The 116,947-nt window shown below is 41.4% G+C and overlaps 1 protein-coding gene across 2 annotated transcripts; it reads left to right on the top strand.

The window, feature by feature from the left end:
• The first annotated feature begins 18,743 nt into the window (after window positions 1-18,743).
• Window positions 18,744-88,262, top strand: lmbr1l (limb development membrane protein 1-like). Of its 2 annotated transcripts, XM_072567060.1 has the most exons (17): window positions 18,745-18,930; window positions 41,530-41,614; window positions 47,526-47,559; window positions 52,701-52,840; window positions 54,418-54,521; window positions 56,008-56,134; window positions 57,586-57,654; window positions 58,245-58,309; window positions 61,706-61,778; window positions 62,091-62,177; window positions 62,255-62,331; window positions 70,787-70,864; window positions 72,896-72,969; window positions 74,697-74,787; window positions 77,082-77,148; window positions 79,118-79,279; window positions 83,630-88,262. In XM_072567060.1, the coding sequence occupies exons 1-17, from the start codon at window positions 18,871-18,873 to the stop codon at window positions 83,710-83,712; spliced, it is 1,476 nt and encodes a 491-aa protein (XP_072423161.1). In that variant the 5' UTR covers window positions 18,745-18,870; the 3' UTR covers window positions 83,713-88,262. The 2 variants fall into 2 exon arrangements, with proteins under 2 accessions (XP_072423162.1, XP_072423161.1); XM_072567061.1 differs by lacking the exons at window positions 72,896-72,969; window positions 74,697-74,787 and having other exon boundaries at window positions 18,744-18,930.
• Window positions 88,263-116,947: the final 28,685 nt, after the last annotated feature.

Below are 116,947 nucleotides of genomic sequence, written 5' to 3'. Positions count from 1 at the left end.
TAATGTGACCAATGTGGAGGAGCTTGTTAAAAATCACAACACCAGCCTATAGTCCCAACAGGATGAGTTTTGGGAGCACTAGCTTTCAGAACATTATTTTGTGTATCTCTGGGGCCGGATCATAAGGCAGAATTTATAGCACAAGATCATAGTGTCAATCAACTGAAATGATTGAACAAACCTAAAATAAGTTTTTATCTTGGAATGGGTTGCAGGTTTCAGTTCACATGTAAATCCTAGAACTTCTTTCAAGTCACGTTCTTGATAACTTTAAGGCTTTAAAAAGTGACATCTCAGCTCAGACAATACACTTAAGATGGGAGAGACAAATTCAAACCTCATGCTTTAAGTCAGACTAGTTTCACTTCCAAAGTAGCAATTTATTAATGAATTGACTGCACATTGTGCCTTTTGAGCAAAATAGAATGTTTCTGTAAATTATAGTTTCACCCCATAGACCTGTGTATACACAAGTGAGTGCTGGTGTAAAACCAGAGGGTGTGCACATGTGTGAAAGTGGCGGGGGGCAAGGTGTATGATGGTTTGAGTGTATGGTGTAGTGGGGTCACGTGTAGCTGAGGCCTCGGCTCAGTCACTCTATTGTTGCATATCCTGAAGTATGCCTTGGCGCATAGTTAGCTGAAGATCTGATGCTGAATGTTCCTGACTACAATGTTTCCTAACCGGGAGGGAACACTTTGGTGGTTGGGTGGTGTCCGTTCATCTGTTGTCATAGCATCTGCTTGGTCTCACCAATGTACCATATTGCAGGCAAGGATGCCCTGAGCTATGAGACAACACTGGACAAGTCACATGAGTACCTGCTATGTCCATGGTTAGTGGTGTCTGCGTTGACACTGACATATCTTGCAGTGGTTACCATGACAGGGTTGTACAATTTTGTCCTGAATGCAGGGTGGTTTGCTGCAAACAATGGTCTGGTTTCAGGTTTGGTAGTTGTTTAAAAGTGACAAGTGGAAGCATAGGGAAGGTCTTGGCGAGGTGCTCATTCTCATTGATATGTTGCAGGATGTAAAGAACATGGTGCAATTTCTCTGCTCCCAGAATGACTGGATAAAGAATACCTGATCGGTTGCATCCCACGTCACCACCTGACGAGGTCATTAGTTTCTTGCTGTGGAACATTGGACCTGGTGATCAATGAGTTGAGCATCGTACCCTGTTTTTGTAGGCATTCTTGAGCATCTTCAGGTGTCTGTTGTGTTCCTCCTCATCTGAATAGATCCCATGTATGCGTTGGGGATGGCTGTTTTAATGTTTAGGGTGGAAGCTGAGAAGTACAGCATCATGAGGTTATCTGTGGGTTTGCAGTATTGAGGTGCCTTTCATTCTTGGAGATGTGTCCAAGAATGAGATCGATACTAAAGAGTAGTCCATGGTAAGTCTGATGGTGGAATGATGATATTACTAGTTTCAGTGATTCCTTGCCATGAGGCCAGAGGAAGAAGATGTCAATATATCTGGTGTTTCATGCTGTTAAGTCTCACTCACTCACTGAATTTGCAGTTACAGAATTATATTCACAGATACATTGTGTGCTTTTTGAGCAAAGTAGAATCTGCAGGGAGTCAATGCATGTAATATTTTATAAATTCCTAATTTAGAAACATAGAGTCATAGTCATTGAGATGTACAGCATAGAAACATACCCTTCGGTCCAACCTGTCCATGCCGACCAGATATCCCAACCCAATCTAGTCCCACCTGCCAACACCCAGCCCATATCCCTCCAAACCCTTCCTATTCAGATACCCATCCAAAAGCCTCTTAAATGTTGCAATTGTACCGGCCTCCACCACTTCCTCTGCCAGCTCATTCCATACCCCTGCCACCCTCTGTGTGAAAAGGTTGCCCCTTAGGTCTCTTGTAAATCTTTCCCCTCTCGCCCTAAACCTATACCCTCTAGTTCTGGACTCCCTGACCCCAGGGAAAAGACTTTGCCTACTTACCCTATCCATGCCCCTCATAATTTTGTAAACCTCTATAAGGTCACCCCTCAGCCTCCGACACTGCAGGAACACAGCCCCAGCCTGTTCAACCTCTCCCTGTAGCTCAAATCCTCCAACCCTGCAACATCCTTGTAAATCTTTTCTGAACCCTTTCAAGTTTCACAACATCTTTCCGCAATATTCCAACAGTGGCCTAACCAATGTCCTGTACAGCTGCAACATGACCTCCCAACTCTTGTACTCAATACTCTGACCAATAAAAGAAAGCATACTAAACGCCTTCTTCACTATCCTATCTACCTGCGACTCCACTTTCAAGGAGCTATGAGCCTGCACTCCAAAGTCTCTTTGTTCAGCAACATTCTCCAGGACCTTACCATTAAGTGTATAAGTTCTGCTAAGATTTGCTTTCCCAAAATGCAGCACCTTGCAGTTATCTGAATTAAACTCCATCTGCCACTTCTCAGCCCATTGGCCCATCTGGTCAAGATCATGTTGTAATCTGAGGTAACCCTCTTCTCTGTCCACTACACCTCCAATTTTGTGTCATCTGCAAACCTGCTAACTGTACCTCTTATGCTCGCATCCAAGTCATTTATGTAAATGACAAAAAGTAGAGGACCCAGCACCAGAACTAATCTGACTCAAAATTGGGATACAAACAGACTTTAAACTCACATCTTTAATGCATTGTCTGAGCTGAGATGTCACTTTTTTTATATGAAACTTTTAAGTTATCTGAAGAATGTGACTTGAAAGAAGTTCTGGGATTTATATATTAATGAACTGAAACCTGCAACCCATTCTAAAAGATGAAAGACTTAACAGCAATTTAGGTTTGTTCAATATATCATTTCAGTTGCATGACACTAATCTTTGGCTATAAATTCTGTCTTATGATCCTGTTCTACAACTACCTGATGGAGCAGCATGTGGAAAGGTAGTGCTTCTAAATAAACCTGTTGGACTATAACTTGATGTTGTGATTTTTAAATTCGGGTAAATACAGTGTTGCATGTTTTCAAAATGAATACCAGAGTAAGGATGTTTAATACAAGTGTACAGGACCTTTTAGTTAGACCATATCAGGAGTATTTGTGCAGTGTTGATCTCTTTGCCTAAGGAAAAGATGAACTATAAAAGGAATGCAGTTCACCAGACTGATTCCTGGGATTGGTTTTATTTTTCATTTTTGTGGGATGTGGGTGTTACTGGCTGACCAAAATTTATTGCCTGTTCCTGTTGCCCTTGAGGAGGCAGTGGTGAGCTGGCCACTTTGAATTGTTGTAGTCTTGATTGAATGTCAAGGGGCGGTAGCTAGATTACTGGTGGTGGTCATAGCCTGGTATTTGTGTAGTGCAAATGCTACTCGCCACTTGTCAGCCTGAGCCTGGATATTGTCCAGATCTTGTATATGAGCATGGACTGCCTCAATATCTGAGGAGTTGTAAATGGTGCTGACCACTGTGCAATCATCCCCACTTTTGACCTTTCGGAGGGAAGTTCATTTGAAGCAGCTGAAGATGGTTGACCCTAGGACTCTACCCTGAGCAACACTTGCAGAGATGTGCTGGAGCTAAGATGACTGACCTCCAACAACCATGACTATCTTCCTATTTGCCCAGTGTGATTCCAACCAGTGGAGAGTTTGCCCCCAATATCAGTTGATTCCAGTTTTGTTAGGGCTCCTTGATACCATACTCAGTCAAATGTGGCCTTGATGTCCAGGGTTAACACTCTCTCACCTCCCCTCTAGAATTCCATACTTTTATCCTGCTTAAACCAAGGCTGTAATGAGGTAAGGAGAAGACAGCGATTTGGTCCCGTGTTTGAGATTCAAAGAATGACTGGGGTATCTGATTGAAACCTAAATTTTTCTAACCAGACCAGACATAAAGATGTTATCCTGTGACCCATGGCCAGAGTAGGGCAAATTTCTTAATTCAGAGAGTGGTGAACATGTGGAATTCTCTACCATTAGAAGGTTATGGAGGGCAAGTTACTCCGTTTGTTTCTAAGGAGCTTTCTAAAGGCTAAAGCCATAAAGGGTTATGGGGTGACTGGGATTATTGCATGGAGATAGAAGATCAGCTGTGATAATGTTGAATGATGAGTAAGTTGGCTACTCTGAATGGTTGACAACTCCTATTTTCCATGCAATTGTCAATGTATAATTTAAATTATTGACTGGATTGAGTTGTACTGCCAGTGCACAAGCATAAGGGGCACCACTACCCATTCTGAAAATGGGTATGTACTTCCACTGTCCTGCTTCTACCAACATTCATGTAGTTTAAAACATTTACTGTAAGTCCTTTTGTGGAAACCAATAAGGTGCATTTTTAACATGTACATGTCTTGATTTTGTATTCTAAAGCAATGATTAAACTTTTAAAAGGAAGAACTACTGGTTAAATCATCCATTGAGATGTAAGAAAACATCCTTCAGGAAAAAGATAGTTTGTGCCAATTGTTGAGTCAAACTCAGCACAGACTATTTGGCTTCTCATACTGGCGATGTTGATCCAACTTCTCTGCTGACTTCCCTTATCCTTTATCTCTTCTCTCAAAATGTTTTAACTGCTTTCGTTACAATTGGCAAGCTATTAACTGAAATGTTTTTGGGCTTTTGTTTTGATTTAACACTAGAATTTAATATGTACAGGAAAGTCTTTTGCAAATATTGTTTAAATACAGAAATGTATTCAAATGCCAGGGTATGCCATTAGCCAGCAATTAAGCTTTTAATTGCATTTTGACAATTAGGGTAGTTGAGGCCCAATAAGGAAATAGTGTGATATTCTCAGGATTCAAAATAAGATCCTTACTTTGTAAAGGGAAGTGAGCAATTTTCTTACTTTTAGGTCAATCTCAGTATCTTTTGAAAATACCTACTTCCTCTTAATAGATAGCAAACAGGGAAATGGTGCTGCCTTCAGTTTTAGACTACAAGACATAGGAACAGAATTAGGCTATTCAGCCCATCGAATCAGCTCTGCCATGGCTTTTTCTCAAACTCATTTTTCTGCTTTCTTCCAGCAACCCTTGATCCCCTTACCAATCAAGAACATTTTGTTCTAATGATCCAGATGCTGGATGTAATACTTAAGTTTGATGTATTGCTGTTGGTCCTCATGTCTCTTTGCTGAATTTCACAATTCCCAGATAGCACAACATTTAAATTAACAGAAAATGCAAATCCACAATTGCGCCCTCAGTGCTGTATTTGATGAGAACATGGATGTGGGATAGGGCTACAACATAGTTCTGAGAAACAGTGCTGAGTGTAACTACCCATGAAAAATCAGGACTGCTGAATTTCTCTTAAAATATTCCAGTGCATACACTGGAAAATTTTAAGTTGGCGATTTAAAAACATTGTTAATGCATTACATGGTGTAGACATTTCTTGTTCCTTTGTGCTGAATTTTGACTTTGTAATGATGCAATTTTTTAAAAGATTCCAGTGACTCACAGTATCTTGCAAACGTCCATTCATAGTACAATGAGCCTTAGCTCATTATTGCTAGGCAATTTTGTTCTACAAGATGTCTCAACCAAGCTTGATCAGTGCCTCACTCGGGCCAAGGGGGGGTCACTGGATAGCGATGAGCAGCATCAATCGTTGCTAATTATGTCCAATGTGGCTGAGGTCTGGTGTAATATATCAATTGCTAACTCGTTTGATGTTTGCTAACATAGCAAAGAGTCAGAGGTTTACAGCATAGAAACTGACCCTTTGGCCCAACTTGACCATGCTGCTTAGTTTTTGCAATTAATCTAGTCCCATTTGCCTGCATTTGGTCCACATCTATCTCATCCATGTACCTGTCCAAAGATCGCCAATAGTTTTTGCGTAACAAACTAAAGCTTTATGAAAATTGTAGCTCCGTTAGAGGATTGGATCCAAGTAAGCAACAGTTCTTTGTTGTAAAATCTGGACCTCCATTAGTTTCCCCAAGCATTTAAAGGGAAATCAGCAAGCAACCCATAATTTGAAATAAATATTCACTCAGGTTAAGGAAAAGAACAAATAAGGAAACGTTAATGCACATCAACTAAACTAGTTCACATGTGGTTAATACATTGAACTGTCACTTTTTTTTTGTTTTCATTTAGGTTTCAGTTCCTGCTCCATTGCAATTATCTCAAGTCTGGAGATGGTGAATGATACTGAATGTGATTCTGGGGTCATACTGTCCTCCAAGCTCAGCATTCCCTCCACATCCAATTGTAGAATGGTAGTAGACAATTAAACAACTCACCAAAACAGAAGGAATCTCCATAAATATCCTCATCCTCAATGTTTGGAGAGTCCAGTGCAAAAGATAAAGCTGAAGCATTTCCAACCATCTTTAACCAGAAGTGCTAATTGGATGTTCCATCCCAACCTACTTCATCCTAGATAGTGATGGCTCTGACAACATCCCAACTGTCATTCCACTACAGTTACAATACTGCCATCTATCGGTCTATGTGGTAAATTGCTCTATGTAGTAAATTTCCTAAAGGACTTATGTCCGAAACATCGATTCTCCTGCTCCTTGGATGCTGCCTGACCTGCTGTGCTTTTCCAGCACCACACTCATGACTTTGATCTCCAGCATCTGCAATCCTCACTTTTTCCTAATTGTTCTGGTATGTCTTGTCCACAAAAATTACAATTTGGTCAAATACCACCCCATCAATCTACTCTCAATTATCAGCAAAGTGGTGGAAAGTGTCAACAACAGGGCTATGAAGCAGTGTTTACTCAGCAACAGCTTGCTAATAATCAGGGTTCTATTAGGGCCATTTGGGTTTTGACCTTATTCTATACAACCTAGGTCTAAACATCTCCATTAGCTAAATTCCAAAGGGTGACATGAGTTGACTGCCCTTATCAAGGCAGATATGTGACTTCAATGACCGCGAACAAAATTAAAGTCAATGGCATTAAAGGGAAATCACCTCATTTGTTGGAGTCATACCTAGCACAAAGGGAGATGGGTGAGATAATTGGAATGGATGGGGCAAAATTGGTTGAGAGAGATTCACCAGCTACACCCAGATAGTAAAGGAAGGTTTGGTGGTCATATTTGGAACCAGGAAGTTCCACCAATACCTTTATGGATGTAAATTTGAAATAATAATGGACCACAAACCCCTGCTAAGTCTAATTAGAGGTCAAGGCTGTGCCACCCATAGCTTCAGGCCAAATTCAGCAGTGAGCTCTAATACTAAGTCTGTACAATTACAACTTGGAACACCATCTGGGAGGCCAAGTAGCGAATGCAGATGCATTGAGCAGGGTCCCACTGGCAGATACTTCACCAGTGGCACCATCATTGGAAGTTTCTGTAATGGTTTTAAACTTTCTGGACACACTTCCAGTCACAGCTGACAATATCAGACTTTGGACACAGAAAGATCCCATCCTAGCAAAACTGAAATAGCTGGTGGTGATGGGGGAAACCAAAGGGTCATCACAGCCAGAAATGAAACCATTTTGGATGCAGAGAGACCAGATCACAGTAGAGAATGCCATATTATTATGGGGAGCAAGAGTGATTGTCCTGAGCATGAAACAGCGTCAGGAATGCCAGTGCTGGATGCCAGACTCTGCCAAGCAAGAGAGACAGTTTACATCAGGGAACGAAGTTTGGTGTAGGAACTATGGGAATGGACCTGCACGGGTAAGAGGCATGGTCAAATCCAGTGACATGGAAAGCTCATGTTGTTGTGACAGTCCTGAACAAGTTCATGGACCATATGAAAGGCACGAATTCATAAACAGTGCGGGATCAAAATGTGCCCTGCCCCTCGGAACAGTTGGAAAGGCTGGCAGAATTCATGAGTTCTCCATCTCTGTCAAGCGTTGAAGAGACCTCAGAATCTGAGATGGACACGGTGGATCTCACCACATCAACGTCTTTGCTACCAAAGGAAGAGAGTGAATTTCTCCCGAGATGCTCTGGGCACAACAGGCGAGCTACAGTATGTTACATGCCACACTTCTCTGAGGGAGAGTTGGACAAACCTGACCCAGTGCTAAAACATTCCAGGAGGCGCTACAAGATAAAGAACTGGCCTACATCCTCAGACAGAGAGGAGGGGATGTAGTGACTATTATGAGGTCAGCCAGCCTCCTGATTGGACCAGATTAACCGCCCCAATCAGGAAGCCCTGGCTGACAGATATAAACAGGAGGGTTAAGCACTACCGCAGTTAGGTGGTAGTGAGGGGGTAATGAAAAAAAAAGAAAAAAAGAAAAAAATAATAAATAGGAGTGTCAGACATCCTGTTCACTCTGAGAGCTGGCTCTTAAGAAGAAAAAAATAAACAGGAGAGTAACTGGAAGGTGTGTCAGGGCGGACCGAGAGCCAGAAGGGACCTAGGGCGGGCTGCCTTAGAGTGGCCGGAAGGTGGAAGAGACGGGTGGCTTGTGAGGTTGCTGGGGGACTGTATTTTATGCACTGTTTTTTCTGTAATTAGAAGTCTTATGTACGTGTCATTGTTACTGTTTTGTTACTGAAACTGGGATTTGAGGTTTGTCCTCATTTCCCTAAAAACTGGTTGAATGGTAGGGTTTGGGGCTTGGCTTTGCTACTCCTTTCCCCTGTAAAATTGCTGTTTCGCTGTATACAGCTGTTAATGGTAATTGTTTTTTTTGTAAACTGTGTATTGTTTAATAAAATGAAAAAAAAACAGGAGGGTCAGAGGTTCTGTTCACTCTGAGAGCTGAATCATTGTCAAGATCTCTCTACGTGTAAATCAAGGGTGACTTGGTCATGGGATACCGGCTTCTGTGGAGTTATTTCACATATGTAGAAAATCTGTGCAAGAATTTCCATCCATTAAATAAACTCTTTCCATGCCGTTCTTATTTTTGCGTTCTCACAAGGGATTCAAAGTCCCCAATTATTCAGAGCATAAAATAAACAGGCAATGTTTCAAATGCAATTGTTCCCTTTTTACATCTCAACACACAAATAACCTAACCAATTTATTGAGCAAGGACAAAGAATTATTCTCAAACATTATTCTCAAATTGTTACATTTTAAGAATTACATCAACACAGTGAACTGAAGACCCAATAGCTATTCATTCAGTAATTCGATACATAAATGATTAAACTAAACAGTTTTTACATAAACTTTCTAAGTGGACCATCTGTCTGTTAAAGGCTGCTTAAGATATTTTGCTACATATTATGTTATTTTCCTAGGTAGCACTGTAACTTTATTTACTTACATAAACAAGGGTTTTCTAAATTGACACAATGCACAAAGTATATAATTTATACTCTATTTCATATTTTTAATCTAATTTTGTTTATGTAAATAGTACATTACAAAAATAGTAGTTACATTCATATTCACCTGTAAGCAGTCTTCTTCCAGGTTTAATACGACACTCAAATGACTTCATGTAACTTTCAGACAAGAAAGGATTGCACTGCATATTACCCTATAATTTTAAATCTGTTATTTGTATCTCTGTCGCATTTCCAAAGAGTCGGCGAGACTGTTCACATCACCTAGGTGACGTTGCTTCCCCCATCCTCTAGCTCAGGTTCTGTTGTCTTTAGTTTAAAAGAGTTATACAGCACAGAAACATCCATGTTGACCAGGTTTCCAAAACTGAACTTGTCCCATTTATCTGCATTGGCCCATATCCCTCTAAACTTTTCTTATCCATGTGCCTGTCCAAACATCTTTTACATGAGTGGACAAAAAACATGGCAGGTGAAGTATAATGTGGATAAGTATGAGGATATCCACTTTGGTAGCAAAATAGGGAAGATGGATTATTATCTGAATAGCGATAGATTATGAAAAGGAGGATGTGCAATGATTGACCTTGTACACCAGTCACTGAAAGTAATCATTGCAGGTGTAGCAGGTGGTGAAGAAGGCAGATGGTATGTTGGACTTCATGGTGAAAGGATTCAAGTACAGGAGCAGAGATGTCTTGCTGCAATTGTACAGGATTGTACAGGGCCTTGGCGAGATCACACCTGGAGTATTGTGTGCAGTTTTTGTCTCCTCATCTGAGGAAGGATGTTCTGGCAATGGAGGGAGTGCAACAAAGGTTTACCAGAGTGATTCCTGGGATGGCAGGGCTGACGTATGAAGAAACACTGAATTGGTTAGGATTATATTCACTGGAGTTTAGAAGAATGAAGGGGGGATCTCATAGAAACCTGTAAAATTTGAACAGGACTGGACAGGAAGGATATTCCCGGTGACCAGAGTCCAGAACAAGGGGTCACATTGTAAGGATATGGGGTAGGCCATTCTGGACTGAGATGAGGAGAAATGTCTTCACCCAGAGAGTGGGGAGCCTGTGGAATTCTCTGTCACAGAAAGTAGTCAAGGCCAAAACATTGCATGTTTTTGAGAAGGAGTTAGATATAGTTCTTAGGGCTAAAGGGAATAAAGGGTATGGGGAGAAAGGGAGAATATGGGACTGAGTTGGATGACCAGCCATGATTTTGTTGAATGGCAGAGCAGGCTTGAAGGACTGGGGTGGCACAGTAGCTCAGTGGTTAGTACTGATGCCTCACGGCGCCAGGGACAGCAGGACTGATGCATATAGAAAGACTGGATCACTATAGTCACAGCAGTTTACAAGAGTGAGAGGAGAATCTCACAGAAACCTATAAAAATCCAATGGGACTCGACAGTGTAAAGGCTAGACAGGCAGGATGTTTCTGATGACTGGGGATTATGGTCTAAGAGTATGAGATAGGCCATTCAAGACTGAGGGGAGGAGAAATGTCTTCAGCCAGAGAGTGGGGAGCCTGTGGAATTCTCTGTCATAGAAAGTGGTTGAGATCAAAACATTAAATACCTTCAACAAGGATTTAGATATAATTCTTAGGGCTAAAGGGATCAAAGAGTATGGGGAGAAAGTAGGAACAGGAGACTGAGTTGGATGATCAGCCATGATCATATTGAATGGTGGAGCAGGCTCAAAGGGCTGAACACTCTACTTCTATTTTCTATGTTTCTGTGCTTTTACCATGCCAGAAAGCTGCAAACTCACATAATATTTTTATTTGTCTGCATGCATTCTAAGAATTCAACACAATAAGTGATCCCTACATTGTCTTTGCTGTCTAGTAGGCACAGTGAAATGTGTCAGACATCTTTGGTGAATGCTCCATTACTATGTTACTTCAGCTGCCCAGTGAATTATATTGTACATCTCTCATGAGTAAGTGGTTTGAATTGATACCAGTGGTGCTCTGCTCTTTGGGTCATAAAGTGTACTCACAGTGTATCTTTTGTACCATTTCATCTCTTCACATATTTATTGACATATTTCTTTTAGCTTGCTCAAATTAATCAGATAGGGGGATCTCCCTGATATCATACATGGTCATAGATCTTCTTTGGAGCTTCCAAACGAAGAAATCATGGCACTGCTAACTGAATCACCTTTAGATGTAGAAAATCTCAATCCCACTGATTTATAAGTCTCAATACTTGTGACTTCTCACCATCTAACAACAGTGGTACCAATTATTACCCATGATTTCCTACCCAGAATTGATCAAACAACTTGACACATTCCGCAAGAGACATTACTCTCACACAGTTTGCTTCCTGTTAACTAGACCCAATTTTTACTCAACCTCTTCCACACACCATATGTTCACCGTGTTGATACTGGTCTCTCTTCTCCTGTCAGGTATGTGTGGATTGATAGTATGGTCAGATCTTTTTATACTGTAATAACCTCCAACAGTACCTCTCAACAACAACCCTAACTCCACTTCACCCACAACCTCTACCACCCAGAAGTTCAAAAGCCATTAAAATAGAAATCCTCCAGGTCACACATTATCCTGCCTTGCATATATGCTGATGTTCCTTCATTGTCACTGGGGTCAAAATCCCAAAACCCCATCATAGAGTCATACAGCATGGAAACAGACCCTTTGGTCCAATCGGTCCATGCTGAACATAATCCCAAACTAGTCCCACCTGCCTGCTCCTGCCCGTATCCTTCCGAACCTTTCCTCTTCATGTACTTATCCAAATATCTTTTAGCTGTTGTAATTGTACCCACATCCACCACAGGAGCACAACCATGATAAGATCATTGGATCATACAAATAGTAGGTCATTCAGCCTGCTCCAACATTCAATCAGATCATGACAGGGCTATTGTAGTACAGTGGTAGTGTCCCTACCTCGGTGCCAGGAAGCCAGCATTCAAGTCCTGCTTGCTCCAGAGTTGTGTTATAATATCTCTGAACACATTGATTAGATAATTTCCTTAAGATCATGGTTGATGTGACTGTGGCCGTAACTCCACCTTCCTTCCTGTCCCCATAACCCATGGCTCTCTTGTCAATCAAAAACCTGTCCGTCTCAACCATGAACATATTGAGTAACCCAGTCTCCACTGCTTTCTGTGGAAGAGAATTCCAAACACTAATGACACTGAGAGGAGAACTCCTTTTCATTTCCATCTGCAGTGGGACCCTCCATACATTTAAACTCTATCCCTAAGTTCTAGATTCCCTCATCAGGGAAACATCCTCTCAGCATCTCGCCTTTCAAGCCCTTGCAATCTGATATATTTCAATGAGATCACTTCTCATTCTTCTAAACTTTAGTAAGTATATGCTAAACCTGCTGAACCTTTGCTTATAAGACAACTTGTTCATCCCCAGAATCAGTTTAGTGAACCTTCTGTTACCAATGCAAGTACTATATTTCCGTTCTTAAAACTGTGTTCACAGGATGTGGGTATCACTAGCTGGGCCAGCATTTATTACCCATCCCTAACTGCCCAGAGAGCAGTTAAGAGTCAACCCCATTGCTGTGGCTCTGGAGTCACATGTAGGCCAGACCAGGTAAGGATGGCAGTTTCCTTCCCTAAAGGACATTAGTGAACCAGATGGGCTTTTACGACAATTGGCAATGGTGACATGGTTGCCATTAGGCTAGCTTTTTATTTTTCTTCATTGAATTCAAATTAAAATTTCACCATCTGCTAGGGGGGGGATTCAACCCCATGTCACCAGAACATTAACACGTGGTTCTGGATTTTGAGACCAGGACGATACCACAGTCTCCTCTTAAAGTAAGGAGGCCAAAGTGCACACAGGTGCTGTCTTACCAACGTCCTGTCCGGTTGTAGCAAGACTTTCCTATTTGTATATTCCACCCCAGTAAAGGTCAACACTCCATTTGTCTAACTAATAACTTGCTGTAACTGCATGGTGCCTTCACGTGTTTCATGTACAAAGACACCCAGAACACACCTTATTGAAAAATTCTGCAATATCTCTCCATTCAAATAATATTCTGCTTTTATGTCCTTCCTACCAAAGTGGACAACCTCACACTTCCTCACATTGTACTCCATCCGTTACTTCTTTTGTCCACTTGCTTAACCCGTTTATATCTTTTTGCAGACTCCTTTTGTAGTGTCTTCAAAACTTGGTTTCCTACCTATGTTTTTATGGGAAAAGTTTGGCTCTAATACACTCAGTACCTTCATCCAAGTCATTGATGTAGATTGTAAATAGTTGAAGCCCCAACACTGATCCCTGTGGCAGTCTAGTTACAGTCTGCCCATTTCAAGATGACTAAATTATCCCAATTCTCTATTAGTCAATCCTCTATCCATGCTAAAGTATTAACCACAACAGCAGAAGCTTTTATTTTCTGCAGTAATCTCTAATATAGATTGGAACAGCTTGAGGCGGGAGGTCCATCATGAGTTCTCAGAGTAATTAGGGATGGACAATAAAAGCTGCCTCACCAATATTATCCTTACCCCAAGATCAAATTAAAAAAACCAAAACATTCCCTTCACCATAGTCTCTACCTTTATTTGCATTCCTCCACAAGCCTCAGGGATGAGGTACAGAAACAACACAAATTGAAGTAATCTAGGATTATGTTCTTAGGCTGCACAAACTATTTTAATTCAATGTCAAAATACACTTATTTGGATATCCAAGAACACTTTGGCTTTGTCAGAATTTGCTATTAGATCACAAAGTTAATTCCCTCTCATTTAATGGATGGCTGTCCACGTCAGCCTCCTGCTACCAGAAATTAGAATCTGAGAGTCAGGTATTGTGTCTAGGTCCATCTCAAAGTGTTGTTGGTGAAGGGATTCTGATAACAATCCTTACCATTGACATATACGAAAAGTGTCGTGAGATGCTCTATCAGTAGAGAGAACACATGAGTGCTTCAATTTTTCAAGGTGAAAGGAGATCAGAATTTGCTTTGTCTGTGGTGTCCTTCACCCACTATCATGGGCAAAATAACCTGCTGACACTCAGTGTCTAGATTAGGTGTAATCAGTTGTTCATATGTTTACCAAATGCCCACGCACTCATACGTGACTGGACTGCAGCAAAGGAGCTAATGTTAAACAACACTGCCATAACCAGCCTCTGTAGCAAATGCCCGAAATGGAGGAGCTGCAGCATTTCTTAACTATGAAAGAAATGGAATGAAAGGGACAAGGAAATAATTACTCGATGCATTACCAGCTTCTGTAGCAGAAAATGAAATAAATTTGCTCAGGCATTTAAGAAAGACAGCCTTGAATTTCTATGGCAATTTTCACCATTGTAAAAACCTGCCAAAACACTTTATAGTAAAGGAGTTATTTTTGAAGTATGGTCACTGTTGTAATGCAGCAGCTAATGTGTGCACAGCAAGCTCCCACAAACAGCAATGTGATCAAGATTTGTTACTTTGCTTTTGTGAGTATATTTGAATATAGAGTGTATTCAAAAAGAACGGGTACCTAATGAACTCAGTCCGCAGATTTCTCAGCAACAAACCCAAACAAGCAGACAAAACACATCCAGGAACCCTAACCACTCTCCCCTACATCAAAGGCATCTCGGAAATGACTGCCAGACTACTCAGACCCCTTGGCATCATGGTAGCCCACAACCCCACCAATACACTAAAACAGCAGCTAATGAACTTGAAAGACCCTATACAGACAACAAGCAAAACTAATGTCATTTACAAAATACTTTGCAAGAACTGTAACAAACACTACATTGGACAAACAGGCAGAAAACTAGTTACCAGGATACATGAACATCAGTTAGACACAAAACAACATGACCCTCTGTCACTAGGATCCTTACATATGGATGCAGAAGGACACCACTTCGACTAGGACAAGCCAAACAGAGACACACATGAGAATTCCTAGAAGCATAGCATCCCAACCAGAACTTGATCAACAAACACATTGACTTGGATCCCATTTACCAGCCCCTGAGAAAAAGAACAGGAAATGACATCACCATAGGAAATGATATCACTAACCCAAGGAAACTCAAACATATAAATAGAAAGCAGGCTACACCACCAGTGTTGGAGGCTCACTGAAGATGGTTAACTAATATGGTGACAAGACGTCTGAAAATGAACCTTCCAGCTCAGTGAGCAAACCTACATTCAGGGCCTTTTTGGTTAGTTGGACAGATAGTGATCAGATTCATGTTCACAGCAAGGAGTTCAATCTGCATTCTGACAGCAGTAGACCTGGGGGTCTGCCTTATTACCCTAACTGTAACTGCTTAACTGTGATGGCTGAATGATTGCCAAGGACCTGCCTTTGGGTACAGAACTCAAGAAAACTAATTGATTTGTGCTTTTCTTTTTGCCTTCAGCTCCCAAGGCCCAAAGCTCAAAGTCTCTCCTCTGAACTCCTTGCCTCTCTAAGACACCCTTTAGAGCTATGCCTTCCATTAAACCTTTGGTCACCTGCACTAAAATTTCCCAACCACAATTTGTCTGATACTGCTCCTGTGAAGTTCAGCAGGACTGTTTACCACTTTAACTGTCATGGATAAATACAACTTCTTGTTCACGATTTCTGAAGACAATTGTAGAACTGTTAGCTTCAAAATACGGTGAATGAGGGATTCAGCATAACACTGTAATTGCATACACAAATTAATCACAGTATTGTTACACTGTGTCATACAGCACAGAAACAGACCCTACCATCAACTAGTCCACGTCGATGTCCCCAAACTAAACTAGTCTCACCTGCCTGCACTTGGCCCATATCCCTCCAAACATTTCTTATTCATGTACTAAACCAAATAACTTTTAAATATTGTAATTGTACCTGCATCCACCACTTTCTCGGGCAGTTCATTCCATACATGAACCTTGTGTAAAAAGGTTGCCCCTCATGTTCTTTTCAAATCTCTTCTCCTCGCACTTTAAAAATATGCCCCCTAGTTTTGAACTCCCCCACCTCAGGAAAGAAAACCCTTTTCATTCACTTTATCTATGCCCCTCATGATCTTTTAAACCTCAAAAAGGTCATCCCTCAACATCCTGTGCTCCAGTTTATTTTTATAGCTCAAAACCTCCATTCCCAGCAACATCCTGGTAAATCTCTTCTGAACCCTTTCCAGGTTAATAATATTCTTCCCATAACTGGGTGACCAGAACGGCACACAGTATTCCAGAAGAGGCCTCACCAACATCCTGTACAACCTCAACATGACGTCCCAACGCCTATACACAAAGATCTGAACAATGAAGGCAAGCATGCTAAACATCTTCTTCCCCACCCTGTCTACCTGTGATGTAAATTTCAAAGAATTATGCACCTGAACCCCTAGGTCTCTGTTCTACAAACACTACCCAGAGCCCGACCATTAATTGTATAAGTCCTGCCCTTGTTTGTATTATCAAATGCAATACCTCACATTTATCCAAATTAAACTCCACCTGCCACTCCTCAGCCCATTGCCCCCAACTGATCAAGATCTCTTTGTAATCTTCGATAACCTTCACTGTCCACCACACCACCAATTTTGGTGCCATCTGCAAACTTACTAACCATGCCTCCTATATTCTCATCCAAATCATTTATATAAATAACAAATAAAAATGAACCCAGTACCCATCCCTGTGGAACACAACTGGTCACAGGCCTCCAGTCTGAAAGACAACCCTCCACCACCACCACCACCATCCTATTTCCTACCATTAAGCCAATTTTGTATCCAACTGGCAAGCTCACCCTGAATTCCGTGTGATCTCGCTTTACTAATTAGTCGACTCTGTGGAGCTTTGTCAAAGGCTGTACTAAAGGCCTAGCCCATCATGCCTTCATCAGTTCTAGATATTTTCTCATGTTACACACCTCTGAAGCAGGTAGGACTTGGACCTTGAGGCTTCCTAGCTCAGAGGTAGGGATACTACCACTATACCACAAGAACTCTTCCTGCACTTGTCCTGTTACATAGTGCCAAACTCCTGTCTTTTCCCTGTACCCTCCATTTTAAAATAACACTCTAATGCCCTCTCGAAGGCCTTACACCTGCCTCCCCCACATTTCCAGGCATTGGCATTGTGAATAACAGCTGTCCAACCGTGGAACAGGACATTGTTTTTCAAAAAACAGCATCCCAGTTGCAGTATTTTCATAACATCGAAACGGACTTTACTGTAAATAAGGAGATTTATTTACCATGGATTGAGACATATTGATTAAACAAATAGTTCTAGACAGTAGTCCACACCATAGGCAATATAACAAAACACTAAAAACCTGAAGGCTAGTGTGCCTGAAACGTTAATGAGCTTTTCTCCACTGATCTGCGGGGTATTCCTATCATATTCCGTTTTCGCTACAAATAATACATTGGAGATTTTGAGAGGCTGGAACACATGGTCTTGATATCCAAGCAAAACTAAATGCCAGTGTTTGCCTCCAGGCGGCGATGTGTTCCTGCGGATTTATATGCATGTAGTTGTTGATTCGTCAATTTGAATTTCCCTCCTTCATCATTAATTCATTCAAATAACCGTTAGCTTTTTCGGTAGTCGTTGCAACAAAATCTGGACGTGACTGGCGGCATTCATAATATTTTGCTAATCACAGTTTTACTGTCCGTCTGCATCCAGACATTTACCAAATCCCCGTTATTCGCGGGATATAAGAGCACGGATACCGCTCCGATGTAACTCTCTTCTAGACCGCGATCAGACCGGACGTGTCAGTGAGGGAAAAACAAAAAAAAGGGGTGTGGGGCCGACCTTCCGAGTCCACGGATAACGAAGACAGGATGTTACAGAAAATAAAAGCAGAGATTATTGAAAGCATTCACTTTGTTAAAGATAATATTTCTATACAACAATTTTATGTTTTCATTCGAGTTATGCGTTTCCTTTTAGTCTGTTTAAGCCAATAAAACCTTTAAGTATCATCTCTGAATGTCTTACTTACTAAAGGCTGTGCTTTTATACAAAACAACACAATTTCCATTCTTTTGTGTGTAAAGCTCATAACTTGCATACTAACTTCCTTGGTACGCATAATTTGCTCTACAAACAAAGCATTTACATTGATTTTCTTCCGTTTATTAATTACACGTTGTTTCACAGTGCCTCTATCAGAGAGAGAGAAAAAAAAATTATCTTTCAGCCACATTTCCAGACATTGATGCATGGTTTAAATGGAAGATATTCGACCAATTACAGTCTTCAGTGGAGCTCCTCGCCTCGTCTTTCAGCTACTTACTTGTTGGACAAGATTGTGCCCAATCGAATGTGCAAGCCCTTTCTTTTCTATTTTACTATTGGTTATATTCACAGCACCTCGCTCTAATCAGTTTAGAGCTGCAGCCAATCTGAAGAGTTTAGTTTGCATTTTAGCCAATTACCTGCCGCGTTACATTTGAGCAGTTGTCTCCACCAATGGTGTGCTTGGGGCTAGGTTTTCTCTTGGAGTTTCGGAGCCAATCCGGGGTCGCGTTCTATGGTGATTTTGCAGCGTGTGGCAGCTTGGAAGCTGGTCGTTGTGTGGAGCTCGAGCTGTCGAGAGAGCGACAACTTCAGAGATTGAGGCAACAGGTAGCGTGTGTCCTCTTAGCCATGAAGGGTCGCGATGGAAGACGACGTTATGATTAGAGCAAAGCTCTTTCACAACAGAGTTCGTGAATGTATTGTAAGTTTTTTTTTGGATTTCTGGAAGTGATTACTTTTGACTTTCCTTTAATTCTTACTCAAGTGAAAGAAGTATTTTACTCAGTTGAACTCAGCACCAGACAAGCCCTTTTGATTGTCACCTATCTCTTATACCGGTAATCAATATTATGCAAAATTATGAGAACTGCATGTCTTTCCAGATAAAATTTAATGTACGATGTTAAATACAAAATAATTAATTTTGGGAGGAAGAATGAGGTAAGGCAATATTAAACAAATCTCTGGACAGGTTGATTAGAAAAGATCTCGATATGCCATGTAATGCTGCCACTCCACACTACAAACCCATTGGACTGAACTGCATACATTTAAAAAAACCCTGAAAAATGGCAAAATGGGTTGAGAGTGGTTGACAAATCATATGGGATTCTAGGCTTTATAAGTAGAGGCTTGGAGTACCAAAGCAAGGATGTTTCAGTGAACTTTTTTACAAAACACACAGGTTTGGCATCAACTGTAGTATTGTGTTCAATTCTAGGCCCCACACTTTAGAAAAGGATGTGAAGTCACCAGAAAGGTGCCAAAAAGGTTCGCAAGAATGATCCCAGAGATAAGGGAATTTGGTGGTCTGGGTTCTAAGATGGTTCTCTTTAGAGAAGAAAATGTTGGAGTGGATATGTTAATACAGGTGCTCAAAATTATGGCGTCAAGATAAAATAGAGACTGTTCCCATTGGGAGGAGGATGAAGGGTCAGAAGATGGTCATTTTAAGATGAATGACAAAAGAACCAAAGGTAGCATGAGGAAAAATCTTTTTTTATGCAGTGGGTGATTGCACTGCCTGAGTGTGGTGGAGGCTAATTCAATCATGGTTTTCAAAAGGTTTCTGGCTAATTATCTGAAAAGGAGAAAAAATGTGTGGCATAGGGCAAGTAGCTGTTGCACAGAGCCGACCTGAACACAAAGGACTAACTAGCCTCCTTTCTGGACTGTAACCATTATACAATTCTATTTTTATCAGTGAATGAGAGAATCTCTTATATGCTACCAGTAAAACAAGTGTCTCATCAGTGAGAAATGTCAGAAAAATGCAAGCCCATGGGTCACAGAAATATGGTGAACCAAAATTTGCTCAGTGACAGGAACCAAAGGGTAAAGGTTGACTGATATCTTTTTGAATAGAAAGCAGTTTCAAGTGGTGTTCTGCGGGGCTAAGTGTTTGGTTTCTTACTGTTTGTTGTATATATTAATGTTTTAAACTTAAATGTGGGAGGCATGATTGGGAAATTTGCAGACAACGCATACATTGGTAGTGAAGAGGATGACTGCAGGTCAATATCAATGGTTTGGTTGAGTCAGCAGAAAAGTAGCAAATGGAATTCAATCTGAAGAAGTGTGAAGTTATAAACTTTGGGGAGGGCAAACAAAGAAAGATAATGCACAAATGAGAGGATATTGAGAAAGGTGGAGGCTGTGCAAGACCTTGGAGTGCATGACCACAGGTTTCTGAAGATGGCAGGATAGTTGGGTAAGTTGGTAAAGAAGGCATATGGGATATGTTCCTTCACCGGGCATGGTATTAAATACAGGGATATAATGCTGGAACTATATACTTTTAGACCACAGTTAGAGTTTTGCGTCTAGTTCTGGTTACCATATAATAGGAATGGCATAATGGCTGGAGAAAGAATACAGAAGAGATCTACAAGAATGTTGCTAGGGCTTGATAATTGCAGACATGAAGAAAGATTCATTCGGTGAAGGCTGTTCTACTTAGAACAGAGGAAGCCGATAGGTAACACTAATTGAGATGTACACAATGAGGGTCTTGGATAGTGTGCAAGAGTGTTTCCCCTAATGGAGAGAACAATTCCCAGGGAACACAGATTTAAGATGATTGGTAAGGTGTTAGAGGCAACATAAGGGAAAAACCTATTCACCCAAAAGGTGGTGGCTGTCCAGTTTGGTGTTTGGAGTGGAAACCCTCAACTCCTTTTAAAAGGAACTTGGATCTGCACCTGAATTGCTGTAACCTACAAGGCTATGGACCAGATGCTGGAAAATGGCATTAGAATGGGCAACTTGTTTATTCAGCCAGTGTAGAGATGATGGGATGACTGGCCTCTTGCTGTGCCATACTGTTTCTGTGTCTTGATGCCTGCTAAGATATAGTTGAAAGTTCATAGAGGAACACAGCAAACCACTTTAGCTGTGCATAATATTCCCATTTATTTGTTATTTGAGACTTTACTGACTTTTGTTTTATTAAGTTACCTAATGGTTACTTGAAAATGAAGGTGAGGTATTAGTTTGAGTTCCCTCTGGTTTTTATGCCAATCTGCTTAAATTTGTGCCGTCCAATTGCTGATGCTTCAGCTGTTAGAGTAAATGGAGAAGATTTTTCTATCCAGTTCTTCCATGATTTTGAATGCCCTCATGGCTTTCCCTGCTCTGAGAAAAGTAGTCACGTTCACTACCCATGAGGATGGCCTCAACTGGGACTTGGGGTCACTACAGGTGACCCCACTATACTATACACCCTCTCACAAACAAGCATACATATACACACGCACATTCTTACATACTCACACACTCATGCAGACCCTCTCTCATACACACACATACATGCCCCACATGCATACCCACGTGCACACCCTCTCACAGGCTTATACTCTGTCTGTCTGTCTGTCTCTCTCTCTGTCGTCTTTCCCCCCCCCCCCCTCCCCCCACCCCCATATGCACACAGAATTATATTTGCCGATATTTTCTATTTTGCTCAAAAAGCACACAATCTGCAAGCAGTCAATCCGTGTGATATTTTATAAATTTCTATTTGGGAAATAGAACCAATTTGACTCAAGATTGGAATACAGACAGACTCTAACCTCACACCTTCAATGCATTGTCTGAGCTGAGATGTCACTTTTTTAATACAAAACCTTAAGTTATCTCAAGATTGTGACTTGAAAGAAGTTCTGGGATTTACGTATTAATGAACGGAAACCTGCAACCCATTCTAAAAGATTAAAGACTTAACAGCAATCCAGGTTTGTTCAATATATCATTTCAGTTGCATGACACTATGATCTTGTGCTATAAATTGTGTCCTACGATCCTGCTTCATTAGCTACCTGATGAAGGAGCAGTGCTCTGAAAGCTAGTACTTTCAAATAAACCTGTTGGACTATAACCTGGTATTGTGTGAGTTTTAACTTTGTACACCCCAGTCCACCACTGGCACCTCCTCATCAAAAGTAGTCTGTGCAGATAACTGTAATCCTTCATCCCTGAAACCATCCTATACTATCTCCAAAACCTTCACACACACATGGAAAAGGGGAGGCTAAGAATTGAGTCTTGAACATTTTGTATGTCGATTGGCTCGAAGCAAAGCTCTCTGTTACCTAAACTGGGAAAGATAGGAATAGGACCAAAATGAAGTGGCTCCCCTGATATAAACTGTGGAAGATAGAGATGAGGAATGTTATCATGATCAATTTTGCCCCAAAAAAGTCAGTGAAGTCGAGTTGGAATGTTTTATAGTATTGTAAACATATTGGGACTTTGATCAGGTCTGCTTGAACCTAGAAGATTGAAGTGATTTATTTGAAGGAGGTATTGGGGATGGAACCGATTAGATAAAAAAAATGTTTCAGGGATCTTGAGTGAGGGCTTATGTAATTTAAGATTTAATGTGAGTGACTTCAGATGAAGCAGGACATACTGTATTTTTTTTTAATGCACAGAGGGTTGTAAAACTGTGGCAATGAACTGTCAGTGTTAATGAGTGAAGAAACTGCCATTACCACATTTTAAGAGCAGATTAAGTAGTTGAAGGAATGGGGACTAGTATGGGGTAGATGCAACATATGTTAAAAAGGTGCCATTACATATTTTTTTAAAATTCCAAGGCTTTTTACAGAGGCATCATAAAACACTATATACTGAGCCACATAAGGAAATATTAGTACCGATAACCAAAAGCTTGACAGTTAGAAGTAAAGTGGAGTTTCAGATTGTTGGATGATCCTGGAATGATCAGCTACTAAGCTGGCTTTAGCTAAGCATTTTAACTTCAATAAATGAAATGGAAATGTGAATGTTTACTTTGCATTAGACAGTTATCAAGAGACTGACTTGAAATTGGATGCTGATTTGTCTCTATCTTTTAAGTGATTCAGAGTCCATTTGATTCTTGTTCTGCCTGATACAATTCTTTTTTTTTCTAAATGGACATTATGTATCAAGTGTTCCACTTGCATTATTGCGCAATGGGTTGGTATAATCTTCACTTCATCTTTATAAATGTGATGCATGTAATCTGACTTTGAATAAATTACATGTCTGGTACTGCTTTCAGGGATACTTCCTAGCCCAATATGGTGTTAGATTCTGGTAAATTGTCCAACTCTTCAATGTTTTATGCTGACTTGTGTTTAGATAAAGACTTGGCATGAATATTTGCACTTGGCAACATTCTTCAGGAAAGAATCTGTGACTTCCATATTTGACAGTATTGTAATGTACTAATAGCATTATCATAGAATCCCTACAGCGATGAAGCAGGCCATTTGGCCCATTGAGTCCACACTGTCCCTCCTAAGTTATCCTGCATTTCTGGTGGTTAATCCACCTAGCCTGGAAACTATGGGCAATTTAGCATAGCCAATCCACCAAACCTGCACATCTTTGGGCTGTGGGAGGAAACCAGAGCACCTGGAGGAAACCCATGCAGACGCTGGAAGAATGTGCACACTCCACACTGTTACCCAAGGGTGGAGTCAAATCTGGGTCCCTGATACTGTGAGGCAGCAGTGCTAACCACCGAGCCACCATGCCACCCTAAAGCTTCAGGTTTTTAAAAATTAAGCTATCTTTGTACATTGGTTCATTTTTTTTCAGGAGCACGTGTGATGATACTATGGCTTCAAGAGATGTATTTTGTCCTTTATTTGTGAAGAAAGGTTGAGACAGAGGTGACAGCAGTCTGCTCAAAGCCAATAAACAGCTTGTGAGGTCTTGGGTTTTTTTAGAAGGTGCAACAACAGAAGCAGCCTGAATGGATAGCGTCAAGCTCCCACAGAACCAGGATTTTTAGTTTTAGCTTTCTTCAGGTGCTAGGATCTTGCAGCTGAATGTAGAACTCTTATTCCTCTCTCTGTTCAGCTTTAAGCTGGAGTTCTCTTCTTGCTGCTAGAATTGCACATGACAAACAATCTGTTTTACTGAATTTGCTTTTGCCAATGATGTGTTTATGGGATGTTACTATATTATAACATTTAATTAGTAGTAGTTAAGCCATTTTTTTTGTCTGTATTTTAACTGCAGTGTAAAAATAAAGTGTGTTTTGCTTAAACTCAGGTAGTTTGACCCATCAAATTGCATCTGGAACTCACTGCCTTACACTTAGCTTTAAAATAAGAAAAAGTTAGGGTCCAGGCTATTTTCTTAATATGTTTTGAGGGAGTTTTGTCTGGTCCTTAACAATACAAACTATTTAATGTTTTACTTAACCAATATATGGCAGCAGTGGAATTTATCTTCCTCTGTACAAATAGCCGCACTAATAGTTGGTGGATAAATACACTACCTAACGTGTACAGACAAAGAGGAACTCTGGCTAAATTGTGAATGTGGTGTGGAATAACGTAACTTTTCTACTTCTGACTGCTATCTCATCATCCTACTGCAAAACATGCATGTGCTGGCTTTGAAGAAGAACAAAATTAGTCTTTGACTGTGATGCTGATTTAGTGATGTCAATTATGGGATAAATAAGTATTGATCTTCACTATTTGAGCAGAATGCCAGCTCACTGCTGACATCCTCTGTATTGTATTCCAGCATTGAAGCACCATGCGAGTACCAGTTTAGGAAGGAGCACAACGAATCAGTCCCTGAGTTTGGGAGTGTGTGGTCTTGGTTTGGGTGGGGTGGAGGGAATGAGCTTTAAAGGAAATCAAACGTGATAACATACTTAAGACACAAGGCACAAAGTTTTCTGCTTATTTGCCAAATGTTTCTGTTGCAACGTGGAACCATAAAGTGAACCTTTAACCTGCTCATGGATGAATATTTAATGCTGTCAATATCAAACCTGGCCATCAATGTATTACTGCTGAGAAAAGCATTTGCTTCTTTGCACAAAGTAGCCTCTCTGTTTTGTAGAATTGCTGAGATAATCTGTCACTTTGAAGTGTTCAAAGTTGGCTGACATCATGTGATAAGCTTAAACCAATATGTATTTTTTGAATTTTCAAAAATGAATAATTGTGCGCAACCATAAAAGATTCAAAAATGGACTGCAAGTAATGATATTTCCACCCCTTCTATTTTGGTGAAAAGAAAAATCAGCTAATATTCCCATTGCTGATCTCCACCCAGGGATTCTCTACTCAAGTGAGTACAAGCAAAAACTTTCTGTTGATACTACCTTTCACCTTTTTTGAGTCAGAGGTTGTGAGTTTAATTCCTATTGCAGAGACTTGAGCATGAAAATCTAGGCCAATACTCCCAGTACAGTACTCCTGCAATATCAGAAGTGCAGACTGTCAGAAGAGACATTACATCAGTTCTCCAAGTTAAAAGCTTCCAAGGCAGTATTTTGAAGAAAAGCAGGGGAGTTCTCCTCCGCATTCTGACCAATATTTAACTATTTATTCCACAATTGATATCACTGAACAAATTGCCTCTGTCACTGACAGTATCTGCTCCTTGCTAGCAGAAGATTACAATTATAAAAATGTTTTTGACCTGAAATGTTGCCCATACTTTACTCTCTGCTGTACAGGCACCTGTATTTTCCCAGCATTTTCTGTTTTTCAAGCATCCAGTCCTCAGACCCTTGCTCTAATGACCATTATCTCCTGAAAACATTGTAGAGACCATAACTATTACTAACCCCCACCACCACCACCCCCACCCAAACTCTGTGCTTATTATCATTATTATCCCTCTCTTCTTAGCTATCATCCTGGGTTGAACCAAATTGCTTGTAACATCTGTATCCTATTGAGCTGAGCTTCCAAGCCCACATCCTCCATTTCATCATAAAGACTGCCCACTTCAACCTCTGTAACATTGCTTCACACCATTTGCTCATGACACTCTCATCCAAGTAAAATCAGCCAGAAAGACTTTAGAAATATCTTGGAAATGTACATTTCAGCAAGATGTTTGTTTATAAACATTTGAGCCAGGAGCAGTAGGTTATCCAGCCACTTAAGTCTTGCTCTGCCATTCAATGAGATCATGGCTGATCAGATTGTAGTCTCAAATCCACAATCCTGCCTACCCCTGATTATCTTTCATCTCCTTGCTTAACAAGAGTCTATCAACCTCTGCCTAAAAAATATTCAAGGACTCTACTTCCACCACCTTTTCAGGAAGAGCATTCCAAAGACTCTGACTCATGACCCCAAGAGAAAAAAAATCTACTCTATGATTTAAATGGATGATGCCTGATTTTTAAACAGTGGCCCCTAGTTCTTGATTTTCCTGTAAGAGGAAACATCCTCTCCACTTCCACCCTGTCAAGATCCTCCAGGATCTTTGTTTTTCTGTGTATAATGAGATGAATCTGCAAATTATTGTAAGCATTATGTCATGACTTGCAGGTTATGAAATCACAACTGGATTAGTATCAGAGGTCATCAAAAGGTTTTGTAACAGTTGCAGTTTGATCCTGCTGTTCTTGTTAACAATGCAGGATAATGTTTTGCTTATGACTGCAGAACACAGTCAATTCCTTTTTGCATTATGCTACTAATTATAATTTTTCAGTGATTAAAGTTACAACTTGTATATAATTTCTATCTCTGCCCTTTTTACCCACCTCTCCATCACCCACTCCCAGTAATTTCCTTTTAGATCACACATTGTGCAGTACATGTTATACCTGACTCCATTGGATCAGCCAAAAGGTGTGCTCCTAGGTCCTTATCCCCTATTGTGTAACTAGCCGCTAGGAATAACATGCGAGTTGTTTGGGTTTGTATAGTTGTTCTCTAAGACTCCTTACCATGGGTCTTCCTACAGCATTAGACACTATAACTGTGATGGCAATTTGCTTTTTGTGATTGCGAGTAACACTGCTTTGTTTCATGGTGCTTTGCACACAGAATTTATTTTGCATTTTTTCTTCAAAATTCTTCCAGCTACTGTGTTCCATAAGGACTATATCTGCTGCTGATTAAAATGACTAATCTTCATATCTTCAAATCTAGTTTACCATTTGTTTTTCTTATGAACTTTGCCAGCAGGAGCAATTTTAGTCCAATTTTCTGACTCAGTTATTGACCAATTCCCTAAGGTACCACAGATTTTAAAGCAGATTTGGTTGCTCATAGGAATCAGATAATTTAAACCTGATGAAAGTATAATTTATGTGCTGGAGTAAGATTACCTGACAATCTGTTTTCTTTTGTAGACTTGATGAAGGAATGAATGGTTTTCTTGTTGCAAGTATTTTGCAGTGAGAATTACAATAGAGTGAAACACTTTCATCCATCACCACGATACAGTTCCATTTTGATGGTTTAAGAATGCGAAAAATGGAAAGAAATTGTAAATTCAAAGTAGTCAAGGGAAATAACCTAGCTACTGCCTTGCAGTGATTATTGGCAAGGTGTTTGCCCCTGTAGATATAGCTGAACACATTATCCTCCTCACTAATTTTGTCTGTATGCTCGTTCTGGATGGATAATCAGAAGCATTGAGCACTATTGTACCTCATTGGATGAGTTGAGTTGGCTAACTGCAAAGATCAGGGCTCAAACCGGGAACCATCTACTATGTATGAATGTGTCACATGCTACATCAGTATTTGATTTCTTGTGCTTCTGGTTTGGAGGGAGGAACATTCACAATTTCATAAGAAGAATGGCTTTTTTTTCCCCTAAGCATTTGGACAAGCAAAAGAAACATTGAATTTGGGAACACAAACAAGCTCATGCTGATGTAACTGCTCTAAGATGAAGTATAATGCAAAGTGACTTTATCTGCATTCTAACCCTAGTCATTTGAGCACCTTTTTTAATCCATAAGACTCTTTCTACTTTCCACACTGCATACCCTTTGTGGATTGTTTGACTGCAACTACTGCAGCTTTATGTTGTAGACATTTACTCACGAGGAATTGTATTGGAAATGACTTTGTTTGCTTTTGTTGCTGTCTCTGTTAGCGATGGGAAGTTTAGTGCTATTGTACTTGTCATCTGACCTGGTGTTGTTGTTCACTTTCTTGAGTGCACGTTTTTCAACCACATTGAGTTCTTTGTGGAAATTGATGAGATATGTCATTATCATATGTTATTGGGGTCAGTTAGCTCAGTTGGCTGGACAGCTGGTTTGTGACGTGCAGTGATGCCAACAATATGCGTTTAATTCCCATATTGCCCAAGGTCACCTTGAAGGTCCCACCTTCTCAACATTGCCCCAATAACATATGATAATGACATATCTCATCAATTTCCACAAAGAACTCAATGTGGTTGAAAAATTTGCACTCAAGAAAGTGAATAACAACACCAGGTCAGATGACAAGTGCAATAGCACTAAACTTCCCATCGCTAACAGAGACAGCAACAAAAGCAAGCAAAGTCATTTCCAATACAATTCCTCATGAGTAAATGTCTACAAGATAAAGCTGCAGTAGTTGCTTGAGGTGTGGAGACTCACCACTGTTGTTTGTCTCAGAGAGCAGCCCCATGGTCTTGTGGGGGACTATGGTGACTTTTGCCATATGTTATATGATAAAGACGAGATGTCACCAGTCCTTCATAGCCTTGTCATAGTCATAGCCTATGATGAAATGCCAATTACCATTACCAAGATGTCAACCATATCCACAATGGATATTCAACACAATTTGTTTTCAACACCATTAACCCAAATTCAACCAAACCAGCAACTCAATTCACATTTCTGCAATCTTTTGCATATGTCAGTTATGTTAGAAGCAGGCACCACACACACTCCCCAATCACATTAATCACTCTGCCTAGTTTCCCCAATTGTGCCTGATTTGTGGGCCTTCAAAGAGGCTTTTAAAAAGTTTATTTTTAAACACTTTTTTTTAATTAAAAAAAATTATTAAAGAGCTATCTACTATGCAGAGGCATTCGATTAACCAAATTTCGGATAATCCGAACAAGATCATAAGGTCCCGGCGCTTGGCTAACTACTATCCAGCACCTGATTAACCGAATGAAATACTGCCTGCCTGTGTCCTTCAGACAATCGAGGTTCCTCTGTACATAAATATCACTAGCAAATAGTCCTGTTCTTTAAGTTATTGTGAGCGATTTAAAAATTGGCTGATTCTCCGGTGTTGCAATAAATGCTGATTTTGTGATTTTATTTTCCTGAACTGTATTCCTAAAACTGGAATGTACCAAGGGACAATGATGGTAGATTTTACATTTGATATACAAAGAATTTGAGTGGAAACGTGAAGGAAAGGTGACTTTTTAAAACTATTGTAATTTTGTCCACTTCCCAAGGTAAATGCCAGTTATTTGAGTCTGACCTTGCTCTGGAAAACAAATGGACTTGAAATTGAGCCTGTATAAAAATAAGCTAGCACCGGCCAACTAACATAGTTTTCAAAAGTATATGTCTTGCTTCACCTGCTTCATGACATTTTTGAGGATGTGATAATCCATATTGTCTGAAGGGACAGAAGCTGTATGAGTGATAGTGATTCAGCTTTCTTGCATTGTTTGTTAGTTAAAGGATTCTGCTTTCCAAAAAGAGAAACAAGATAAAATATCAATTGCCATTTATTTGTAGTTGTTCGATCTCTTCAGGCATACTGGTGCTAATGTAACCCAGTATTGAGCTGGACATCACCATCAAACAAATATATATATTCAAATTAAATGCTGACTGTCCACTGGCTCAAAGTTCCCTCCACACTGACTTCTAAATATTCTTGCAATCTGCCTTCTAATAGTAACTGTGCAGTCACCAATGTTGTGGAGAAGATAGATGGTAACTTTTAATTTTAATCAAAAACAAAATCTTGGTATTTGACATTTCCCTAAGCTTTGCATGCTTCTTGGTTTCTAACATTACTGATTCCCCCGCCCCCACCCCCAACCCAAGGCCACATGTAATTGACTGCCTGGCTGTGATCAGATGGGCAGCATAAATCGGAGATCTATGATCTTCCTTGTCTGTAAGATTGGGTTCTGTACTGAATAAATTTAGTGACTAAATGATCAGGGAAATATTTGCACTTAAACTGGCTAATATCTCATAAGGACCACTGTGTGATGCCTTAAATGATCATGCGTAATTGAGGAGGAAATATGAAGGAAAATGACCCTACAAGCCTGAGACACCAGCAAAAGGATGGATGGCTCTTTGAAAGCCATGAAAGCATTTGGCCAGCAGTGTATAGTTTGAGCTAAAACTCATTCAAATTTAGATCCTTTGTGCTAAAAATGAGAGTGAACGTTTGTCATAATAATTCTTATGATTTGACCTGACCTTAGTGTCAATACGTTCAAATGTCAAACACTTGCCTTTCTGATACAAAATAGTTCTTACCAGTATAAGAACGCAAAATTGTTCCGATTTACAAAAGTCTTGTTAGTAAGCTACTCCCTGGAGGGGCGGGCAGTCAGACAGACTGCATATAATGACAAATGAAATTTGTTTGGAAATACTCGAACTGAAAAGCAAGCATTGCAGGAGCATGAAACCAGAGATAAAACAACAACATTGATTTTGATCGATCTGTGGGGACAGGATTGGACATGGAATTAAGCCTATACTCAGGTCAGCCATGCAGGATTGATGGGCTGAATGGCCTACCTGTACTCCAATTTCTTATGTTCTTATGAAGTACTGGGAATACACAGCAGGTCAATCAGAATCTTGAGAAATAAGGTAGTTTAATAACCAGTCAGTGATAAAATTAACAATTTTTGCCACTGAGATAAATTTTACATCATCTGCCAGTTGCTGGGTAATGCTACTAACTTGGTGCTAAACCAGAATTTCAGCAATGAAACCAACATAGTGAAAACAAGTCTACAGACCAGAGGCTCAAACAAAGACAGGATATCCTCTTTGAACATTAAGTGTGCTACAGACAGGCAGGTGGGAATTGCATCACACTATGTATCTTTGCCCCTCTGCTGCTGAAACTCTAATTGTGTTTGACGTCTACACGTGATTGACTATTCTGATGTTCTTGCTGTTTTCCATTCTCCATCCTCTAAGCTTCTATTTATCCAAAATTCTGCATATTTTCTGTTGCATATTAAGGCTGGTTATCCGTTATCCATTATTTTTTCACTGATATATTTGAGTTCCAGATCCCCTATGTGTAAAATTAAAATACTCTTTCTTGTGTGTACAGTTCAGCCATGGCTTTGTTCCACCCTGACATTGCAATCTTCTCTATCCCTATGCTCTATCATGAGTACTTTGTTCTTCTGACTTTTGAATGAACACTCACATTGCTGCAGCAGCAGCTGCAGCTCCAAAAGTGACTGGCCATCTCTTTCTTGACAAGCCCTCTGCTTTGGTGGTGAGTGCTTGAGGCTGCAGTGGTTCGCTTCCAACAATCCCACAGTGTCATGACTTTGGGGAAGACGGAAGAGTCAGATTTGAGCCACGACTTGCCTTTACTCCATGTGCACGCACACGTTTTCAGGAAAGTTTCCATTTTAGAATCCTTTATCTGAGTGAGAGTGAACCTTCAAATGGCAACCATCTGGAACCTTTTTCTGCCTATCCCAAAGACCACCAAGATTACAGAATCTTTTTGGTATTTCAGTCTGGTCTTTATTATGCTTTGAAATGTCATGCCTTGATTCAAAATTTACTCTTGTTTGAGCTGCATTTCTTGCAAATTTAGCAATGTGAATTTTCACATTTGAACCTTATATTTTTCACCTTTCACCACTAGTTGATGTATTGCTAGAACAGTTTGCTGCAAGACACCCTTGAGGTAATACACAAAATGAGCCAATAAACAAGGCACAGGAAACAGATTTAAATAGCTTCACTGCACAGCATTGCCCTTTGATGTGAAGGGCAGTGCTTGTCACTGGCCACTCGGGTGTTTTCCTTTCTTCCTGGTGGTGGAAATTGAATAAAGATTCGTGCGCCTTGTGTCTCTCACTGTGTCTCACACCTACACACACACACACACAACATGGGTGCTGGGGAAAAAATAAGCACTACCGCACTTAGGTGGTAGTGTGGGGATTAAATTTAAAAGGGGAAAAAAACCCAGCAATGTTTTAAAAAAAAGGAAAAAGGGGAGTGCTAAGGGCAGTGCTTGTCACTGGCCACCCAGGGGAAAAAAAGAAAAAAAAATTAAATAGCTTCACAAATTCTGTCTATCAGTTGAGTTCAGGTGAAGCATTTACCTGTCTGTCAGGAGGGTTTGGCTCACTGTATAGCACCCTCTCTTCTGAGATCGAGGGTTGGAGTTCTGGTCTCAGTACCATGTGAGTGCTGTGTTTTTTGAAGGGCCAGTACTGAGTATTCAGATATTAGGTGCTGCCTTTCAGATGTGAAGTTAGACTTGAAACCCTGTCATCTTGGGAGGGTTATAAAAAGTCCAATGGTATGGACTTGACAAAGGATGGGATTGTTCTCCCTGGTGTTCTGGCCAGTATTTAGCCCCCAATTAATATCACTAAAACTTGCTACATTTACAAGTGTGCTGTGTTTAGAGTTCAGAAAAAAGTCTTCATTTGGTTGCAAAGTGCTTTGAGTCATCTTCAGGCCATGAAGGGAGCTATACAGTTCAAGCTCACATTCTCTGAGAATGGAGTCTGAAGTATAATTTGAAGAAGTTTAACATATTGGTCACTATAGGAAAGGTAGATTTTGCCTTGTATCAATATAAACTTGGTGAAAGAGGATCCCAAAATTCTTGTATCTTTCACCAAGTCAATATTGGTGAGTTTTAGCTTAATAGTTCTTCCTTCTATTGCTAAGCTGTTAAAAGTTTAATTTTGAAATTTTAATTACTCTGTGACCTGACTTTTCTTCAAAAGTATACTAGGCTTTTCAAAACAAATTGGTATATCTGATTTTCACTGTTTTGCAGCTTGTAGTCATCCTCATGTAAAACCCAATTCTAACCATTTTTAAATGCTTGTCTTATGAGTGGCTTGATAGCAGTAATGACGTATACAATTAACTATTTCTAGTGGAATAATGTATTGTGAGCAGATTGGGAAAAGCAGCACTGTGTCCTGCAAAAGAAATTGGTGCACTGATCAGAAATTAATGAAAACAAATGCACTTTAAGTCTCCAATGTGCAGTAAGTATAAATCATTTTTTAAGAGTTTGGTATTATAAGTAGCAGCTATATTTTCTTTTATATCCTTTCATTTGAGCCAACAATACTCAAGTGAGATGACTCTTCAATAACTTTGTGAAAATGAACCTCATCTTTAAACTTCTTTCCTGTTTCGTGGACTTTTAAGTAAGGAAGTGTCCTTCATTGTGCTTGCCTTGATGAGATGCTACCAGAATTTCTATCATGCTGTTTTGTCTTTTACTCTCTTGGTATCTTTGAGCTGATCGATAAAGGGATACTCCTGAACCTCCTGATGAAGAGTCATTTAAATTTGAAATGTTAGCTTGCGCTCTGTCCATGGATGCTGTCTGACCCACTGTGATCTCCCAGTGTTTGTTGTCTTCACTCCTGAGCCATTGACCTTTTTCATAGCTGCCAGGTTTGGTGGTGTTGGATGTCAGCAGATGAGATTCTGCTAGTTTTAAACCTGTTACTAAAAGTTAATAGTTAAACTGCTGGTCTGAGGGCAAAAGGACAGAAACATGAGTCACTGCTGGTTTGTAAATCTTATGCTTTTGGTTAGAGTCTGCAGTAAAATCTACTTCCAACAACCAGCTAGGAGGAAACTGTTCTGGGTTGATTAAGTTCCTCCCAGTGGAGTTTGTTGCAATGTTTTCAGAGTGGGACAGGATGCTGAGAGCTGAGGATGTTTACAATCCCATCCTTCCAGCTGTGTGTGAAAATGTTCACTTGACTTCAAGCACGCAAGACTGTAGTTATCTTTTTGTTCCAACAAGTGTTCTGGATCCTGTTTTTTTTTTTACTTTTAGGTTTATAGGCTTTGAAGAAAGAATTTGCAATGTACGGTGCATTTTACATTCTCTGGAAATCCCAAAGAAGATCAGAGTCAATAAATTACTAAATGTATTGACTGACACTTATGATCATCACAGCAGCCAATTTTCACAATTAGTAAAGGGCCCCAACAATCAACGATATAAATGACTTAAGTTAATATGATTTGATACTTTTTTTTTCAGGGGAAATGTTAACAGAATATTGGATAATTTCCTGCTCTTCAAATCGTAGCAGCGAGACATTTACAGCACTCGAGCCATTTGGGCCATCAAGTCATGAGCTCTTTTATGCCACTTGACTAGTTCAAGAAAGATAGGAAATTTTTATGAAACCACTTTTTTTTTGTTTAGAGCAGAGAAAATAGATTTGCAGTTATATAACTACTTTTTTGTGACCTTTAGACATCCCAAAGTGCTTTGTACCTAGTTAATTACTTCTGAAATGTGGTCACTTCTGTAATTCAGGGAAGTACCTCGGGTTCAAAGTTTTAAAATGTGAAGCTTTCTGCTTCAATTGGGTTCTTGACAAATTCAATGGTATTTTCTTCTTCCAATTTTGCGATGACTCATGCCTATGGTTGGTAACTTACTGACTAGAGAATTGTAGGAACGAGTCCATGTTGTCCTATTCTGCTAATGTGTATATTTTAAATGTACCTTGCAGTGAGAGATATGCTATGATTTCTAAGATTTTTGTTCAAAACTATGAAGTTGTGTGCAGTACTTGCAAATGAATAAGGGGACTTCTGACAGGCCCTGGTTGGTAATTGAGCTTAGCCTGCAAAATACTGGGAACTATGCCTTCACAACAGCAGCATTTGAATAGTGTCTTTCAGATGGCAAAATGTCCCAAGGCATTTTGTCAACACTTTTTAGCAAACGGAATTTGACACAGAACCACAGAGTGATACTGGGACAGTTGACCGAATGTTTAATTAAAAAGTTAGGTTTTGAGGAGTGGATCAAAGAGGAGGGACAGAATTTACAGCCAAATTGGTGAAAGGTGAGGAAGGAAGTGGGAGTGCCTGTACAGATGTCCCTTTAACCTCTCGTCCTTTCTCACTAACACTGAAGAAGCTGGATTGTCCGAAACATGAAGTACTGAGTGTTGTGTTTTTTTTTTGAGCGATTATGTTTCAGTGCTGATAGGTTTAGTTTGGAACAATGATATTGTGCAACCAAGTAGAGCAAATTAACTAGATCAACCCTGGGGATATTTCCCTTGTAAGAAGTACAAAAATATACTTTTAAACAGTTTTTAAAAAAAACCTGAGCAAGTTTGTATATAAATGTATGTTTCTAACGTGTTGGAAATTTATTTTGGCTGTGCTGGGCAGAGGAGGATTTACACTGGCCTTGTAATGTACTCTCAAGACCACAAGCCACACTAAAAAATCTTTAGTTGGGAGGAGTTAACTGATTTGTGCAATATTGTGACGGTTTAACTCTACATCCCGTTCTACAAATGTATCAGCATTGTAGATTCTTGAGAGTTGGGAAGAATTCAATGAGATAAGTGGTTTCTGTGAATACAATCCACAGTTATGAGATATGGAATTCAGTGTTGGATTTGTTATTTGCAGCAGTACTTTGTGCATTCTCAGACAAGTATACACAATTTCATTGTGATTAGGAAATTAACAAGGTTTTTTTTGGCTTTGGTAGTGATGTCAGTGTTTAACGTGTTCTCCCTTTCTAATGAGTCATGCAATCATATCAATTCGATACTTTACTTTTTGTGCAATGTCATTTGCAGTTTTCAAATGGACTGTTCATGTCCAATAAAAAATTTTTGAAGATTCTTTTGCTAACAAATTTGGGAATTTCATGTAGGTTTTTAAATTTGCTTAGGATCCCTAGTAAACAATTGAATTTTGACAAATGCTCAAACCCTCTGATTCAATATTTCTGTGAACTATTTGACTGACCATTAAACATTCAGCACATACAAAGTTTGTGCGAAGATTTGTAGCTCGGGTGCTCGTTGTTGTGGTTGTGTTCGCCGAGCTGGGAATATGTGTTGCAGACGTTTCGTCCCCTGTCTAGGTGACATCCTCAGTGCTTGGGAGCCTCCTGTGAAGCGCTTCTGAGATCTTTCCTCCAGCATTTATAGTGGTTTGTCTCTGCCACTTCCGGTTGTCAGTTCGAGCTGTCCGCTGTAGTGGCTGGTATATTGGGTCCAGGTCGATGTGTTTGTTGATAGAGGCATGGCACTCATCCACAGACTCTATGAATTCCCTGGCTGTTCTCTGTTTGACTTGGCCTATAATGGTAGTGTTGTCCCAGTCGAATTCATGTTGCTTGTCGTCTGTGTGTGTGGCTACTAAGGATAGCTGGTCGTGTCGTTTCGTGGCTAGTTGGTGTTCATGTATACGGATCGTTAACTGTCTTCCTGTTTGTCCGATGTAGTGTTTTGTGCAGTCCTTGCATGGGATTTAGTACACTACATTAGTTTTGCTCATGTTGGGTATTGGGTCCTTCGTTCTGGTGAGATGTTGTCTGAGCGTGGCTGTTGGTTTGTGTGCTGTTATGAGTCCTAGTGGTCGCAGTAGTCTTGCTGTCAGTTCAGAAATGCTCCTGATGTATGGTAGTGTGGCTAGGCCTTTGGGTTGCGGCATGTCCTCGTTCCATTGTCTCTCCCTTAGGCATCTGTTGATGAAATTGCGAGGGTATCCGTTTTTGGCGAATACCTTGTATAGGTGTTCTTCTTCCTCTTTTTGCAGTTCTGGTGTGCTGCAGTGTGTTGTGGCCCTTTTGAATAGTCTCCTGATGCAACTTTGTTTGTGTGTGTTGGGGTGGTTGCTTTCATAGTTTAGGACTTGGTCTGTGTGTGTGGCTTTCCTGTAAACCTTTGTGGTGAATTCTCCGTTCGGTGTTCTCTGTACCATCACGTCTAGGAATGGGAGTTGGGCAAGCCAAACAGAACAGCCAGGGAATGCCTAGAGGCATGGCACTCATCCACAGACTATCAACAAACACATCAACCTGGACCCAATATACCGGCCACTACAGCGGACAGCTCGAACTGACAACCGGAAGCGGCAGAGACAGGCCACTATAAATGCTGGAGGAAACAGCACAGAAGCGCTTCACAGGAGGCTCCCAAGCACTGAGGATGTCACCTAGATTGGGGACAAAACGTCTGCAACACAAATTCCCAGCTCGGTGAACAGAACCACAACATTCAGCACATACACTACACTGGATTGCTTTAGCCATCTCTTGTGTTCTTCTAGGGCAGGTTTGAAACACAGTGTCAGACAGGAGGTTCTTAAGTCACTTTATTCTCAAAGAAGAGGCATTTGGATGGGTACGTGAATAGGAAGGGTTTGGAAGGATATGGGCTTGGTGCTGGCAGGTGGGGCTAGATTGGGTTGGGATGTCTGGTCTGCATGGATGGGTTGGACCGAAGGGTCTGTTTCCTTGCTGTGCATCTCTATGACTCTAATAGCTGAGGTGGTTTCCCACTGCCTTCCTCATTGTTTTTATCTTGGTAGAGTACCTTCTCCTATGTGGAGTGAAAACAAGACTAAAAACCCATCTACCTCATTACATTGGAGTGGCATCTGCTCCCATTGGATGCATGTATCTACTTGCTGGATGTCAACCTGAGCTCCATTTACCAGGGTCCAGAGCTGTCTGAATTTGCATTCTGACACCCTTGGATTTCTTTGCTCTGGCCTAAGGAGAACATTGACCATGGTTGTTGCCCTTGATTGCACTGACAGTTCAAATTTACAGCAGGTGTTTACTCAGGGCAGGATTGGGTTTGGCTATGAAGCTCTCTTTCTCCATATTGAAAATTTGAAATTGTCTGATGTTCGGAGTGTAATGTTTAAAACCTTTTCACTTTCAGAATGCCGGTGGCAAATTTTAAGTGGAAACACAAAAGGTTACAGGCCGTCAGTTTTCCCAACACACTGATTTTAACAGTACAGTTGGAGAAGTTGTGTGTTGAAGCTAAGTGTTTCCTTGCAGTAGGAGGGCTGAGTAATTTTTGAGTTTTTTTTTGGTTTGAATTACTTTGGTAGACTTTGCAGAGCAGGTTATTGCTCTCTTGGCCCAAAATATTACGTGTGCATATGTGAAGGCTAAGTCAACAGTTTGCAAGGCCTGTGGTCTCGGCACCTTGCATGGCTGTGAAACTTGGAAGGTATACAAGTCTAAAGGGGGGGGGAGAGAAAAAAGCTCCATAATTTCTATTGTTATTGCTGCATATTAAGGGGGTCTCCTGGCAGGACAAAATCACAAATGCAGCAGTCCTCCTGGATACTCACTAGATAGACAAGACTGAGCCAAAGCTACCTCTATGTGCACAGGATGAAAATGGTCGTGTAACCAATGACTTTCTACATGATGACGTAACCGGAACCTGATGACCAGTAGGATCCCCCAAGTGTACTTAAAATTGTGACATGAAGACTCTAAACAGCAATTATTCCATGGTTGCTAGCTTACAACAGGAAGAATGGTGACACTTTTGGGTTAAATTGTATCAGTGGCAAGAGCTACTTGGCAACAGACACCAACACTGAAAACAATCCACAATGAGTTTTGTAGCAGGTTCTGCCACTTGGGTTGGTTTCTTCAGCTGTTAGTAAGAGTGTACCAAATGAAGACGCGCCATCCAAAATGATTTTGTTTACTCTGTGCCTGACATCTTCTGGAGATGGATGGATGCCAGACAAATGGAATGCACATGTAAAATAAAATCAGCAATGACTTTTTCACATCCTGATACAAAGCCATTATGTTTTCTTTCCTCCTCCAGCCCCAAGTAAATTTTCAGCTGAAATGGTGCACAACTGAAAAAGAAATTAATGGAGAACAATTGGAGTTCACGTTTAAAATAAAATCCACCAAACTGGTTTTAACTTTTGGTTGTTTTGTGTATACCATCTACAAGAATTTCATAATGTGTTTTGTTTTGGTTTTTGGCCAAGCATTGCCTGATGGCAATAAATCTAAAAAGCAATGTGTCTGGTAGAAAATCTCCATGTCATGTGTGAATGCCTGGAATATAGGTTATACGTGTGCCAGTCTCTATTGACACAAAAATACATTTGTGGCTTGTAGCTGTCACTTGAGACCTGTGCAAACTTGTCTATTCTTAGATCCTGCATCAAACTAATGCACTGTGTCTTTGTTTGTATCTTTGCCCAAGCTAAGGAATTGCTCATTTAATCTGTATACACGATACAAGGATATGCTTGTTGTTGAAATATGGTTTAGGATTGGGTTCCACACATTTGGCAGTGCAGAAATCCCTGCCATGTTCTAATTGGCTAGGCTTTCTCTTTTACTACAGGTAACAGCAGGGCTGGAGAAACTCAACAGGTGTCGAGAGAGAAACAAAGTTAATGTTTCCAGTCTAGTTTCAGAACCGAAGAGGAGTCATGGGACTCTAAACATTTAATTCTATTTTCTCTTCATGTAATGCCACGTTTGGTAAATTTCTCTGGCACTTTGTTTGTTTCAGCTCTCTAGCCATGAAAAGTATTTTGCTTTTGTTTTCTAGTTTACTCTTTCCTCTTGCTATTCCCTTATTCACTCTGTCCCCTCCCCAATGTAAAGTTGACATAATGAGTTGAACCGTTTATTTCCACAACTGGAAACACTGAGGTCTGGGGCTGCTTGTAAGCTTTAAGGGTCACTGTTTAACTTCGAATCAATTAAGAATTTTATGTGAATCTTTTATAAAATTTTACAAAAATAACTCACCAGTTTAATATGTTTGTTGTTTGGTTGTGTGTTTTTGAACTTTTACAGGAATATTTTTGCATAAAAGACCATTTGAGATCTGCACCCCCTAAAATGATCTGACCCTTGTTTTGTTTTGAATGAGAAAAATTCTTCTTCACCTCTTGAATGTATTGTTTTTTGCACAAGGGTACTGCTTCCAAGCAGGGTAACTGAAAACCACAGATGTGATCATGCTGCCCTTTGGTAGTTTGCCCCAGACCTGGGTAATGCTCATGGCCAGCATTGTGAGCCATGGCTAACAGTGGAACTAATGAATCTTCAGCTATTGAATAATGGGGTCGGCTTGACAGGCCACATGGCGTATTCCTTCTATTTCTTTTCTTTTATTTTGTTATTTGTTATCCCTTTTTTCCATTCACCTTTTATTTTGTTGTACATTACCTACATCATCTGATTGCAGTTGACTCCTTCGGGAGGGTGGGTGGGGGTGTGGGTGTGCAGTGATTTCTCAGCTGTGACCTTTCTTCCTGATTTCCTAGCCCACTCCCCTTGTTCATGGTGGGAACAGTCATAGTACCCTGTATGTGCTTGGCTCCTATCAGGAGCAGTAGAGCAGACTCTGTCACTGCTGAGCAGATATGTGAATGGTCATGTTTGTGCAGCTTTAACAATCATAAGAATGGAACCAGTTTATCTGCAGGAATTGATTGTTTTTCTCAAATTATTGGTTGTATCATTTTTGGGTCTGGACCAGTTTAAATCATCGGTCATATTATTAACCATTTTAGTTCAGGCAGACCAATTTACACTTGCCTCAGTTTTATAGTTCACTGTTTGGAAACAGGGAGCTTTCAAAAAAAGAGATTGCAAGCAATTAAAAAAATTACCTCTTGTATAATACAAGGAACAGGAATAGGCCGTTCTGACCTCTTGAGCCTGTTCTGCCATTTCAATCAGATCATAATTGATTTACCATTGTTCCATATCCATTAATATACCAACAAAAATCTATTTCTCATGTAATAGATTTAATACATAATAGTGAGACTTTAAAATGTTGTGGTCTGGGATCAGTTGTTGGGATTGCATATAGATTCCATGGAACAGTGCAAGAGAAGGAATGCAGCTCTGTATTCTTCAAATATACTTGCATCTTGAGGAAGAACAATGAAAAAAGTACAGAGTGATTGAAAGGTGTCTTGTGCATTGTTTTCTAAAAAAAAATCCTCCTGTTAATAATTTTAGAATCACTGGTCTGAACACAAAACATTTTGAGAGTTTGTCCTGTTACACTATTATGATGAGCAATTCCTCCCAATTGAAGTATAGCATTTAAGACCAGATTTATTCAGTAAATGGATGCACAAAAGAGAAAGGTGCTGTTTTCCGAGTTTTTGTTGGAGTTCTTTTTGGTGTTTCCCCGATTTGTTTCTCCACTTCTTCTGGCAGGTGTGCCAGTCTCTGGTACTTCATCCAAGTGTAGGTCCCCATAATGGAGGAAGGTACTGCAGCTGATCTCTCTCATACTGCCCTGCCAGGCAATAGGATAATTGTTTCAAGAGGGAGAACTCTGGTGTTGCACAGCCGATTGTGCCATCAAAGGAACCAACCATAAATTTTTTCAATTCCGCTTTCCAAATGAGAGCTAGGTTTCACTTTACATGCCTAAATTTCAGCAAGTGATGATTGGAGAAGGTGAATTTGAATATTTTGAGTGGCATTTCTATTGTCTGATCTAATTGTTTTAGCTCTTAACTGTTTTTTTCTCATGTTCTTTCTCCACAGATCTGTGCACTACTATTCACTGCTTTGTATATTCTCTCCTATCTGGTAATCACTCGATTTAAGAAGAATGCAGACTTTACAGCAGGTGACATTTTTTAAAAACCTTTTTTTTCTGACAAGTTCTGAAATAACTTATTCTGACATTGTCTCAGGTGATTTGTTTTAAGGCTTTGGGTGACATGAATTATTAGTTCTGATTTAAGACTGTGGATACTTCCAGTGTTGGTCATTGGTGGGACATTACATGTGTATCAATGTGCTGTTGTAGATAAATACAGCATGGATCCACTGTATCTTGGCATTTGTAATGTATACTGTAACTCTTTACAAAGCCTAGTGGTAGGTCTAATGTGATACTTACTTTCAGATGTGAGCATCTTGATCTTGGAAGGCCGTTAACCAAGGTATCCTAAACTGGTAATTTTCTTTCCCCCTACTTACATGGGGACTGATGACATTGTTCCTATGTCAGAGGTGTGATACAAATGCAAGTTGTTGGGTAATATGTGTGAAAGGGTGGTGGCTGTCAGCCTGAAAATCCTGATGATTGACTGCTTATGTATTGCGGGTTCCATTTCTGGTTTCAAAATTAGTAAGTATTCTGTTCCAAGCTGAGTGGTGAAATGAGAGGCGCCCCTTTGTTAACCAAGTTGACTAGATTGCTGAAATATTGAAGGATTGCATATGTTTGAATTGCAGCTACTGCATTTCATTGATTGCTTCAATGTAGAACCCCTTTAAAACCCCTTATGGCATGATCATCCAAATACAACTATTTTTTTTAAAACAAAAGCATTTTACAGTTAATGCAGATGTTGGAAATTTAAAACAAAAACAAAGTGCTGGTGCAACTCAGCAGGTCTGGCAACATCTATGAAGAGAAAAGCAGAGTTAATGATTCAAGTCCAATGACCCTTTATTCAACTTGAGATGTTAACTGTGTTTCTGTCTCCACAGATGCTGCCATACCTGCTGAGTTTCTCCAGCATTTTTTTAAAATTTAGTGTTTTAATGATCTTCAGAAAAGATGAGTCCTATCTGAAATACATGAGCTTGAACTATCCCAAATATTTATAATAATTGATAAATAACAGCTTGGCCATCCATTGTTGAGATTTCTGCAGGCTGCTGATAAAGTAGACTGCAATAAGGAATTTGTCAGAACTTGATAGTAACACCATTTTAGAAAAGAAAGAAAGTTTTCACTTCCATATGCTCCTGGAGAATGACTAATCCATTTAAAAGATATATATCCAAAAAGCTTTGCTATTCTGCCTCCAGCCTCTAAAACGTAACCTTCACTCAGCACCACCCTTTGTCGCAGCTCAAGTTTGACTTAATTTTTTAAAAATGCAAACTATTTACTGGGTGCAATTCTGAATTGTAAAGAGTCCAGTACTTCCTTGCATCATGAAAGCTGAGTGACGTAGACTCTCTTGCCTGCAGCGTAATGTATCTTTTAAAACAAGTGCCTTGCCATCAATTGATGTCCAGTTGCCTTTGTCACTCTCAGCAATGCTGTCATCAATTTGAAACGTCAAGACAGCTCTCCCAAGGCAGAACCTTGTCCTCGGGGGAAGTAGTGGGGAGGGAGAAGAGGATTTGTTCCATCAGGTTTATATTAAATGTTGAGACTTGTTTCCATTCACAGGGCATGTTTCCATGATTGGGTTTGTTTCGAAGGCTGTTTAATTAATTTACTGTAAGTTTATTATCATTCAGCCTGTCAGCTGAGCTAGAGTGTGTGGAAAAACTGAAAGACATTGAACACTAATTTCTCTAGTGCTCAAATCACCATGTTTTCACCTCCCGCCTATTGGAAACGATGAATTAAAGAAATGCTTGTGTTGAGAAATTTCCCACAGCAACAGATCAGAATTGTACAGTTTGTTTCTAGCATGGGGAGTTTGGTCTGGAGCATGACAAGTGGTTAAAACATCAGTTAGCAAAAAATTGGTTATTCCAATGTTTATATTATTGTGAAGTGGTAACATTCCTGTCCAATACAATCCCACCTCTTCAAGTCTCTCCCACCCCTGATTTCTTTCTAGTTATGTTGTGATTCATTCAGTATGAGGTTCCACAGGGCTGTTCATCACCCCAAGCCAAGAAGGTAAGTGAATTCCTTAAACACAGAAAGAACTCCTTTTGGGTTCTGTCAGGGCCAGTTGGTTTCTGACCTCATGACAGCCTTTGTTCAAACGTGGACAAAAGAGCTGAATTCCAGAGGTTAGAAGCGAGTGTCAGCCCTTGACATCAAGGTGGCATTTGACCGAGTGTGGCATCAAAGAGACTTAGCAAAACAGGTATCATTGGGAGTTGGGGTCTGGGACTGTCTTCTGATCGGTGTCATATCTGGTACATGGAAAGATGGTTGTGATTGTTGGAGGTCAGTCATCTCAGATCCAGGATATCTCCACAGGAGTTCCTCAGGGTAGTTTCCTCGGCCCAACCACCTTTAGCTGCTTCATCGATGACCTTCCTGCCATCACCAGGTCAGATATGGGAATGTGTTGTCATTGGCAAACCGTGTTCAGCACCTCATGACACCTCAGGAACTGAAGCGGTCCATGTTCAAATGCAGCAAGACCTGGATGATATCCAGGCTTGAGCTGAAAAGTGGCAAGTAACATTTGCACGATACAAGTACCAGGCAATGACCACCACCAATAAACCCACTGCCCCTGCAATTTAATGGTATTACCATCACTGAATTTCCACTATCAAGATGCTGAGGTCACCATTGACCTGAAACCAAACTGGTTAGACCAATAAATGCAGTGGCTACAAGAGCAGGCAGAAACTTCTGACTCCCCCAGAACCTGTCCACCATCTCCAAGGCACAAGTCGAGACAGCGATAGAATACTCCCTACTTATGTAGCTCCGTCAACACATAGAAGCTTGGCACCATGCAGGACAAAGCAGCCTACTTGATTGGCATTGCATCCACAAACATTCACTCCCTCCTCCATCAATGCAGCAGTGTGTACCATCTACACTGTGCACTGCAGAAAGGTGCCAAGGCTCCTGCGACAACACCTTCCAAAGCCAAAACCTTTACCGTCTAGAAGGGCAAAGAACAGCAGATACAGGGGAACACTACCACCTACAAGTTCCCCTCCAAGCCACTCACTATCCTGACTTGGAAATATATTGCCATTCCTTCAGTGTCATTGGGTCACAATCCTGGAATTTGCTCCCTAATGGGGTTGTGGGTCAACTCACAGCACATAGACTATAGTGACTCAAGAAGACAGTCATCCCCACTTTCTCAAGGGCATTAGGCCTGCATTCATTGCCCATCCCTAATCAGCAAAGCCCACACCCCATGAATGAATTAAAAAGAATTCCTGAGGTATTGTTGATATGTAACAGTTTTCTTTCTGTTGACCTACAAGGCCACATGTCATATCCCAGCGGTACCAAGGGTTATTCTGAGCATAGATTGGGAATTAAACACACCTTGTTGATCATCTTGTACATCTTTAACTACATCAGCTGCTTCATTTGTCCAATTGTTGACAGAATCCTGCAGTGCTGAGCATTTTAATGAGACTGTTTATTTTACGAATAATTATGTTTTTAGTGCCTCCTGTGTTGAGATCGGAGTTGTCCTTTACAGATGACTATTTTCCCCCAGAGGCAGCACTGTTGGTTATAGAGGTCCTACTTCCTCCCTTGTTGAGATCAACTAATTCCTTGTAGGCGACGGTTTAGCTAGTCTAATTCACTTGTGTTCTTCTAAAGCTTTTGCTGCTGTTTCGTGAGGTCAGGTAGGTGTAGTATTCTCCAAATTATAATGACTTCATATTTCAGGACATAGAGAGAAAGCAGGCAATTCATCGTTGCATAGACAATACAACCAACAGCTGCAGGGCTATTTTTGTTCACTTCTTCATGTTGTTTCAGTTATTCATATGGTACCTAGTGGTGCCAAGACTGCATGTTATTTGATAGGGTCAAGTACCATTGGACAGGCAATGACATCTATGTGTGGCTTAAACTTCCTTAGCATCTTGTCAACATTCTGGACATGTTGTTCCTCTATTAATGAAGAGTGTACGTTGGCACATTTCCGTAGCCACAAATATCTTCGAGCCGTTGCTGAAATGCTCTTCAGTGAGTTTTGGGTGAAATCAAATTACCCAGCAGATTTTGATTGATTTTGGGCCAGAGTTGTGTTGGGAAACATGAAATATGCATCACGTTGATGTAATCTGAGAAAATGATGGCCATCTTTAGAAGGAGATAAGAAATGGGTTGCTTTAAAAACTTGCCAACGAAATTTGAAAGGGGGGAAGCAGAGGTTTTTCATCTGAGAGCCCAGAGCTTGGGGTATAGACCTCCTGAAGGCATGGCTATTAATTGGTGGGGTGAAGTGAAGTCCAGACATACAGGTGGTGAGAATTGGCCCTTCTGTAAAAAGACCAATAGAACAAAATACTGTCCATAAGTTAGCCTTTTATTTTCAGATCTGACTTTAAAGATTTTTTTTTTGCTTTTTTTTTGTTTTTGAGATGTGTGGTTGAGGCAGACCAGAAACATTAACAAAAGGTGGCAAAGCGAAGCAGAATCTAGTTATATTAACCAAAGAAAAATGGCAATCCCAACTGTGTAGCCTGCCACCCGAGCATGAGGATCCCTATTTGAGAGTTACCTTCAAAATAGTGTATGTTCCTCCCGTATGTAAATGTAAAGAAAAAGGACCTGTCATTTTTTTTTAAAAAAACTATTTAAAAAATTGGGATGTTGCTGGCTGAGCCAGCTTTTTCTGCCCATCATTAAATGCCCTGGAGAAGGTGGTGGTGAGCTGCTGTCTGCAACTGCTGCAGTCTTTTGGGTGGAGGGACATTGTGCTGTTGAGCTTTCTTGGTGCTGTGAGCTTTTCTTTGGTCTGGTGAAGTCATTATTAAGACTGGAGAGCTGTAAAGTGGGCTTGGAGGGATGGAGGAAGATCCCTCTTTTCACAGGATAGTGAATATGTTAGTGAGTTTTGAGAAGATTTGTAGCTCAGTTTGAGGTTCTGGATGTAAGTTTGCTCGCTGAGCTGCAAGGTTCGTTTTCAGACGTTTCGTCACCATACTCGGTAACATCTTCAGTGAGCCTCCGGATAAAGCGGCTTCATGTTACCTAGTATGGTGACGAAATGTCTGAAAACGAACCTTCCAGCTCAGCGAGCAAACCTACATCCAGTAGATATGTGGTAAGGACTCTAGGTTGGTTTGAGATCAAATAAAGCTTCCAAACAGAACTGAATTGCTATTTGTTGAGAATGGGGTTTGAAGGTGATAGAGACATAAATGCTTGTTTTATTTAAGGAAAGGAATTTAGTTGCTCCCATGAGAAGAGGTAGCTATGATGTAATAATCATGCATTGTTGATAGTGTGGTGCTGGAAAAGCACAGCAGGTCAGGCAGCATCTGAGGAGCACGAGAGTCAACGTTATGGGCATCACCTTTCTTCAGGAGAAGGGCTTATGCCCGTAACGTTGACTCTCTTGCTACTCTGATGCTGTCTGACCTCCTGTGCTTTTCCAGCACCACACTTTATCAACTCTGACTCTCCAGTATCCACAGTCCTCACCATCTCCGAATAATTATGCATAGGCTCTAGATGATGTGAGCTTGACATCAAATGGCCTTTTCTTGATTCAGCCTTTGTTTTCTTAAGACTGTGGAAGGAAAATCTGGAATATATTAAATGTTACCTATCCTTTTATAGTCCTTAATTTAAGACTTGAACCAAGATGTGTTTCTCTGACTAACAGTTGAAATCTGGAAGTGAAGCTTTTGAAATCCGTGTAGTGTCAAGATTCTGACGGCTTGATTAGGCATAAAGGTGTTAGACAATCTTCCTAGTTTAATCCTACAAATCCATTGTTGTATATATTTTTCTACCATCAGGAAATTGTATATTAACAAGGAAAGAAATCCTTGTTGTAGGAATAAAGCAGTAATTCTAACTTGTATAATATGAAATTATCTATCTTCTCTAGACAATAATGAAGATGCAACAGTCAATCGTATCACGTAAGTTTAATTTCTTGATATGCTAAACTCAATCTTCTATTTTCATCTTCTTCCATTAAAACCAGCCATGCTATAAACCAGTCGAAGGGAGGAATTATGGGAGCTACTGCCTTATACCACAAATTTATAATAATGGCACTGTGTTGTACTTTAGTCCCAGCCGAACTGACGTCTCCAAAGGCACTAATCATTTGGACTTTGTATGTGATGGTAAAATTAGGAAATTATTGCCGGCTCAGTCCTGCCCTTTGGACAGACACGTGTGTGTCAATTCAGACAGCCATCCAGCTATTTGGCCACCTTTTTTCTTTTGTCTGAATTATTTTTAAGAACATAATAAATATTTTATGCCACCCTATTGTACAATATACTGGGTGTGCCACTAGTAATCTAGAGGATGAGAATTCAGATCCCACTCTAGCAATTCAAGAATATGAATGCACTTTTTTTAAAAAAAAAGGATCTGGAAACAAAAATATGATATCAGCAGAATTGGCCATGTAGTTGCTGGAGTTTTTTTTGTGGGGGGGGGGGGGGGCGGTGTGGGAAACTGGCTTGTCAGTGTTCATTTTATTTGGAAACCAGTCTTTGCTTCGATAAAAACCAAGAATTGTGCTTGTTGAAATCTGCAATAAAAACAAAGTGCTGGAGAAATTCAGCAGGTTTGGCAGGATCTGTAGAGAGAGAAAAACACAGTTGAAGAGTCAGTGGATTTGAAACATCATCAGAATCCTGAGTTTCTCCCTCACCTTCTGTTTTTATCCTTGTTTGGTCTGGGCCTAGAGGTAATTCCAAACCCCGTCAACATGCAGGTTTGCTGGGCTAAATGGCCTGTTACGATGCTGTGCTATTTTCTGATGTCAGATTGACCTTTTAAGGTGACCTAACAAGCCATTTCATTGTATTAAACAGCTGCAACAGATCAAGAAAGTCTATCACTTCCTTCTTAGCATAATAAAAAAGCAGGCAATAAGTGTCTGTCCTGTCAAAGATGTCCATACTCAAAGAATGAATAAAAATTGGCCAAAGCCCCAGGCGATATTTTGGAACGTTATTGATGAGGGAATCTTGATTTTTTTTTCCCCCTACTTTTGGCTGACATAACAGCCTTAAGACCATAAGACATAGGAGTGGAAGTAAGGCCATTCAGCCCATCGAGTCCACTCCGCCATTCAATCATGGCTGATGCGCATTTCAGCTCCACTTACCAGCATTCTCCCCGTAGCCCTTAATTCCTCTAGACAACAAGAACCTATCAATCTCGGCCTTGAAGACATTTAGCGTCCCGGCTTCCACTGCACTCCGTGGCAATGAATTCCACAGGCCCACCACTCTCTGGCTGAAGAAATGTCTCCGCATTTCTGTTCTGAAATGACCCCCTCTAATTCTAAGGCTGTGTCCACGGGTCCTAGTCTCCTCGCCTAACAGAAACAATTTCCTAGCATCCACCTTTTCCAAGCCATGTATTATTTTGTACGTCTCTATTAGATCTCCCCTTAATCTTCTAAACTCCAACGAATACAATCCCAGTATCCTCAGCCGTTCCTCATATGCTAGACCTGTCATTCCAGAGATCATCCGTGTGAATCTCCACTGGACACGTTCCAATGCCAGTATGTCCTTCCTGAGGTGTTTGGACCAAAACTGGACACCGTACTCCAAATGGGGCCTAACCAGAGCTTTATAAAGTCTTAGTAGTACATCTCTGCTTTTATATTCCAACCCTCTTGAGATAAGAGACAACATTGCATTCGCTTTCTTAATCACAGACTCAACCTGCATGTTTACCTTTAGAGAATCCTCGACTAGCACTCCCAGATCCCTTTGTGCTTTGGCTTTATTAATTTTCTCACCATTTAGAAAGTAGTCCATGCTTTTATTCTTTTTGCCAAAGTGCAAGACCTCGCACTTGCTCACGTTAAATTCCATCAGCCATTTCCTGGACCACACTCCCAACCTGTCTAGATCCTTCTGTAGCCTCCCCACTTCCTCAGTACTACCTGCCTGTCCACCTAACTTCGTATCATTGGCAAACTTCGCCAGAATGCCCCCCGGTTCCCTCATCCAAATCATTAATATATAATGCGAACAGCTGTGGCCCCAGCACCGAACCCTGTGGAACACCGCTCGTCACCGGCTGCCATTCTGAAAAAGAACCTTTTATCCCAACTCTTTGCCTTCTGTTAGACAGCCAATCCTCAATCCATCCCAGCAGCTCACCTCGAACACCATGGGCCCTCACCTTGCTCAGCAGCCTCCCGTGTGGCACCTTATCAAAGGCCTTTTGAAAGTCTAGATAGACCACATCCACTGGGTTTCCCTGGTCTAACCTACTTGTTACCTCTTCAAAAAATTCCAACAGGTTTGTCAGGCATGACCTCCCTTTACTAAATCCATGTTGACTTGTTCTAATCAGACTCTGCTCTTCCAAGAATTTAGAAACCTCATCCTTAATGATGGATTCTAGAATTTTACCAACAACCGAGGTTAAGCTGATTGGCCTATAATTTTCCATCTTTTGCCTTGATCCTTTCTTGAACAAGGGGGTTACTACAGCCATCTTCCAATCATCCGGGACCTTTCCTGACTCCAGTGACTCTTGAAAGATCTCAACCAATGCCTCTGCTATTTCCTCAGCAACCTCTCTCAGAACTCTAGGGTGTATCCCATCGGGGCCAGGAGATTTATCAATTTTAAGACTTTTTAACTTTTCTAGCACTATCTCTTTCATAATGGCAACCATACTCAACTCAGCCCCGTGACACCCTTTAATTTTTGGGCTATTACTCATGTCTTCCACTGTGAAAACTGACGCAAAGTACTTGTTAAGTTCTCCTGCTATTTCCTTATCTCCCATCACTAGGCTCCCTGCATCAGTTTGAAGTGGCCCAATGTCTACTTTTGCCTGTCGTTTGTTTCTTATGTACTGAAAGAAACTTTTACTATTATTTCTAATATTACTGCCTCGCCTACCTTCATATTTGATCCTCTCATTTCTTATTACACTCTTTGTTATCCTCTGTTTGCTTTTGTATCCTTCCCAATCTTCTGATTTCCCACTGTTCTTAGCCACTTTATAGGATCTCTCTTTTTCTTTAATACATTTCCTGACTTCCTTTGTCAGCCAAGGTTGTCTAATCCCTCCCCGGTTAATCTTTCTTTTCTTGGGAATGAACCTCTGTACAGTGTCCTCAATTATACCTACAAACTCCTGCCATTTTTGCTCTACTGTCTTCCCGGTTAGCCTCTGCTTCCAGTCTATTTTAGTCAGTTCCTCTCTCATGCCTTCATAATTACCTTTATTCAACTGTAACACCATTACATCAGATTTTGCCTTCTCCCTTTCAAACTCCAGACTGAACTCTACCATATTATGGTCGCTACTTCCTAAGGGTTCCCTTACTTTAAGATCTTTTATAGAGTCTGGTTCATTGCAAAGCACTAGGTCCAGAATAGCCTGCTCTCTTGTGGGCTCCATGACAAGCTGTTCCAAAAAGCCATCCTGTAAGCATTCCATGAATTCCCTTTCTTTAGATTCACTAGCAACATTATTTACCCAGTCCACCTGCATATTGAAGTCTCCCATGATCAATGTAACCTTGCCTTTCTGACATGCCTTCTCTATTTCCTGGTACATGTTGCGTCCCTGGTCCTGACCACTGTTAGGAGGTCTGTACACAACTCCAATTATGGTTTTTTTGCCTTTGTGGTTCCTCAATTCCACCCATACAGACTCCACATCATCCGACGCTATGTCATTCAATACCATAGATTTAATTTTGTTCTTAACTAACAAGGCAACCCCACCCCCTCTGCCCACCTCTCTGTCTTTTCGATAAGTTGAAAAACCATGGAGGTTTAACTGCCAGTCCTGACCCCCCTGTAACCAAGTCTCTGTGATGCCTACTATATCATAATCATTCACTATTATCTGTGCCATTAGTTCATCGATTATAAGCTAATTATCTTGGTTTCAAAATTTCTCCATTTGAGATGCAATAAATGGTGAAAGTCTTTGAGTTTATTAAATATAAGATAACTACTGTCAATTGCCTAGAAGTGGAATCAAGATTTGAGTGGTGCTGAAAAAGCACAGCAGGTCAGGCAGCATCCGAGGAGCAGGAGAATCGACATTTCGGGCAAAAGCCCTTCATCAGGAATGAATTCTTCTTAGGATATAGTACAGAGGGGGTTGCAGTTCTGAGAGAGTGTGGCCCTCAGTTGAACTGACTGTAGAGAGGTTAGGTGGCGGCGCATAGCTGTGAGCGTGGAGCGGAGGATCCTGAAGGAGAACCATTGCTGGTGGTTTTGCATTTGTAGTCTGTACTGATTGTCCTGTTCAGATCCAAACTGTGCTGGTTTGAATGTAGTCCGGAGTCCATGTGGGGTCAGTTGGTTGCGGAGGCAAGCACTGAAGTTCTTTTACTGAACAGCGGGGAATGTTGGACTTCCCATACAAATAGTTATTAAATATTTTGAATAAGGGGAGGAGAGATAAAGAACTTACATTAATAAAGCATCTTTCACATCTTTTTGGCTATTAAGCAGTTTAAAAATTTCAGTGTTTGCAATGTAGCCACTTGTTTTGTATGTATTTCTGTGTGAATGTCATTAGAGTTTGTGTACCTTGAACTGGATCATTGTCTCTGGCTGCTACCGTGGTGTTCAGAGGATTATCTACATTGTCTGAAATGCTGAGGAAGCTTGTTTTAAAAATCTAGTCAAGAGGCATTATTTACTGAAATATTATACTCTTCTCTCTCTCCCCTCCTCACCCACCCCTATGCTTCCCCTCTCCCACACTTACTATTTATGGAAAGATGCTGCTTTAAAAGCACACAGCCACCTCCCACCATCTGTTGTCCCAATGCATGTGTGATTAACCTGTTGGTAGATTCAGAACACAGGGATTTTTGGTGGCTGTCTGTGCAGTACTATTTATATTGATCGAGGTGCAACTGAAGGCAAGAGAATGGTCAGCTGCCTTCAGCAATAAAGGACCAAGTTCGCCCTCCTATCTGAGTGCTACATCTGAGCCATGTGCTAATTGGAAGATGTTGAAATGTTGTCATGACATAACTTTGACCTTTGTTTTAAAACAACAGGACACTCGTGAGTAATTTTAATCTTTTTGTAAATAGGTTATGGATGTGTACGTTCACCCTCGCAGTATCTGCTGGGGCTGTCTTCCTTCTACCGTTTTCAATTATTAGCAACGAGGTCCTGCTTTCATTGCCAGAAAACTATTATATGCAGTGGTTGAATGGTTCACTTATTCATGGTGAGTAAATTAGAGCTTAAATAACAACATTGTCCATTTTCAGGTAAAGAATTAAGTTTTATAAAACACTACTGAGTTTTATTATGTTCGTTACTATAGGGCATCGAGAAATGAGCTATATTCTTGTTTACCTGGTATCTGCTGAACTCCAATTTGAATCACTAATGCAGCTAAAATAATAAATGTGGGTTGTTAGCTTTTTCAAAATTATAGTACTGATTTTTCTGTGCTTCTTAAGAGAGTCAGAGCCTATGGGAGTGAGCTAAAGTTGCCATCTAGTGGTGAAAGGGAATAACCACAAGCAGCTACAGTTCCAAGTGTTTTGAGGAAGAGTGGCCATGTTCTCTCAATGCTCAGCCTGTTCTGTATCTCAAATCCTGACTCTGGATTTTTATTTCCTCCTCCATCACAATTTCTTTTGTTATTCAACAATGAGCATTTTCTCATTCTGTAGTATAGGCATCAAATATGGTATCTAAAATGCTGGCTATAATTAGGGGTGTAAAACCTACAGGATTGTCTTAGGAGTACCAGGTATCAAAAGATTAATTCCCAGGAGACTGGTGCAAGCAATCTGGGAGAAGAATCACTGGGGAATTAGGCAAAAAGCTTATTTTGCAGTTGGGGTTTTTTGTTTTAGTTATTAAAAACAAATATTTGGAAATCTGGCAGGGGATTGTTTGACTGGTCAAGTCATCAATTTAGCTAACCAAGTCAGTGTGATTTTTAATTGGTTTGGGAAGACACTGCGTTGGTAGACTGAATGTTCTAGCTGATTATACTGAAACCTTTAGAGATACATTCAGTCAGAGCTGGCATTGGATCTGAGATTCAATTCCATTTTAAAAGCCTTTGAAAATTTCCATTAGGTCATTCATAGTCATAGAGATGTACAGCGTGGAAACACCCTTCTGTCCAACTCATCTATGCCGACCAAATAGCCTAACCTAATCTCGACCCATTTGCCATCACTTGGCCCACGTCCCTCCAAACCCTTCCTATTCACATACCTGTCCAAATGCCTTTGAAATGCTGTTATTGTACCAGCCTCCACCACTTCCTCTGGCAGCTCGTTCCATACATGCACCACCCTCTGTGTGAAAAGGTTGCCCCTTAGGTCCCTTTTAAATCTTTTCCATCTCATCTTAAACCTATGCCCTAGCTTTGGACTCCTCCACCCAGGGGAAAAGACCTTGTCTATTTATCCTATCCATGTCCCTCATGATTTTATAAATCTCTATGAAGTCACCCCTCAGCCTCCGACATGCCAGGGAATACAGCCCCAGCCTATTCAGCCTCAAACATCCTTGTAAATCTTTTCTGAACCCTTTCAAGTTCCCATTTCGAAGTCTCCAATTGCACAGACTGAAAATTATTTCCTTAAAATTATTTTCTTTTATCTTCTAATAGAGTCAGTGTTCCCAGTTGCAACTCAATGACTGTTCTGATGGAGGTTTCGGATAATTAAGCTTCCTTGATGATCTAGCATCAGCACTAGTTGCAGAACCCAATAATTGTACAGCAGGTGTTAACAGAAATCTCCAGAGAATGTAAGTGTCCTGTGTCTCTCCCTGCAGGCCTATGGAATCTTGTTTTTCTCTTCTCCAACATCTCTCTGGTGTTCCTGATGCCTTTTGCGTACTTCTTCACTGAATCTGAGGGATTTGCTGGCTCAAAAAAGGTAAGAAGGGATATTGTGGTGTTGCAAAAAGACTGAAAGAGCAGTGGTAAATGAGTGAATGTAATTGGATTTAAAATCATTACTGGAAAATAGGATGAAAAGGGTTGATTGCTGTATTGCAATAACTGCAAGATTGTTGAATATACCAAACCAGCTGGAAGACTGGCTATGTCTTCCCCTCCAAACATGAATGAAGTGTAGTCCTGTACTCAATGGCAGGACAGAATTTAGGAAGTGCAGAATATGGGTTGAACGATTGAGGGGTTGTGGGGAGGCAGTGAATGTATGTTTGTCTTTGTGTGCTGGGCGGAAGCAGCAAAGAGGCAGAAGCTCAATCTTAATGACACATTAATAATTCCTTGTGTTGCTAAAGTGTAAACTAAGAGTTTTTAAAAAGGCTTGGGGATTATCTTTCATTCTGGAAATGTGAGGAGTTTGAGGAGAGTTCCATGCTGTACATCTCTATGACCAGATGGGTGCTTTGATCCAGCTTGATTTGACAGTGTGGTTTAACCATCATGTGTGGTTGATAGTTTTTTTTTGTCAGGCCTTTAATCCATTGATAGTGAAGATTCAATAAGCTAATCTCTCTGCATGTAACCTGTTTTTGTTATTTGAGAGCTACTTTGGCAAATTTCAGTGACTTTTAAACTAATCCTGGAATTGGCTGATTGATTGATTGATTGATTTATGGCATGTCCTATGGAGATCACAGCGGATCAGGCAGCATTGATGGAGAGAACAAGCTCATGTTTCGAGTTGGGATGACTCTTCTTCAGGGCTGACGTGAAGAATGGAGGGGCAGCATTTATGTAATAGTTTGGGAGGGCTGTGGGGTTGGTGGGGTGTGGAGTATTGAGCATCCTTTCTCCCCCAATGTTCAGATTAAGTGGTCGTAGTGTGAGAATGGCAGAACAATGGTGTGTCTAACTGGCAGTCTGGGAAGAACAGGCAATCCCACTGGGGTGGGGGAAAGGGAGAGTGGACATGATGACAGAGAATGGAACAAGTAAAGCTAAAAGAAAGGGGAGGAATGGGAGTGGGTTCACAGTTTGAAGGTGTTGAGTTAATATTAAGTCCAGAAGGCCATAAAGTGCCTCATCTAAAGATGAGATGTTGTTCCTCCAGTTTGCGCTGTGATTCACTGGAACACTGCAGTATGCCAAGGACAGACACATGTGACATGCGAGCAGGACGCTGGGTTAAAATGACTGGCTATGGCAAGGGCGGGGTCCTGCTTACACACACAGATTGGAGGTGTTACACAAAGCAGTCACCCAGTCTGCTTTTGGTTTCTCCCTTTGTGTGACTGGGTCAGTTAAACAACTCTCTGCATTGACTGAAACTGGTAGTACAAGCTACTGACATTAAAATAGCTGGGTTTAACATCTCATTTATCTGACCTGGATTTTCAGCTCAAATATGTTAATTGTCATTCTTAATAAATAGGAACCCAGTCTGAGAGATGGTATTGTCTTTTCTACAGGGAATAATGGCTCGAGTTTATGAAACATTTGTTGTCCTCTTTCTTCTGACCCTCCTGGTACTGGGGATTGTGTGGGTGGCATCTGCAATCATCAATAATGATGCAGCTAGCAGAGAATCTCTATATGGTGAGTGTCAAGCAAAAGGCTAAATCGGCTACCCTCTCTGTTCTCCTTGATGTCTTGAAAGCTTCAATCAAAACACTTATTTACTTTCTAAACCCCAAGGAACACCAGCCTAGTTGTTAAATCTTTCCTTGTACCTTTACCCCTCTGAGTCAAGGTGTCATTGTAAATCTAGGCCAGTACAGTACGCCTTTAGGTGTGGTAGAATATTCACCTATTCTAGGCATGGTCTAACCAGAGCATTGTATAACGAAAGGATGAATCCTATCCCTTTTCTATTCTAATCTCTTAGATGCAAAGGTCAGCATTCCATTACCTTTTTGATTAACTTTCAATACATGTTCATTTTTTTAAGGATTATGTATCTGGGCTCCCAAGTCATAGAATCCCTACAGTTTTGAAACAGGCCCTTTGGCCCAACATGTCCACACTGACCCTCCAAAGAGTAACCCACCCATACCCCAACCCTATTATCCTATATTTACCCTGACCAATGCACCTAACCTACACATGCCTGACCACTATGGGGCAATCTGGCACGGCCAATTCACCTAAACTGCACATCTTTGGATTGTGGGAGGAAACCGGAGCACCCGGAGGAAACCCACGCAGACACTGGGAGAATGTGCAAACTCCACACAGTTGCCCGAGGCTGAAATCTAACCCAGTTCCCTGGCACTGTGAGGCAGCAGTGCTAACCACTGAGCCACTGTGTCAGCTCTTTGACCTTCCACTGTTTCTAGCCTTTCGTCATTTAGTATTTGCTATGTCTATACTTTTTGGGTCCAAATTGGGTGACCTCGTATTTGAGGGGAAAGTGAGGACTGCAGATGCTGGAGATCAGAGCTGAAAATGTGTTGCTGGAAAAGCGCAGCAGGTCAGGCAGCATCCAAGGAGCAGGAGAATCGACGTTTCGGGCATGAGCTCATGATGCTGCCTGACCTGCTGCGCTTTTCCAGCAACACATTTTCAGCTCTGACCTCGTATTTGCCTACATTGAAATCCATTTGCTACAGTTTTGCCTATTTACTTAATCTATCAGTGTCTGTCTGCAAGCAGTGGAGATAGTAGCATAAGGTTACAATGTATCTATCTTTTTGTGCCATCAGCAAATTTGGATTTGTTGCTTTCTATCCCATCATCTGGGACCTCCTGGAGGAGGAGTGGCAACACATATTGCAATTTGTTTTTTTTTAAATTGTGATGGCATTGGCACTAGAATTGTGTTTGCAGGCTTAGCACAAAGTCTGAAGGCTCATTGGATGGGTTGAATGGTCTCGTTCTGTGCTGAAAAAATTCTGGTATTATTTCTGTGCTCCTGTTATCTTGGGATGGACCTTTATACATCAGGATGTTGCATCTCAGGAAAGTCAACAATTTGAGAACAAGACCCTTCTCCAGCTATTCATTCTTATTCCGTCTATATTTTAACCTGTGTTCTCTTTCACCAACAGATCTGTGGGACTATTACCTTCCATACCTCTACTCCTGTATTTCTCTATTTGGAGTCCTGCTTCTCCTCTGTGAGTAACACTTTCTAGTGCAAATTAATAGCCTTGGATTGCTGTTTCTCCTGCTAAGTAGCAGCATTTAAAACCATTTTCATGAAATTAAATGAAGCTTCACACGATCGTGTGAAGTTTGCTTAAATAGCCCAGTACTTGAATTCAAATGGCTTGTAAACTGTGTTCTTGAACAAATGTGAATTTTGGGTTATGTACTTGCATACTATCGATGAGTGCAAGGACAAAGCTTAGCATAAATCGATTTATTTAACATGAGAAGCAGACAGGGGCTGTTGTCTCTACAACCAGAGCTGAACTGATCAAACTTGTCCTGCTTAATTTTCCCCTTTTTAAATTGAGCATTGGCACAACAAAGAGAAAATTGAAGTTTGATTTGCTTCTTTAAGCAGTCAGTTCTTTGATCTCCAGTGGATTATTGTTTACTACAGTTTTTCTAGAATGAGTCATGTTATGCAGCATTTCATCATTGTAAAGTCTTTTCATTTCCTTTTTAAAAAAAAGGAAATGTTCAGAATGCTTTAGTTTTATTAATTTTTATTGCAAAGGTCTTTGATTTCCAGAATTAACTTGTCTCCTTCACTTCACAGTGTGCACTCCTTTTGGCTTGTCCCGCATGTTCACTGTCACTGGGCAACTACTTGTAAAACCCAGGGTAAGGAATCTTATTCATAACTTCTCACCATCTAAGGGACTGTTCTATAACTCCAAACTTTCTCTGTTCTTCAGAATAGGCTGGCTCTTGCTGGAATGCATTTCCTCCAAGTCCAGCTGCACCCTGGAGTGTATCTCTAGTTGCAGTTCTTTCTGTGAATGGAGATGATGTCAGTTCGATGTCTGACCATAACAGTCAAGTCTAGTTATGTGTGGACAGCTACATTTATCAACAGAGAGCTTCGACAATAACCAGGAGCAGGAACCCTATCTGATTTTCATTTCCGTGTATGAACATTGTAACACTCCCAATTCCACTGACTGAAATGATCTAAATTCCTTAAGAGGTAGGAGCAGGAGTAGACCATTCGGCCCCTCAAACCCACTCTGATATTCCATAAGATCATGGTTAATCTGCCCCAAGTTTCAACTCTTCTTTTGTGGCAGCTCAGCACAGCCATTAACTCCTTTCAAAATATTTCAAAACATTTGTCCACCTCTTTAAATACTCTGTGATCTAGCCTCCACAACTCTGGGGAGAGAATTCCAGACATTCCCTACCCTCTGGGAGAAGAAATTCCTTCACATCTCTCTTACAAATGAGTGTCCCCTTATTCTGCAATGATGTCCCTTCCTCAAGATCCCCCCCCCAACTAGTGGAAGTATCTTTTCAACATCTACTCTGTCAAGCCCCCTTCAGAACCATGTATATTTCAATGAGAGCATCTTCTCATTCTAATGAAGCAAGGCCTAATCTTTTTAACTGTTCTTAGTAAGGCCATCCCTTCATCCCAGGAATCAGCCAAGTGAAACTCTTTTGAATTGCTTCCAATGCCAGTGTACCCTTTTTAAAATACAAGAACCAAAACTCTCCACAGTACTGTGGGTACAGACTCACCAACACCCTGTATAGTTGATACAAGACTTCCCTACTTCTTAAGTTGCAAACTCCTAGCAATAAGGCCAATGTGCAATTTACCATTTTAATTACCTGCTGCACCTGCATGCTAACGCTTTGTATTTCATACACAAGTGCATCCATTTGCTGCACTTTTTTTGAGTCTCTCTCAATTTAAAGAATTGTCTGCCTTTTGATTTTTGCTGCAGCAATTAAAATAAGCAATGAGTAACCCAAATGTGAGACTTTTTCTTATGTGTCTCATTAGACACCACCTTGCACATTTATCCACAAAGTCACTGACAAAAAAGAATTGCATTTTCAAATTGCTTGAGTATTCATGTGTACTTTCATTAATTTCAGGTTTCAGTTATAGCTCATTGGTAGTGCTTGCCTCTAAGTTAGAAGGTCAAGGTTCAAGTTCCACTTCAGAGCATAGAATCCAGATTGACAGTGGGGTGCTGCTGAAGGTGCCACTTTTAGATGAGATATTTTAAATCGAGGCCCCACTTGCCCTCTTTGGGTGCACATGAAAAGATGTTAGAGCACTCTTTTGAGCAGCAGAAGGCATCAACCAATATTTGGCCTTGAAAAATAATTACAATTTTTCAAAGCAAATCCAACTTAGTCAAAATTATCTCCCTGCTGTTTGTGGGACCTTTTTGTGAACTAAGTGATTGTTACAACAGTGACTAATTTCAAACTGCTTTCTTTGGCTGTGCAGCCATTTGTGATGTGCTGAGTTTACGAAATGCCCCATATAGAAGTGGATTTTTTTTCTTAACTTTCATTCTGGTACTGCATTTAAATAATCAAATATTAATTTCAAAAATTTGTTAGGATTTAGTTTGTCATTTGTATGTCTAATGTCAGTGATAAATTGATATAAACAAAGGCATTTTGTGCTATGAGAAGAGGCTCACATTCCCATGCATGTTTTAAAATGTACTTTTACTTCAATAATTAGTTCTCCAATGTCAATGCTACATGAGAATATTAATACAAAAACTGACTTTATTTTTGATCAATGATGACTCTGTCCCCTTCATCCCTTCCCCTGATCAGTCTTCATGGTTACATACAAGACTGTAAACACTGCCCTGTCACTGGTGTATTGGAACTGCAAGGTACCATCTAACTTAGTTTTGCAGTGGCTGAATTGCCTCTAATTTATTGTGCTGCTGTCTAATACTCAGTATTGGATGAGCAGAAGTTTCCTCCAATTAAATGTTGTCTGTATTAAATAACCATTGTTTTTGATCCCTGCGACAAACTGTGTTCATTAATGCCCAGACTCCATCCCCTCCTTGGTAACTGATATTGAACCATGTGTTTGGAATGCTGACATTCCATTTGACTGTAAGCTGATTTTCTGGCCCCCTTGCCTCTCCATCACCAAGAGCTACTTCATACTTCCATTTACAAACTGGAGGGAAAGGCAATGCTGACTGTGCTGCTACTGGGGTATGATTGCAGTGTGTGCTGATGGGGGAGGCTGTTTCCTTCCACCCTCCTTACAAAAGGGGTACCGTTCCTGCTGAAAGGAAAAGGGCGGCATGGTGGCTCAGTGGTTAGCACTGCTGCCTCACAGCACCAGGGTCCTGGGTTCGATTCCAGTATCGGATGACTGTGTGAAGTCTGCACATTCTCCCCGTGTCTGTGTGGGTTTCCTCCGGGTGCTCCGGTTTCCTCCCACATTCCAAAGATGTGCAGGCCAGGTGGATTGGCCATACTAAATTACCAGTAGTGTTCACGGATGTGTAGGTTAGGTGCATTAGTCAGGGGTAAATATAGGGTGGGGGACCGGTCTGGGTGGGTTACTCTTCGAAAGGTCAGTGTGGACTTGTTGTGCCGCAGGGCCTGTTTCCACACTGTAGGAATTCTGCGATTCTATCATATTTCTGATATCACCAGCCTCTGTCCGTCCTCAGCACATCACTCCTGAAACTTTTATCTGTGCTTTTGTTATTTCCAGATTCAACAGCTGACTACCCTCCATACACTTGTACTCATCACCTGTTTGTACTCTAACTTGCACCAGGTCCTGCTCACCCATTAACCCAGTTGTTGCTGAGCCAGACTGGCTCCTTGTCACACAGCCCATCAGTTTTAAGGTTCTCTCTCTTGTGTTCACGTTCCTCCAGCCCACACCCGTCTGAGATCTGTGCACTTCTCTAATTCTGGCCTTTTGAGCCTCCCTGGCCTGTATTGTTCTGCCATTGAGGAACTTGCTTTCAGCTGCCTGAGCCCAAGCTTTGGAATTCTCTCTGTAAACCCCTCTGCCCCACTCTTCCCTTAAGAATGATCTTAAAATGTACATTTTAAGTCAAGCTTTTGACCATCTGTCTCAGTGTTGTCTTGTAGGGTACAATGTTTGATAATGCTTTTGTGAAGAGCATTAGAGATTATTGGCTTTTGTTAAAGTGCTATGTAAATGCAAGTTGTTATTGACTTGAGAGAGAATACATCAATCGTAATGCTTTACTTTTTGACTTGTAGCTTTTGGAGGATCTGGATGAACAACTCAATTGTACACGATTTGAGGAGGCTGCTGTGCTACATAAGCTAAATGGTATGCAGAAACACTTTTTGCCAGCAGTAATGCTATAGTACGTATGATACTGTGTCCAACCCCATCCTTAATAAGGCAGTAAACATAGCTGAATTTGATACCTTTTCATTTTCTGTCAAGCATGTAAGCTTCCTAAACAATAGTTTGAATCACAATTCATATATTTTTGAGCTGTGTAGTTTCATGTTCCAATGATAGCTGATCATTACAATAGAAAGTTTGATCTTTAGTTAAATAGAAAAGTTAATATGTTTGAAAGGAATTGAAATGCAACATTACTAATATATCTGTTTTGCTTTCTTACGGTGCCAGGCAAGATGTCATCTTGCTGGGTGTTTTTCAGTGTGGAATCCCTTAAGTATCATTTCCTGAATATCCATGCCAGGAGGATTAAGTTGGGTAAGGCACAGAAAATCTGGATTAACTTTATACCACTGCATCGTGTGACATGTCTAACAGCAAATTTGTTTGTACAGAAATAAGGAGAAGAGCATCGCCCTGGCAAAGGAACCTGGGATACCCACTGGTCATGTTGCTGCTTCTGGCATTAACAGTAAGTGTTAAAAATATTGATTGGGCTTTGATGAAGAAACTCCAGCCACTTCACTGTCCATCTGTAATTAATGCAAAATTTAGCCTCTATTCCATGGCCACTTTAATAAAGCACCAATTAACTGGCTTAATATTCAAAGGATGCCATTTATGTCCATGTTACAATGATACAAAATACAAACCTGCAAATTAGACTTGATTCTCACTGCAACCTTCTTCTGATAAATGCACCCCTTGTCCAAATATAGGCCACGTACCCAATCACATTTTGTTCACTTATTGTGTAGAATTGTTGATCACACGGAACTTTTTAACTACAAAGTGTTTTGTAAACTTTTTAATGTTTTGCCAACTCAATGTAGCCAACCCACCTCAAATATCACCTGGAGACTGTAGCATGCTTTATAGTCTGGCCTTTCTTTTAGTGTAAGAGGTTTTCAAGTTTTTTTTTGTTTTGCATTCAACTATTGAATGCAAATGTTTGCATATTGTTACGGACCGGACCAAACTCCCTCAAGATCTATCAAGAAGGTAGCCGAGACCTTAATTTTTTCTTATCTTAAAGGTAAGTGTGAGGCATTGCGTTCCAGATGCAATTCAATTGGTCAAACTACTTGACTTTAAGCAAACCACTTTTTATTTTTACACTGCAGTTAAAACAACAGACAAAACAAAAATGAAAGAATTGGCTTAACTGTAACTCTCTTATTTAATTAAGCATTTCGATATATATACTAACTACTACTAATTAACTGTTCTAATATAGTAACATCCCATAAGCACATAAAACAGATTGTCTCACATACAATTCTAGCAGCAGGAAGAGAACCCCACCTTTAGCTGTAATAGAGAGAGGAATAAGAGCTTCCACGTTCAGCTTCAAGACCCCAGCAACTGAAAAAAGCTAAAACTAAAAATCTAGGTTCTGTGGGAGCTTCATCACACCCATTCAGGCTGCTTCTATTGTTCCAATTTTTTTTTTGGGAAAAAAAAAATACCCAAGGCCTTACAAGCTGTTTTCTCTATTGAATTTTCAGCAGACTGCTTGACACTTCTAGGTAAAAACAATGACTGCAGATGCTGGTAAACCAGATTTTGGATTAGTGGTGCTGGAAGAGCACAGCAGTTCAGGCAGCATCCAAGGAGCAGCAAAATCGACGTTTCGGGCAAAAGCCCTTCATCAGGAATAAAGGCAGAGAGCCTAAAGTGTGGAGAGATAAACTAGAGGAGAGTCCTTTAGCTTATCCTCCTCTAGCTTATCTCTCCACGCTTCAGGCTCTCTGCCTTTATTCCTGATGAAGGGCTCATGCTTGACACTTCTATTTCAACCTCTCCTCATTTGGAAAAAAAAGCACAAAATACACCTCCTTAAAGCCATAGTGTCATCGCAATATTGTCTATGGATCTGCTGTTTATAAAATCAGTGTTTTTCTGTAAAACAAAAACTAATAAGGGTTAAATGGTGTGTATTTTTCTTGCAAAATCTTTAAAAGCATTTTTTTGCTGTGAACGAAATCAGTTAAAAACCATTTTTTTCCACTGAAGGAATTGCTAAGAGGACCATTTTCGAACAACTTGACATTCCAGTCATCCACATGTTATAATGTTAAAAGAAAAATTCAGGGGAACACTCCGGTCTTGGAGTCCCAATTCCAAATTGGCTGGGAGAGTGCAGGTTTCAATTTCGTGTAGTCAACCGAGGGTTCTGAAGACAATCTCATTAGACTGAAAACATTAACTGACTTTCTCCACAGACCTTGCCAGATCTATTGAGTGTTTCTAGAATTTTCTGTTCTAACTTGATCAGATTTAGCTTTCAGAAGACCTATGACTTTATGAGGATAGGCTGGGCCTTTTGTTATTGTTACTTTTTCAACAAGCTTGAGCTTTCTCTATGGTGTCTATTTGCCCGTTCCAATTTTACCACGGGAATGCATGTCTTTCTAATCATTGCAGTTTGGGTTAATTGTACAGAATCTACTGTGGTACCTACAATAAGAGACAATCTAACCATCACTCCCTAACATTCAGTGCCATTACTATCACTGAATCTCACACTGTCAACATTCTGGGGGTTTCCATTGACAAGAAACTGAACTTGACCAGCTATGTAAATACTGTGGCGAGAAGAGCAAGTCAGAGGCTGAGAACCCTGCAGTGAATAGCTCATCTCCTGACTCCCTAAAGCCTGTCCACTACCTACAAGGTATAAGTCAGTAGTGTGATGGAATGATTAAATTAGATTAGATTCCCAACAGTGTGGAAACAGGCCCTTTGGCCCAACAAGTCCACACCGACCTCCCGAAGAGTAACCCACCCAGACCTACCTCCCTCTGACTAATGCACCTAACACTACGGGCAATTTATCATGGCCAATTCACCTGACCTGCACATCTTTAGATTGTGGAAGGAAAGCGGAGCACCCAGAGGAAACCCACGTAGACACTGGGAGAATGTGCAAACTCCACACAGACAGAGGCAAAGATGAATCAAGGGAAGTCAGCATGGCTTTGACAGGGAGAAAATGCTAAGCACATTGACAGGTGTAAAGCAGTTGATCTAGTCTCAACCACAACCTCACCTTCCATCACTAAACCATCACCTCCCCGACCATCCACAACCTCATCACATCAGGAGATCTCTTATCCATAGCTTCCAACCTCATACTCCTGGAAACCTGCACCACCCGTTCTACCTCACAAAATTCACAAACCTGACTGCCCCGATTGACCCATCATCTCCAACTGCTCCTGCCCAACCTAATTTATCTCCTCATATCTTGACACCGTCCTGTCCCCCTTGGTCCAGGAACTCCCTACATACATTCAGGACACCACCCATGCCCTCCACCTCCTTGGATGACTTTAATTTCCCCAGTGCCCAATGCCTCATCTTCACCACTGACATCCAGTCCCTGTAGACTTCCATCCGCCATAGCAAAGGCCTCCAATTCTTTCTCTCTCGCTGACCCAAAAAATGGCCCTCCACCAACACTCTGATTCGATTAGCAGAACTAGTTCTCACCCTCAACAATTTCTCCTTCCAATTCTCCCATTTTCATTCGACAAAAGAGGTAGCCATGGGCACCCACATGGGGCTGAGCTATGCCTGTCTCTTCAGTGGATACGTGGAACAGTCCATCTTCTGGCACCATTCCCCATCTTTATCCCTGCCACATGATAATTGTATCAGCACCACACTGTGCTCCCACAAGGAGGTTGAATTTTCATCAACTTCACAAACACCTTCCACCCTGATCTCAAGTTCACCTGGACCGTCTCCAACGCCTCACTAGACCTCTCCATCTCCATAGACCAACTCAATATGGACATCCACTTCAAACCAACTGACTCCCACAGCTACCTGGACTACACCTCCTTCCACACCTCCTCATGTAAAAAAGCTATCCCTTACTCCCAATTCCAATTCCTCTGCCTCTGCCGTTTTTGCTCCCAGGTGGAATAATTCCACTCCCAGATGGCCTCCTACTTTAAGGACCGCAATTTCCCATCCCATGTGATCAACAACGCCTTCTAGTGCATCTCCTTCCCACACCTCCACCCTTGAACACCACCAATCAAACCACAATAGAATAGAAACCCCTGGTCCTCACTTTCCACCACAGTATTCTCTGGACACAGTGAGCACATTATCCTCCACCATTTCCGCTGCATTCAATTAGACCCCATCACCAGAGATATATTTCCCTATCAGTACTCTGCAGAGTCCATTCCCTCAGTGACTCCCTTGTGAGGTCCATGCCCCCCACCAACATCCCCTCCCCTCCCAGCACCTACCTTTGCCATCTCAAGAGCTGTAAAACCTGCGCTCACACATCCTCCATCACCTCCATCGTTAGACCCAAAGGATCCTTCCACATCCGACACACCCAAACACCTCATCTACTGTGTCAATGGCTCTCGATGTCCTCTCCTCTACACTGGGGAAACAGGACGCCATCTGGCAGAACGTTTCAGGGTATATCTCTGGAACACCGCCCAAACAACCCTTCTGCCCTGTGGCCAACCATTTCAACTCCCTGTCCCACCCCCACTCCCACACGTAAGTCCTGGGCCGCCTCCACCACCAAACCCAACCCATCTAATGGCTGGAGGAAGAATACCTCATCTTCCACCTTGGGAACCCTCCAACCACATGGCATCAATGTTGATTTCACCAGTTCCCTCATCTCTCATCCCCCCCCCCCACCTCATCCCAGATCCAATCATCCACCTCAGCACCACCATCTTGAACATCCGTCCTGCCTGCTTATCTTCCTTCCCACCTATCCACTCCACCCTCCCCTCTGACTTATCATCATCAACCCGCACCTGCATCTACCTATCACCTTCCCAGCTACCTTTCCCCCCCCCCCAACCCAATCCCATCTATATATCTCTCAACCCCCTCCCCCGACATTCCTGAAGAAAGGCTTATGCCCAAAACATCAATTCTCCAGCATCTCGAATGCTGCCTAACCCTCTGTGCTTTGTCAGTGCCACACTTTTACACTCCTATCTTCAGCATCTGCAGTCCTCACTTTCTCATAGTCTCCATGGACCTCAGTAAGGCTTTTGACAAAATCTTTCATTGCAAATTGTTAAGGAGCTAAGTACCCATGGGTCCGAAGGCAATTTAGCAAACTGAATATAAAATTTGCTCAGTGTGGTCAAAGGGTATTTTTGTATCTGGAAGTCTGGATACCGCAGTATACCAAGGGGTCAGTTCTGGGTCCCTTACTGTTTGTTGTATACATGATGATCTAGAAATGAGCAGAGGAGGTGTAATCAGCAAGTTTGCAGATGACATGAAAATTGATGGTGTGGCAAATATTGAAGAGGAAATTTTTAGATTAGAGGATGATACAGACAGGCTAGTCAATGGGCAGAATAGGAACAAATGGAATTTAATTCTGAAAAGTGTGAGGTGATACATTTTTGGGATGATTAGCAAGGCAAGGTGTACACTTTGAATGGTAGGAGCCCAGGAAGTACTGAGATTCAGAGTGACCTTGCTGTCCATGTATACCAGTCCCATAAGATATCATGACAAGTCGATAAAAAGGTTAAGAATGCATATGGATTCTTAGTTTTATAAGTTGAGACATTGGGTTTAAGAGCAGGGAGGTTATATCGGAACTGTAGAATATGGTATGCAGTCCTGGAATCCATATTTTGAAGGGATGTAACAGCAATGAAGAAAATGGATAGATTTACTAGGGTATTGCTTGGGCTGGAGACTTTTAGTTATGAATAGAGTTTGTTAAACTGGGATTGCTTTCCTTCGAGCAGAAGAAATTGAGAGTGAACGTGATTGAAATGAATAAAATTATGAGGGGCTTATACTGAATAGACAGAAAGGCACTTGCCTGTTAATGGAGGAATTGATGACCAGGTGCTGAGAGGTAAAATGGGGCAGAACGTTTATAGGCCATGTGAGGAAAAACTTGTCACCCTGAGGACGTGGGAGTCTGGAATTCACTGCCTGTAAGGTCGGTAGAGATAGAAACCATCGTAACATTAGGTCTTTAGATGTGCACTTGTGATGAAAGACTACGGGCCGAGTGCAGGTGAATAGAATTAGAATAAAAGAGTAGGTAGTTGTTTTGACCAGCATGGACATGATGGGCCAAAGGGTTCTTCTTTATGTGCTGTAGATCTTTCTGACTGTATCTATAATGCTCATTGGTGAAGGCGACACAGACTGCACCAAAAAGGATCTTGGTGTTATTTATAAGAGCAACATAGAGAAATTGCAGTTAAAACTATTAACGGTATAATTCAGTATTAAGTCAAATTTTGATACTGTCCATATCAGACTGTGTATAGCTTTGCTCTTCTGATATAACTATTGCCTTTTCCATTATGCTAATGCCATTAGAACCTAGGTGCTGTGTCTGGTGTGTGGGTTTTTGTGATTTTAGAGCTTACTTGGCCAATGTACCCAGCATCCCTTGCTGTTTGGCCAAGTTGGTAATCTAGCTGCGTTACGTGTGACATAGTAGCCTTCGGAAAGTTCCAGAGAAGGGCAAAGAGAATGGTCCATTCTTTCAAGTAGCACAAACTGGGAGGCAAATTGACACCAGAGGGTTGGACACCATCCTCCCCCTTGACAGGTTGGGGAGGAACAGGGAACATAGTTTTAAAATAACTAAGAAGAGACTGGATGCTTTGTGGTTTTTCTTCTCCTATTAAAAACAATGAGCCTTTGGAATACTATACAGATTGGCAAGTGACTGTTCACTGCTTTCACGATGCAGCTGGACTGATCCCTTGCTAGGACAGATGTTGCACCATATAAAGATAATCTTCCCTACAGGCTACACTTGGTACATGTAATCTCCTAGATTAGTTTTTAAATCACATAAGGGAGTTGGAGAGGAATCTGACCAGAGTAATTTCTTTCTTGAGCCTCTCCAGCTGTGTCTGCGTAAATCTAGCAGCACCAGGTTATAGTCCAACAGATTCACTTGGTAGTACGAGTAAACCTGTTGGACAAGAACCAAGTGTTGTGTGATTTTTAACTTTGCCCCACTCCAGTCCAACACCTCATCATTATGCCATCTAAATAATTGACTTGTTTCAAACTATTAAATGTATCTCCCTGATTGGCCAGAACTATAGGAAGTTTCAGAGCACCATCGACAAGGTATAAAAACAGGGTTCACCTGCACACCTTCCTCTTGGTATCATCTAAGGCTTTCCAAGGAGAACAGCATGGAATGAGGTAGAGACCAGCTGGCCATCCAGAGGGAGAGGAAGAAAAGCTTCACAGATCCAGGGATAAAGACAGAGAGAGAGCAACTGCAAAACATTTCCATGAGACTAGGGAAGTTTTGTAACCTTAAAAGGCCAAATAGGATTAGGGATAGTATGTTTAGATTAAAGATTACTGCAATTTTGTGTCATGTAAAGCTGGGACTGTTTTGGATTGGTCTAGCTTGTGTTCATGTTGATTTAACTGCTTTCGTATTGTGGGACACCAGCACAAATTAATTCATATCATTCTGGTCAGAGTTGCCTGTACAAGGAACTAGACAACACACACCACCACTGCAAGCTCCCTTCCAAGTGACACACTATCTGACTTGGAAATACATTAGTCGAAAAATGTAGCGCTGGAAAAACACAGGAGGCCAGGCAGCATCCAATACTCCCCACTTGCCTGGATGGGTGCAACACTAGCAACACTCAAGCTTAACACAATCCAGGACACAGCAGCCCATTTGATTGGCACCATATCTAGCACCTTTGGCATTCATAATGGCAGCAGTGTGGACTACCTACAAGATGCACTGCAGAAACTCACCAAGAATGCTTTTGACAGCATCTTCCAAACACGTGACTTGTAAAATCTAGAAGGTCAAAAGCTGCAAACTCATGGCAACACCACCACCTACAAATTCCCCTCCAAGTCTCTCACATATTGCTGTTTCTTCAGTGTTGCTGGGTCAGATTCCCTCCCTAACAGCACTGTGTGTACCTACAGCCAAAGGACCACAGTGGTTCAAGAAGGCAGTTCACCATCACCTTCCCTTGGCAATTAGGCCTGGGCAGTAAATGCTGGCCCAGTCTGGGATGCCCACGTCCTGTGAAAGTATGTTTATAAATAAAAGAAAAATGTTTTAACCTCATTTCTGCGGGTCTATTGTGAAGTGGTTTGGAAGGGTTTTTTTTACCATTCGTACATTGTAATTCAGTGCTGGTTTCAGAGTTCAGTCTGCAGTCCTTCCTGAGTCCCCTGGAGCTGCATGGCTTTTAAAGAGAGGCTGCATTATGCTTTATGAGTGACTCATTTACATAACTCCACCAAAATGATGAATGGCATCATAGTTTTGAAATAAACTTTGTTTTATACAGGAGTTAATTGATTGTGGTTCAATTGGTTGAACCAGAAAATCCAACTTCACATGAAAGCCCTCATTGAGAAGATGAACTGTTTGCTGACCTTTGGCACAAACGTTTTTGCTCCTGTTTTAGTCCTGATGAAAATGTGAGCCAGGAATTGGTCATCACTCAATCCATAAATAAAACTTCCAGTATTTTGGAATTGGTGCCCCTGATCAAGCTTAAGTATTACCTAAATAAGGGTGTCTGTGCTCGTGAACTATGTAACACTTTAGCAGCTAGCAGCAGCATCGAGCCCTTCCACCAGAGGTGCATCATGGACCAAACACAGCATTCAGCATCCTTTGCTGTGCTTTCACGATGCTCTCCAACTTCTATTGTACTGTTCATGCTGGGTTACACTGGGGGCTCCAAATTCACTTTGTATTGTTCCATCAGTTTTAAGAGTTGCATAGACTGCACTGAAATGAATAAACTGCTCTTGAAACGTAGTGATGTAGCTCAATCACAACTGTTCTGGGACTGACTGTGATGTCTGTCTAAGTGGGAAATGCTGGATTACACATTCTTCCCAGTTGATAAATTTTTTTTTATCTACTGTAATTTCAGGGTATCTCCGTGCTCCTGGTGGGATTCCACGTTCTTGAATTACTAATTGATGAAACCGCCATGCCTAAAGGAATGCAGGTAAGGAATCTAAAATAAAGCACAGCTTGTTGGATATTTGTGTGTGTGTGTGTGTGTCATCCTTAGACCTGTGATGTTTCATCTATCACCACCTCCTCCTGTCTCTCTTCACCCTGACCTCCATCCCAAATACATACTTGAGTTTTAAAAGCTGCACACCACCATCGACTCTGAAAAGTCAGCATGGTTTTTGTGAGGTGAGGATATTAAAGGTTACTCAGCCGTAGTCCAATTCGAATAGTGGAGCAGGCTTAATAGGCTGAATGGCCTTCTCCTGTTTCTTGTGAAGTGTAGTAGCTGACATTTTCCAGATTTGCTCCTGTCTGCCTATTACCCTGTGACGAGCTGGAATTACCATAGTCTGGTGTCTTTATCATTTCTAAAATTCAGCAAGGGAGGTCCTCAACATTAAAATATGTGATTGATGTCTAAATGCCAGGACAGTCACACGTTGTGTGATCTGTAACTAGACCAACTAGCTGTAACCTTGTTATAGTGGAGTGAAATTGAACTTGTTAAATGCTAATCTTGAAGATAGAAGCCATTTCATTCTGTGTGCACTTCTATGTGACAAGATGTTTAGTTTGAATGTAGAAAAGCATGCACATGTATGTCGGATGATGCGTCTCCATAGAGTCATAGAGATGTACAGCACAGAAACAGACCCTTCGGTCCAACTCGTCCATGATGACCAGATATCCTAAACTAATCTAGTCCCATTTTCCAGCACTTGGCCCATATCCCTCTAAACCCTTCCTATTAATATACCCATCCAGATGCCTTTTCAATGCTGTAATTGTACCAGCCTCCACCGCTTTCTCTGGCAGCTCATTCCATACACGCACCACCCTCTGCATGAGAAAGTTACCCCTCAGATCCTTTTTAAATCCTTCTCCTCTCAACTTAAACGTATGTCCTCTAATTCTGGACTCTCCCAATCCAGGGAAAAGACCATGTCTATTTCCCCTATCCGTGCCCCTCATGATTTTATAAACTTCTAATAGGTCATCCCATTTTTTAAAACAACTGCTTAATAACTTGCAAAAGTATCATTTTTGACAGTAACTCAACTCTCTAAACCAGCACTTGATGCTAAATTATAAATGGCACAAATACTCTCTTTTAGTAAAGACAAAATGCTAGAGAAACCCATGTTTCTCTGTCCAGATGTTGCCCAACAGAGTTAACGTTTCAAGTCGAATAGAGATGATTTTCTTTTTTGTTTCTATATATGCAAACAGAAGAACAATGTGTCAAAATAAGCAAACATGAATTTTATATACCTTCTCCCGAAAGATATCATCCAGCCCTTTAAGCTGTTATTTGTGCTGTTTTACAATGTGGTCCTTAAACCTTTTTCCAAGTTATATCATGCACAAACCTTAATAACCTGGAGAGGGAGCTCCTATACCATGCACATATCTGAAATAATGAAAAATGTTGGAACATGCACTGTATGTCTGCCAGAAAGGGGGGAAAAAGAAGGGTTAACTCTTCGCAACTCCTTTGCAACTCTGAACAATAATTGATTGTACAATATTGGCCTTTTTCTTCTCCTTCCAAATATGGGCCAGCCTCTTGTATACGTCCAGTCTGATAGCTTTTCCCCCCCCACTTTTCTTTGTGCACAGTATGTATGTTTTTGAAGGAAAATGACAGCTGTCTATTTGCAGGTCACTCTTGCATTGTGGTGGGGAATTTCTGAATTTTGTATCCTCCCAACTCTTTGCTGAATTACTACCACTGCCCAATACCTTGTCTAAAAGGCCATTCTCGCATGAACCTGGACAGAGTGTTTGAAGGTATTTTCACGATCCAGCTTAATGCCTCGACAGTACTGTAAAGTATTGTGCAATAATTGTCCCCCAGGATCCCAACTGGGCTACTCTCCTTCCCAATCTTCTCACTCCATCTCCTTTCTTCTTCAACCGCCAACTCCCAGCCCCATCCTGAAGACTATTGTAGTTAAACTCGTGTGTGACTCATGATATGTGATGGTTCCAGTGCTGTTAAGAACTTTTTCTATTCCAGGATCCTCCTCTGGGGAAAGACTCTCTGTCTATGTTTGGTTCACTTGGAGCAGCTGTGGAAGTTGTTCTCATTTTGTATCCTTTCAGCAATTTTCTCTTCTGTAAAGATGGATGCAGTCCCACTATGTTAGGTCACCTTCCCTTTGTTCACCAGAGTCTCCTCCAGTTGCCTACTGCATGCTGTTGGGTTGCCACATGTAGTTGGCAGAGGCTAAGTGCCACAGTGAGCTTGAGGGAATGTTCCAATCTTCTACCTTAGTTTTTAATTAATTGTGGGATAGGAGTGTTGCTGACAAGGCAAAATATCCAGCCTCTGATCTGTTGCAGTATTTATGTGCCTGACCCAGTTCAGTTTCTGATTCATGGTAGCTCCCAGGATGTTGAGGAGCCATTTGGATACAGAACTGGCTCAAAGGTAGAAGACAGAGGGTGGGGGTGGAGGGTTGTTTTTCAGACTAGAGGCTTGTGACCAGTGGAGTGCCACAAGGATTGGTGCTGGGCCCTCTACTTTTTGTCATTTACATAAATGATTTGGATGTGAGCATAAGAGGTACAGTTAGTAAGTTTGCGGATGACACCAAAAGTGGAGGTGTAGTGGACAGCGAAGCGGGTTACCTCAGATTACAACAGGATCTGGACCAGATGGGCCAATGGGCTGAGAAGTGGCAGATGGAGTTTAATTTAGAAAAATGCGAGGTGCTGCATTTTGGGAAAGCAAATCTTAGCAGGACTTATACACTTAATGGTAAGATCCTGGGGAGTGTTGCTGAACAAAGAGATCTTGGAGTGCAGGTTTCTAGCTCCTTGAAAGTGGAGTCACAGGTAGATAGGATAGTGAAGAAGGTGTTTGGTATGCTTTCCTTTATTGGTCAGAGTATTGAGTACAGGAGTTGGGAGGTCATGTTGCGGCTGTACAGGACATTGGTTAGACCACTGTTGGAATATTGCATGCAATTCTGGTCTTCTTCCTATCGGAAAGATGTTATGAAACTTGAAAGGGTTCAGAAAAGATTTACAAGGATGTTGCCAGGGTTGGAGGATCTGAGCTACAGGGAGAGGCTGAACAGGCTGGGGCTGTTTTCCCTGGAGTGTCGGCAGCTGAGGGGTGACCTTATAGAGGTTTACAAAATTATGAGGGGCATAGATAGGATAAATAGGCAAAGTCTTTTCCCTGGGGTCGGGAAGTCCAGCACTAGAGGGCATAGGTTTAGGGTGAGAGTGGAAAGATATAAAAGAGACCTAAGGGGCAACTTTTTCACGCAGAGGGTGGTTCGTGTATGGAATAAGCTGCCAGAGGTTGCGGTGGGGTCTGGTACAATTGCAACATTTAAGAGGCATTTGGATGGGTATATGAATAGGAAGGGTTTCGAGGGATATGGGCCGTGTGCTGGCAGGTGGGATTAGATTGGGTTGGGATATCTGGTCAGCATGGACGGGTTGGACCGAAGGGTCTGTCTCCATGCTGTACATCTCTATGACTCTGAGTAGTACCAATGCTGTTGAATATCAAGAAGTAATGGTTACTACACAGCACTGTCTGGTGTGAGTATACTTGTCATTTTTCAGCCCAAACCTGAAAGCTGTCCAGGTCTTGCTACATGCAGATACAGACTGTTTCAGTAACTGAATCACAAATGAGTGTCCCCCATCTCTTTTATAATGTAGGGCAAGTCATTAATTTAGGGTGGGCGGGCCCTTGGTTTAACTACTCATCCATAAGGTGGCTTGCTAGTTTCTGATGCTCTTGAACTAGTTTTTGATTGGCATGTTGAATATTTTATTGTACCTTAATGTCAGTGCAGTTACTTAATGGTGTCTTCAGTTGTTGGATTTTACAGTTCCCCGTTTTTCATCAAACTTGCCCCCAGGAAGCAGGACACTACCATGACTAAAGTAAGGTTGGGAAACATATCTGTTAAAGTAATTTCTTCTGAGGATTATAATGGTCACTTATAGAGTGTCACATTGTTCTCTTTGTTTCCTGTGTATGCTGTTACAACACTGGGAACTGTACAATGATACATTGGGTAAGATCAGTGGCTATTTCCTCTTTGAAATCTCCCATCATGTTCTCTCTGATTCCAGAATCAGACTACGTATTATGATAAATGTTAACTCTCCAAAGAGCATCCACACCAGGGGCTGCACAGAGTTATAAACTGGCTACTAATTCTTATTTGCAAGCTATGCCAGAGACAGTGCTGCCCACAATACAAAAGCCAAGTTAGCCAATGACTAAGCTGTGTTGTCCATTTGCACAGCAGCTATGGACAGCTCTGTTCAGCTTGTTCTAATAGATTAAATTATTAATATTAGAATACGGCCAGCAAGTACTCGGTCAAATATTATGTAATTACGAACGCTGTGAAAGAGGGCAGGAAAAGCTGATGGGTCCTGCCTCTGAGTATTGAGTTACAGCCCAAACCCTGCCAGCAGTGTGATTGTCCCAGAAAAGACAAGTTTTAAAAATGAAGACAAGAATGGTAAACTTGGGTAGAAAGAAAAAGTTTCAGCAGCAGCCCTCTCTAAACTCTGAAGGTAATCAAACCATGAATGATAAGACCCCCCACCCCCCCACCCACACACCCCCACACCCCCTCACCCCTGACCCTGCAACTTTCTGGATATAGAGATGTTAGACATTTAAAGGAACTTGTCTAAATCCCTTTTGAATGCTTGTGAGTGTGCACTCACTCGATGTGCTGACAATTTATTCCAGAGTATAAGATTCTGCAGAAAAAGCTTCACCTTGTAGCACCTCACCAGGTTTTATGCTTTTGTAACCGATGCTTGTGTTATTGGTCTTTCCTATTGAGTTTAAGTAGCCTATCCATGTGGCCTGAATCCACTCCTTCAGATACTTTAAGAATGACGATTGTATCGCCTTGGAAACTGTCTGTTCCAAAACTCTTAAAAATACTCCAGGTCTCAGTCTGTCCTGATAACTTGTAGGGTCTTAAATAGCTAGTGAGATAGTTATTGCATTGCTTTTAATTTTTAAAACTCACTGGATTCAGGCAAAGTTTCATTTGATTGGAAAATAGCTAATGTAACTCCTTTATTCAAAAAGGGAGGGAGACACAACGTGAGAAGCCCCAGACAGTTAGCTTAACATCTGTCAAGGGGAAAATATTAAAACTATTATTAAAGACATTTTATAACAGGGTACTTGGATAAGTTCAAGGTAATCGGGCAGAGCCAACATGGCTGTGTTAAAGGAAAATCTTGTTTAATTTATTGGTATTCTTTTGAAGAAGTAACTTGCGCTACAGATAAAGCGGAACAAATAGATGCATTGTACTTTGATTTCCAGAAGGCATTTGATAAGGTGCCCACATCAAAGGTTGCTGGGGGTAACTTACTGGCTTGGACAGAAGATTGGCTGGCTAACAAGAAGCAGAGAGTAAGAATAAAAGGGACATTGTCAAGCTGGCTGGATGTCACAAGCGATCTGCAATGGGATCGGTGCTGGTATCTCAACTCTTTACAATTTATATAAATGATTTAGATGAAGGATTGAAGGTATTGTAGCTGAATTTGCTGATGACACAAAGGTAGGTAGGAAAGTGAGTGGTGCAGAGAACACTAGGCTAAAAAGAGATAGGCTAAGTGAGTGAGCAAAGATCTGGCAAATGGAGAACAATGCGAAAACGTATAATGTCTTTTGGCAGAAAGAATAGAAAAGCATATTATCTAAATGGTGAGAGGTTACAGAGCTTTGACATGCAGATGTTTCTGGGTGTTCTAGTGCATGAATAGCAGGTACACCAAGGAATCTGGAAAACTGATCATGTTATCTTTTATTGTGAGGGGAGTTGAATGCAGGAGTTGGGGTGTTATGTTTTACTTATGCAGGGCGATTGTGGCACTGTATCTGTAGCACTGGGTACAGTGCTGGTCCATCATATGTATGGAAGGATGTTAATCCATTGGAAGCAACTTAGAGAAGGTTTACTAGACTAATATTTAGAATAGCAGACTGCCTTGTGGGGAAAGGTTAGGCCTGTATCATCTAGAGTCAGAGTTGACTTCTATGTTACAATTAAGATCCCAAGGGAGACTTCATTGAGTGGATGTGGAAAGATGCTGCTTCTTTTCCATATTCCGGATAGAGCATGATAAAGTCATTTCAAGGATACTATTATCATGTCCTGCATAAAATCTTTCAATCAATCTGTTTTATTTAGATAATCGGGAACTGTGTATCACTGCTTGTTCTGAGCTCAGCCCTGCCAGTATTCTCCCGGACTCTTGGTAAGCAGTTGTAAATTTTTCCACTGACTTTAGCTTCCACCTCCACTTTTAACTATTGTCTCTAAGTTATTCAAATCTTCCTCATCTGCTGAGTGTGTATATCTCTGCTGAGGCAGTATCAGGAATGTCTTAATTGCTTTGACCTACTTAGCCTAGTGAGGAGAACAACATTGACCCGAGTTTTCAGTTTGTTAGCATGTACTCTACTAAAGAGTGATTTTTTTTTTAAATGTGCACCAATGAGGGAAATGTCAGGTGAAGATGAGATGGAAGGAGTTTGAATTTACACTGCAACTTATCACATTGGTAGAGCTCACTGATGTATCTTTAATGAGATGCTGTTATTATGTCATTGAACACAATAATCAGTTTGGAGCCCAAAAACAGTGAGAGATTAATGACTTTGTATAGATTACTAGAACTGCTTTTGGGGATGAACCCTGAAGAACTCTTTGCTTCTATTCAAATCGTTCTAGTGGATCTTCTGTGGCAGTTTGAGCATGTAGGCAAGGCCACTGTTAATGTCCCATTAAAAGGATGGCATCTCCGATGTAGCACACCCTCAGTACTACACTTTAAGGCATTTGCTCCTTCTTGCTAAATGGCCTAGACACGTCTGATGTCAAGAGTCTCTTGTGATGAATGGGCACTTGGCTGGGATACTGTGGAGCCTTTTGTCGTTGGCTTGAGTGGAATGGAGAAAATCGAAGCAAAATCTATATTGGATAATGTGTTGTTAACATTAGTATCTCAGAAAAATTGCTGTGTGAACTCCCACTGCACCTGTAAGTCATTCATTGCCCATCAAATCATTCTTGTGACTTCTCTGAATGTAACCAATAGCAGTGAGAGAATTGGCTCCCTGTTAACTTGACTGTTTGAATGACCTTTTGCTACCCCTTTTCATATTGCCTCTGGTAATCAGAGAACATTAATATGATATTTGATAATAAGGAATAGTTACCTCTTTGTATAATGCAAGGAAGGCACTGGTTTTCTGTTTCCACATAAAAACAGATTAAATTGTGGAATGTGATCTCCAAAATGCTAATTAGAGATCCCAGAAGCAAATGCAATAAAAACTAATTTGCTTCACACAAGTCATGACAAGCCTTTGGTCCTGATGGCATCTAGACAACATCATTCCTGTTGCCATTTGAGTTCCTAAGATTGCCTTTAGATGGCGCCAAACTCTTCTCTGGCCACTAGAAGGTGAGCCTCATTTTCAATTTGCAGAACCAAAATTTATGAAATTCAGTTTTTCCTCTCTTTAGCAAAGCAGAATTTTTGAGAATTTGTGTCATGTCTCAAAAGTTCTTCCCTCTTGAAGACATTAGTTTCCCTCACTGTAATGTCATAGCAGATCAAGCCTGTTATGCATGCAAAATAGTGCAGATTGGTGCACACCCGGACTGTAAATTAGCTATTTGGTTTAAGAAGGTACATTTAGGGGAAGTGATGGCCTAGTGGTATTATCGCTGGACTATTAATCTGGAGATCCAGGCAATGTTCTGAGGACATGAGTTCAAATCCCACCATTGCAGATGATGGAATTTTAATTCCACATTTTTATTGAATTCAAAGTCTAATGATGACTATGAAAGCATTATTGATTGTTTGGGGGAAAAACCCATCTGGTTCACTAATGTCCTTTAGCGGAGGAAATCTGCCATCCTGACCTGGTCGTGCCTACATGTGACTCCAGACCCTTAGCAATGTGGTTGACTCCTAACTGCCCTCTAGGCAGTAAATGCTGTTATTTCTCACTTTGGTGTGGTCTTATGAAAGCACATGTTTTATTGAAGGTTTGAATGTAGAAAGATCCATTTTAACAACAATTTCACTTTGAACTACACAGTAGGAAATGATGAGTAAAGTGATGCATGCAACCCTTCTGATTTCTCCGACAAATATTAAGTTAGATATTGAAATTCCTTACCTCCTTTCAGAGATTTTTTTTCTCTTTTAGGAATCACAAATTTTGACTTGTTGGGGAACTTTGGCAGTTTTAACTGGCTTGGAAATTTTTACATCATCTTTCTCTACAACATGCTTTTTGCTGGTCTCACAGCAATGTGTCTGGTCAAAAAGTTCACCAAGGCTATGCAAGCGGAACTTCTCCATGCATTTGGTAAGTGCAACCCGTGCAGGTGCAACTATGTTATGACACATCAGTAAATCTGGCACTTAAAAAGAAGGCCGATCTACTAATATTGTGTGATTGTAATTATTGGACTCCATATTGAGGATAAAAAAAAGCTATCTTCTATCAGGCATTCTGATTGGGTAAATCTTGACAGTACGAAGGTGCGTTTAATAATGTATTAAATATCCATTTAGAATGAGAACCACATTGAGAGTGTGATGATAATGATGTTCATCTTGTGTTAAATGTTCACATTTTAATAGTTAAAAACATGTGGATAACTTATTATTGAACCTCCAATCAGTTTTTGGGTACAAAATTCTAATTGAAGGCTACAGTTGAGGCATTTTGTGTCTCATTAAACTTACACCCTTGCTACAGGTAGATATGAATGTGTGGGTTGGAGATGCTCGGCTTCACCTGAGAATACCAACTAACTTTTGACAGCTGCATAATGGTTGAATATAGTGAGCCAGTCCAAAAATGCAAACATCCCATGTTGCTAAGTAATTGTACATTTTCTGGATTGAAGTTAGTTTGAATGTTTTGAAGCACAATTCTCTGGCAAGTTTATATTGTAGAGCTGATCCAAGATGTGTTTACTTCTGAGTTGCATGCCATTTGTATTGCAGGGCAGATTCTGTAGCCACGACTTATTCAATTTTAATCAGACATTTTTTTTTCTGTCTCCGAACTTCTTCACTGGCTGACATAATATATCCAGGCCAGCAAGCCAAGAACATCTTTATCATCACGTACAGGTAGCCTCTATGTGGCTGGCAGTATTAGTTTGGGTTAACATCAGGAGTCGTGCTTCTAGGCATGTCTAGTGACTTTCAGGCCTTGAAAAGCCACACTGGGCTTTTCTTATCTTGACAGGTCTGAATTGTAGTGTTTTTAATATTTTCTTACATTTCCTCTTGGGGATTCGTGCTACAATCTTCACCACTGAACCTCCCCAAAATCACTCTCCTTGACCACCGTTGAATCAAACTGTTTACAAATTGCCATCCTATTTCATCCCAAGCTGAGTTTCTGACTCCACATCCTCTCCATCTCAAGCACCACCTGCTTTGATGATCCTTCAAGCTCTCTGCCACTAAACCCCTCGCCTGTAATCTTTGTAAGGTGCAGACCCAACTGTTCCAATGATCTTCTAGTCAGCATTCCACCTTCTGATCTCCATCAACTTCAGCAAAAACTCTGGGTATATCCTATCCTGCATCAAGTCCCAATTGCCCATTACTTCTTCCCTTGCCAATCTCTAATGACTATTTCAGTGTTCCAATGCTCCATTTATAAATTCCTGTTCTAGTCTTGGGCATCATTCCCTATGCATCTCTGTAACCTTCTCCAGTACTGCAACTCCCCAATTCCATTCCTTTTGATTTTAACCTCTTCTGAATCTCTCCCTTCTGGCTAGGCTCTAAGCTGTGGAATTCTTTCTCAAAAACACTCTGCATGGTCTCCTCCCTCTCCTTTTGACATTCTCCTTAAAAACCCTCTTGGATCAAGCTCAACATTTCTAATATATCTTCCCTCACTCTTGTTCTCCCTTTTCTGCCCTTGCCCTCTTTGTGCCTGTGGGATAGCAGCCTGCTGACAAACTAAGGATGGTTACTTGGGTGAATTACTAGACAGGCACACACACAAGAATTCTACGTCCGCAAGCAGGTCAGCGTACTGCAAGTTATGAAAACCAATTCATCTACAATGCTGTTTGAGGAGGGAGGGACAGGGAGAAATATCTACAAATTAATAGAAATAAATCTGGTTTTATTTAATCTCTACTGTCCCAAATTGACTGATTTTGGTACCACCTGCAGCTAAATTTAACACTTATTTCCTTGCAACAACAAATTGTGCAGAAGGTGCTGTAGTGCCCCCTTTCTCCAAATATTCTGCTGTCAATTTGATTCCGATTCAATCTCCGGTTGTTGATTCTGGAGTGATCTCATTAATATTATTTTAATAAACACTTGATAATGACTGTGTGCCCATTGGGGCAGTGGGAAGGGAGGTACAGTTGAAGACTTGATTGCAACAGGTTTGTTCATAGGCCTATGGAGCCAAATTCTGTGGATTAAGCACTATTTTTGGATTAAGGTACGAAATGTTAAACTTTGTTGTCATAATCCAGCATTCCGCTTTTCAGCCAAAGCGGGTTCCAAGTTGATTTTTGACAATTTCATTTGAAAAATGCATCAACAAGGGTTAAGTTACACTCTGGCCATGTTAGATCTGTGGTCAGTAACTAGTGACGTTTGTCCTGAAATACAATCCCAGTCTGGTTCCTCTGGGTAAATGTTGCTGTGAAACGTTTTGTCTCCTGGGAGCCATTTCTAATCTCTCATTGTCAACAAATTGAATGCAATGGCTGCCCAAGCACAAAATCAGGGCCGCAGCTCATTTCGAAGGGTCAAGATAAGAAGGGATGAAGAGCCTCGCCTGCACCATGTGATTAGGAGGGAGTTGATATTGGCACCTATGGGAGGGAGTTGATATTGGCACGTTAGCCGTCTTTTATGAAGGCAATTTCTAGATTGTGAAGGGTTTTTATACTTCAAAAGCAAACTACAATGTGTTGAATTGTATGGTATTTATAAGTTTATCGAGATAATATGCACCAATTGTTTAAACAGTTCAGTTACCTGCCATTGTTTGCTGTATTCCTAAATTTATGAACAAACTTTCTTGCAATGCCAAACGCCTTTTTTTTTTGTTTGTTTGTTTTGCTTCATTAAATAAGGTGCTTTTGAACCTGGCGTATGAAGTCATGCATCCTCAATAAAGCAGCCTGACTTTGACAAGCTGCTCTACAGAATATAATACTAAAAACTACTTTCAGTACTTTTCGGTACTAAATGGACCCTGGGTAGGGAAAGGCTAGAAGTTTGCAGCGAGGAATTGTGTCTCTGTTGTCCAGCAAAATGTTTTCCCTCTTTGGTAGAGGCTGAGGTGATAGACCTAATGTAGGATCTTACTGTATGCAAACTGGCTTCCATACTTGCCTACAGAGTGGCTTTATGAGTAACTCATTGGCTTTGAAGTGCTTTTTGGATGTCTTGAGAGCACCTACAGCAGCATAGAAATGCAAAATAGTTCTTTTGAATCTGGTGATCTGATCACTGTTCTCAGGTCCCTTTCCTCCCCTTGCTGTGTTCTGGCAGAGGCTGCCTTTCTGTTTTGGTGGCCCCTGTTTTGTGTAACTACCAACATCACCTGCCAAGTGGTAGATATGGATATCTGGATCTAGCTGTTTGTCTCTTCCGAACTGACAGTAATTGCTGGGGTTTTCCCTCCGATGGCTCACCACTGCCTGTGATACTTCTACCTCATAAAATACAGAAAATGTTATGATACTAAGGAGACCGTTTGGTCTGTCGTGTCTATGTCAGATATCCTAATAAAATGTAAGTGGTTATTCAGACCAAATACTTCAGGATGCTTTGTCTATAAAGTCTTTGTAAAATTTTTGTTCTGCTGCTTTGCAGACACTGAAGTTGCCCAATTGACAAATGTGCCTTTGATTTTTCACATTCATTTTTTTCGTTTTGAATAATTTATTTGACCAAGGGCAAACTTTGACAATAACTAAACTCTCTGACCAGCTGGAATAAATCCAAAATATGGAAAGAACTTGAGCATTATTGCCTTGAATACTGTGTTCTAAAATAATTAACTTCCATTTCTGGATGTAAAGATTATATTTTTAAAAAATTGAAATGGGCTTGACTAAGCCTGGGCTCACAGTGGGGCTTCCTTGATCACAATGAATTCTGACTGGAAAAAAATGTTAAGTTATTTATAATTAAATTTGATAAGATTAGTTTAAAATAGACCATAGACTCTTGTAATGCTGACTTATCTCCGCAAAGTGGTGAGTTACATGAGCTAGATTGTTAGAATCTGAGTTTTGGTTTTCCCGCTTGTTCGTGGATTACAGATCTTGCGACATGTTTGACTTTGGAACTAATTTTATCACCAGCTTCACTGAGCAATTGTGTGATGGCAGTTATCAGATATTCAGTGTGGTAAGGTGAAAACCTTGTTCTAAATGTAAATATTGTGCAGCACTAGCCTGTAGGCTGGGAGTTCATGGGTTGGAATCTGGATTTGCTTGTCCTACCATGCACATGGGTGATGGAAAAAAAAGAGTACTTGCACAGAAGAGAGTGTACAAAATCAGTTTTTAAATTAAGAGTTGCAACTGGGGCAATTGCAGAGCAAAATAGACATTTAATTGTTTTTATTGAGGTCCTCCACCACTTGTAAATATTTGTGAATGAATTGATTGCGATTATAACTTTTCTTTTCAACATTTTATTTCTTCAGGCTTGGACAGATTGCCTCTTCCAGTCACTAGATCTCGCACCTCTGCCAAGATGGGTCCAGCAAGTAGCAAGGGACTTGTGTAACATTGGTGGATGGTTATGTTTGATGGACCAGCCACAAAAGGGACTATATAATGTTAATACTATACTGTGAATGCTGCTATCGCTTGGGTTTCGAAGTTCCAAGGCCTTCTCGTGACCCCATGTTCAAGGAACATGAACTTTTAAATTCAGGATCAGACAGTTCCTTTCAACAAATCCCAGGGCTCTTGGGGATGCCTCCAATTTCTCTCTCCCAACATAGAGAATCAAACTTTGTTTACTTTGTGAAGCTGGAATTACCATAATGAGCGAGACCTCACTATGCAACTATTATGAGATGGAATTAATCCAAAGAGGCAGATTTTTCAAACAGTTACATGTTTACATTATGTATTCTGTGCAATATGCTTTGTTTTAAAAAATGTGATTTTAGCCTGTCTTATTTAAAGTGTTTTCCATCCTTAGATGTTGCCAGTGTCTTTTTCAATTTATTGTTCATCGATTGGGGTTTCTTCCGTTTTAAACTGTTTTCAAAGTCGTGTCCGTCAAAATGGCTACACTCTGAAGCATTTCCTTGTCTGCCAGTAATAGGGGAAACTGGGGTTTGGAGTGCTGAAAGCTGTTCAGAATAAAGTTGAAACATGCATTTTCTCTATGGAAACTCATTTTCTATAAAGTGACTAAGTTTGAAGAGTTTTGATCATCGTAATTATTGCAAGATGCTATTTAGGGAAAATCTTCCAGGATATTTCTCTAGATCATGCTCTTTCCAGAATCGTTTAATGCAAGCAGTGGAGAGTACTGCTGGCTGAGTAAGCCTAGACTTGACCATGCATAGAAAAAATTAGAATTCGAGTGAGATTTACTAATTTAACTGTCAGAGAATATTAAGTAGTAAATGTGAGATGTTGGTTGTTGAGATTTGGACAGGAGAGATGAGATGGTTATCATTTTTATTACTTGTTTCAATGGAAAATTACTGGAGTGATAATCTGCACTGATTACTGGCAAGCTTTTTTTGGTGTCTACTAAGCTGGCGTTTTGTCAGTGGAGTTGGTAATGTTAGCATTAAGAATACCAATGAAGCCAAACTTCTTGCCCCATTGCTTGGTAATGGTTTTTACATCTTTAACCTTTTTTTTGTTCTGTTAATGAAGGAAATGTGTCAGGAGCTCCAATTGCATCTCTGTGCAAACATTCAGGTTGCTTTCTGCTCGGCCCTCAGCCAGGATTGAATTGAACTGCATTTCATTTCTACTGGATTTGAATTGCACTGACTTGAGTTATCTGCCAGCACTTCGGATTAGAAAGGTATCCGTACACAAGGTGTAGACCGGATAAATAAATGTGCCATCGACAAACTATTTCCATTTCCACCGTCAAAAACAAGATTATTAATGCTCTCTAGTTATGGTTTATTATAAAATTACCCATGTTAGTTTAGGCATTTGGGTTGTTTTTCCAGTGCAATCCAATGCTTTTCTTTGTAATAACTTGCAGATACTATTGTTAGTCAATTTTTAGAAGTGGTTACCTTCTTTGATGCATTTCTGTCTACCATAGCCTGCACTGCATAACCAATAGCTAGAAAGGTGCATGTGGGTACCGGCTCTTGTGGTGACTATGTGGCTCCCCCTGCAGTGCTTATGTCTCCTATTGATGAAGAACTTCCTCATGATGGCATCAAAATTTAGAGACTGAAAACTTCTGTCATTGCGAAATGTCTGACAAATAACTCTAATTACATCCCTGCATCTTGGTTGTTTGGTTTCTGCCCCCAGGTGTTGTAGATAAATCTGCTTTTCTGTTCCTGACACTTCAATTAGCAGAAAACAATTTCAAATATTGTTCCTAAAATAGTGCGGCATAATTAATTGCTGTTTAAAAATTAGGCTAGTTTGCAGCAGTGGTAAATAATTGTAAAATATAATTTTGTTTTGGGATACTATTTAGGTTTTATTTGATAATAAGAATTAATTTAAGATATGCAAGCCTGTAAGATTCAGGAGTGGTAATTTCTGCAAAAAGTACAGGCATCAATAGTGTGAAGCGCTTGTGCTGGGAGCCAAGCATACCGATAGATGTCAGTGCTTTTGGACAGAAAGCTGCAGGAAACTTTTCAGTAGCTACTTGGGCAGAATGTTTTTTTTTCTCAGCATCCCAGTACCAACCAGGATAAAGGTTGATTGTTTAGAGTTTAGGAGAGGGGAGGACCAAGTCTGACTATTTAAAGTTCTTGAAGTTGAACGTGAGTGAAGTCCTGTTCTGTTGATGCTTGCTTAAAACATCCTTTTTGGAGGGTATCGGTCATTTTGGCAGTTTGGGATGACCCAATGTTTAGCCTTACAGTCACTTTGCCTGATTTTCTCTGGAGGTCTGTGTAGGTCTCCATCATTTGTTTGTGTTGAACTTCATCAGACCAATCATGCGGATTGTGATGCTTCAAATGAATTTTTATTTCTCAAATGCAACAAAATTCTTGCAGTGTTTAAAAAGGTATGATAGAAAGAAGCCCGGATAGATACAAGCTGGTTGTTGTGGGCTAGTGTTTATGCCAACCCAAATGGGTTGAAAAAGTTGAATAGACAGTTTCCATTCTGACCTTCAGCATTATGAATGGCAGGAGGCGAAAGCTAAAATGTGTACAGACTCTTCAATCCAAAGTATGAGTGTGCCAAGTGTATCAAATAAGCATCCTGGAAGATTCAGGTTTTGAGAATATGGATGAATGAAGCTAATATAGAATGCTTGTTAAAGTCTAAGAGTTAATGATCAAACCTCCATTTGGGAGAAAGACTGGTTTGATCCATGATACGAGTTCAGCACCAGCAATTTAACAAAGATGTTCCTTTAGCAATTCCCATCATCATCAATGCTAAATGTCCACCTTGACGACTTTTATTTTCATTTGGAGTGGTGAAGGTATTTCTTTCTATTTAAGATTTTTAATTGGATTCCAAATTCAAATACTCATTCCTCCAGAGGGTTTTGACTTCATGATGGTTCTTGATGAAGAAATTTATTTTACAACTGAAGCATGACTTATTGTGACTGAAATGAAAAATCAATTATAAGATGCTTGTGATGGAGCTCAGTCCTCTACTAATGAGACTTGTGTCCTAATGAGGACATAATGAGTACACAATTGCATCTTGGTCATTCAGTCTTTGCCTCCAGGTTTTGTGGATAAATCTCTTTTTCTGTTCCTTACATTTCAACTGTAAATGTCCTTTGAAGCAAAGAACAGTTTTATTTTGCACATGCATATGACTTGAAACAGATTGTTACTTTCAGACCCGATGTATGATGTCCTGTGATCTGGCCAACGTTCTGAACTGCCAGAACAAGGCAACAAAGCTAGAACCCACCCTGATGTGTGTATAAAAACAAAAGCTGGGATTTCTTCCTGTTTTAAAATTAAGTTGCTGGAATTGAATTTTGTAACAAATCCAGCTCCTAGGTGTATGTTTCTTTCATTAATAGATTCCTGATAAATACTTTGCCAGTCATACATTTGCCAACCTTGCAGCATTGTGAGAGTCCAGTTCTTGCAAGTGCACTGAGCTTGTTATGCTGCTATAAATTCCACTCGTAATTTTGATTTGGGATTTTTAATTTTCAGAATTGCCATTTTAAATTGAAACCAATTTTGCTGAAAAAAAATCAGCTTTTAAAAATATATTGGCAGACAGTAAATGTCTTTTGAGAAGTAGAATGCAATTGGTTATAGTGAAGTTGATCTCTGGTTGCAATGAACAATGTTTGTCATCTTTGGTGTACTCACTGCATATTACATTTTTTTTCATCATAGTCAAATTTTAAGTACAATGGAAATACAATTTGGAGAGCATAGTTTTCTTTTCCACACAAGGCTGTAAATTAACTATTACCGAGTGCCTTTTACCAATGTGTTTCTCATTTCATCACTTTATGTATTGTGGTGCAAATTCATTCCCCAGATGGATTTCTATTAATAAACCATGTAGATTAGTTGGTCTGCTGCCCTTGGTGGTAAGTAGGCTGCAAGCACATTGCTTCTTAAACTGGTACCTCAAGGGCTACTTGGCTATAGACAGACTGATGCACATTGAACTGTACCCCAGCGTGAGTCAATGCCTTAAAAAGAGGAAAAGAGAATTTTGGGATGAAAGAAGCAACTTATTTCAGTGAGCTTTGCTCCCTGTCAGAATCTCTCTCTCTCTCTCTCTCTCTCTCTCTCTCTCTCTCTCTCTCTCTCTCTCATCAAAGATGGACATTCCAAATGTAAGGATCACATTTTATTTTCAAATCTGAGGATTTTTGGGCTGAGTGATGAAAGTCTTCATTTACAGGGAATATCCTGAATGCTGAATTAGTTAAGGAATCGAAAATACTTGGGAGGTCTGGCATTCCGAATTCCCAGCAGTCTGATCTCCTAAAGTTGCTCTATATTGGAGGGAAATGACTCTGATTGTATAATCATCACTCCTGTGACAATGTCTTTTTACAAACTCTATTGTTTGGTAAATGTGTTGTGATTTGAAATTGTAATCTGTTTGTGTCTTTGTGTACAATCTGTTAACGACAATACAAGTAAAATGCATTTTTTAAAAGTTCTGTTTGTTTTCATTTCTTCTGAACTTGATTTTGTAAGACTCCAGTCCCTAGTTAAGACTTTGTGACATGAATCACCGGTTACAGTTTTTCATTTTTGTTTTGCTCTTGGACATTTTTTTTTAACTTCCATGTTTCTGACAGCTCTTCCATGATTGTGGCAGGTAAATGAGTTGAATTTGTAGGATGAACAGAGAACACTCTCTTCCATTTATTTCAGCTACTAATGTTAACCTGTTTTCATACCCTCCTGCCTTCCGAAATGGAAAAAAACGCCATGTTTCAACTGTCAAACATTTTTAAAATATTGTTGTCAAGCAAGTTGTCTTATTTTCACCTTGATAACTGCAGTGCAAACAAATTTAATGGTTCAATTTTTTCAGTAAACAATCAATCAAATATACATTCTAACAAATGAGCAAAGATGTTGCCATTTAGTGACTTGTCTGTTCCTTCTGACATTGACTGCATACAAACTATTTTCTGCCAAGAGCATATCCATATATCTATTCCAGAAATGGATGATTCCAACTGCAGGCCAATTGTTGAGTGAGAAAAGTGTTTTTTTTTCTCTTGCTCTCTCGCTCCATGCCCAACCTTTTTTTGGGGTTTTCTTTTAACCCCCCCTATTCAAAACAGAAATACCACTGAAGCAAAATGAATGAGCAGCAAAATTACGCCCCTTCCTGATTAGACAAGATGATAATGTGCTTTTCTTCTGAACTGCAAAACTGTTGATGTATCTTTGTCAAGCTGTGTCTATTGCACTAGAGATGTATTTTTGTTAGCTGTAACATGCCACAGGAGTTTAATGAGAATGAGTAAATGCAGTCCTGCTTCTGTAATGTTGCAGTGACAGTTGCTTATTCAGAGGCTGGACAGTTATTCTCTGTGGCTATATTTTGCATGTTGAGTGTTCCTCTCCAAGTGATTCAACTAGCCTGACTCCTTTACTTTTGTCAGTTGTGGAGCCTGTAAGCTTGAGCATAGTTTAGACCAGTTACCTTGAATATGATTGCATATTAGAGTATGTTTAATCTTTCAAAAGCATTTTCTACATGAAAACATTAAATACAGTGAATGCTGCCTGATGTGCTGTATTACAGATTTCCAACATCTGTAATATTTACTTGGCTGAGATTCTACTTTACTGTCCTATAAACCTGTGATGAATGACTGGCCACAACCTGTGATATCCACATCTGTTCGTTTGGTTATGGTATGGCCGCACTAGGACCTAATTGTGCAGTTTCTGCACACCCCCTCACCCCTTCAGTGATCCAAGTGCAATACTTCAGCTGGGCACTTGCTTGGCTTTTATTGGAGAAATGCTGCTTTGCTCAAAGTTGGTGAGCACGTCACTGCCATGAGTGAGGTGTTCACTCATGTCTTGAAATTGAGTAATCATCTGTACGTTGGGAAATAAGCTCCAATCCTTAATTGGAACTGGAATGGAGAACTTTGCAGGACTAGGGGGAAAAGGCAGGAAAATAGCTCATTGGATAATTCTTTCACCCACTCTCTCTTTTTCCTTTTTTTTATATTTCTGTATTATTCAGTCATCTGGGTCTCCTGTGGGTACTGGTTCACAAAACTAACTTTGGATCTTATATTGGGTAAGTGGAGTCCTTTTATGGGCCATGGGGTGGGAGGAAGGTGAGGAAAGTTTTTTTTCTGCTAATTTTTCAGAAGTAGCAAGTCCTCTAAATCAGTTGGAAGAAAGTTCTGGACTTTTTGCAAGAAGCCATTGGGGGAGACGACAGGGGGAGCTCTGCACTGTTATAACCTTTGTAAGAGTGGACACATTTGTAAAGTTTGTGCCTCCATGTGTTTTTTTTGTTTTAGCTGTTAATACTATTCTTTCTGTTCATTGTAAGATGGGTGGATTTGCAAGATGGAAAATAGTTTTGAAACTGATAAAAGTAATCACCCTGCATTTGAGCATGCAAAGCAACAAATTAACTTCATATCACTAGATATCTTTGATTTCTAGTTGCTGGCAGGATCTATAAAGCCTTTTCTTCTTTCAGTTCCTGAGTGGTTGTCATCAAGTGGCACTTTACACTGGGAGGATTGTAGGAAGAAAGCTTTCCTATTTTATTTTGCCATTCTATTGAGTACAATTGTGTTTGTCACGACAACGATTTCTATTTTTTAAGAAAAGGAAATTTGATTTCAAATGTTGCCTGTGCTGCATTTACAGATAATGCTGAGAAAATGACACCACTTTGTGCTTGGATTTTGAAATTTATTTTTCTTTTTAATGACTTTGTGCTTCCTGCCTGCTGATTGCTTCAAACTTGCATGGGAAGTTCGCGCTGAGGAGAGATGTACTAAAATCGCAAAGTACATCGCCACTTAAGTTTCGTGAAGTTCCTCTGAATCTTTCCTTCCATATCCATGAAATTAAATCAGATTTTTGATGGCAAGTTATCATGTGCAGTAAACAATTTGGAGCAGGAGTGAAGAGATATTTCCAAGATGATCCTGCTAGACCAAAATAAGTGATATTGCAACCTCTGAAGGGTTAGCACTAACTTATTCTTAAATGTTTGGATGTATTAAAGGGTCTGTATCCAATTTTCTTGTAAATTTTCCCCATGTAAAAATGAGGGATAGCTCATTGCTGGATAAAGAGCACATTCCACTTCACCCAGTGTTGGTACTAAGTACTCAACAATAAGTTACATGAGGGTTAGCTGCAGAATAAAGCTCCCACTGCTCTAGCCCAACAATGAGTCTTTGTTTCAACCTCAAAAGGTTCCCTCCTACTATTGGACCAACATGTCAATTCCACTTCCCACACCATTGTCCTGTGAGACTGCCAGTCCTGCGCTAAGCGCCCACACACATTAACAACTGGCCTAAGACTGCCTCAACTCCTTTCCAGAAAGACCCTTCAAGCCAGAGGAGAGACGCAACATCCATACCGTCAGTGCGGACTGACCCGAACCTTGGGACCAAAACTGAAAGGCCTGTGGCAGTACCCTGTTACTTCACTATTGCTATTAAGGGTACAGTGAATATTGTAAAATGGCCAGGAGTTGGAATTTCTACACCATCTGTGGATTTGAGATTTACTTCAATTATGATTGCATAATGGCGTGTAGTTCAGCTAACTGGTGGGGAACAGAAAAGGCTAAATATATTCAGTTTAAAAAATTTTTTTCACTGGCTGGGACAGCATTTATTGCCAATCCCTAATTGCCCAGAGGGTAGTTAAACGTTAATCACATTACTCTGTGATCTGGGGTCACATGTAGGCTAGATCAGGAAAAGATAGCAGCAGATTTCCCTAAAAGGTATTTGTGACAATCAACAGTGGTTATAAATTCCAGATCTTATTGAACTCTGCCATGGTGACATTTGAATCCATGTCCTCAAAACATTAGCTTGGGGTTCTGGATTACTGATCCAGTGACATTACCACTATGCCACCACATCCCTTTTGAAGAAAAAAAATATCCTTTTAAGTGGAAGAACTAAACTTTGATCAAATTTGCTCAAGATTGGACCTACCTATCAGAAGACCGCAGTCCCCAATGGAACTATACCTGACAGGAACTGGCGCTGAAGAGAAGGACATTCATTACCTATCCTTGATTACCACTGAGAAAGTGGTAGTGAGCCACCCTCTCAAATGACACTGCACAGATGACAGCAGTTTAAAACTGAGTTCTAGGATTTTTGAACCAGAGACAATGAAAGTTCAGAGCTATGTTTCCAAGCCAGAATGATGTATAACCTGGGATCTTGCAGGTGTGATTTCCATGTGCTTCTGCCCTTCACTTTATAGGACATGGGATGGAGGTCATGGGTTTTGGAAGGTGCTATCAAAGGAAACTTGGTGAGTTGCTGCAGTGCATCATGTAGATGATACACACTGCTGCTACTGAGCATTATTGGTGGATATGATGCCAATCAGGTGGGCTGCTTTGTCATGGATGGTCTCAAGCTGCTTGAGTGTTGTTGGCGCTGCACTCATCCAGGCAAGTGGGGAGTATTTAATTATACTTTTGACTTCTACCTTGTAGATGATGGACAGGCTTTGGAGAATCAGGAGGTGAGTTACTTGCCACTAAATTCCTAACCTCTGACCTGCTCTTGGAGCTGTGGTATTTATATGGCTGGTTCAGTTCAGTTTCTGATTAATGGTAACCCCCAAGATGTTGATTAGTTGGGGATTCAGTGGTGGTAATCCCATTCAATCTTAAGGGGTGACAATTGAATTCTCTCCTTTTGGAGAGAACTGCACTTGTGTAGTGTGAATGTGACTAGTCACTTATCAGTACAAGCCTGGATATTGTCCAGATCTTTCTGCATGTGGATATGGACTACTTTAGTAGCTGGGGAGTTGTGAAATGCCAGGTTGTCTGAATTGTCTTTTGACAGCACCTTACAAACCCACGGTCACAACCATCTACAAGGACAAGGGCAGCAGATACATGGGAACACCTGCTAGTTTCCCTCCAAGACACTCACCATCCTGACTGGGAAACACATCATTCCTTCGGTGTCGATAGGTCGAAATGTTTGTGGCTTTACCTACACCAAATGGACTGCAGCAGTTCGAGAAAGCAGCTCACCACCACCTTCTCAAGGGTAATTAGTAATGGGTGTCAAATATTAGTCCAGCTAGTGACCCCAACAATGGCATTACTGCCCCTGAATCCCCAACATCTTGCACTAGAAACTGCGGGTTTGTTGATATTGGGTGATGCCACTTGGGAGGGATCTTCCTCTGGCCTGGGCCAGGCCATCAATTCTGAATGGCTGAACTCTAACATAGACTATAGAACGCTGTTGGCTGCCTGTCGTCTCCACATACATCAACACCTCAAAAGGAGACTGGGAGAAAACCATTTGCGGACACAAAATACATAAAGAAAATACTGTTACCAAAAAAACTACAAAGCATACTTTGTAACATTGTCATCGTACTGATTGTCATGATTTGAGACAATGGCAGCTGGAAAGGAAGCACACTCGAGTTGTCTGGGAACATTACCAATTCAGAGGGTTTAGTATCCTTCTAGCTAATTTTAGTTTGAAAGAGACCTAGTTGCTTTGTCTTTCTCAGTATTTGTAGGAAAAGAGGGAAGTGCAGAGTACATCTTTCTGTCAAGTGTGCTTTAATTATTTGAATTGCGTCACAACAAACATTTATTTTGCCTAATGAGCCTCTTCCGATTGGCCTTTGCATGTGTTGATGCAGATGCATGTTTTGGGTGCAATCTGGCTGAGGAAATTGTAAAATGTGAAATCAAAGGAGGGGTTGTGTTTCCTCAGCAGATATGTAGACAAGTCAAACTTGTACAATTCCTGGTGATTTTCATGCCAGCTCATACATCTATCAACAACATTTGGAAATGAGCAATGCGCACACACACCACTGGTAATGGTTCAGCTCCGAAAACATGTGCTGTCTCAAAATGGCCTCACTTATAAAATGGTGAAAATAAGAAGAATGTTCCTTCCTGCTGCAGGTTCTGTTTCTGTTGTTCGACTCAATCCACATTTGAACATTTATCAAGAAATGCATTTGGGGCAGCCTTGCAAGATCAAGCCTGTGTTTTGCCAATTTTTTGATCTGGGAACAATCCAACTCATTCTCATAACAACGTCTTTGAATTCTCCTCACACCCCTAACCATCCAGCAATGTAAACTGATTTTCATTCTGTGAATGTTGGCCTCCAAAAGGTAAGAGATAAGTCACTTGTCATTTCAGACAGCCAGTGATATGTAGACTCAGTGTAAAGCAGTCCCAGCAATCTGCCTCTGTCTCAGGGTAGCACTGTGATGGCATGACAACTTTTCCACTTTCCATACTAATGTGCACTCTTGGTGAGAGTGTCAAGATGATTGTGGGCTGTGTCCATTAGGGACTGGATTGCAACTTTGTCAGGCACACTATTGGCAAGACACTCTAGATGCTACCAACTCCATTGTGCCAAGCACTACATACCCAGGATAACAACAAACACTTGTTGAGCAACAGAATATTCAACAATAAAATATATAACCAGAGGATATAATGTTCAATAAACATACAAAAAGCAGCCAGTAACCTTTACAATGGATGGTGTGGTATGTAGTGAGGATTCAAACAGTTGTCCAGTTTAAATGTGAGATCGAAAATACTGGTTAAAATTGATAATCCTCCAGGCCACCTTATTTTTAAAAATCGGAAAACAGTTGTAGCTCAAATTGGAAACCTTAGAGGAACAATACTTGATAATTACTGTAAGGAGTTTCACACACTGCAACTTTAAAATTCACAGCTACCTGTTAAGCTGGGTTACCCTGGGGTGTGAAAAACAGCATATCAATTCAAGGTTTTCTTTCTCATAATTGCAGTTTCACAATTTAAATGGTGCCCACACTTCCAGATTTAGCAACCAACCAGTTTTTTTTCAAGCTGCTCATGATTGTTACTTTTATCCAAATTGATCAGCGGTATCTTGGTTCCAATGCCAGACAGATACATTCAATCTACTTTTCTCATCAACCAGTTCAGAGAAGTTATTACACATCTCTGGAGCAAGTGGGACTTGAACTTGATCTCTCAGTTCAGGAGTAGGGATACTACTTCTGCACTGTGAGAGAACACTTTTACAGATATATTCGAACAAGGCAGGCCTTGTTATGGATTAGTGAGGATGAAACAGCGCCATTTGCATTAGACCTACTTGTAGCTCATTCCCAAAGCAGTGAGGACAGTGGCTGTTTTCCAGCTCACAATGAGATGTCCCCATCTGTGTTCATCTGATGCTCCCCCAGTCTACTTGAGCTGTGAAATCTACCTCATGCTGAAATATCAGGCAATGATTAGAGTTACGGAACTGCAAATGTAGGTTAGTTTCTAACAGTTCTATGAGTTTGCAAAACAAATGTAAGCTTAGCTTTAATCTGAACTGTGAGGGGGTCTTCCAAGGCTTGTTCTCAGTGTGGCAGTTTTCCCTCCATCACAACAATCATTGTGCCTAAAAAGAATTCATGACTTGAACTGCTCTGAGACGTTTTGATGGTAAGTAGCTATATAAATGCAAGTTTTTTTCAAAATCATTTTTAAAAATTTGATGTGAATTCTCAGTAGAGATTGTCCCATGCAACTGTCCACAAAGAGCTCCAAGAATAATCCTTCCTCTTCTCCTTCTAGTTTATTTCACTGAGCTACTTCCCCTAAACAGGAGAGGATAGGCAGCAAGGCTATTCTGAACTTAGATGCCATTGACATTCCTGTGATCTGTGGAAGGAGCAAGCCCGAGTTGGCTTCATGGTCCTTTTCTCCTCCTATAGTTTCCCATGCTCCTAGGCCTTGGCCTGGGAATTAACAAGCTAGCTGCCTCATTCTTTCCTGTATGAAAGAGGAAGCATTTAATGCTTGAAGTCATAGTTGACGTGCGTCACTGGAATGATGTTGCAAGTAATTTCATGATGGATATTAAATTAAGCCCTTGGGCCTTTATTGATATCCATAGGATGAGTTACACCATGAACAAGGGAGTGAGCAGCTTTTGAACAAACATTATGACGATAACATCAGTTTTTATTAGAAAATAATGGTGAGGTGACAAGCATCATCAAGACAACCTTCTGAACACAGTCAAACAAATGTATGATTCAAATCACTGTCACCGTTCCAAATCGTGTGGGACTCCTGTCTAACTTGGTTCAAGTTAGAGTCACCTGACTGGCTTACATTCAAAGGCTTTTTTGTGGCTTTCAAATTTTGTCTGGAGTTTAAATTGGGGGAGGAGTGAAGATAGGTGTCTCTGGTAAACCTATCCCATCCTGAAGCCTAACAGGCTCCTGGCTCACTCTGATTCTCATTGAACAGACAGCAAGTAAAATTGGTCAGATTGAGCAATGCTACTTTAATGGATAGAGAGACCTAATTTGAAACTGGACTGATTTTAATTTGTATCTTGTGATTAGTATTACTCTTTACAATTACATGACTTTATTACTTTCCCGTTAGGATTTGGAAGTTGCCTCGAAGAGATTAACCATACGGGAACTGCTGCCTTTGCACTCTCAGCCAGTAAGGGCAGTTCAATTGGTTGTAGTGTCCTCAGGTGAGGAAGGGAAGGATGGGGTTTCCATTCCTGCTTGCTACCCAGGAATATTCATTCCATGGTTTGTGTGGACATTGGTGAGGGCAGGATCAACTTTGCTTTGAAGAAATGAGCTGCTGCTATTCAACTTGTGCATGAAGACGTGAGGCCACTGAGGCCGAATGCCAGAAGGTGCTCAGAACCCATGGTGGGAAAAATAGTTTCAAAAAAAAACAATTTTACTGATGCTGAACATCTGAAATAGAAAAAATCAGAAGTACTTAGTACATGACAGTAACGTGAACACTATACCACTGCCTCCTGTCTCCATAGGACAGTCCTGACTTGGCTGGGAACAAGTCTGCTGGCAAAAATATCTCTCTTGAGATGAGGAGACCAAAATTGCACACAGTCCTTTACTCCAGGTGCAGTCTAACCAAGTTCCTGTACAATAAAAGCAAAACCTCAGTACGCCTGTACTCAAATCCTCAAAAGCTTGCTGTATTTGCACGTTAGCCAGCAGTGACATATCTACAAGGACACCAAGGCTCCTTTTGCATATCTATACTTTCCAACCTTATCATTTAAGAAATACTCTGTCCATTTGTTTCCCCTACCAAAGTGGATCACCTCCCATTTTTTCCCCATTACATACAATTTGTCATATTCTTGCCCATTCACGAAGCCTGGCCAAATCCTCCTGATGCTGCTTCACATGTTCCTCACAACACACATTTCTGCCATTGGCTATTTACTGTCATCCCTTTAAATAAAGGTCCTCAATTTATCACAGCCAGCTTGCATCCCATACCATCATATTTTCCTTTGTTTAAATTCAGGACCCTAGTCTTAGAATCAACTACATCATACTCCACCTTAGTGAAGAATTCTATTCAATACAACATTCTATTTGATCTTTTATTTTTAAAGATGTATTCAGGGATGTGGGCATGGCTGGCTAAACCAGTATTTATTGCCCATCCCTAGGTGGATTCCCTCGTTAAGCATCAACCACATTGCTGTGCATCTGGAGTCACACATAGGCCAGACCAGGTAAGGATGGCAGATTTCCTTCCTTAAAGTACATTAATGAATAGGATGGGATTTCCTGACAATTGGCAGTGGTTTCATGATCGATATTAGACTCTAATTGCAGATTTTTATCGAATGTGAATCCCACTATCTGGCAGAGTGGAATTCAAACATGGATCCTCAGAACATTATCTGGGTCTTTGAATTAATAGTTTCGCAAAAATACCACAAGGCAATCCCATCTCCTATCCTATCCTATTGCCAGTCCATCGCCTTTCTTATTTATTCTGTCCCTCCTAAGGAAAACAAAATTACAATCCAATGTTTACTGTCCAAACCTGCCCAGTCTACAAACCAGTTTCTACTGGTGTTATTAAATCTATGGCTTCCTGAGACATAAGTTTTGAAATCCTTAGTATATTTCCCACATTCTGAGCTCTTCAAAACACTCACCTTCTCTTCATTTGCTGGTACTTAATGCTATTCTTTAATTAATTTTTGTTCCTCTTAACTCTCCCTGCTCCTAATAACATTCAGTGTCTCTTGCTGATAAGTGCATGTGTCTGTGCGGTGGTTGGATACTGAATAGATTAGAGAACACTGTGATGGTCCACATAGTCAAACAGCTTGTTAGCATTCATGGCCCTGAACACCATGAAGACTGGTTGGTTGGAAAAGGAGTTTGAGGAGCCTTCACCTAGTCAAGGTAACTTGAATATTAGCACCTATGGGTTGTATGGCAGGAAGAAGCCATTCATTCAGGAGAGGAGAAGGGAGTAAGCTGAGGTTCAGGAGGGAAAAGTTCTTTGTGGGAATGTATTCGCTACAGAAATTGCAGGACAACTGAAGTGTGTCACTTGATTGATTGTTTATATATTGTACTATGAATTGAGTAGTATAGAGATGTCAATGGTCAATAGTTTAATTAAGTTGCGCAAATATTTGTTTTTTTTCTTTTAGTCTCCAGGATACGTATGAAAGTGGCTGCCAGGTTCATAAGTGTAAGTTGTCCTGAGATCTCTTTGTTGATAAGACTCATGAAAAGAAGTAGCATTTTTTCTCCCCTGTTGTACTGATCTGGTGCCAGTACCAGTACAATATAATGGCCTCTGGCTTCACAAAGGGACGAGGCCTTTCATCTTCCTGTTTGCCTGCAGGCAACAATGGACTCTGTGGTGGCTTCATTTGCCACACTGTGTGCCAACTTCTGCCAACATGTGACCTTTTTCAAAGCCTGCAACAGCATAATGCTGCCACTCCTAAAGCGAGATGGGTGCAATCATGCTGGATGCCAACATAAGCCTGACCCAGACTCTCTTTGCAACAGCAAAAGTGGTGAAGGGTCTGGGTTTTGCCCTCCATCCTGCCCTCTCCCCAAACAGCAGCTCACATTACCTGTGGAAATGTCACACCTTTTGTTTCAGGTTCCCCCTTGTATGCAATGTAAACAGAAGCAGAGATGCTACAAGTGACTGTCTTAACCCACAGCTGAACTCTGTCAAGCCAATGCATGTATTGGTGTGAAATGTAACGACTTGCTGGATCTAACCTTTTTGCCCCTTGATGTTCACTTCTGCTAAATCTACAGATTACAGCAGTGTTGAATAAATGAAACAGGGACTTTGAAGGAACTCAGAGAGCAGATGGAACACATGGAACACATATATGCCAAGAATATCTTTTGTTCACAAGCCTGTACCATGTTGCATCGCTGGGTTCAAGCTCAGTGTGCACGAGCATGAGTAACATCAGGTTCTTAGACACGGCATGTAGTCAATCAATCCCCTAGCTAATGTCAAGCTGTAGAAAGTAAACCGATTTGGCAGCAAAATGGTTAACAATGCACAGTGCAGACTTGTCCTTGCTGTCGTGCCAACTGAGCTTTGACAGTGTTGGAAGAGGAAAGGAGCTGTCAGTAATAACTGATTCACAGGGTAACTTGGAAAATGTTCCAGAGGAAGTGATTAGCTGTTCATATCACAATGCAGGCAATTATCAGAGTAAGCTGGCACAAGGTAAGAAGTGATTTCGATGAGAGGAAGAGGTGGCTGATGATTGAGTATATAACATCCTCTTCCAAACCCAGGCAAAGATGATGTGGTCTGGTTCTGCTGCTCGTATTGTAATTGTGTGTTTGATGTACCTGACTCTCCATCTGTTTTGTGCAGGGTTAACTTTATCAGTTGGTGTGAGAGGTGGCTGTATTTTTGTGGACTGTTTAGCAATAACCTTGAATATTTTCTGGTGGATAATGACCTCCAGACTAGAGAAGGTACTAAAAAACAATTCCATTGAACTTAACTTTCCATATAGTCTATTCTTAAAAGGAAAATCAACATACCAGATGATTATGGACCTTGTCATCAGATAGACAGACACATTCATAACCAAGAAGTAAAGGTAGAGTTGAATTTTGAATCTTCTTGCCTTACGCTCACCAAGACAAACACAAAAATGGCAAAGTTCAAATAAAAGCGTAATGCCGCAGGAGAGAACAATGCTGATTGGTTGGCAAGTCAACTCTGATTGGCCCTCGAAACACAACGGGTCATGATTGGCTCCGTAAGCTTCAAGGCAATTCCATTAGACTTAAATGCAGAAATAGGCCATTCAGCCCATTGAGTCTGCTCTGCCATTCAATGAGATTATGGCTGACCTGATCATCCTCAAGTTCACTCTCCTGCCTTTTCCTCAAAACCCTTGATCCCTTACTGATTAAAAATCTCAGCCTTGAATATACTTCATGACCTAGCATCAACAGCCCTCTGTGGTAAACAATTGCACAGATTCATCACCCTTTGAGAGAAGGAATTCCTCCTCACTTCGGTCCTAAATGTGTGAACCCTTATTCGGAGATTATATCCTTTGGTCCTAGATTCTCACACAAGGAGAAACAACGTCTCTGTATCTCCCTGTCAATTCCCCTAAGAACCTTATGTGTTTCAATAAAGTGTACTCTCGTCCTCCTAAATTCCAATGAGTAAAGGCCCAACCTACTCAACCTCTCCTCATACGACAGTCACTCCAAACTTGGTAGCAGCCTAGTGAACCTTCTCTGGACTGCTTCCATTGCTTGTATATCTTCTCTCAGATAAAGGGACCAAAAAGGGTGCAAAGCTTGAACAAAGTCCTGGATCCCTGTGTGGGAATGTAAGTCACTTTGAGCAAGTATAAATGAGTCTCTTTACAAACTTGTATGAATATCTTAAGCTGGTTATTAGTGTAGCTATGAGCACACCCAGGATTGTTTGGCAATTGCTGCTCAATTACAGAAATGCACCTAACAGCAGACATTTTATTTTGGTTTTGTAAGCCAGGCTTGTTGAGTATGTCCTGTACTCTGCCTATTACAAACAACCAAAGGAATGTGTTGTGTCATTCAATCAGACAATTCAAACATCCCAAGTATCTGGAATTTCACTGGCACTAATGTTCATACACATTCCTACCTTATTTCTGAATATACCACTGACAGAAGCATTTGTGCCACATCATTATATCACAGTAACATATGTGTGCCGCTATTTCCTGAAAGTGTATTAATTGAAATTGTGAATTTAGCAACTTGCGCAGTCAAGTTCAGTTTTAGTGACACCAAGTGTATCCAAATAGATAGTGTCGTCAGGAGACTCTCCCCTGGGTCCAGCACTCCTGAACATATTCATTGGTTTCTTCAAAGAATATGTTTTTGATGGAATGTAGTTGAACCTCCGACCATGTGCATATTTCACAATCTTTGAATCTATAACCACACATAAGGCTTTCCTTCAAGACTGGAATATACACTCACCTGCATTCAGGTTGATTTTTGCGATGTCGGAGTCTAACACACTCCACTTCCTCAATGGGTTGGTTGAGAAATCTGGTTACGAATTCTCCATCACTGCAAGCCTATTCCAACACTAACAAGCTCACTAGGATTCACATAGCTCCATACTCTGTAAGATTGGCCTTATCACCAATCTTGCAAGTACGGCCCTAGATATCTGTTCACCTTACAAGCTTGATGCAGAAATAGAGCATGTCAAAGCTCTCTGGCAGGACAATGGCTACATTGATCGGATTAATGCTCACTGTACATCAGGTAAAGCTCCCAAATGGGCCAAAGGATGACACTTTCCGACCTGCATGAAATGTGTATGAATTTTATGAAAAGCCTGGGGCGCACGTGTCTGATTGGCCTTCTTGAGAGTGAACCCACGGAAAGCAACTGGCCCAGATGGAGTCCCTGGCCATGCACTCAGGTCCTGTGCAGACCGGCTGGAGGGAGCATTCACTATCATCTTTAACCTCTCCTTAATCCAATGTGATGTTTCCAACTGCTTCAACAACACCACTATCATCCCGGTTCCAAAGAAAAATCAGCCAAAAGGCCTTAATGACTACTGCCTGGTGGCTCTGACATCATCATTATAAAGTATTTATAGAGGTTAGTAATGGCACATATCAACTCCAGCCTCCCAGGCTGCCTTGATCCACTATGATTTGTGAGGGAAATCGTGAATCTCAAACCTGATTGAGTTTTTTGAAGAAGCAACCAAAAAGATTGATGAGAGCAGAGCAATAGATATTGTTGACATGGACTTTAGGAAGACTTTGACAAGGTTCTGCACAGTAGAATGATTAGTAAAGTTAGATCGCATGGCATTCAGAGTGAGCTTGTCAATTGGATACAAAATTGGCTTAATGGCAGGAGACAGAGGACAGTGGTGAGGCCTTTTTCAGACTGGAGGCCTGTGACCAGTGGTGTTCCACAGGTTTCCACTGGGTCCAGTCTTGTTTGTCATTTATATAAATAATTTAGATGAGAATACAGGAGGCTAGTAAATTTGCTGATGACACCAAAATTGGAGGTGTAGTGGACAGCGAAGAGGGTTACCTCAGATTACAATAGGATCTTGACCAGATGGGCCAATGGGCTGAGAAGTGGCAGATGGAGTTTAATTCAGATAAATGCGAAGTGCTGCATTTTGGGAAAGCAAATCTTAGCAGGACTTATACACTTAATAGTAAGGTCCTAGGGAGTGTTGCTGAACAAAGAGACCTTGGAGTGCAGGTTCATAGCTCCTTGAAAGTGGAGTCACAGGTAGATAGGATAGTGAAGAAGGTGTTTGGTATGCTTTCCTTTATTGGTCAGAGTATTGACTACAGGAGTTGGGAGGTCATGTTGCAGCTGTACAGGACATTGGTTAGGCCACTGTTGGAATATTACGTGCAATTCTGGTCTCCTTCCTATCGGAAAGATGTTGTGAAACTTGAAAGGGTTCAGAAAAGATTTACAAGGATATTGCCAGGGTTGGAGGATTTGAGCTATAGGGAGAGGCTGAACAGACTGGGGCTGTTGTCCCTGGAGTGTCGGAGGCTGAGGGGTGACCTTATAGGGGTTTACAAAATTATGAGGGGCATGGATAGGGTAAACAGACAAGGTCTTTTCCCTGGATCGGGGAGTCCAGAACAAGAGGTTTATGGTGAGAGGGGAGAGATATAAAAGAGACCTAAGGGGCAACTTTTTCATGCAGAGGATGGTACATGTATGGAATGAGCTGCCAGAGGATGTGGTGGAGGCTGGTACAATTGCAACATTTAAGAGGCATTTGGATGGGTATATGAATAGGAAGGGTTTGGAGAGATATGGGCCGGGTGCTGGCAGGTGTGACTAGATTGGGTTGGGATATCTGGCCGGCATGGACAGGTTGGACCGAAGGATCTGTTTCCATGCTGTATATCTCTATACTCTATTACAAAGAGATCTTGATCAAGTGGGTCAATGGACTGAGGAGTGGTAAATAGAGTTTAATTCGGATAAATGCAATATATTGCATGTTGGTAAAACAAACAAAGATGGGACTTATACAATTAATGGTAGTACCTTGGGTAGCATTGTAGAACAGAGACCTAGGGGTTCAGGTATATAATTCTTTGAAATTTGCATCACAGATAGACAGGGTGGGGAAGAAGATGTTTGGCACGCTTGCCTTCATTGCTCAGACCTTTGAGTATCGGAGTTGGGACGTCATGTTGAGGTTGTACAGGATGTTGGTGAGGCCTCTTCTGGAATACTGTGTCCAGTTCTGGTTGCTCTGCTAAAGGAAGGATTTTATTAAATTGTAGAGGGTTCTGAAAAGATACACCAGGCTGTTGCCAGGAATAGAGGGTTTGAGTTATAAAAATAGGTTGGATAGGCTGGGACCTTTTCACTGGAGTACTGGAGGTTAACAGAGGTTTACAAAATTGTGAAGGGCATAGATAGGGTGAATAGCAAGGATCTTTTCCCTAAGGTGGGAGAGTTCAAAACTAGGGGGTATATTTTTAAGGTGAGAGAAGCAAGTTTTAAAACAGACATGAGGGACAACCTTTTTACCCAGAGAATGCTTTCAGTGTGGAAGGAACTTCTAGAGGACATGGTGGATGCAGGTACAATTACATCATTTATGCCACATTTGGGGTGGCACAGTGGTTAGCACTGCTACCTTACATCGCCAGGAACTCGGGTTCAATTCCAGCCTCTGGTGACTGTCTATGTGGAGTTTGCACGTTTCCCCCCAGGTGCTCCAGTTCCCTCTGGGTTCTCCAAAGATGTGCGGGTTAGGGTGCAGTGGCCATGCTAAATTGTCCCATAGTGCTCAGGGATGTACAGGTCAGGGTGGATTGGCCATGCTAAATTACCCATAGTGCCCAGGGATGTACAGGTCAGGGTGGATTAGCCATGCTAAATTACCCATAGTGCCCAGGGAAGTGCAGGTTAGGGTGGATTGGCCATGCTAAATTACGCATAGTGTCCAGGGAAGTGCAGGTTAGGGTGGAGTGGCCGTGCTAAATTGTCCCACAGTGCTCAGGGATGTGCAGGTTAGGGTAGATTGGCCATGCTAAATTGCCCCATAGTGCCCAGGGATGTGTAGGTTAGGGTGGATTGGCCATGCTAAATTGCCCCATAGTGTCCAGGGATGGACAGGTTAGAGTGGATTGGCCGTGCTAAATTGCCCCATAGTGCCCACGGATGTGCAAGTTAGAGTGGATTGGCCGTGATAAATTGTCCCATAGTGTCCAGGGATGTGCAGGTTAGAGTGGATTGGCCGTGCTAAATTGCCCCATAGTGTCCAGGGATGTGTAGGTTAGGGTGGATTGGCCATGCTAAATTGCCCCATAGTGCCCACGGATGTGCAAGTTAGAGTGGATTGGCCGTGCTAAATTGCCCCATAGTGTCCAGGGATGTGTAGGTTAGGGTGGATTGGCCATGCTAAATTGCCCCATAGTGCCGACGGATGTGCAAGTTAGAGTGGATTGGCCGTGATAAATTGTCCCATAGTGTCCAGGGATGTGTAGGTTAGAGTGGATTGACCGTGCTAAATTGTCCCATAGTGTCCAGGGATGTGTAGGTTAAGTGGGTCAGCTGTGGGAAATGCAGGCTTACAGTGATAGGGCAGGGGGTGAGTCAGAGAGTGCTCTTTGGGGAGTCGGTGTGGATTTGTTGGGCCAAATGGCCAGTTTCGTCACTGTAGGGATTCTAAGATAAGTACATGATTATAAGGTGGGATATAAGCCAAACGCTGGCTTTTGGGACTAGTTTAGTTTAGGAACATGGTCAGTGTGGACATAAGGTCTGTTTCCATACTCTATGGTTCTCTAATTCGTCTAATGTCGCATTAGGTTAATGATAGATGCGATCTTCCTGGCCCTACACTCATCCCTGGAACATCTGGACAACAAGGACACCTACATCAGGTTTATTTACTGACTTTAGCTCCGCCTTCAACATTATAATTCCAACCAAACCCATCTCCAAACTCCGAGACCTAGGACTCTGCTTCCCCCCTCTGCAAATGGATCCTCTACTTCCTGACCCGCAGACTGTGGTCAGCAAGGTTAAGTGACAACAACTCCTCCACAATAATCTACAAAACCAGTGCCCCACATGGCCTAGTACTCGGACCCTTACTATACACCTTCTACACTCACAACTGTGTGGCCAAATTCAGCTCGAACTCCATTTACAAATTTACTGATGAAACCACCGTAGTGGGTCGGATCGCAAACAACAACGAGACTGAGTGCAGGAAGGAAATACAGAGCTTAGTGGCATGGTGTAAGGACAACAATGTCTCCCTCAATGTCAGCAAAATGAAGGAGCTGATCATTGCCTTAGAGTCATAGAGATGTATAGCACGGAAACAGACCCTTCAGTCCAACTCCATCCATGCTGACCAGATATCTTAAATTAATCTAGTCCCATTTGCCAGCACTTGGCCCATATCCTTCTCAACCCTTCCTATTCATATACCCATCCAGATGCCTTTTAAATGCTGTAATTGTACCAGCCTCCACCACTTCCTCTGACAGCTCATTCCACACATGCACCACCCTCTGTATGAAAATTTTGCCCCTTAGATCCCTTTCAAATCTTTCCCCTCTCACTTTAAACCAATGCCCTCTAGTTCTGGACTTCCCCACCCCAGGGAAAAGCCCTTGTCTATTTACCCTATCCATGCCCCTCATAATTTTATAAACATCTATAAGTCACCCCCTCAGGCTCTGACACTCCAGGGAAAACAGCCGCAGGCTATTCAGCCTCTCCCTGTAGCTCAAACCCTCCAATCCTGGCAACATCCTTGTAAATCTTGAACCGTTTCAAGTTTCACAACATCCTTCCTATAGGAGGGAGACCAAAATTGAACACAGTATTCCAAAACTGGTCTAACCAATGTTCTGTACAGCCGCAACATGACCTCCCAACTCCTGTACTCAATGCTCTGACCAATAAAGGGAAGCATACCAAACGACATCTTCACTATCCTATCTACCTGTGACTCCACTTTCAAGGAACTATGAACCTGCACTCCAAGGTCTCTATGTTCAGCAACACTCCCCAGGACCTTACCATTAAGTGTATCAGTCCTCCCCTGACTTCAGGAAGCAGAGTGCAGGACATGCCCCTGTCTGTATCAACGATGCTGAGGCAGAGGTGGTCGAGGGCTTCAAGTTCCTCGGAGTAAATATCACCAACAATCTGTCCTGGTCCATCCACATCGATGCTACAGTCAAGAAAGCACACCAACGCCTCTACTTCCTCAGGAGGCTAAGGAAATTTGGCATGTCCACCAGGACTCTTACCAACTTTTAGAGCTGCACCATAGAAAGCATCCTATCCGCATGCATCACAGTGTGGTGGAAGACTCTGCCCAAGACTGCAAGAAACTACAGCGAGTCGTGAATACAGTCCAGTCCATCACACAAACCAGCCTTCCTTCTATTGGCTCTGTCTACACTTCCCACTGCCTCAGGAAAGCAGCCAATATCATCAAAGACTCCTTCTACCCTCTTCCATCAGGCAGAAGATACAAAAGATTGAAAACATGGACAAACAGGTTCAAGAACAGCTCCTTCCCTGCTGTTATCAGACGTATAAACAAACCTCTCATATATTAAAGTTGAGCTTTCTCTGCACCTTTTCTGTGGCTGTAATACTATATTCTGCATTCTGTTCTATTACCCTGATGTATTTATGTAAGGTATGATTTGTCTGGTTAGCACGCAAAACAATACTTTTCACTGTATCTCGGTACATGTGACAATAATCAATCAAATTTTAAAAAATACCTGGCTTACCTTAAATTACCATAGGTCTCAAAAACAGGGGAAGCAAGCCAATTCATACTGCTGTTGTGCCATAGTATGGTCGCTGTGAGGGTGGTATTTCCCACTATATGATGATGCTGTCATTTCAAAAAGAGGTGATGTTTCCCAGACAACTGAGCTGTGTTGTGTACGAATTTCTTTGATGCAACATCAGGTGTGTGAACCGTACGTCACAGTGATTGGCTGATTCAATCAAATGGCATGTCCCTTCGGTTGAATGTAATAACTGGAACACATACTGTAACTGAACCCACCTCACTGGCAAAACACAAACCAAAAATCTCCTGGTGCTGTGATTCTGTGACTGTGCAGCACTTGGTAAGCAACCCTGAGTGTGCTAATACCTGAACAACAACCAATTTAAAATAATCAGTTGAGATTGTAATGTGACTCATTTACATATGCTAGAATTGAAACTCATTCATAGGATCACATTCTCAGCAAATAAAAGGAATATGGTTAAGTCTTATGCCCTTTTTTGAATTATACAAGATCTAGGTGAGCCTATACTATAGTTGCTTGTTGCTTTTTCCATGACAATGCCCTGGCCAATCACAGTCAACCTGCTGACCAATCAGTATTCTTTACTCTAGTGGTATTATTTGTTGTAATTGTTTGAAATTTGGCATTCTTGCCTTGGTCCAGAGGAATGCAAGATAAAAAGCTTCAATAACGTCGTTCTTTTCAGCAATATGAGAACTATGTTGTCCATTCAGCTTCTTGGATAAATCTTTAATCTCTCAGCATTTTCAAAGGATGTGGGGAGTAGGCAAGAAAGTTGAGCTCAGACAGACGTTTAGCTATGACGTTCAATTTTATATTCATAGCACAAAAAGATGGTTCTGAAAAGAAGCCCATACTCTCATTGTGAAAACCTTCAAAGCTCTTTTACGTCAGCAATAATCATATTGAATGGTGGAGTGAATTTGAACAGTTCAATGGTTTACTCCTTTTCCGATTTCTTCTAAGTTAATGGTTTGTTTATACACTATTTTGGGAACTTAGAAGTTAATGAAACATTGCAACTGAAAAATAAAGGATTTTTATCTCTGGCTGGCAGGGATAGGAATCTGCTTCTTTTTGATTTTGAACTGGTGTTCTGTCAAAGATAAGCAATAGAACGCTTCACCTCTCTGCTCTGGGCCCATTAAATGTGTCTTTATCACTAGACAGTGCCCCCTACTGCAGCTGTTTGAAAATGTCTTTTGTTCGAATCACCACCCTTCTAGCCCCTGAGTGAGACTGTAAATTCAGTGCCAGTAAGCTGTGGGTGCACACACACACACACACACACGAGGAGCTGAGTTAAGACAGCCTCGAGTTCATTTCACAGGGGACCCTTACAAGCACCAGAGACTGTAAATCCATCTGTCTGGGCTGGATTTGAACTGAATTATAAGGTCAATGTGCCAATCCTCTTTTTATTTTAATAAAGTCAAAGCTGCCCCAGTATAACACTTGCATATTTAACATTCTTTCCCTTTATTAACTGTATCAACTGTACTGAATGTGTAAAATGAATGGGACAGTAGGGTGCTGCCTTGTGACGTAAGGAGTCCCATAGCTACAGTATATTGAAGTGACATTCTGATTCCAGGCTGAGGTAATCTGATTTGACACACTGTGGAACACACGGACACTCATACTCAAACACATATACTCACACACATTCACTCACTCACACTCTCTCTCACAGACACGTACTGTCACACACAGACCATAAACACTCTCACACACAGACACGTACTGTCACAGACACATAGACACACTCAAGTAAACACACAGACATACAGATAGACAGGCACACACAGACACATACTGTCACACACACACAGATACACAGACACATCACAGATACACACACTCACATACACAGTTACACACAAACACAGACACATACACACACAGATGCATACCTATTGACATGGACATACACACATAAAGCCTGAGACACATAAATACACACCACGTTCTGCCCAGATTTCACCTTCTCGGAAGGCAGCCACTCTGGGTGCCATTCTATGTGTGTTTGTGACCTTCTGGTGATCCACCAAAGTGGCATGTGAGTGAATGACTGGATCACTTCCCCAGCCCTGTCCTCCACACCTGTCATTTCTAGCAGGACTGGCTAGACTGTGATCAGAAGCATTGTCTGATTTCACCAGCTTCATGCCTCGTGCCCCAAGAGACACGGAATCCAACTGTACTCTGCCACGGGCATCTGTTCACCACCAGGATATTTCCTTGTGGTTTTCTCCAGCCCTGTGCTCACATATTGCTGCCCTGTAGGCAATGTATATCGGAGCTTTTCCACCATTCCATTGGGTGTAAGACATGTTGAAGGTGGGGTAAAGCAGGCTCCCCAGTCCTGCCATTCTTCACAGTGAAGCAGATTGAAATTCAGTGAACAGTTCTGACCTGTGTCAGCTGATTTCAGCTCGGGCTTATTGGTTAGAATACAGCGACTGGCACCTCTTCCCTTCCAGCAGCCACTGTTAGCTCAGGACAGCCAAAGATCAGGCCCTCAGCTACAAATAATGTATGTAAAGATGTTGAGTCAGAAAGAGGACAACTTGCCTCACCTGGGATGCACTCTGGAATCAAATGGGAGTGGGGAGGAAACATTTTGCCTTTCTACAGTCCTAATGGTTTGGCACAAGCGTTGAACATCTCTGAAACACTTAAAAGAATTTCCTGGCATGTAGTGTCTGATGTAGGAAATGCAGCAGCCAATGTGCACACAGCAAGCTCCCATGAGCAGCAAACCTTTTTGTGATGTTGATTAAGGGATACATATTGGTCATAAGATCCACCCCAGCAGGCTGGGAAGGCCTCAGTTCTGTATTTCCTTCAAAGACAGTGCCTCTGACCTCTGACATGGCATCTTTGAAGCCACAGCTAGCTCACTGGCACAAAAAAAGCTATCTGAACTGTCCTGTCCAAATGCATATGGACTGACTGGCCAATGGGGCTAAGACACTGCTGTCGGGGGGGGGGGGGGGGCGGTGGCTGAGGACTGTGTTCCTGAGACTAGGGTTAGTTTATTTGGAAGGGGAAGGGAGTTTTGTTTCTTTGTTGAAGACTGAAAGCATTCTGATATGTTATGTGTTGAAAGCCAGTGAGTGGCCTGCGCTCAGACATGAGGCTGTGAATGAAGCTGTCTTTGCTCAGCCTTGTGCCCAGCCAGCGCTGGAAGTGACAAGTTGAATCCGCCTTGCCTATACAATGAGGTGCGAGTGCCTGTCTCTCACGCGAGTCTGTCAGCCAGTTGGAAACTGGCCTTGGGAGTCAAGTTGTATTTACATCCTGCCATTTCCTGTCACAGCAGTTTCTAACCCTGATTCAGAGGCTTTCTCTTTCTGTCCTGGGCCCCACCCTTCCCCCAGCATTCCTCCACACATGCTGGAATCAGAAATGCTTGGATTATCAGGACAATACGCTGTCACAAAGAATGCTGATTTATCAGATATCATCTGCAATAAAATTACAAATGATTTCAGTGCGGGAAAGTAGCCAAGTGTCAGCCACTACCTGCAGGCGATGGACAGGCAGCCACACCCTGAGGGCCTTGTACTCCCAGCGATGCCTGGCAGTTTACTGGACTAGAGACAATGAGGCGAGCAAAACCCATTTCTTTTCTTGAGTGATCTAACAGTTTTCTCAAAGTAAATGTTATATATTCCAGATACAGCGATTGTATTTCCTGTCTTTTGTTTCAGGAAACCAAAAATACTGCTTGATGTTCTTTTTCTCTGCTGTATTTTAACCCCTTGAGAATTGGACAATCTACTTCATCCTGGAAACAAACAAATGAAATGTACTGTCAGAGCCAAATGCTGGAATTGGGGTAGATTATCTGAGGCTTTGCTCTCTGCTAGGGTATGGGTCCAAAGGCTTTTTTGTGACACAAGCAAGATCTCTTGAATAAAGATGGTTTCACTCAAGCTAAGACTGTTCGTGTGCGTGAGGTGGGAGCTGTGTGTCTGCTTAGATGTGTGCATACTTTTCAATAAGAATAACTGGGTATTGGGAGCTGTGGGCATTTTGTTTCTGATCTCTTATCCACCCAAAGAGAAAAAAACAGTAATACTGGGAAATGAATGTACTGGTTGTACTGGAGCTCTGTTCTGAGACTGAGGTATACAAGACAGTCTGGACCCAATAGGCGTCATTCACAAGTTTCACTGGGTTTTACCCCCTTCAGCTTGTGTTTGAAGCCAGAGTGAAGATGGAGTCTGCTTTGTATGGCTCAGCACCTCATTAGATGTTGTCATGACCCACTCAGCAATCTGGAGAGCTGTGGCTTTGCAATTTGGAAGCCTGTGGGCACACTTGCTGTGGGTTTTATCCTCAATCTGAAGGAAGGGAACCAAATTTCCATCCAACAATTTGCTTGTCCGTTTTATAAGCCAGGATGTCCCACAGCTTAGTAAGCAGATTTGTCTGTGTCTGCCTCAGTGTGACGTGCAGGTAGATTTTGACAATGTAGCAAAAGGTTTATATCATGTGGGTACATTCTATTTTTAGCCCCAGTCTACCAAAACATAGCTTGACTGAGGTGTCTCTTTTTGGACAATTTGTATCTTGTGTCATTCCTCGGCTAGTGCAGTGGGCTATATTTTTGAACAATAATTCCTGTGTCTCTGTAAATCTTCTCTCTAACATAAAAATTGCAAACTTAATGACTGGGATATATCTAGATCACTTTTCACCATCTTGATCTCTATTAATGGGTCTACAACAGACCAAGAGACAGACAAGGGAGAACTCAAGACATGAAGAGCTTTGATACAGTTGGTTCACAATCACTGTTACTCCAGATCATACTATGCTCACTATGTCATGTCCCTTGTAACTCATACACTGCACCCTAAAATATTATTGTCTGAAAAGATCTATGTCATTTGCTTCCACCATGTCTTTAGGGAATCTGCTCCATAGATTGACCACTCACTCATTGAACTACTGAGCAGATTAGGTTTGAATTTAACCTCCCCCTGCTGTACCCCACTGCTCCCCACGCACACACTTTCACTCTCCTTTACACACACACACATGCTCTCTGTCACAAACACACCCGCTCTCTCTCACACGAATGCACAGACATGCTCTCTCTCTCACACATACACATACACTCCCGTACAGACACACAAGCTCACACAGGTACATGCTCTCTTTCTCACATACTCTCACATGTATACATTGTCCCTTACACTCTCTCACACACACACACACATATATGCAAGTGTGAACATCTCTGGTTGATGCAAACGTGAATGTCTCTGACTGGTACAAGTTTTTATTTTATTCATTCATGGGAGTCACTGGGCCATCCCTATTGGCCCAGAGGGCAGCTAAGTGTCAACCCTATTGCTGTGAGTCAGGACTCACATGCAGGCCAGACCAGGTAAGGGTGGTAGTTTCCTCCCCTAAAGGACATTAGTGAACCGGATGGGTTTTTCTGACAATCGACAGTGGATGCATGGCCATCATTAAACTCTAAATCGAAGATGTTTATTGAAGTTAAATTTCACCATCTGCTGTGGTAGAATTTGAACTCGTGTCCCCAGAACATTACCTGGGTCTCTGGTTTAACAGTCCAGCAATAATACTACTAGGCCATCACCTCCTCCTAAGTGTGGGCATCTCTGGCTGGTACAAGTGTGGGTGTCTCAGGTTGGTACAAGTGAGGTCATCTCTGGTTGGTACAAGTATGGGGCATCTCTGGTTGGTACAAGTGTGGGCATCTCTGGCTGGTACAAATGTGGGCATCTTGGGTTGGTACAAATGTGGTCATCTCTGGTTGGTACAAGTGTGGGGCATTTCTGGTTGGTACAAGTGTGGGGCTCACTAGTTGGTACAAGTGTGGGAATCTCTGGCTGGTATGAGTGTGAGCATTTCTGGTTGGTACAAGTGTAGACATCTCTGGCTGGTATAGGTGTGAGCGTCTCTGGTTTAACAAGTGTGGGTATCTCTGGTTGGTACAAGTGTGGTCATCTCTGTCTGTTACAAGTGTGGTCATCTCTAGCTGGTACAAGTGTGAGTGCATTTGGTTGGTACAAGTGTGGGCACCTTTGACTGGTACAACAAGCATGGTCATCTCTGGCAGTTACAAGTGTGGACATCTCTGGCTGGTATAGGTGTGAGCGTCTCTGGTTTAACAAGTGTGGGTATCTCTGGTTGGTACAAGTGTGGACATCTCTGGCTGGTACAAGTGTGGACATCTCTGGCTGGTACAAGTGTGAGCATCTTAGGTTGGTACAAGCATGAATGTCTCTGGTTGGTACAAGTGTGCGTGTCTCTCCCTGGTACGAGTATGAATATTTCTAGCTGGTACAAGTGTGAAAATGTCTGATTGGTACAAGTGTTGGTGTCTCTGGCAGTTACAATTGTAAATGTCTTTGGCTGGTACAATTGTGGGCATTATAACTGACATCACTTGGGATGTGAGACCACCAGAAAGTTGAGACTAGAGAGAGAGAGAGAGAGAGTCCCAACACTAGTCAAAATAATGTTGGCTTGCTTAAGGATCCCAATAGGATTTCCATTGTGAATAGCTATAACCTCAGCTATCTGACTTCAACAATTAATGTTGTGTTTCAACATCATCTAAATACTTGAATGACTGCTTCATTTGTAGTCACCGCTGGGATTTAGGACTCTTCCTGCCAGGAACAATCTGCAGAGCTGCTGACCTCTGGCTTTTAACCCTAGGGCATATTCGCTGGATGTTGTTCTGTTCCCATTACATTTACTGTACTGACATTTGTTTAACCCCTTGAGAACCAAATGGGCATTCCTGCTGTTTTATTTGCCAGGCTGAGATTGAGAATGTGCCTTGTGGGCAATTGCATTGCTGGAGTGAGCTCCCATTTCTCATTAGCAGTATCTGTTGCTGAACCATTCCACTGTGCTATTCAGTGTTAATTGTGATTCATTTTATCCCCTCTCCCCCGATTGCACCAAAATAAATTTCACAGTTCAAAAAGCAATTGTTTGTCATGTAGAATCCATATAGAATATGTTATTTGAATAACCTACTTGACTCTAAGCACCCAGGGGTTCTCTATAAATATATTATCTTTGAAGAGCTGCATACAATAAAATAGTCTTAATGGGAACAGACTATTAATGAGAAGCTGACAAATGGTGATTCCTGGCTTATTTTCTCTCCCATCACAATCCACAGACAAAGATGCCAATTGTAACATCCCCCACCCTGACAACTTCTGCTGCTTTGTCATCGTGCCCCAAGTTCAAACATGGGGCATATCAAGTGAGAACAAGTTTGGGCTTGACTTTGGTACTGGCTGCAACCCCAGTCACCTGCTAACACTCACTGGCTGACCATTGACTGATTGCTGATGGAAATGGGGTGGGGAGAATAGAAAATAAACCAAGATTACTTTATCAGGTGAAATTTTGCCTGCAGAATGCCTCCTGCCTTGCAGTATAGGGAAGCAACACTCAGGCAGGTGTAACATAGCTGTCCACATGATAGTACTGAATGGTGATGGTTTGTTGGAGTTGCTGCAATGAGTTCCTGTTAATTGCATGTCTCCACTCTGATTTGATGACTGTCTGAAATTGCTGATTGATTTCATTGGTGAGAGAGTTTAATTAAATTCATCCAACAGGTCCTAATGGGAGAGGAAGCATTTCTGAAACTCACTCCCATCCTGAGAAAGGCCTGTATCTTTGGAATGGATTTTGGCACCGTAACAATATTCCGGAATGTGGGAGAGGCGCGCTGTATTAATTGTACATTTACAACCAAGTAAAACAATTTTATTTTGATTTTTGAGCATCCAATTTCCCAACCCAGAATGTGTCACACTCTCAGCTATTTTTACTCCTGCAGCTCGGAAGCAGAGGAAACCATGTTGCATTGCAGGAAGTTACATGCAAAGCAGTGTAATTTAGTCGGGAACTCATGGGCCAAAGAATGATATCCCAGTAAATCACTTTACCGGAGTTGGGGGGGGTAACACCAGCTCTAAAAACATTCCTGAAAACTAGAGGAAAGATCTTGGGACTCTTGGAGGGAAAGGAGTGCCTTTTGTGGAGCTAATTGTTTCAGATCAACTGAGATCTTTATCCGAGGAAACTTTATTTTACATTATTGAAAACCTATTGTTTTGTATGCAGTGTAGAATGGATCCAAAAATATGGAAATATTACACACTGCCTTAGTTTATGAGTCCAATTTTTTTTCTTCCTCTGGATTCTTCTCCCAGAATGAAGTTGATTTCTTACTGGAGTTTGAGTTCCATAAGCACTAGTTGCTCTCCATCAGCTTCCCCCAAATAGTCATTATTCATTTGACAGCCAAGATATTGAATCCCAACCAACTACTCGACAACGTACTCAACAACTGAGAAGCCAATCTGTCGTGAGACCGGGGTGGGGGGGCGTGGAGTAACATAACAAGCCACCACATGACATGAGTGCAGGAGAGGATCTGACTGTTACCAGGGAGGCCGTGGCTTCAGCTCCTACTTATGGTTAGGCCCAGAGCGGGAGACTCCTGGTGATCGGTGAGGCTGTGGCTGCAGCTCCTGGTTATGCTCGGCCCAGAGCCGGAGATTCTGGGTTACCAGCGAGGTAGTGACTGCAGCTCCTGGTCATGATAGGCCCAGAGCCGGAGACTCCTGGTGAGTGGCGAGGCCGTGGCTTCAGCTCCTGGTTATGGCAGGCCCATAGCCGGAGACTCCTGGTTATCGGCGAAGCCGTGGCTGCAGGTCCTGGTTATGGTAGGCCCAGAGCCGGAGACTCCTGGTGATCAGCGAGGCCATGGCTGCAGATCCTGGTTATGGTAGGCCCAGAGTCGGAGACTCCTGGTTATCGGCGAGGTAGCTATGTCAGCTCCTGGTTATGGTAGGCCGAGAGCTGGAGACTTCTGGTAATCGGCGAGGCAGCGGCTGCAGCTACTGGTTATGGTAGGCCCAGAGCCGGAGACTCCTGGTTATTGGCGAGGCAGCGGCTTCAGCTTCTGGTTATGGTAGGCCCAGAGCCGGAGACTCCTGGTTATCGGCGGGGCAGCAACTTCAGCTCCTGGTTAGGCCCAGAGCCGGAGACTCCTGGTTATCAGCGAGGCAGCGGCTGCAGTTCCTGGTTATGGTAGGCCCAGAGCTGGAGCCTCCTGGTGGTCGGCGAGGTAGCGATGGCAGCTCCTGGTTATGGTTGGCCCAGAACTGGGTACCCCTGGTTACCAGCGAGGTAGTGGCTGCAGCTCCTGGTTATGGTAGGCCCAGAGCCAGGGTCTCTTGGTTGTCGGTGAGGTAGCAGCTGCAGTTCCTGGTTGTGGTAGGCCCTGAGTCGGGGACACCTAGTTATTGGCGAGGGACTGGCTACAGCTCCTGGTTATGGTAGGACCATGGCTGGGACTCCTAGTTATTGGTGAGGGAGCGGCTGCAGCTCCTGGTTATCGTAGGCCTATGGCTGGGACTCCTGGTTTTGTGTGAGGCAGCAGCTGCAGTTCCTGATTATAATAGGCCCAGAGTCGGGAACTCCTGGTTATTGGTGAGGCGGTGATGGCAGCTCCTGGTTATCAGCGAGGCGGTGATGGCAGCTCCTGGTTATGGTTGTCCCAAAGCTGGGCCACTTGGTTATCGGTGAGGCAGCGACTGCAGCTCCTCGTTATGGTAGACCCAGAACTGAGGCCTCCTGGTTATCGGTGGGGTAGCGTTGGCAGCTCCTGGTTATGGTTGGCCCAAAGCCGGGGACTCCTGGTTATCGGCGAGGTGGAGGCGATTGCAGTGCGAAGGGGGCTCCTGGTTGCGGAGCAAGTGTGGGTCTAGCATGGGACCTAGATCGTCGAGGTGGGCCCAGCAGTGAAGGGGTGACGCCTGAAGAGCAGCAACTCTGACATTGGTGGGTCTTGCACAGGCAGCAGTGAGGTGGTGGAGGAGGAGTAGTAGTGCAGGTGTTACTGGTGCCCCAGCTCAGGGCTCAGGGCTCA

The sequence above is a fragment of the Chiloscyllium punctatum genome, chromosome X (assembly GCF_047496795.1).
Source record: "Chiloscyllium punctatum isolate Juve2018m chromosome X, sChiPun1.3, whole genome shotgun sequence".
NCBI lineage: Eukaryota > Metazoa > Chordata > Chondrichthyes > Orectolobiformes > Hemiscylliidae > Chiloscyllium > Chiloscyllium punctatum.
Note: the sequence above shows the minus strand (reverse complement) of the source record. Positions and strands in the feature narration are given on the sequence as shown.

What these genes read in the sequence shown, in the direction of transcription:
- lmbr1l (XM_072567060.1), top strand. Translation starts at nt 18,871, where the DNA reads ATGGAAGACGACGTTATGATTAGAGCAAAGCTCTTTCACAACAGAGTT. An exon ending in TAGCAGAGAATCTCTATATG is followed by an intron (nt 56,135 to 57,585) that starts GTGAGTGTCAAG and finishes TTTCACCAACAG; the next exon opens with ATCTGTGGGACTATTACCTT. An exon ending in GGAACTTCTCCATGCATTTG is followed by an intron (nt 79,280 to 83,629) that starts GTAAGTGCAACC and finishes TTATTTCTTCAG; the next exon opens with GCTTGGACAGATTGCCTCTT.